At 33.1% G+C, this 144,179-nt stretch overlaps 2 protein-coding genes and 2 pseudogenes across 3 annotated transcripts; 3 read left to right on the top strand and 1 right to left on the bottom strand.

Annotated features, from left to right (window-relative positions):
* Nucleotides 1-12,163: 12,163 nt before the first annotated feature.
* Nucleotides 12,164-99,626, top strand: LOC117928021 (annotated as a pseudogene).
* Nucleotides 32,356-32,972, top strand: LOC117928023 (stellacyanin-like). Its single transcript, XM_034847767.1, has 2 exons — nt 32,356-32,521; nt 32,622-32,972. The coding sequence occupies exons 1-2, from the start codon at nt 32,356-32,358 to the stop codon at nt 32,957-32,959; spliced, it is 504 nt and encodes a 167-aa protein (XP_034703658.1). The 3' UTR covers nt 32,960-32,972.
* On the bottom strand, nt 38,793-42,472 carry LOC117928020 (annexin D4-like). 2 transcript variants are annotated; one of them, XM_034847764.1, is made up of 6 exons: nt 42,388-42,472; nt 41,777-41,946; nt 40,712-40,927; nt 39,843-40,067; nt 39,214-39,285; nt 38,793-39,121 (listed from the first exon to the last, which is right to left on the bottom strand). In XM_034847764.1, exons 1-6 carry the CDS (start codon nt 42,431-42,433, stop codon nt 38,912-38,914), a joined length of 939 nt encoding a protein of 312 aa, XP_034703655.1. In that variant the 5' UTR covers nt 42,434-42,472; the 3' UTR covers nt 38,793-38,911. The 2 variants fall into 2 exon arrangements, with proteins under 2 accessions (XP_034703655.1, XP_034703656.1); XM_034847765.1 differs by having other exon boundaries at nt 41,777-41,907; nt 42,388-42,447.
* A 42,632-nt stretch (nt 99,627-142,258) lies between the features above and the next one.
* LOC117928256 lies at nt 142,259-142,989 on the top strand (annotated as a pseudogene).
* Nucleotides 142,990-144,179: the final 1,190 nt, after the last annotated feature.

Raw genomic sequence — 144,179 nt, forward strand, 5'->3', positions numbered from 1 at the left:
AGTTAAGCTTTCTTTGTTGGCTTGGAGGATAGAGCATTTTTAGATGGATAAGGTTAGATATTAATTTGGTGTTATAATTTTATGTATTTTTACTTCAATTAAAATTGAAATTGAAGTCGATATCACGATTTCCAAATAACAATGTTGATATATATTATGAAAGTTCACACTAAACAAAGCATTTGCTTGCATAAATCAAGAAACAATTTTTCCTAAAATCAATATAGTTGGAAGGCATGATATTATCGGCTCAAATTCTATAAACTTAAACTTTTAGAAAATATGATTGTCCAATATGATATCACAATCTCATTTGATAAGAAATCATGTGTTCAAACATTACTACAAGGACATTTATTTGACCGTACTTAAGAGGTGTTAAAGACTATAATTTACATTATAAACGTAAATTATAAGCATCAAACTCCTTGAAGTAAATTATTCTCATTCATAGAGGTTATCTAATTTAGGTCTTACCAAGGATTGAAATTTTGGATTTTATTGGCGATATTTCACCGATATATCGGATATTGGATGAACCCAAAACGATTTTGAGAATCGATTATTGAATGGGAGGAATTTCAAGAAAATGTTGAAAATATCATCGAAATATCAATGATATATCGGTTTGGAACCAATAAATCGAAGATTAAATCTGCCATGGAGCGACGCACAGAGCAAAGGGAAGAAATGGAAAAAATTTCCTATTTTTTCAAAAAATCTACAATTTTTTCAGCCTTTTTTTTTTTTGAAAAAATTGAAAATTCATCTAATGATCATATTTGAATTTTTGATAATCCAATGACCTAGATTTCACCTGTGCTTTTGTAAAGGCATTCAATGGTCAATTTTGTGATCCAATGGTGGAAAATCAATCTTGACTTGATCCAATGACTATGAAATGTTTACAATGGTTATTTGAAGATCTAATGGCCAAAATTGAACCAAATTTTGATCCAATGGTTAAGATTAATTTATAACAACTATTTAACCATCCAACTGCTAGTTTGACCAAAAAAATCCTATAAATACTCACAATCCACTCCATTTCATACATAAAAATCTGATTTTATTCTATTGCTCCAATTTATTTTTATTTTTATTTTATTTTATTTTTTTATCTCTACCAAAATTTTTAAATTTTGAAAATTTGGTGGCGAAGGGGATTAACTCCAAGTCAATACTAATTAAGATATGTTTTACCTTTCATAAAATTTATTTTTATTATGCATAATTCAATTTTATTTTTTATGTATAGTTTAATTGATATTATCTAATTTTAAAATTTATCATATTAGCATTAAATTTCATATGGAATGGAAATTGATTTGACAACTATGCATATTTAGTTTCATTTTTTAATAATTTTAAAATTAAATTTAATTCATATGAAAATTTAATTGTAATGTTTATCTATTTCATGCATAATTCAATTTTAATTTCAATTTTTATTAGTAATGATTCTTATCAATTTCATGAATGTGGAAATTTTATTTAATTCAATTTAATGTAATTTAATTTTAATTTAATTCATATGAAAATTTAATTGTAATGTTTATCTATTTCATATATGCATAATTCAATTTTAATTTCAATTTTTATTTGTAATGATTCTTATCAATTTCATGAATAATATTAAAATTAAATTTCTTAGATGTTTTATCTTTAATAATTTTAAATTTGATATTAGTTTCATAAAGGAATTTAAAATACATGTTTAGAAAATGGCTAGTGGAAGTGGAAGTGGAAGTGGTATCATGGGTCAAGATCCTTGTTGAAAATATTGTACAATTATGGAAGAGAACAAAAATGGAACAGTACGTAATTACTATGGGTTGACAATAAAAAATGGTGAGATTACTTGTTTTAAATTTTACCTATCACATACAGACCCTCATTCAAATACAAAAAAATGTTCTAACGTACCTCCAGAAGTGAAACAAGAAATAAGACGACTTCTAGAGGAAAAAAAAAAAGGTAAAAGCGAAGAAACCTGCAGATGTAGAAGAGATTCGAGTTAATTGCGAGACACAATGGGAGAAAGACATAGACATGTAACTAATGAGGAGGATGAGTAGAACCTTGATGATAATGATGATCATGATGGAGATGATGTTGATTGCATATGTATTTGACTGACATCCACCTTGATAAGTGGCATGCTTATAGAGCAACGGTTCGAGCATCAAAAGCTATTGAATGGAATCGACAACAAGAAAAACATTTTGTAAGAGGCAAAAGAAAAACATGTATAATATTAATTTGAATTATTACTGTTTCTTATCAACTTTATCAATAATATTAAATTAACATATATGTTTAAATTTAATAATTATAATAGGTGAGTCTTCACATCTAACTAATCCAACAAGGCATATGCGAATATCGCAAAGTTTTCAATATTCGGATCCATCACCACCTAGTGCACTCTCATTGTACAAATCTTCAGCAGCAAGATAGAAAAATATGAAAAATCTTTTCAAAGGTGGTGTCATCAAGGAAACCATGGGAAGTTTGATCAGTAAGTTCTTCATATATGAGATTGTTGTGCCCAATGAAGCAGACTCTCACCATTTCAAGAACATGATTGTTGGTGCACAATAAGCATGTAATTACTATAATTTTAAAAATTGTATTCATTTTAACAATATCATTATTATTTATAAAGTATGATTGCCACAAATATTCTTATATGCTTTAATTATATATGGATGATAGGTATGAGTATAAAACCACATTTTCTTATGAAATCAAATATAAGTACTTGGATATGGAGTACAAAGACATGGAAGCTTATATCAATATTCAAAGAGAAAAGTAGAAGACTTATGGATGCACGATTATGTGTTACAGATGGACTGGGCTCATGAAATTAAGCATAATTAATTTCATGGTATACTCAAAAGGTAGCATAATCTTCTTCAAATTTGTTGATGCATCAAATTATATAAAGGACAACAAATACATACATGGTTTATTAAAGGATGTGGTCAAGGAAGTTGACAAACAAAATGTGGTATAAATAGTTACGGATAATGGGTCGGCATTCATGAAGGTGGGAAGCTGTTAATGAAGATATACAATCTTTATTGGACTCTGTGTGCAGCACATTGCATCAACTTAATGTTTGAAGACATCAGTAAAAGATCGAGTATTGTAGATATGCTTACAGAGGCTTTAAAGATAACCAACTTCATTTATAACCATAGTTGGTTGCTTGCACAGATGCGGAAGGTGTGTGGTGGAGACATAGTTGGTCTTGGAGCAACAAGATTTGCAACCAATTATATTGCCCTCAACAGTTTTTTGAAAAAGAAAGTGAGTTTGAAGAAAATTTTTATCAGTGATGAACGGGCACAACACAAGTTAAGTCGTACATTAATCGGTAAAGAGGTTGAAAAACTTATGTTTGACCATGCATACTAGGAGAGAGTGGGAAATGCCATTTGTATACGAATTGATTCGAGTCATGAAAGAGAACTTCATTGACTTAATGCTAAAGAATGGGTGTTAGAAATAATTGCAAATTGTTGGGATAGAACTCTTAAACATCATTTTCATGTAGCAGATAACTAAGTATTATCCGTCTTCAAAAGTTATTGGTATATAATATGTTTCTTTCATAACATTCTAATTCTACATATCTACTTTACTATTGTACCATTTATTTCTTAATCCAAGGTTTCAATATAAACGTGCAGTTGGTATTAATCCTGGTATAGTTCGAGTTGTTCATGAAGTCTTTGCGAAATTAAATCCTACAGTAGAAGGTCTTAGTCAATTTTGAAATGAGGTAAATGATTATAGTTATAATATAAATTAAATAATTGAATTTCATTTACTCAATTTTTTACTTTCAATTATTTAATATGTAGCTTATACTATTCTGATATGCAAAGAGAGGATTCAGTGATCGAGCAACGATTATTTCAAGGTCAAAAATGGTTCCTAATGAGTATTATTTGTGAATTAATAATACATTACATTAGCATATTATTGTAGCTTTGTAATATAAGTATTGATATCATTTATTTGGTTGTAGCTGAATGGTGGTTCATGTATGGAAACCACACTCCTACATTAAGAAGGTTGGCCATCAAGGTTTTATTGCAAATTGTGTCATCTTCAACTAGTGAGAGAAATTGGAACACGTTTGCCTTAATTCATACAAAGCAAAGAAATTGGCTTGCTTGCTCGAGGCTCTAACAAATAGTTTTCAATCATTATAACATGAAACTAAAGATTCGTGATATGGAGACAGAAAATGACAAAGTTGTGGAGAAAGATTACCCCGATTTACTTGACATTACAACTAAGGTTGGTGAAGAAGAAGATAACCAATTGTTTCAATAGGTTAGACCTCTTCATTTAGATGATGAAGATGGAAATCCTGACCCATGAATTGTCGCACATGTTCGAGAAACAGGTGTTGATGTTGAACGACTGTTATCCGATGAAGTTCATACTGATAGTTTCAACCAAGACACGAGAGATTCATTTCTACAAGGAACTTCTCAACCGATAGTCACTTCTCAACCTTCTGTTGACTCCACGAGTGTTGAACATAGTAGCAGACCTACTGCTGCTAGTACTTCTACTTCCGGTTATGATGGTTCAAAAGGGGAGGAGACTAATCATGGTAGTGACCCTAGAAATGATGGAGGGGATGTTAGACAACAGCAGCAAAGTGGACAACCATTGACATTTACTTATGAAGATGATTTCACACATTGTACTCAAGATGAAAACCACGACTCTAGGAAAGTTAGTCTAAGTGTTGGAGCCATTGGAAAGCCATATAGAGGAAGACGACGAAGAATAACGCCATACAACATGGACTCATTGTCGGCCAATTTTAAGTCAATGAGTATCGAGACTCAATTCAATGACTCGTCAAATGAAGCCAACATTTATGCTCCTTATGCAATGAGTTATGGTCAGCCTCCTCCAAATCTTTCAAGTTCCATTGATGGAGAGTATGAAAGATATAACTATCCTTCTTCTACACAAATGTCGCACTACCTTCCATATCAAATGCAACAACAAGGATTTCAAATGAGCACATGGGAAAACCCTGGATTTCCCATCCATGGACAGGTTGTGGGTGGGACTCAAGAAATTTATGCTTGGCATGTTCGTACTTACAATCAATACTATCAAAACTCCATGTCCTAGTATGAATATTGTTTTTAACAGGATGGACTCCCTTCATCTAACAATATGATGAAACCACATCGATCTTCATTTTGGTATTAAGGACTATTACAATGTCATATGTATTATGTTTATGTATAGATTGTTTTCATTTAATAAAATCAAATATAACTCAATTCTAGCTTTCTAAGTAATTCCAAATTTTATGTTTTTTATTCTTAAAATCCAAGTATTGAATCTATCGATATATCTCTATTTACCGATTTTTTTTTACCATATTTATGTCAATTACACTTAGAAAATAATTTTAACTGATATATCCATGTTTACCGATATTTCAAACGCCAGGTCTTACTCAACTGTGGAAAAAATGTATATCACTCCTATATATGGAACAAAGAAACTTACCATATACGAAAGTAGCCCACTAATATTTTATAAGAGAATATTTTATCTCATGACAATGATTGACGGGCAATTTATACTTGTCAATGTAGCATTAAATCAATACCAATACGAATAATTGAGAAAGGATTTAGAAAAGAAATATGGATTGTACTACTGCGTACGGAAGGAGCACTTTTACTTTAAGTCATTTCATCAAATGAAAATTAATCTTAATCAATAAGATTTACAATGATCTTGTGGGAAGTGCCTGAACAAAATTACTTCTCAATGTAATCTAGTTACTTTTCAATTAGATTTAATTATCTTCTTGATTGATCTAATTTGAAGGAAAAAATTATAATACCACACATCCAACGTAGGAAAAATTTTTAGACATTATATATATAGTAGACTCCTCTTAGTGTAGACACATATAAAACCATGTGTATTCATTAAATACAAAACGGATATTATTTATATGAGAGGAAATGGGTTGGTATAATTTATATATACCATTGTTATAATCTTCTAGCATTATACGTTCACTCCCTAGACTGACTTGTATTGTGGGTGATGCACAACTTCTAGTGGTTCATGTGAGCTCGTACAAGCATGATAGAGAATTGGTGGACTTTAATCTTTCAAAATCTGAGGCAGCTAAGCTACATGAAGCCATTGAAAAGAAGCAATTAGATCATGATGATGTTGTGTGGATACTGACAACAAGGAATTTCTTTCAACTTAGAGCAACTTTTGTGTGCTACAAGCAAAGCTACCAAGTTGCTATTGATCAAGTTTGACTTCTAGACAATCAATAGGTAGATTAATTCCTTTCTTTTCCTTTTTTTTTTAATACTAAAAATTAACTTTTATAAATTTTTGACAGGCCATTACTAGCAGTGGAAATGGTGATTTGGGCTCTATATTGCGAGAAGTAATTTTGTGCATAGTTTCCCCAGAGAAACATTTTGCTGAGGTGATGGAAAAATAGTTAAGGGAAGAGAAGAAAAACTTTGGACCTTAGAACTTTGGATCTTACCTTTAATGTTGTATTGGTTCCTGAAAAAAAATAGAAATCCAAGTTGTTAGTCTTGTTCCAAACTATTGTTAGGCTAAAAAATTTTCTCTTCTCTTCCACTTTTTTGTCTCAACAAACCAAACACATCAAGATTTATGTGGTTTTTCCATTTGTGAGTCAATTCAGGTGTGCACATAAGCAACTTCTAAACGTTTGTTGAAGTTGCTTTAATGCATGCCATTGGATGTTCAAGGAGGTCTGAAACTATTCCAATGGAAGACTTTCTTCTTCCATGAAAGTTCATATTTCTTTTATTAAAACTTAATATGTAAGCTTCTCATGAGCATTATCTTTCTCTATTGCATGATCCATCATCAGGTCATTAGAGCCTCCACTGGCGGGTACTGGACTAAAGATGAAGATTCATTGATAAGAGCAATTGTGACTCGGGCTGAAATTGATATGACGAAGATAAAAAAAGAGTACTTCAAAATGACCAACACCAATCTCGATGATGTAGTTAGACGTGATGCATCAGGGGTTTACAAAAGCTTCTTGATGGCCTTAATTGGAGCAAAATTTTGATTCTCTCGACCAAGTGTCTGTTGTTGTTCTAAATCACGGAAAACTGGCTTTATTCGGGATATATTTCCCTAATTCTCCATTGTAGCCCGCAAAAGTTGAATTATAACAACCTTCTGAATGTTTATCTTAAAAGTTTGACCATAAACCCAAGTATATATATGGTCTTAATCAGCTAATCAAACTAATTAAGCAGCCATTTCCAACCTTCAAACCCTTTTGGACCATGAAATAGAATAATTAATTTACTCTTTTGATGTTGATTTTTGTCAATCCATATTTGTCATTCAGTTTTCCTTATGAGAGGGTTCGATCCTTGATATCCTCCACTTCAATTCATTCTTTTTTTATTAGAGCTCTTTTGGTCTCATCAACTTGAATGATCTCTTTGCCCTTACAAATTGTCTAAAAATCTAAAACTCATTCAAAAGTCAAGCCCTTCACATGGCAGGTGGTAAATAGAAGGTTAATACAAAAGAATTGCAATAGAAGATGAGACTTTACAAGAACCACAACTCAGAGTGATGCATTACGTATAAGAAGAGAAGGGAATTAATGGATCATCTATGTCTACATTGCTCATTGCGGTATTGACATTATGGCATTGAATGTTGAAACTTATAGGGATTGATTGAGTTCCAACTAGAAGTGTGGTGGAGATGCTAACTACTTTTGATCAATTCTTTGGAAGCTTTCCTAGATGTATAAAGTTATTTGGTGCATTGCTAGTACTATCTTATTATGGACTAAAAAGAAATATAATTAGAAAAGTTTTTATGATAGACTAAGCACTTTTAAGTCATTGTGGAATTTATTATATTTTTCATCCTCTTGGTCGACAACTTGTGTGATATTTGAGCGAACTCCTATGTGCATACCATGAATCATGTTGGAACACTAGTACTAACCCTCTTGAAATATGTTGGAGAAGAACAAGCCATTGAGTAAGAGACTTTAGCTTTATTGGAAGGCTAAACAATAGCAAAAGTTGAGGACCTCTCTAATCTTCTAGTAGAGAAAGATTTGAGGATAGTAATATCTTTAATAAAGAAGAAAAAAGAGTTCTATGAAAGTTATATGAGAGGTCTTCCTAAGTCTTTGATATTACCTTAGAGATGCGATGCTTCTTTTATCGGATTCTTTACTTAGTTAATCAAGTGGCGTAATCATTGATAGAGTGGTAAACAAAATATTTGATCTCTTTTTTTAGAATATTCTACTTCTAGGAGGAATTGATGGTTGTAATATATTTCTTGCTTTTAATAAAGTGTTACAAGATTATTACAATGGGGAAGACATTTTCATGGTTCTTTATCTAATTAATAATTAAATGTTTTTGTTTTTGATAAAAGAAATCTTCCAACCACCAAAATATAACATCTAGAGGTCCATATTCTTAATCTTTCAATAAGTGAAATTCATTTTCATTTTATGATCTTGAACCCTATATCTATTTATATGATGGAAAGATTTTATTTATAGTTAAATGAATCATGGCCAAAAATATAATGTAGTTATACGAAGCAGCTTTGCGATTTCATCTTTTAACGTTATGTTGGATAACTTGATTATTGGTATGTGTATGTAATGGAAGGTGACAAGAAATTTTATTGAATTTTGGTGAACCAAAGTCCTTAATTTCTTTTAAAATATTTTTAAAAAATCAATGTTATCACCTTGTATTATAACAAGTGGCTTTAACCTTTATAAAAAAAAATTCATGGTCAATACTATGGTTTTGATTCTTAATTAACTTCAAGTGGGACTGCCCACACTTGCCCTCGACATAGATATTAAGTTCACAAAAACCAAAGATTACACCAAATTTTAAGAAATGTATGTTGTATAGAACGTAACAATATTGATTTTTTAGAAATTGAAAATTTATTTTAGCCAAATAATAAAATAAAATTTCATCCAAACCAAGGGATCTTCTCACCCGGTGCTATCACAAGACTCCTTAATTAGAATCAAAGGTATTCCAAGCGAAGGCACCTTGGTTTGTCTAATCTTGCTTCAATTACATTAATCCAAAATCATAAAATTTTTATTTTCATTTTGTATACAAAAAGATTTAACGTAGTTTAATTCCCATATTTTATTTTCCTTCAACCAATCAATTCAATTTGTTGATATTTTCATGAAGTTGCTAGAAATTTATTTTAGGTCATGGAATATAGTTCGTATTGAATTTATTCTCCAATACAAGACCATGTTAATGATAAATTGTTGATTTGATTTTGGTACCATATAGATAAAGTCTTACCACATGAAAATTGTTTTTTTTTCTTTTAAATAATGAAAATTATCTTTAGGTGTTGTATTACTTTAATTAAATTACTTATTTATTTTTAAAATTTATTTTAGAGTTTTTATAATTCAATTACAACTATAATCCTTTCTTTTTTTTTTTCTTCTCCCCTTAGTTCTTAGTATTTTCTTTGAAAATGATTGTCCAATTATATTTCCAAGGACATATTGCTTCCAAGTGGAATTATAGGCTAAACATTGGTCAAGTATTCATAACTAAACTATTTTTTTTAAAAAAAAATTATCATTAAAGCACTATGGAGCAATTGTAGAAAGACCTAATTAATCCTAATGAGGGTTCCATGATCCTTCCGAGCGTTCATATTCACTTTTTCAAAGTTAGAAGACCTAAGCTTTCTTTTCTTGGGTTAGAAGAAATAGCATTTATCCTAATGTCTATATTTATTCCATTATTAACTCGTTTTCTTGGGAACTAAGTAACTCTATACCTCCTACATATAGCTTTAGTAATGATAAAAAGAAAAAGGAATAAAGTGCATGTGAAAGTAGCTATAATACCTTTCAAACAGCAACAAATTTTATTTTACTTTATTTTTAAAAATTATAAATTTAAAAGTGTGTAAATTAAATAATAGCTTCATGCACCTAGATTTATGATACCCGTTTTGATTTACATAACATTCTTTGGGACCCTTAAAGATTTTCTAAGCCAAAGGAAAGGTGGAAGCAATCTTCCCATACATTATTGCACTCCCATAAATCCCATCACCTTCTACTTATCCAAAAAGTTTACCCTTCGAAAATGTTAATCTATCTTGGATCTATTTACTTGGAAGACTTAAATCATGTAAAAATATCTTTGAAACAAACAACTTAGAATAAGAACTAAAATTTCATTAATTCTTTCATATATATATATATTCATTTTATTATGGAACATCAACCTACTTCAATCCCTAGTTACTTGAAAGACTTCTTTGACGCCATCACACTATACACATCTATTTTAAGAATCATGATTTAGTTGACCCATTTTTTAGCTTAAGAGTGGTATTATTGCACCCCAATAATTCCTATGATGCTCACATGACCTTTAATTGTGATACCACTTGTTGAATCAAGTTTTGACCACTTTATTTGAAAATCATTTAATATTTGGCAATAGTAGGCTAAATCTTTTTTTGCATTCAACATCATACCCCACAACTTGTTCTAAGAGCCATCATTTGAATAACTTATCTCCAAACTTAATTATATTTGCATACAATTGCTCTTGATTCAGACATTACATTTGTTTCTGCTACTCTATTTTACATACAATTACTCTCTAGAATTGTGCAAAATATTAGTCTGCCTAACTTGGATTTTTTTTTTTTCAAAAATCGAAAAGAAAAGAAAAGATAATTTTTTTTTTCCTGTTATAATTTTATAAAACTAATATAATTGAAACTATAAACAATTTTCCCTTTCCACATCATTATCTGTATAATAAATTCACTTCTCATGCATCTTCAAAACCAATTTGATTTGGGAACTTAAGTTGCAACTATTTCAAAGCTATGCATTCTTTTCTTCTTTTTTTTTTTTTTGTTTCAGTCCCCCAAACAATATTTTTCTCCTTTTTAAAGGGAAGCAATATACTTTTATCATGCTCTGTCACAGGTGTATACTATGTTGATTTGTCCGATTCTCTTTCAACTTCAATTGGATTTCACAAATCCCAAATGGGGGTAGGCCTAGTCGTTATATTAAGTGAAAACAATACTATAAAGCTATAAAGTGAAAGTTGGTCCATTTGGAAGTCAATTCAAGTCTCACCAACCTCATAGCGCAGTAGAGATTTTCCAACCAAGCTTGATCTAATCGGATTTGAATGATTCTTCCTTAACCTGCACGTCAAATGTAAGACTAATTCCTTCTAGATTTTATATACTTTATAATTATCACCACATCAATCACATAGTCAATTTATTAAACATGAAATGAAATTAATAAAGTAAGAAATTGCTTTGACACACCGACCCTCAAAAGTCTCTCAAATGGGCCCTTCTTTCTTTGTGAAGGCTCATTCAACTTGTTTGATGAATGCCAACTTGACATTACTTTCTTTGTAAAGTCATTATTTTATTCTTGGATGAATAGAAAAATTTATAAATTGTAAGTTTTGATATTAGAAATTTTGGGCATTTGTATGTTAATGGGCAAATTAATTTATTTGACCTAGCAAAAAAAATGACCAAAAAATAGATGGAATACATTTTTTCTCCATTTATTTTGTCGTTGAACAAGCATTAATTTCAAATAATATTTTTCTCAAATTATCATCATATTTGTAATTTTTATATTTTTTATACATTTTTCTTCCATCCTTTCGTTTTGGATATGCAAACCTTCAAATTGTTTCCATGATGTCAGCAATGGCATCTCCTACACATCATATAATGCTCTTGTAAAATAAAAAGTATTCGTAAGATATGAATCTCATATGGGGAATCCTCTTTTAAGGATTTTGTTTGATGAGTTGTTTACATTGAGATGGAAATTACTTGTTGGTTTCCCATCAGAAGTGAAAAGGAAAAGATAAGAAAGAAAGAGAAAAAGAAAAAGAATAAAGAAGGGAGAGAAAGAGAGAGGAAAGAAGAGGTTGACACAATAGATATTTCTCAAAAAGGAGAACAAATAAGTAAATCAATAACACAAGCTTTTCTCTATAAAGAGTGGTTCTCATTTTGGTAAAGAAAAATATGAAAAATGGCCACACTTAGACTGCCTGATGTAGCCCCTTCTCCAACCCAAGACAGTGAGAGACTTAGAGTAGCTTTACAAGGTTTCTATCCCTCTTCTTTTTCTCCTTTCTTTCATTTCTCTTCATCTTCTTAGGTTTTTTCATTTTTCGTCAGCAATTTTAGAAGGTATATAGTTAAGAATGATATATATATATATATATATATATATATATATAGCAAACTACTTTATTATTATGATTATTATTTATTTATATGCTTATTTGTATGTAGGATGGGGAGTGGATCAGGAGTGGATATTGGGACAGAGAAATGCAGTCCAAAGGAAGAAGATCAAAGAGACTTATCAACAGCTTTTTAAAGAATCCATCATTCATTGTCTTCAATCTGCACTCTCTGGTGTACTTGGGGTACTTTGTTTTCATATACTTCTCTGTTTTAATTTTATGAACAAAATATTTTTAACCTTCAACCATCGCTAGCTGTTAGGAATTAAGTTAGGTGAAATTAGATGGCTCCAAAGCATGAAAAACAATATCAAGTATCGGTAATCAATTAAACGAGGACACATCAAGGTAGACTCCAGATACATGATGATCATTCTCATATATAAAAAATAGAATTAAGGATACATTGATTAATGAAAACTAATAATAGGAGAAATACAATCAAAACACTGCCAAGTTCTTTAGTAATTGAAAGATGAATAGAATAGAAGAAGAAAATGAGTTTTCAGCCAAAACCTAAATAAATAGGAAATTGAAAGATGAATGGAATAGAATAATCAACCCATTTTTAAGAAAATCTGATGGAAAACAATTTGGAAATCAAGATCAAAAAGAGAATTTTCTTAACAACTAAACCTCCTCCTTAATAACTAATTTGAAAAACTTGGTTGATTCATTTCATCCATCTACAACCTCAACTACATCTTTTGGTCCCTTAGCAAATTCAGCATTTGATCTTCATTAGGCAAGTAGTCCAAAGAAGGATTTGGAAAAATTGAGTTAAGAGACACTTAGGAAATTTGTCCAAAATTATCAACCTAACTAAACACTCACAAAAACATAAATACTTGTATTACTTTATCATAAAGTTTCCCCTATTATTTTTGGGTCTAGAAAAATCATCAAACAATTTCTGGACAAGGTGTAACGAGTTGTTGCCGATGCCAATGGAGTTGTGCTTGTAGAGATGAGTCTCAAGTAGAGAAGGAGCATTGCTAAAGAAAAAGTGAGAATGATGTGCTCTCCATATGTCTTCTAAGTGTTTTTTATCTTTAAATATGTTATTTGAAAACACAGTTTTGAGAAGACATGGAACAACATTGTTTTTTAAGTCACCATTTGTCAAACATGTTTTTAAGTGTTTTTTATTCTAAAGAATGGAAACCACACTTTCCAACATAGCCTTTATATTCCTCACAATGCTTTCCATGGATAGTTTATGTTATCATGAAGAAATAATTTGGATATTGATGAGTACAAGAAGCAACACATCGCTTATCACAACTTCCAACCTCTACAAAGATGAACATAGCGCTGCCTTCACTAAGGTGCGGATGATGGAAATTACTCCATCTTCTTTAATTGAACCACAATTTTTATTTTTATTTTTGGTAGCTGAGTTAGAATTTCTAGTAGGGTTTTTGCATTGAAGCAACTTCAAGGAAGTAATAGATCTTTAATTAGATCTATGGAAGTAGTACTTGTGCGCAACATTCCAACTAGTCCTTTCTACACATTGTTAATGAGTAAAAAGTGAATGCAATTCATACATGACTCTTTACCTATTTTTAGGAACTTGATTAGGGACTTCCAATCTATTTTTCAGGAACTTGATCAAGGACTTCCAATCTATAGGCACTTGATACCTACATTGCATGCAACCATTTGGTGCATCAAAAACCCTAAAAAATAATTTGCAAAGGTGAAGTTTCCATAGTCGGTACTTGTAGAAACTAGATTGTCTTGATTACTAGTAAAATTCTAATGATTTCAAGAGCACCCAATCCAATTGTGTTATTTGAGTATTGCACAACAAAAAGAGAAAATTTAATTTAGTTATACTTTTTGTGATTGTTTTGAGAATTGAAGGTGATCAAAAAGCCATTTTTTGATTAATTAAATTTTGTGGTTAAAAATAATTGCTCATAGACTTAGAGCAACAAACTCACCAAAAAAATAAAAATAAAAAATAAAAATAAAATAAAATTTGTGGAAAAAAAATCTTCTGTCACAAGATACTAATTTTTAATCACAAATTAGTTTGTGGTAAAACCTCATATTTGTTGTAGTGGCATTGCAAGGATGGAATAAGTAAGTTTTCTTTTTAATTTTTTGTTTGCATGCTTGTTAATGCATTGATCGACGCAATTAAGGTTGAATTAGTTGGATTGACATCGACCTTAGAGCTTGAGTTGATTTAAAATATCACTTAATTAGATTGATTAATGTACAATCCAAACTTAAAGTAGGGTCCAGAGTTTATGATTTGGTTCAGAGAAGAAGTTGGCCAATTAACCTAATGCCCAAAAGGCCATTTTTTTATATATAAAAAAATAAAAATAAAAATATGCTATGAAGATAGGTTTTTTGAAACTAAATGTTATTGCCACGCACTATCCTTAATCCAAATAGACTATTATTATATAACCATGCTTCAATCAATTAAAAGGCATGCTTTGGAACTCAAATCATACTAGAATTAATGATTTATTAAAGTTTCACTTCATAGGAACACCACACTTTTTATTATTACGCATTGCTCTTGCAAACATAGGAAAATAAAGCATTAGTAGAGTTTGATTCAAAGAAAAAGAATAAGTGCATCAAGAGAGGCATTTTTATTCACTTCCTTTAGCAAGAGCTCTTTGGACCAACATGACCAAGAAATCTTTATAATTTCCAAGAGCTACATCTTCAATCTTCTTGGTTAGAGGAGTTCCATATACCTTATTATATTGCTCAGCAATGTCCTTCATATCAACATCAGTTCGGGTTACAATAACTCGAGTTAGGGCTTCTTTTTCATTCTTGTTTGCATTAGCTTTCATTGCTGAATCTAAAATCTAAGATTAAAAAGAAAAAAAAAATATAGTTCAAGAAATGCTTTAACAAATAAAATAAAAAGATCATTTTTGTAATGTGTTATAGTGAATTTATCTCACCTTACTGAAATACACTGGAGGAGCACACAAGCAATAAATTGTGTCCTTCAAACCTGATTCCTCACCGAGATCCTAAATAAATTAAATAAGGAGGAATTATATTAAAATGAATATTTTTGAAAGCTAATTCGAAGAAAAATGACTTCTAATAAATATTACAATGAAAAGAATAGTTCAAAGCAACATGAGAACGAGAGCTGCTGTCCTACTTATTTATTTATTTTTTCTAAAAAAAGAATTTATAAAAAAAATAAAGGAAAAAAACTGCATAAATAATGTTCCATGGTTCAAAATAATATGTTTTTCCTTATAATTTGTATGTTCGTAATTTTATGTGTTAAACTATTAGCAAAGTATATATTTCAATCTAATTACTTCTTAGAATGTATTTGGTATGTGAAAATAAGAAAATAAAAATCATAAAATCATGTAAAAGAGAAAAATCAAAATTCGAAAAAGATAGAATTTTGCATCCACAATATTGAAAATTTAATTTTATTCCTATATTTAATAAATAATTTGGAGTTATAAATGAATAGAAAATGGAATGGGTTTTTTTTTTCTTCCTATTCTTGTGTGTGAAAAACTAATAATAGTAGAGGAAAAAGGACGAGAATGAAATATAAGAGGGAAAAAGAATAAAGAAAGATAAAAAAAAAAAAAAAAAAAAAGATACGGTAACAAAGAAGGATAAAAGATACTAACTTTAAGTCTAATATTGATTAACTTTCACATTTTTCTTTTCACTTTATTCATTTGTTAATGTTTAAGTAAAAAATAAAAAGTGCCTTCGATAAGCAAGAATTAAAAAAAAGGAAATAAAAAAATTTTCGATAATATTTTTATCTCTATTTTTGAAATAAAATAATAAATGAAATGTGAAATAGATTTCCTGTTCCCATTTCATATTCTAATAATTCAAACATGCCCTAAGAATTTACAAATATAATATCATGACTATATTATACCTCTGCAATGTCCTTGTTGAAATCATCATAGTAACATTTGAAGACCGCCTTGAGATGAGGCTTGCTTCTTGTTGTTAAGATCCTTACAATCTCTTCATCTTTGATTAACATCGTCTTATCACCATTTTTAATGGCCTTATTAAGTTTCTGAGCATCCGATTCAATTGCCACATCATTCTTTTGTGATCCTTCATATCTATACGAACTTACAAGTGCTACCAAAAACTGTTGATACAAATAAGGATGAAAATATTGTTAATCATGAATATATCAATACTTAGATTTTATAAATATATCAAATATATCGAAGACATATCGATGAATATTTTATAGTAAAAATATAATGAAAAACTAAAAAATGATAAAATAATAATAATAATATATTGAAGTTATTTTAATGAAATATATATATATATATATATATATATATATATATATATATATATATATATATTATAAATTTATATTTTTATTATATTTAATTACTATAATTAAATTAAACTTATTTACAATAATTTTATTTTAATTAATTTATAATACATATATACTAATAAATTTTATTTTATAAACTAATAAATATGTAATATGCATCTTATGAAACCAAGACCAATACAACTTTACTGGCAAGTGACTTAAATTCCATGCAGAATACAGGGTTCAAGTCTTGGTCGTGTGCTTTGGGTGAATAAATTTTGTAATGTTTGTGGAAAGGATGCTCCTATCTTATGCATGAGGCGTGGATTGGCTTACAACAATAATGCACGCTTTTGAAGGCTTGGATGGACGGTGTACGTGGGCTGCAGCAAGTTGGGTGGGATGCTTTTGAGGCCCATTTCAAAGCTTTAAATAAAAGGGAAAAAAAAAATTAGATATTTGATAAAATTTAAGAAACACTTTTAAAAAATTGAAAAATCACTTATAGTACTTTTAGAGAAATACTTGATAGAATATTTTTAAAAAAACACTTTCAAAGAAAATACTTTCACTAAAAATATTTTGAATAAAAATACTGTTAAATGCATTTTTTAATCGTGTGTTTACAATATTTTTATTTAAAGTGTTTTTAGTAAAAGTGTCTTATTTACAAGTATTTTTAGATGACTTTCTAATTTATAAAAAAGTTTTTAAAATTTTTTTGAATGATTAATTTTTCTTTAAAAACCACTTTTTATATACTAAAAGTACTTTCTAGAAATAATATTAAATATACTCTAAGTTACCTTTCAAATATGACCAAGTTACTTTCTAAATATGATCATCTTACCTAATTATGATCACATTAATTCTCGATTGGTTCCTTAATATGACTATATATATTGCCTCTCATAGTACCCTAACCAAGACTGCACCACATAAAACTCCTTTATTGAGAAAAGACACAATTATAGGACTTTCTAAGAGTCCAACTAATGAGGTTTTAAGGATCAAAATAGGTGCTTGAACCCAAAAGAAGTTCCAAACTCCAATTGTAGAAGAGTAGGCTCATATGCCCAACCATCATTTATGGAAAAAATATATGTTAGAAAGGAAGACGAATGCATTTTTCTTAAGAAATAATTGGTCAAAATGCTTCAATAAATTTATAAGATAAAAATGCTCTTCACTTTATAAAAAATTGCATAACATCTCACTAATCCAAGTCAAAGTTTATTTTCAAATATAATAACTAAAAATATGATCATATACTTCAAATATAGTTTGATGCATATTTTTTTTTCTTTTCACTAAAAGTGGCACTAACCTGGCGTTGGATGCCTTCAACTCGGCAAGAAACGTCTTCCTCGATGGATTCACTGTAGAGGGACTGGTATGCTCTCCTAGCTCCCAAGAGCTCGTCTGATGATCTAGTGCATGCAAGTTCAATGAGTAGGCCATATGCTTGACTGCCTCTTTTCAAAGCCTTCCTTGCCATGCGAGCATCTCTTTCCCAAGGATGCATGGTCCATTGCACCACAACATCCTGACCACAAAAATGTTAAAAAAACTAATCATGTTATTGCAAAAGCCAATCTTAAGTCATCTTTAGTCTCCCTGTCTTTTGTACTTCCATTGTAATTTTTGTTTTCTTATAAGAATTAATTTTTTTTATGATAAATAATATATGAATATTTTTAATTTTATGTTAACATAAATATCTAATTTTGTATTTGATATATAGATACCTTAAAACGCTTAAATTCCCTTTTTAGAAATATAAGAAGAATTTCTTCACATTTCTCAAACGGGAAGCGTTCATCCTTCGAAAAGCTGCTGGAAGTTTCATTCCTAAACGTTGACAATTGTTCTGGTTGCCATTTTACTAAGATCTCCAGCATTGATTTCTCGTCAACTCCAAATAATCCTGGAAATGTAAATCAAGATTATTTCAACCTTCTAATAAATATCAATAATGAAAGAACAAACAAACAAACTGAAAAATGTTTGAATGTGGGAATTATGTAACATTTGCTCTCCAGATCTGATATTGTATCTAAATTCAAAATTGTTATATTAATTTGTAAACTGTATTCATTAATCAGTGGGGAGAAAAAACTATAGTGTAAATTGCAAAAAAAAAGAAAAAAGAAAGAAAGAGAAAAAAGAAAAAAAAAAGTTTCATATGGGACATGAGATCATATGTAATCATCCTCACTGTCACAAATTTTCACTAGAATTATTAAGAAAATAATAGATGAATGAGTAGAAAGTATATTGTAAAAGAAGGCAGTTGTTTGTGAATTAGAAAAAAACAAAGTTAGGAGAGAAGGAGAAATTACCAGAGTGAGAAACAGAGAAAGACTTTGCGAGACCATCTGACGAAGACATAATTGTTTTCCCTTCTTTGTTTGTTTGTTTTTTCCTTCTTTTGATGGAGGCAACAAGAATGGTGTCCTTCTTTACCTCCACCATGGCATTAATTTTATAAGTAAGCTAAAGGGGTATATAGGGTAACCAAGACCATGAGACTAAAAGATGGAATGACTTGTGGGAGGGGGGAAAGGTCTTAATTGTATGTCGTCATCATAGTGTACTTGCATTCATTTATGGGATTCTTAAGTTATTTTTGAAGTTTTATCCACTTTTAAGGCTTGAATCTTTTCAATTTGAATTTGAGCTAGACTTGAGAGTGGTTTTAGCTTATGAAAATTGTTTAAAATATTAGGGCTCCTTTGAAGTGAATTTGACAAGGAGGCTTTTGGTTTATAGCATTTTTTATAATAGTACTTCTAGCTACTACACGTATTTTTATAGAGAATTATTTAGTGTCTATGTAAATTAAATATAGTAATTTTTATAGTATTTTTAATAATATCGATTTTTTAGAAGAAGCATTTATCGATAGTGCTAATTTAAGAATCATTTCAAGTGATTCTTCAAAAATTTTAGAATAGACAATAAAGGATTTTTATTTCCCAACAACAATGGAAATACTATGTATTGCTAATTTAGATTATGAAATAGCAAGAGAAATTTTGACACTCATAAATGTTGACTTTTCTAAATGCATTCATGAAAGTTAAAGTTTAGAATAGACAATATTTATATATAGAATTCTCAAATTAGAAAGATAATTTTTTTTATAATTATTAAAAAATAGAAAATATATGCATAAGATAACAATGAGATATATACTCCAACAAAGAATCTTATAAAGAGGTTTCAAAATTTTGTTAATTAGAAGGGTACATTATCTAGCTTGGTTAATTAGAAGTGAGAAGTGGTTCCAAAGTTTAGAATTCTTCTCATATTATAGAAACCATATTTTATTTTATTTTATAATTTCTTCTAGAAACATTTCCTTCGAAAGGTGCAAGAAAGTATTTGACAGAAGTGTCTTTGCACAACTTTTTTTTTTTTAAATAATAAGATTCAAGAAAAATGCAAGTGTATTGTTTACATGTAATCATTTTTTTGACATAAAAAAGTAGAACAACCTTCAAAATTAAGTAATTTCATTATCAAAACATTAATGAAACTATTATAGATTTCATTTAAGGGCCTAAAGGTTTAGAGTATTTTTGGAACATTGAAATAGAAATTAAGAATGAAAATTCATTTTATTTTCTATTTACTACTATATTTGGATTATTGTAGAAATAAGAGTACATGAATAAAATATTTGTTCTCACCGAAACTAAAATCCATTCGAGCCAGGATTTTAATTCCCTTTATTCTACATAGTATTTTAATTTTTCTTTATCCCCATTCTTATTCCTATTCCTATGTAACTAACTTACCCTTACTTTTCCTACATAGTAAGAGAAGGTTGATTTTTTTAAAAAAATACTCTCATTTCAAAGTCAATAGGCTAACTACTCTTTGTTTCTTGGCTAGGAGGAAAGAAATCTTTTGAGTTACATATTATGTATCCTTAGCCATTTTTCTTCCTTGTGAAGCAACTATATAACTTTGACAAAGACTTCGATTCAATGGTGAAGAAAAGATATGTGCTTCTATGTTCATGAAAAAGGATACCCACTTGTGCCTCTCTTTGTCTCTCTCTCTCTCTCTACTAAAATAAATAAAGTAGATCTAATACAATTACAATGGATGACATTAAGGATTCACATAAGAATGATGTATTGGCATAATGATCAAAGAACAAAATAAAGTTACTTATCTGTAAATATGAAAAAGAAGCAACAAATTATGAGAGTCATCTACACTTCAACTTTAACTACATATTTTGCTTTAGATAAGATATGTGGGTCCTTAAATGATCTTTCAATTTAAATGAAACATCGCTTTCAACATTAGAAAAAAAAAAAACAAAAAGAAGAAAAAAAACTAAAGAAAAAATCACAATTTTTATGCTTATTATTTATATTTCTTAGTTAATATAACATATTGGTTAGACAATTTTTAGTAAATACATGATAAAATATTATTATTATTATTATTATTATTATTATTATTTTATAAAGATTAGGCAAAAAAATTTCTTATTATGGGTTATGTCACACCCAAAATTCGAGAACATGACTTAATCTATACTCAAGATCCTACCATGATTCCACACTTCAAATTATGATTAAGAAGAAGAAATAATCACATTCATGTGCATATACCACTAGATGTAGAATAGACAATTTTACATCTCATCACATTGAACATCAAATGGGAGAGCTTAAGAATAACATAGAATAGAGCTCAAGTAATAATTAACTTGTCACACACCAAAGTTTAATCCATGGTACATCATGTTGATATAAATAAGTACTTTTGATCTGATGCCCAAAGTCATGTCTATGCCTCCTATCACATCCACATGGGATCTTCTTAAGTTAGCTTTCACCTGTCTTAGAATCCCAATGTCCTCTCCTTTAAGGCTTTCACCCTCACCTTTGCCACCATTAATTAAAGAGCAAGAACCTACCTTTATTGGTACTAACAACCAATGGTTTCCAACATCTCCAAGGCGAAACCTTTAGCAATTCCAAAAATTCAAACTTCATAACCAAAGAGATACCTACCTATTTGGTTCCTTAAGGAACCATCCCTGCTTAAGGTTCAAGTAGTAGCCCTACAACAAACCATGAGCTAACAAGTGTAGCTTTGCATTAATCCATTATAGTATGCTTGAGCTCAATTACAATGGTTACATGCATGAAATATGTTAAAACAATACATACTTAATGGAAATCCATGAAACCAAATTTTGGAAAGGTAACCAACGGATGCTTAATCTTAAAAACAGAAGCTACACTACCAATGGTGAAAATCTCCAAAAATCAGTGACTGAAGTAGTTTCTTTTTCCCGTGATTTAATTGATTTAGGTGTTGCAGGTAAGTAAATTCATGGAGAAGAAAATGAAATGGAGAAAGATGAGTGTTGGTGAGCTAAATTATCTAGTTTAATTCAAGTTTAAAACTTTGTTTCCAAACATTACCAGGTCCACTCTACATACTTCACTGAGACTATATTGGTCATTGAAGATTGAGTTCAATTTATGTATGCTGTATACAGTTAGAGTATGAAATGAAAGTGGTTAGTTAGCTTAATGGTAAATAAAAAGGCATAGGATGGTTTTATGGAAAAAGTAGACTAAAACACTGCCAAGTTGTGAAAACATTTCATGAAGTGCTCAAGAACCCAAGGTGCTCAACTGCCCTTGATAAGCGCTTAAGCACTCAAGCCATTTTTTTTATAATAAATTTGTGGTAAAAAAAAAAAAAAAGATTCCTTTGTCATACCCAAGTTGTTAGGATTTTGTTATATAGATATGCCTTCTAGAGTTTAAAAAAGCTTCATGTGCCCTAATATGATACATATTTTGCATCCTTACCCAGTTTTCTTTTTTGTGAAGCAACCATATAACTTTGACAAAGACTTTGATTCAATGGCATGATGAAAAGATATGTGCTCCATGTTCATGGAAAATGACTCACTTGTGCCTCTCTCTCTCCTAAAGTTAATAAAGTAGATCTAATATGATTATAATGGATTACGTTGATTCAAATAAGAATGACATATTGGCATAATGATTAAAAAAAAAAAAGAAAGAAATAAAGTTACAAATCTATAATTATGAAAAAGAAGCAACAAATTGTGAGAATCATGTTACACCTAAAATTTAAGTATACATTTTGCTTTAGATTAGATAGATATGTGGGTCCTTAAATGATCTTCCAGGTTAAATGAAATATCACTTTCAACAAAATAAAATAAAAATAAAAATAAAAAAATAAATAAAAGAAAAAGAAAAAAAAACTAAAGAAAAAACCAAAATTTTTATGCTTATTATTAAATTTCTTAGTTAATATAACATATTGGTTGGGGAATTTTGAAGTAAATATATGACAAGATTGGCTAAAATATTAGATTGACCTTTTGATAGGAAAATTGACAAAATTGATTGAATAGCAAGTGGAAAAAAATTTCCCTAACCAATATGTTATATTAACTAAGAAATATAACATAGACATGGACATGGCATTCTATTAGCTTGAAATGGCATGTACATAATTATTGCCACCAAAAGGTGGTTGCCCTCTACTTTGGATATAGAGGACACATGGAAAGCAAATTTTGTGCTTGGAGTTAAGATCATAAGGGATCACTCAAGAAGACTTCTTGGTTTGTGTCAAGAGACTTATATTAAGAAAATTCTAGACTAATTTTGGATGCAAAATTGCAAACCTATTGACACACCTATCGAGAAAAGTTACACCTCGAGTCTTGAACAGTGCCCTAAGAATGATGAGGAAAGGAAATAACTGGCAAGAGTTCTTTATACGAGTGCAATTGGAAGCTTGATAGATGCTATGTTGTGTACTCAACTTGACATATGTTTTGTAGTTGGATTGGTTAGTCATTACCATAGTTGGATTGGTTAGTCATTACCAAAGTAACCTAGGTCCAGTTCAATGGCGAGCAACTAAGAAGATTTTTCGTTACCTCAAAGGGATTAGAGATTTTGTCCTTTGCTATCAAGATGGGGACTTAGAGATTAAGAAGATACTATAATGCAGATTGGACTAGTGATAGAGATGAGCGCAACTCCACTATAAGATTGCTTTCTTACTCAATGACACTACTATTACTTGGCATAGTAAGAAACAATCCTACATTGCTTTATCCACAATGGAGTCATAATATGTCACTTGTTTAGTGACCGTATAGGAGACTGTTTGGTGGGGAGATTATTCCAAAACCTAAAAGTCATGGATTTAGCCAAAGAGCCTATCACTATTTTTAGTGATAACATAGCTGCTCTAGCATATAGTTAGGATCTGTGAAGCTTGGTTGAAGCTTCAAGTATAGTGGATACCTCACTTAGTTAGGAGTTTGAGGAGAGTGAACGTAGGCAAGAGGTGCCAAACCACTATAAAATCTGAGTTTGCTTTCTCTAACTTTATCTCTCTATATTTGTGCTTTTTTTGTTTGAATTTATTGTGATTGAAAAAGAATTTTTAAAACCCAATTTACCCCCTTCTTGGGTGTTTTCCTTATTAAGATTAGCCTTTATTTTCTCAATAAGTATTTAATTTTTGGACTCCTACCTAAGTTGATAGATAAAAGTCAAATGTGAAGTTATTCCACAAATTCATATAGCATGAACAAAGCCAAATGTGAGACCTTAGGTAGGTACTTGATAAGTGATTGTGCTAAGAAACTCAAGTTAGGCACTTAGGGAGACGACTAGGCTAAGATTCCTATGACATTAGAGAGTGACACACCCACTCTTGTGGGAGCTCCATCTTGACATACATATCATAATACTATATGTGCTATCTACAACTATAAGAGAGAGTTGTTAGATGGATCCTTGCTCCAACATTGTGTGAACTCTTATAGACTAGTTACTATAAAGTTTACTCTATACCCTTGAACCTAGGACTATTCATGAAGCAAGGGTAAAATGTCACTACTTTAACATGTAATCCAAGGGTCATGAATGATATATACGGTCGAATGGAATATGTTAGGAAAATAGTCAAACCTAAATGAATTGACATAAGTGGTTGGGGAAGATTGCTAATAACACACCACTATTTGTAGCTCATATATCAACTTTGTGTTTGATATAATTATGAGTACAAATATGTATATGAGTTGAGGTTAAACATTTCTAATTGAGTATGACTCATTGAGGGGTTTTTTTTAAAGGTGCTTGAACTGGTATGATTAACAAGTCTAGGCTATAAATGAGATATTTTATTTCAAATGATGTGTTGTGCTAGTGAGATGGAAACTTAGTATAAACACTCCTACTTTATAGCTTCTCATCATGCAACACATTTCTTTTTCTCTATGAAGAAAAGTGACTTGATGCAAGATTAAGAGAAAAAAGACAGATTTTAGCCAATGTTTATGGGTGGGAGATGTTAGAATTTGATTTTTTTTTTTTTTTTAAATTCATTGTCAACATATGGGTTAAATAAAATGAGGATGAATAAGTAGATACGATTCCATGAATCTCAAAATTTGTTTTTGAATTAAATTAGTTAAAAAAACATAATGAAGATCATTATCCATTTAGTTTGGAATCCTTATCTTTCACTAATAGGGCTACTTATAAATAGCTTGTTCATTGATGAGTCCAACAATCTTTTCTACAAAGGTTTGAGTTTCTTCATCTCTCTTTTATTTTCTCCTAATCAAGTTTTTTCTGGTGTCCATTTGCACTTAGAATTTGGAGGCTGGAATAATAAAAAAACTCTAGCAGTTTCTTTGAAGAAGGAAGTTACCAACATTAGAGATTATAATTCAAGTTACAAATTAAGATCTTCCATGTATAGATATTTATTTTGACTATAGTTTTATTCTTTTCTTAAGTTATCTTTATCCCCAAATTCAAGGCCCTATGTTCCTAGTGCTACAAGGTCTTTTCTTTTTAGGTCATGTGCGTAGTTGTCTTCGATGAGCATAGGTTTTGAATTTAGGGATAGTGTTTCAGTTTTTCTTTGGAGCGATGTCATAATTTTAGGTCTAGGATTATTCATTTAAGAGGAGAGTTTATTTAGGATCCTAGGATCAACTTCATGTTTATCATTTGATTGATTCTCTAATTATTGTTTTTCTAAAAGGTTTGAGTGGTGTCAAATTGTTAATTTTCATTTAAAAGTGTGTTTTTCTATTTTCTATCCCTTCAACCACTTGAATTCTTTATCAAAATTTAGTAACCAAGTAAAGAAGGAATTTGATATAATGCCAAACACATAAGGTTGAATGTTGTATCCTTGTCTATGAAATCTTCTTAAATTTAACTTTTGTATGAAGTTACTATTCAAGAAAATTATGAAAATCATGCCAGTTGATTTTTTATTTTGAAAACTCATGTTTGGTTTAGTTCAAAAATTAAAATTCTTAAAGTGAAAAGGTTACATTGATTGTGTAATAAATTGCATTTTTAAACTAAGAGTCAAAGTCATCATTTGTAATAGTATGAATAACCCTTAAGTGGAATAGACCCCTGCATGGAATAGGATAGTATCTTATGTTTGAAAGGTGGTTTTCGACAATTAAGGATCATAACTCCACATTAAGTACTATAATTAAAAAAAGATGAAAAAAAACCTATGTTATGCCGCAGAAGCAACATTGTCGTTGTGCTTGAATGATTAATAAATTGTTACGTTATAAAAAAATTGGTCAAACTACAATTCAATCGAGTGAGTTAGTATACTGTAATGGATCCGACATGATTTAAACAAAGGACTTGAGCTAGTTAAATGAATCATTTTAGTTAAATAGCAAGTTGGGCACTTAGGCAATAGTTTTAGTTATTTGATTATATAATTATCATATCCCTTTCACTCTTGAAATGCTATGACTTGAGGTTCACAATTAATCTAATTGTTTGGATAATTTACTGAAGTGGTTACATGATTGAGATCAATTGTTTATGAATTGCCCATGATTTTTATGATTACCACAATTTCTTGAGTATTAGTGAAATGAAAGCTTGCAATTTGAGTATTGGTCATTCATGTATGTGTTATAATATGTTTCTTAGTGGTGCATAGTGTTTTTGGACACTTTTTTAAGAATCCACTGCATAGCCCAAGCATTTGGATCACTAGAGTGGCTGCTTGAAAATTGAAGAGTGCTTATTTGTGAATTTTCTAGTTGTTTTAAAATATAATTCCATATTTTTTCATGCATCTTTTCATTTTTTTTCTACTAGATGTCTTTCCATCAAATTTATTGGAGAGTTTTCTCTTTTTCATTTTTTGTCTTACGTGGTGTTTGTTTTTTGATTGAATAGAAAATTTCAAAATATTTATTTTTTTTCTATTCAACTAATAGTAATATGTTAATATCAACGGGTATATATTGACATGTTCACTTTGGCTTATAATGAACCTAATAAAAACAAATTCATTTATACGGGTTGATGTTAACATGTTCACTTTCTACATCTCCCTTATCAACCGTACCAAATCAGCTTGGGTTTTTGCCATGTCCTACAAATATACTTTGTATCCCTCTTCTCATCATATCTAGTTCTAAAGAGCAGCTGCCAAGTTCATTCAATGTGTCTTCATTAGGCTCTTATCGATACAACCCAAATGATTCTGGATATTATAGGGTCTTATGGAGACCCCTAATGCTCTGGGAGTCTTTTGTTCCTTATCCAATCATAAGCTTCGTGCTAGATGCTAGCCAGTTTTGACTTCTAGCATGACCTATCAATGCTTGTAATTGGCTTCCATTGACGATAGCTATCGTCTCCTAGTCCAAGCCTATGAGCCACACGCAAGGACAGTTGGTTGACCCCGTTTTGATTGTTGAAGAGGTAGAGACACAAGATATCAAAGGGCTTAGTGCATGTGGATCCTATGAAGATATCAAAGGGCTTATTGCATGTGGATCCTATCCCGTAGTGGCATTGAGCGCTAGCTCTCTCATTTTGATCAATTTTATTTACATGAAAGCGGTTATTTATTTATTGATTTGAAAAATTGATTCTCATTGTTTTGACTTGTAGCCCTCATTTATTTTATTTAATTTAAGGGCAGACAAATTAAATAAGAAATAAAAACATATTGCGATCCTTCATGATGGCTAATGACTCAAACAAAAGTTGATAGACTATGAATTGAGGACAAATTAGGGTGTTAGGTGACCTAGTAAGAAGATATGAGGGAACTTGCTAAGCCCAAAATTCAATAGGCTCTAATAAGTAAATGGAGACTACTTTAGAAATGAATTAATAGATTGATAAATTCATGCCAAAAAAATATTTTTTTTCCTCTTTAAGTAAAAGAAAAAGAATATATAGACAATTAAATAAAGATAATAAAAAATAATATATGGAAGAAAAAGAAAATGTCTTACTCTCACTCAAATTAAATTCATCTCGTACATATTGATCTTCATTTATTTCTTCCATCTCTCACAACTTCAACCTATCATTTTCTTTACGTATGAAAAATAATTTAAACAAAAACCATTAGACCAAATGAAATTAACTAGATGATCGAAGGCAATCCTCTAAGAACAGATTAAACAAGAAGGGAAGCAACAGCAGCCGTGGTTGCCATCAGAAGCTAATACCCAGGCACCGAGATCCCATAAGCAGAACTGGGTGCTGGTGCTGTGGTGGTGGAGGGGGAGGGGGCTGGTGCAGGAGACGCCCACTCTTCCAGCACAGTGATGGCAAGCTTTTGTCCGTAGTTGGCACAATGGTCGTTTACACCACAAATATACCACTTCCTTCCAGGGGTGGCCAGTGTGATCACATCATTTCCAGTAGTAAGAGCTTCATTTGGTGGTAGTATAGTGCAGTTCGTGAAGACGGTACCATTCACTTTGAAGACATTGTGCCGTCCCGCCGTGTATTTGAAGACTGCATGTATGAGAATTGATAACAGGACTTTTAGCAGCTTGAATCAAAGGAAACTACAAAAGGAAAATAAAGTGAGAGTTTAAGGCTAAAGCTACATTACCTAGTTTATCGCCAACCCGAAATACTCTGTCCTTGGCCCAAGCTTCGTAGTCGAAATTAATGGTCCAACCTTGATCATCCCCAACAGTAAACTCAGTTGCCATGGCCACAGCGGGAAGAACAATTGCGAAGACTGCAAGGGCAATATTCAACTGTTTAGACGCCATTGCAGATGATTAAAGTTGAGGAGTACTGTAATTCAATGGTTTCTTGGATTGTTGATGTTCATCCTAGGCTCTAAAGGGTCTATTTATAGTTAATGTTTAGATCAGAATATTGTTGAAAGCGTCTAAAACATGAAGAACGGGATGGGTCTGCAGGCCACAAAGCGTTGCCGCTGAAAAAGCTTTGGTTAGTACGCAATTATTCCATGAGTAATTAATATTATTGTATGACAATTGTTTTCTTCGGTCCAGACATACACACTCAAGCATTGAATGGTCAATGTTTAGCTTTAAAAGCACAAATGAAAGTTCCCTGGAAAAGTGAATCTTGGGGCCGGCTTTGTGGCTAGGTGAACATGCACAACGACAAAGTGCTGTTGTGCCAAGCCCAACTCAATTTTCATCACCTTAGCCTAAGTTGATGCATGGGTTTTGGTATTGGGCTTGTGGTAACCCTAAGGTCCAACCTATCAGCGTTGAGGAGCGTTTTTTTTGTTCTTAGCTCAGTTTTTTGTGCCCATTATCATGGGCTACAGCTGGCCCTGTCTTTGGCCTAATATATCAGTTCGAGTAAAAGTAGATTACAGGGCAATAGTACAGAAGAGTTTCCACCAGTCCTCTTTCTAGGGTTTTAAACTTCATCATTCTCTTGCAATCTCCGTCTTATTCTTTCTTCATGCTTAAGGACTATAGTGATGAGATTTGTTCCTATTTCTTTCTAGTTGTGGGCTTATCCTTGTATTAATTGAAAGCTTATATTCTTATCACGGTATTACCTGGGATATCTTAAATTAATAACTTTTAGACTTATTTCTGATTGATTAAATTAAGTTTATTTTCCCGTTTTGATTGATCAAGTGCATTTTGATAACAATCATGAATATTCAGTCACACATGGAAAATCACCTATAAAGATTGTCTCAACGCTAAACATATATATGGAAAACCACTAAATATATAATACTAGTACACAATTTTATAAAATTGAGTGGTGTGGAATATTTTTATTATTACTATAAAAATTAGTTTAATTAAATTGTTTCATTTTTTTTTCTTTTTGAACATTTATAAAATACAAATGTAATTTTTGCTTTTCACAAAAATAAATTATAAAAGTTTATAATTTGATACCATCCCTACCTAATACTAGTCCTTAGGAGACAGTATATGGACTTAGCAAATAAGAGAAATAAATAAGTAGTGAGGTTTGAACTTATAACCTTTGATAAAATAATATACTTTGGTATCATATTAAATTTGTCAATTAAAGCTTTGTTAGGTACAAGGATTAAAATATAAAAAAATATAGAAATATTGATGATTGAATTTGACCAAAATATCGAATGAAAATTTGAATAAAAAATATCAATAGAATAGAAGTAAATCAAAACTTATAGAAATATCGATAAAACTACAAGAAATGATAAAATCAACTAATAATCTACTAATGAAAGTTATTTAAAGACTATATTACCAATATTGAACTTTGGATAATGATATATAATACTTGAAAACACATTTAATATTAAATAAATTATTTATATAGTTTATACATATTTAAAGACATAAAAGAAATGATGACATATAACATTATTTTTGTTTAAAAATATTAATCACTTTATTTATAAATTTATGCTTCATTTATATTTGATAATTATAATGAGATAGAAAAAGAATTATTAAAAGGATTTTTCAAATTTTATATTTTAAAAAAAATCAATTTATTCAAATTTTATATTTTAAAAAAATCAATTTATTCAAATTTAAAAACAAAATAATTAAAATTAGTTTATTTACTAAATTAAACTTGTTAGAATTTAATTTAAATTTTAGTTACCTTATTGGTAGTTGAAACAACATTATATATAGAATTTTGGGTCAAGTTAGCCTTTGATCCAAATAAAATATTAGCTTAATTTGAGCTTCTTTTGAAACTATTGTTCAAATTAGTAATTAATATGCCAAAATGCATATTTGTTTGGCCAATGGGGTTGTTTTTAATCCAAACTCTTATATATATAGACATACACAAGTTGTGTGTACTTTGTTCGCCACTTCTAGGCATTACTAATACAATCTCTCATTTACCTATACATATATATATATAAAAATCTATACATACTTAAGGATGAAAATATCAATAAATATAGATATATTGATACTTGAATCTTACAGATATATTGAAAATTATATCAATGGATATTTTGACAAAAATATCAATGTACTGAAAATTGTTCAAAATTCATAAAAATGCTTGGAAAAACTTGAAAAAAATGATAAAATACTGTGAAGAAAGCAAAGCAATGCACGACCAGAATTCTAAGTGTCTGCCTGTGTCTTGTCTATCACTTTTTTTATTGAAACATACGCTAGTAAATTTGCATGTAGACATTATAAATATACTGGTGTTTGACTCTTGCTCTTAATTTCCTGATGTAGGTAGACATGCCTCTCATTTAGAGGAGGCATACATTGAAAGTACTCCACTGGTCTCAAATATGTATTGAAACTGCATTATCAAAATCCGATTTCCCTTTTTTTAAAAGAACTATAAAAAGTAAAGGATGAAAGAGAAAGAGAAAGAGATCATTTTGAACAAAAGTTTAAAAAGAAAAGCTAAAATGCACATTAATTTGGTGAAAAGGTCATTTATAACCCCAAAAAGGTTGAAAAATTGGTGATGAAATCATTGGACTTTCTTGCCTTGTCGTATTTGTATTGAAAGAATGTGACACCTGATGTTTCAAGGCATTATATTGAAACTTTAATCCTTGGTTAGATAATTATGTCCAATACTATATACTAAGCTAGGTCACAAAGTTACAATGTCATATTTAGCATTTCATCACATAATGAAACTTCAAAATATTGTTCCACATGAATTTGATTAAAAAAATTTCCATTTAAAAAAAGCCGTAGATGCTCATTATCAACCATGGAAACTCAAGTGGAGTCGTTGATTAAAAGTTCGATATTGCTAGCTTGCTAAATGTTCTAAGAGACTCCCAATATAATCAGCCCAGGTTAAGGTCACGTAAATTGAGTTTGAATTGGGACTTTTGTTGTTTCACTTTCTAGTTGTGTGAGTATGGCCTAGTGTCCAAGCCGGCCAAAATAACTTCTTCAAGAGACTTCCATTTGTACTACTTTCAAAGTTAATCACTATTTAATTTATACCTAAAACACACTAGTGATTGCTCAAAGAAATTATGATTCAATATTTGTGTATATATGTCTAGGCCAAAGGAAACCATCAAAAGAAATATGTTTTTAAAATTGTCATACAACACTAGGCATGGCATAACTGCGTACCAACAAAAGGTTTCTCCGGCAACACCCTCTGGCCGGCTGACCCAGCCTGTTCATGTTGTTTTTAAGATTTTCAATGAAATTCTGCAGGTCAAAACATTTAGCTATAAATAGACCCTTAATTTAGACCCCAAGATGAAAATCACCTGTTCAAGTAACCATTGAAGCTGAACATTAGAAGAAACTTGGTGACTACTCAACTTCAATAAGCTCCAATGGCTTCCAAGCGGTTTGTTGGCGCCATGGCAATCTTGGCATTTGTTCTTCCTGTTGTGGCCATGGCAACTGAATTTACAGTTGGAGATGACCGAGGATGGACCATTAATTTCGACTATGAAGCCTGGGCCAAGGACAAAGTATTTCATGTTGGAGATAAACTAGGTAATGTAGCTTAAGCCTTAAGCTATGATTTCGTGTTCCCTTTATCACTTCCTTTTATTCCAGCTGCTAAAAGTATTATGGTCAATTCTCATACATGCAGTCTTCAAATACACGGCGGGACAGCACAATGTCTTCAAAGTGAATGGTACGGCCTTCACGAACTGCACTATACCACCAGCAAATGAAGCTATTAAAACTGGAAATGATGTAATTACACTGGCCACTCCTGGAAGGAAGTGGTACATATGTGGTGTTAACGACCATTGCGCCAACTATGGACAGAAGCTTGTCATCACTGTATTGGAAGAGTTGGCGTCTCCTGCACCGGCCCCCTCCAACCCCACAGCACCAGCATCCAACTCTGCTCATGGGATCTCTGGGTCCGGGTATCAACTTCTGATGGCAGCCATGGTTGCTCTTGCCTTCCTAGCTGTTTGATGATCTGTTTTTACTCCAGGAGTACCTTTGAACATCTAGTTTTCCAGAAATTTCTTCTGGTTTATGGTTTTTTTATTCAATTATTTTTTATATGATTGAAACAAAATGGTATCTTCGGAATATGAAAGATGGAAAAGAGAAATGAGGATGAATACCTATTGTCACAGTGACATTTTTTTTTTTTTGAAGTTTATTGATGTTTTTATACCTTGCTATCTTCACCTTTTATATCAAACTCTCCATTGTCCCATGCCCTATAACTGAACAACGTAACATTACTAGGAGTAGTAACTGAACCTCAAGACTTGTAACAACAAGAACAGACTACCAGAAGCAGCAACTGCACCTCAAGACCTGCAACAATATGAACAGACTATTGTTAATGATTAGTTAGACTGTTATCAAGAACTGCTAAAGCAATAACTGCAGTTAGAAGGATTTGTATATATATATGTGTGTAGTAGGCTTCAGAACAAAGTAATCAATAATAAATATCCCTATGATTGTTTTTTTGCTAAAACAAAAAAATCATTCCCTGGTAACTCGTAGTCTACTATGAATAGTGGTAATGATTGTCGAGGGTGGCCCTAGAGGTGGAAGGAGGAGTCTCTCTTTGTTATCTTATTCTTCTTCTTGCAAATCCCCTTCTTATCCATGAACTCCTTTAACTTCCCACATTTTACAAACTCTTTTATATGTCGTTTTGGACTTCAATACTTGTCGGTCCGATTCCCTCGATCCTCATCGTAGTCGCAATACTTATGAGGCTTGCACTCCCCCACTATGACCGAAAAGGGTTTGGATGGTCAAAATCCTTTCAGTGACTTAATCTCTTAGAGGATGTGTTAGTAGGACACTTTCTGCAGCATATAGTTGGGTTTGGAACGATTTTCTAGATGAAGGTTAATATTTTCTCTAGTTTGCTTCTTCTCTTCCCTTTCAATTTGAGAGACATCTTTCCTATTACTTCCCGACTAGTTACAAATTTGACCGAATGATGCTTCAATAAGGAGGGCACCATAGGCGGTAGCTTTCTTTATCACTGAGACTTCAGGTCTTCTCTGGCATGGTCTGTTTCCTTGCTTTAGCAAATAATCCCTATATGGTTGTCCGTGTTGAATTAGAGAGTGAGTTAATGAGGTTTGTACCCTTTGGAAGTCCTTTGAAAGCCATCATCACTGCTTGCGTGGTGCATCACCAAACTTGAGATATTTCAATGTTAAATCACTGCAAATATGCATGCTTGTATTAACTCTCCTACACCTTTTGCTTCCAACCCCTTTTCCTATCAAATAGAGTGAATATAGTATGCTATAAACACAACTTCCAAAGCTCAAGATTAATTCGGACAAGCGTTGATGGAACCATAATAATGTTGATACCTTCAGACATAAGGGGAAGACTTTGCATAATAAGTGGTTTTGTACCATCGTTTGGCATAAATGCATTAGATACTTGTGGGGATCACTATTACTGCTAAACATGTTGAACTTCAAGAGAACAAACTCATTGTCGTAGCCTCCTCATGGAGAATGTCATGAGTAAATGGTGTTAAGACAATCTCTCACAAGACATGAAGACAATGAGCTCTACATTACTTTCTTGTACCAATAATGGAGTCTTATTTGGTCCACCCTAGTTGCCTATTAAGGCCTTCCTCTAAGACAACAAGGTCATGCACCTCATATAATGTATTGATCACTTAGAATCAACAAATCCCTTTCTTGATCATTTTCTCTGTAATGTTACTTTTTTTTTCTTTTTTCTTTTTGCATGCAACCCTTTGAATTTCACATTTTCTTGAGCTAACACCCTTGTTTCTTTTCACTAGCTCCTCTATTCTTGGCAAGGTTTCCTTGTTTTATTTCCTCATCCTCTTTTCCATTGTGGTTATCTACTCTTAGAGTTGTAGGAAAGCTGAAAGGTCCTCATGCGGTCACTTGCCACTTGAGTAAGTTTGCATTATGACTATCGTTTAGGTTTTTCTACCATTTCCCATAGACAACATCAATGTGTTTCACCCTCTTTAAAATGTAGCAACTGTATCCTTGAATATGACCTATCTTTGTGATATAGAAGAAGATAGAGTGGGGATTTGATTGACCCTCTTTGATGGTCAGGTCAGTCCTCGATCATTAATAAAAGGACAAACAAATAGGAATAGAGTATATGAGGGAATAAAGACTAGGATAGTTTATGTGTACCCTGTCCTGGTCTAGCCTTAAGGTTTTATTCTACATTAGTTTAGCCATTAATTTTAGAAAGTGTTATGATAAAACCCTTAACAACATGACATGATGTAATAATAATAATGATAATGGATTTATTATTCATTAATAATATTCCAATTTCCTCAATTTATCTGTCTTATCAATGCATTATACTATTAAAGCATTTAAGTCTAATATCTTTTGCATTGTACATGATTTAAGTGTATTAGGAGTTGTACAAAATATCCAAGTCATAAGTTTTTTGTAAGTATTTAATTTGTCACAACTAATTCATGAATTTAGACAATTTATTTGAGGTTGTGATGCACTACCTCCTCATCAAGAGGATAACTTGTCTTGGTTATTGAGATGAGTTTCCTATGATGAGTGTACTAGTGTGTATGGTAAGTTATAACATTAACTATCAAGTAGTTATGAGCTCTTAACCTTGAAAGGACACTAAGCTTGTGCTAAAGTCATCAATGACTTTGACTTATGGGTGAGACCTTAAGGCGGTCAAATATTTCTCATGAATTAGGTCATTGTTAATGAAGATTGGTGGAAAAAGGTATAGTCAAGATAGGCTCCATGACATCTCATGGGTTTGAGAAAAGATGTCTCTTTGGGTGATCCTAAGGACATGTGATCAAGAAATATATAGTTGTAGTAATTCCTTAATTGGAATTTGATATATGTTCTTTGTGAGTTAAAGTATGTTAGTTGATAACATAATAGGAAGATTTAAGAGTACTTAAAGATTGTAAAGACAATTTTGAGAGATTAATAGCAAATACCTAATTAGATTATACACACCAATTCATGGGGAGCCTACATATGGTGAATAGTATATCACATACCTGAGTTCTTGTATCTTATTGTAATATCATAAGATACTAGAGTGCAGTTGATTCTCTGTAATGAGATTTTGAGTTAACTTCAAATTTGGATTCTAAGGAAGCCAATAATTTTTCTATGGGTCTTAGTAGTCTTTGCTCAAACTCGTATTTCTTGATAACATGTTTATTGAGGGTTATTTGGATTCTTTATTCATATGTGTATATAAGAGCCTTTTAGTTAATGTGCAAGGTTAAATTTCTTGATAACAGAAAATCCTTAAAAGCTTTTGCATTACATGCCTCCTTAAATTTCTTTTAAATTTTTTAGGACGTTGAAACTAATTAAAGTAGTATTGCTTCCAATTTTGCATTTGACATGCCGTTACATAAATAATTTCCATTCAAATTTTCTGTGACATGCGTGATCTAACCATGACATGTTTTTAAGAATAAAACGCATATCTGAGTCATGGATCATAAAGTGGTAGAGATTGCTTCATGAACAACAATAAAATTCCAAGGTTAAATTTTTTATTCAAAGTTAAAGAGTACTTCTTGTTCAACATTCTAAGAGACCTCCAACACTTATCAGCTTAGATTAATTAAAAGGTCGTGCAAATTGGGTTTGGATTCGCATTTTTGTGGTCCCACTTTTTGTATTTGCCTTTTTCCAGCCTAGTCTCCAAGCCGGCAAGAGTCACCCTCTTAAGGGAGTTCCATTTGTACTTCTAAAGTTAACAATTAGCCATTGTTTAATAATTTATGCCAAAATCATGACTCCAGTTCAGAAAAATTATCGTTCTTTATTTGATAGTATGTTTAGACAAAGGAAATCGCTCAAAAAAGAAAATTCTTTGTTTTGTAACTATTGTCCAACATTAGCCATGGCATAACTTCGTTCTAACCAGAGTTTGACCTGGCAACACGCTGTGGCCTGCGGACCCAGCCTGTTTCTATTGTTGTTGAGGCTTTTGATGAAACTTCGAGCTAAAAATGTTGCTATAAATAAACCCTTTAGACCCTTAAATGGACATCAGTGCAAGTCGGAGAAACACATTAAAGCTGGTATAAAGAAACTTTACCACTAATCAACTTCAATCAGCTCTAATGGCTTCTAAACACTTAGCTGCCCTTGCAATCTTCGCAATTGTTCTTCCTGCTGTGGCCATGGCAACTGAGTTTACTGTTGGAGATGATCAAGGTTGGACCATTAATTTCGACTATGAAGCCTGGGCCAAGGACAAAGTCTTTCATGTTGGCGATAAACTAGGTAATGTAGCTCAAACTATCACTTTCGTTTCCCTTTATGCCTTCTTTTAATTCAAGCTGCTAAAAATATTGTCGTCAATTCTCATACGTGCAGTCTTCAAATACACGGCGGAAGCCACAATGTCTTCAAAGTTAACGGTACTGCCTTCACGAACTGCACTATACCACCAGCAAATGAGGCTCTTACCACGGGAAATGATGTGATTACACTGGCCACCCCTGGAAGGAAGTGGTATATTTGTGGTGTGAACGACCATTGTGCCAACTATGGACAGAAGCTTGCCATCACTGTGCTGGAAGCGTGGGTGTCTCCTGCATCAGCGCGCTCCACCCCCGCAGCACCAGCTCCCTCCACCCCCGCAGCACCAGCACCCAGTTCTGCTTATGGAATCTCGGTGTCTGGGTATCAGCTGCTGATGGCAGCCATGGTTGCTGTTGCTTTCCTAGTTGTTTGATCTGCTGTTTCTCCGGGAGTACCTTTGATCATCTAGTTTTCAAGAGATTTCTTTGTTTCATTGTTCATTTATTCAATTATTTTTTTCGACTGAAAAATGCGATGAGAGATGAAGTTTGAGTGGAAATGAAACATCCAATTTTTTTTGTTTCTATCATCCTAATTTAATTCTTTGATTTTGCTTTTTATTCTTTTTATCTAATTGTTTAATATCCCTCTTAAATTAGAAAAACATGAGGAGATAAAAAAAAATAAAAATAAAAATAAAAATAAAAAGCGCTCTCAATATTCCTAAAACAGAGCTCTAAACAACCTCTCAAAGAAATGGAGGAACTTTGCATCATTTCTAAGTTGGCAAAGGAGTCACTTTTCACACTATCTTTCTAATAGTTTATAAGGCATACTTATTTTTTTGCGATTTTTTTCCTTCATATTTACTGCAAGCATCAGAATTGGACATGTGTCTGCACTTCTTTACCGAACTTTCGAAAATAATGAAGCTTAACATGGCCTGAGTTCGAATCAGTACATACTTTCCTTGGTTTTACATGCAAGAAGGTATGACATGGTAGTGGCAATTAAATTTTTTTGCTAATTCTTGGTTTTACATTACCAAGTTGTAATTGAAATGATGAGCATTTCATTCTTATTTTACCATCTGGTTTGTATGGAAGAGATTGATGCTCATCATTTAGATAGAAAGGATTTGGTGAAAATGACAACACTTATTGTGATCCAACCAAAGAGAAAAAACATTGAAATTTGGAACAAAAGAGGCAAGAGGCAAATAAGGAGCACCAAAGGAAGTAGAAGAGGTCAAAGACATATTTCTAGAGAAAAATTTCGAGAAAAAAATGGAAGAATTTAGAAAAAGAAAGAAGAGAGAGAGAGAGAAGAATTCTCAAATGCAAACTTGCTCTAATACCTAGAGAGAGAAAGGATTTGGTGAGAATGACGACACTCACTTAAGTCTATTATTGATTATGATATATATAGCTATTACAAGAGGGTTGAGTTAATTACTTACAATCTGAGCTGGCATAACAAACTCTTAACAAACTTCCTAACAAATACAAGCTTAATTTATTTTTATCACTAATATCATCAAATGTGTTTGTACATGTTTACAAGAATGGAAAAGATTGTTAAAATATTGACTAAAGAAATGCAAGTTGTATTCTTATTAAGCCACTCTTCTAATCAAGCTCACCAAGAAATCCTTATAGTTTCCAAGAGCTACATCTTCAATCTTCTGGGTTAGAGGAATTTTATATTGCTTATCAAATTCTTCTATGATTTCCTTCATATCAACATTGCTCCGTGTCACTATTACTCGAGTTAGGGCATCTTTGGTATTCTCATCTGCATCATCTTTGAATGCATCATTTAATACCTAAAAGAATTGAAACAATCAATCCAATACATAATTCTACAAACAAATATAAGATCATTTCTAAGATATTGTTCATGATGAATTAATCTTACCTTACTGAAATATGCTTGGGGATTGCATAGGCACTGAAGTGTCTCCTTCAAACTCATTAGAGTGTCAAGATCCTAAGCAAATTAAGAAAAGTAATTTAAGATGATAAGAAAAGTAAATCAAAGAAACCCTTCATGTGATTTTTCATTGTTTTTCCTACTTAATTTGTTCACTTTTTTATAAAAAAAAAAAAAAGAAATAGAATATGAAAATATTAAATTGTTTTCCTTTGCTACATTTCATTTTTATTTTTTATTTTTATAATTTGATTGGTATGTTATACTCCTTCCCCAAAGATTTAGACTTAGTAACTAGAGCTCTCTTGGTAAAAAATCTAGGCTCTTACTCACCATGTTTTTTAAAATAGATGACATAATTAAGATAAGTCTACTATATAAAAAAACACCTTATACTTCTCTTCTAACTAATGTGGAATATCATATTACAATTTCAATTTTATTATTATATATCTGCTAAGGGGTTTACTTATCATTGTTATTCCTTCAAACAACTAAGGTACCTTCTTTTTTTTTTCTTTATTTAAAATTTATTTTAATTATTGAATTAAAGTTTAAAGAAGAAAAATTAAGGTATATTACACATTTATTATAATATCATTCTCGTTCCTTACCTCATCTATATTTTTGCCATAAATCTCCTTATAGTACTTGACCACTGCCTTGAGATGGAGCTTACTCCTTGTTGTTAGAATCCTCACTATCCCATCATCTTCAATTGGGTTCTTCTTATCAACATTCTTAACCGCGATTGCAAGTGTCGTGGCCTCTGATCTAGCAGTCCCTTCATTAACTCGCGACCCTTCATATCTATACGAACTCACAAGGGCTACTAGGAGCTATCAATGTAGGAAAACAAATTTTCGTTATACCATAATTTACATTAATTATGGAAGTATTTAACCTTTATTAAATACCTTTAAAATCAAAGATGTCAAACAGGGCCTTAATCTATCATAAAAAAGTTAGATTTGTGTTCTTTTGCCCTTGTACTAATTCAATTGGGTCAAACATATGATGAGGCTTGAGAGGGAAGAACTTTGGTGTTAGCCAACTATATTGTCATGCGTTTGAGGCTTAATTTTTAGGTTATCAACAAAAGAGCCAAGTATATTATGGCACAATGATTGGGCCACATTGCTTGGGCTAGCCCAATCTTGAAACATATGAGCTGACCTGGTTTGAGGTCAAAGTGGGCTCTAGTAATCATATAAGAAGCAATCCTACAAACCATAATAAATGTTTTTAATTTTATAAAAATGTTATAATATATTTTTAATCATATAAATAAAATTGTTAAGAGGAGTATTTGAAAATTTTAATATTTTACAAGAAGTAATAAAACTATCATGAAATGGATTCTCAAAAAGATTATAAAGTATAAGGATTATGTGATAAAATTATTATTTTTCCATATAAAAACTGTGCTCACAATTTGAATATCATTCATTTGATGCGATAACCTGACTGAAGTGGCACTAACCTTGCGTTCAATGCCTTCAAGTCGGGAAACAACATCCTCAATCGATTGGACGAAGAGGGATTGATAAGCTTTCCTAGCTCCAAGCAGCTCTTCTGATGATCTTGTGCATGCAATCTCAATGAGCAAGCCATATGCTTGAGGACCCTTAGTAATAGCCTCATGCACCAAACGAGCATCCCTTTCCCAAGGATGCATGATCCATTGCACCACAATATCCTGACCATAAAAAAATTCAAAAGAGTCATAAGATTGCGAAAAATTCAACCATTCATAACTAATGTATCATCACATCCTAATATATGTGCCTTGGCAAAATATAATACAATGCTCTTAGGGAAATACTAAGATACTAAATTAATGCCTCTGAAACTTTGAATTTCGGTTTCTAGAAATATACGATGAAATTTGGATCATTGAATAAAGGTACAAATATAAAGAAAGAATTATGGTATAAAAACAAATTAAATTAAGGTATAAATGAACAAAATTAAGGTATAAACAAATGAGACCAAGGTTTGATGGCATAGAATCAATATACAGAGTAATGAGACCCCCAAATGTGATACAAATGAATGAGCTTGGAATACAAAACAGTGGGACTTGAATTATATATGCGACACCATTTGGTGGTGCCTTTTAAATAGGTTCCACAAAAAGTATATTTGGATATCATACTAAAATGTGTCATCGCGCCAATTAAAAGCACTTAAAAATGATCTAAAAAATAAGTCAATATGATTGATCCATGAGTATAGATTGGGCATGAAACTATGATATGAAAGGGTAAGTGTTAACAGACATTAACAAGCCTATGAAAATAAAATTTTATTTCATTTTATTTTTCATTATTTGAAGTAATGGTACTATATCATATATATATATAAGAATTTTCTCATATTACATATTTCAATTTTTTATAGAGAAAAGTATTTATAGGCTATATCTAGTACCAAAATACATTAAAACTAGGTTAAAAAGAGAACATTTTTCAACCATTTTTCATGTGATATCCATAATTATGACTTTCAGCTAACATTTCTATTACAAGAGGAAGAACATGAGTACCTTAAACCGCAGAAATTCTTTCGTTAAGCATGCAATATGGTGATCATCCCATCTCTCAAAAAGACGTTCATCCTCCAAGAAGAATTTAGTTCTCTTTCTAAAGGATTCCAAGTGCTCCGAATGCCACTTTCCTAGGATCGATGCCATCAAATCCTCATCAATTCCAAATCCTAAAAAAATGCAAATTAAGGTTGCTTCAAATAGATGGACTACATATAATTCCTTGTTATAAAATAAAGCAAATAGAACATAACAAAAGCCTAAAAAAAATTTAATTTCACAATTTAAGATTATTATACCATAATTTAGAGTGCAATTGGTTGTAATTTTAAGAAATGTTTTTAATCTTTCTAATATTTGAAAATTTCTATTTTTCGAGTATTAAAAATGTTAGAAATATTTTCTAAAATAACTATCAGGCACATTCTTAAAGTTCATTTGATTGTAATTCTAAAAAGTGTTTATAACATTTCTAATGTTTGAAAATTTTTATTATTCAAATAACTACGAAAACCATTTCTTAAAATCATTATTAAACACACTCTTAGTGTCCAACTAAAATAAACAAAATTAAATGAAAAAAAATGATAAGAAAAATATAAGGGGCAAACCTGAGAAAGCCTTGGTGAGAGCTTCAAAGTCATTTGGAGGATCCATTTTGGTTGTTTTTCTTTTCCCAATTCACGCAATAAGATGAAAGGCTTCTCATTCATACATGAATATGAGATGATGATTTAGTAAGCGATCCATCCAAGGGGATGGCTGCAGTAGAATAAAATGTACACAAAAAATGGAATGACTTGTGGGAAGGGGAAAGGCATCTGTCCTCAAAGGACTGCATGTCAATATCATGGAGTCCTTTCACTGATTATGAGATTCCGACTATAGTGTTTGAATTTTGCTTTTAAGACTTGATTTTCTGATCAAGACTTTGACCTAGGTTTGGGTGATTTTAGTTCATGGAATAATGATTTTGAACAATTTGAATATGTTTTGATCTAATAATAATGAATTTATATTTGGGCTTGGGCTTGGGCTGAGCTCCTATATCTCTTGTGGGCCGGCATGGGAATTGAATACTAGTACTGGTACAGTGTTGGTCAAAGCTGCTTCAGAATTTTGTTGTGAAAAGATTCATGGAAACTTAGGCACTCATCACGGTGCTTAATGTTCATGTGCCTCTTCAATGGGGGTCAAATTATGATTGAATGTATTGTGTGATCAAGTCCTTATGTATATACATCATCCTATACACACACATTTAGAGTCCGTTTAGTAATGATTTTATGAAACATTTTTAATCTTTCTAACTCTTGAAATTTTTTTTTTTTTCATTTAAGTATTAAAAATACTAAAAATGTTTTCTAAAACCACTCGTAGATGCATTCTTAGATTCCATTTGATAGTGTTTTCGAAAAACACTTTCAACCTAAAAAGTATTTTTGAAGAAAAATAATTTTTTTTGATAAAATTTAAGAAACACTTTTAAAAACCATTTATAGTATTCAAAAAATAATTGATAGTGTTTTTTTTAAAAACATTTGATAAATAATTCTCTTAAAAAACTTTTAGAAAAAATAACATCTTCAATAAAAAAAATTTGAGTAAAAACAATATCAAATAAACTCTTGAAGCCATTTGATAGTACTTTTAGATGAAGTGTTTTTATTGAAAATGTTTTCTCTATAATATTTCTATGAAAAACTATCTTATGAGATTCTGAAAAAATGATTTTAATAATGTTTTTGACAATATGTTGCATAAGCATAAAAATATTTTAATATTAATAAATTATCAAAAAGGACATATAATTTAATTACAAAAAGTAAATATTATTTTAAATCCAAAACTCTTCATTGTAAAAGAATGTATCAATTTTTATATTGTTAAAAAAACTAAAAATAATCATTTTTATAATTACAATAAAATTTTGGAAAATATATATTTTTAAATGGATTAATAAATAAACATCAATTATAATATAACAATTTTTTTTTAACTAAAAAATGAAACAAATTATTTGATTATATATTAAATTAAAAATAATAAATTTTTATGACAAAATGATGGGTGGTAGCTACTTAAGATTCAAAAGTTTTCTTAAATTGTATTTGTTTAAAATTAAAAGTGTCAAATATTAATTCTTACCCTATTCCTATGTGGAGTAGAAAGTTGGCTTATAAAATATGGTTAAAATTATACCCTTTATGATGCCCACATAATGTCCAATTATAAGCATATGTGAGTTTCTTTCCTTTTGTGAGGTAGGAATGCCTAAAAGCATTAATTTCCAATATATATTTGCAATGTACACATTATTCACTTTATAAACTTGCCCATCTAAAACGGAGAGTACTTTGGAGCAGAGTTCAACGATGTTGAACGAGACTGACAAAAGCCTTCGACTGTAGAGTCTCCATTTGGATGGAGAAGGAAGGAGGAAGAGAAAAGTGAAAGGGAAATGGAGGGTATTAGAAAACACTTGGGGGTATTTCAGGAATATTTATAAGCTTTTAAAGTGATTTTTTTTAAAACCACTTCCTAAGTGCTTCTCTAAAAATCACTTCATGTATTTTTCTAAATTTAAAAAAAAAAAATTTAAATATTGTCAAATACCTTTTTTTTTTTACCTTAAAAATGCTTTTAAATATTTTTAGGACTAAAAACACTTTTAAGAAACATTACCAAATGGGCTTTTAATTATTTTTTACATAAAAGTTTAAGACATATTTGGATGTATAGTATTGTTAGACACCTAAAGAGCTATGTGAAGATATAGTGTCTATTAAAAGCTTCAAAAAGCATCCATCCCTAAAATTCGAAACCCTTTTTATGATCCCCTCATTTTTTAAGCTCTTATATTTATAAAAAAAAATGGTAAAAATCGTGTATCCTCATTTCTAATATTATCGGAGATGATTATTTGTTTTTAATTTATTATTATAAAATTATAATTTTTAGAGAGAAAAAATTACTTGAGTTATGAAAAGATTAAGAAAAAAGAAATGAAAGAAGAAGTGAGACGATGATCTAAATTACTTTTATCTTTAAAAAACCTATAATTCTAATGGATATATAAAAAGTTTGGTAGATGCAAATATAATCTCTCTTTTAACACTTCTAAACAATCCAATAAATTGGTGTTTGGTGCTAGCCTACTAAGCCTTGAGGCCCAAAAGAGAGCGGGCTTGAACAATGAAGGGATACTGCCCAGCCCGTGTAATTACATGGTCATACTATTTGGGTCAGCCTAGTCTTGAGATCTATGGGCCATATTGGTTTGGGCTCACTAAGGTGGCTCTTAGGCAAGCTCAACATGCTTGATGCACTTCTCTTCTTGGAATAAGCCCAGAGTTGGGACGACCCAATCTTTGACTAAAGCCCATGTAAGAGCATCTAGGCTTTAGGCAATTCCATTTAGGACTACTCAGTGTACTAATGCATGTGGCAATTTTGACACAGCCTAACATGAGTGAGAAAAGACAAATTTTAGTGGGTTCGGGTCACACATAATCACGTTTTTGTTATAATCATATCAAATCATATAACTCATTCAATTAGTCATGTTTATGATTTGTTTATGAGAAAAGACATTTATGATTCGCTTAACCCAATTAATTAATTTTAAATATTTAAAATTTTTAAAAATTTAAAATACCTTTTAATTATGAATAATATCATATAGTTAAAAAAAAAATTAAAGAACTAAAGTATAATTATATTAAAGATTAAAAATATTTTTATAATTTAATAAATAAATAAATTTATAAATAGTACATAATTAAAATTTTAATTTAATTTTTATGTTATAAATGTATTATAACTTAAAATAAATAATTAAGTTAATTAAAAGTTAAAAAATTAAACTTAAAAGTTAAGAACAACTAAAAAAAATATTTTAAATTAATATTCTTATAAAATTAAAATTTTAAAAAGGTTAATTAAAATACAATTATATTAATGAGTTTAATGAATTAAAATTATATTAATCAGTTTAATGGGTTAGCATGAGTCTCACCCATTTACTTTGAAATTCTCCCGTAACATGCCGTACAATTTGATTTGGGAAAAAAAAAAAATCAAACATATCATTGTATGATAAGAGTATTATTTTCCTTGCAAAAATTATGCTCATATACTTTGAATGTCTTCTAAGTGGCACTATCTCTCTTCCATTTGATGTCTTAAATTTGGAAGTCAATAGTCTCAATTGATACGTCAAAGAGAGATTGACAAGCTTTCCCAGGCTTTGTGCATGTGATCGTGATAAGCAAGCCGTATGATTGTCGACCCATGCATGGTCACAGCTTCTCAGCATGTCAAATAAGCATCCCTTTCCCAAGTATGCGTGGTCCATTGCACCAAAGCATTCTAACCATGACAAAACTCAAATCTACCACAAGATCGCATTGACATCTTGTCACATCCTAATATGAATGTCATTTTTTTTTAGAAGAGTTGTGCAGTTCTCTCACTAAAGAAGTATAAATACTCTGAATCCCATTTTCCAAATATCATTGTCATCCATTTCTCATCAACTTCAAATCCTATAAAAGCAAATTAAAGGGGTTTCAATATCTAAAAATAATAATTAATATAGGAATTAAATTAACTATGATTGGGTTGAGAACTTTCTCTCTCTTGCTGCTCATGATGAAAGCTATTAGAGAATTGCAAAATGAGGGGAACGAGGAGATCTATGACATGCCAAAACCTAGAGGTGGGCACTTGTAGGAATCTTCCCTGCATAAGCGTTGTGAGCAGAGAGGGTGTGGGGGCCATTTTGAGAGAAAATAGAGGGAAACTCTATTGAAATTTTCCTAGTCAGACATTGTTTTAACATTTAAGTTCAATTAAACTTTGGTTATTAATTTCCTTTTTTAGAGGATGATTGGTAAATCAATTTGGTGAATTAATATGAATTACTAATTTAATGACTTAATTTAAGTCATTAAGTAGACTAAGTATATTTGGTAAAATAACTTAATATCAAAATTTAAAGTACAAAATAATTTTAAGTATTAATTCAAAATAATGAATTTATTTTTAATCTTAAATCTCTTTTATAACATTTGTCCATATTTACTAAGAATATATTTTAAAATTAATTTATAACGACTATTTAACCATCCAACAACTAGTTTGGCCAAAAAAATCCTATAAATACTCACAATCCACTCCATTTCATACATAAAAATTTGATTTTATTCTATTGCTCCAAATTTTTATTTTTTTGATCTCTACCAAAATTTTTAAATTTTGAAAATTTGGTGGTGAAGGAGATTAACTCCAAATCAATGCTAATTAAGGTATGTTTTACCTTTCATAAAATTTATTTTTATTATGCATAATTCAATTTTATTTTTTTATGTATAGTTTAATTGATATTATCTAATTTTAAAATTTATCATATTAACATTAAATTTCATATGGAATGAAAATTGATTTGACATCTATGAATATTTAGTTTCATTTTTTAATAATTTTAAAATTAAATTTAATTCATATGGAAATTTAATTGTAATGTTTATCTATTTCATGCATGATTCAATTTTAATTTCAATTTTTATTAGTAATTATTCTTATCAATTTCATGAATGTGGAAATTTTATTTAATTCAATTTAATGTAATTTAATTTAAATTTAATTCATATGAAAATTTAATTGTAATGTTTATCTATTTCATATATACATAATTCAATTTTAATTTCAATTTTTATTTGTATTGATTCTTATCAATTTGATGAACAATATTAATATTAAATTTCTTAGATGTTTTATCTTTAATAATTTTAAATTTGATATTAGTTTCATATATGAATTTAAAATACATGTTTAGAAAATGGCTAGTGGAAGTGGAAGTGGTATCATGGGTTGAGATCCTTATTGGAAATATTGTACAATTATGGAAGAGAACAAAAATGGAACAGTATGCAATTACTATGGGTTGACAATAAAAAGTAGTGAGATTACTCGTTTTAAATTTTACCTATCACATATAGACCCTCATTCAAATGCAAAAAAATGTCCTAATGTGCCTCCAGAAGTGAAACAAGAAATAAGACGACTTCTAGAGGGAAAAAAAAAAGAAGGCAATTAAAAGCGAATAAACCTGCAAATATAGAAGAGATCGAAGCTTAAATGCGAGACACAATGGGAGGAAGACATAGACATGTAACTGATGATGAGGATGAGTAGAACCTTGATGATTATGATGATGGAGATGATGATGATGTGTATATGTATATGATTGACATGCACCTTGTTGAGCAACATGCTTATAGAGCAGCGGTTCAAGCATCAAAAGCTACTAAATGGAATCGACAACAAGAAAAACATTTTGTAAGAGGCAAAGGAAAAACATGTATAATATTAATTTGAATTATTACTGTTTCTTATCAAATTTATCAATAATATTAAATTAACACATATGTTTAATTTTAATAATTATAATATGTGAGTCTTCACATCCAACTAATCCAACAAGGCACATGTGAATATCGCAAAGTGTTCAATATTCAGATCCATCACCGCCTAATGCACCCTCATTGTAAAAATTTTCAACAACAAGACAGAAAAATATGAAAAATCTTTTCAAAGGTGGTGCCATCAAGGAAACCATGGGAATTTTGATCAATAAGCTCTTCATATATGAGATTGTTGTGCCCAATGAAGCAGACTCTCACCATTTCAAGAACACGATTGTTGGTGCACAATAAGCAAGTAATTACTATAATTTTAAAAATTGTATTCATTTTAACAATATCATTATTATTTATAAAGTATGATTGCCACAAATGTTCTTATATGCTTTAATTGTATATGGATGATAGGTATGGGTATAGAACTACCTCTTCTTATGAAATCAAATACAAGTGCTTGGATATGGAGTACAAAGACATGGAAACTTATTTCAATATTCAAAGAGAAAAGTGGAAGACTTATGGATGCACGATTATGTGTGACGGATGGACTGGGCTCACAAAATTAAGCATAATTAATTGCATGGTATATTCAAAAGGTAGCTCAATCTTCTTCAAATTTGTTGATGCATCAAATTATATAAAGGACAACAAATACATATATGGTTTATTGACGGATATGATCAAGGAAGTTGGCAAACAAAATATGGTATAAATAGTTAAGAAAAAAGGGTTGGCATTCATGAAAGCGGGGAAGCTGATAATGAAAAAAATACAATCTTTATTGGACTCTGTGTGCAGCACATTACATTGACTTAATGTTCGAAGACATCGATAAAAGGCCGAGTATTGTAGACATGATTACAAAGTCTTGAAAGATAACCAACTTCATCTATAACCATAGTTGTTTGCTTGGGCAAATGCAAAAGGTGTGTGGTGGAGACATAGTTGGCCTTGGAGCAACAAGATTTGCAACCAATTATATTGTCCTCGATAGTTTTTTGAAAAAGAAAGTGAGTTTGAAGAAAGTGTTTATCAGTGATGAACGGGCACAACACAAGTTAAGTCATACATTAATCAGTAAAGAGGTTGAAAGACTTATGTTTGACCATGCGTACTAAGAGAGAGTGGGAAAGCTAGTGTTAATCTTTGAGGCACTATACATGGTTCTTAGCATTGTCGATTTAGAAGTTATTCCTACAATGCTATTTGTGTACGAATTGATTCGAGTTATGAAAGAGAACTTCATTGACTTAAAGCTAAAGAATGGGTGTTAGAAATAATCACAAATTGCTGAGATAGAACTCTTAAACATCCTTTTCATGTAGCAGGTAACTAAATATTATCCATCTTCAAAAGTTATTAGTATTTAATATGTTTCTTTCATAACATTCTAATTCTACATTTCTACTTTACTATTGTACCATTATTTCTTAATCCAAGGTTTCAATATAAACGTGGAGTTGGTATTAATCTTGGTCTACTTCAAGTTGTTCATGAAGTCTTTGTGAAATTAGATCCTATAGTAGAAGGTCTTAGTCAATTTGGAAATGAGGTAAATGATTATAGTTATAATATAAATTAAATAATTGAATTTCATTTACTCAAATTTTGAATTTCAATTATTTAATATGTAGCTTATACTATTCCGATATGCAAAAAGAGGATTTAGTGATCGAGCAAAGATTGTTTCAAGGTCAAAAATGGTTCCCGATGAGTATTATTTGTGAATTAATAATACATTACATTAAAATATTATTATAGCTTTCTAATATAAGTATTGATATCATTTATTTGGTTGTAGCTGAATGGTGGTTCATGTATGGAAACCACACTCCTACATTAAGAAGGTTGGCCATCAAGGTTTTATTGCAAATTGCGTCATCTTCAACTTATGAGAGAAATTAGAGCACATTTGCCTTAATTCATACAAAGCAAGGAAATCAACTTGCTTGTCCGAGGCTCTAACAATTAGTTTTCTATTATTATAACATGAAACTAAAGATCCGTGATATGGAGGCAGAAAATGACAAAGTTGTGGAGAAAGATTACCTCGATTTACTTGACATTACAACTGAGGCTGGTGAAGAAGAACATAACAAATTGTTTCAATGGGTTAGACCTCTTCATTTAGATGATGAAGATGGAAATCCTGACACACGAATTGCTGCACATGTTTGAGAAACAGGTGTTGATGTTGAACGACTGTTATCCGATGAAGTTCATATTGATAGTTTCAACTAAGACACGAGAGGTTCATTTCTACAAGGAACTTCTCAACCGATAGTGACTTCTCGACCTTCTTTTGACTCCACGAGTGTTAAACATAGTAGCAGACCTAGTGTTGCTAGTACTTCTGCTTCCGGTTATGATGGTTCAAGAGGAGAAGAGACCAATGACGATAGTGATCTTGGAAATGATGGAGTGGATGTTAGACAACAACAACAAAGTGGACAACCATTGATATTTACTTATGAAGATGATTTAACACTGTACTCAAGATAAAGACCACAACTTTAGAAGAGTTGGTCTAAGTGTTGGAGCCATTGGAAAGCCATATAGAGGAAGACGACGAAGGATGACGCCATACAACGAGGACTCATTGTTGGCCAATTTTGAGTCAATGAGTATAGAGACTCAATTCAATGACTCGTCAAATGAAGCCAACATTTATGTCACTTATGCAATGAGTTATGGTCAGCCTCCTCCAAATATTTCAGGTTCCATTAATGGAGAGTATGAGAGATATAACTATCCTTTTTCTACACAAATGTTGTACTACCTTCCATATCATATGCAACAACAAGGATTTCAAATGAGCACATGGGAAAACCCTGGATTTCCTATCCATGGACAGGTTGTGGGTGGGACTCAAGAAATTTATGCATGGCATGCTCGTACTTATAATCAATACTATTGAAACTCCTGTCCTAGTATGAATATTGTTTTTAACAGGATGGACTCCGTTCATCTAACAATATGATGAAACCACATCGATCTTCATTTTGGTATTAAGGACTATTACAATGTCATATGTATTATGTTTATGTATAGATTGTTTTCATTTAACAAAATCAAATATTTCTTAACTCAATTCTAGCTTTCTAAGTGTGCAATTCCAAAATTTATATTTTCTATTCTTAAAATCCAATTATTGAATCTATCGATATATCTCTATTTACCGATTTTTTTTTTTACCATATTTATGTCAATTACACTTACAAAATAATTTGTATTCTTGCTTATTTTATCTTTATTTGGAGTTTTCCAAGCATTCTCATCAATTTTGAATAATTTTCATCTCACCAATATTTGTGTAAAAATATCCACTGATATTTCTAATATATCCGTAAAATCCAAGTACCAATATATCCATATTTATCAATATTTCAAACACTGGGTCTTACTCAACAATGGAAAAAATGTATATCACTCCTATATATGGGACAAAGAATCTTACCATATACGAAAATGAGGCTGGTGAAAGATTACCTTGATTTACTTGACATTACAACTGAGGCTGGTGAAGAAGAACATAACCAATTGTTTCAATGGGTTAGACCTCTCCATTTAGATGATGAAAATGGAAATCCTAACCCATGAATTGCCGCACATGTCCGAGAAATAGGTGTTGATGTTGAACAATTGTTATCTGTTAAAGTTCATATTGATAGTTTCAACCAAGACACGAGAGATTCATTTCTACAAGGAACTTCTCAGTCGATAGTGACTTCTCGACCTTCTTTTGACTCCACAAGTGTTAAACATAGTAGCAGACCTAGTGCTGCTAGTACTTCTGCTTCTGGTTATGATGGTTCAAGAGGAGAGGAGACCAATGATGGTAGTGACCCTAGAAATGATGGAAGGGATGTTAGACAACAACAGCGAAGTGGACAACCATTGGCATTTACTTATGAAGATGATTTCACACATTGTACTCAAGATGAAGACCACGACTCTAGAAAAGATGGTCTAAGTGTTGGAGCCATTGGAAAGCCATATAAAGGAAGACGACGAAGGATGACGCCATACAACGAGGACTCATTGTTGGCCAATTTTGAGTCAATGAGTATAGAGACTCAATTCAATGACTCGTCAAATGAAGCCAACATTTATGCCCTTTATGCAATGAGTTATGGTTAGCCTCCTCCAAATCTTTCAAGTTCCATTGATGGAGAGTATGAAAGATATAACCATCCTTCTTCTACACAAATGTTGTACTACCTTCCATATCAGATGTAACAATAAGGATTTCAAATGAGCACATGGGAAAACCCTGGATTTCCCATCCATGGACAGGTTGTGGGTAGGACTCAAGAAATTTATGCATGGCATATTCGTACTTATAATCAATACTATTGAAACTCCATGTCCTAGTATGAATATTATTTTTAACAGGATGGACTCCGTTCATCTAACAATATGATGAAACCACATTGATTTTCATTTTGGTATTAAGGACTATTACAATGTCATATGTATTATGTTTATGTATAGATTGTTTTCATTTAATAAAATCAAATATTTCTTAACTAAATTCTAGCTTTCTAAGTGTGCAATTCCAAAATTCATATTTTCTATTCTTAAAATCCAAGTATTGAATCTATCGATATATCTCTATTTACCGATTTATTTTTTTACCATATTTATGTCAATTACACTTACAAAATAATTTTAACATGTGTATTCTTGCTTATTTTATCATTCTTTGGAGTTTTCCAAGCATTCTCATCAATTTTGAATAATTTTCGTCTCACCAATATTTGTGTAAAAATATCCACCGATATTTATGATATATCCGTAAAATCCAAATACCGATATATCCATGTTTACCAATATTTCAAACACCAGGTCTTACTCAACAATGGAAAAAATGTATATCACTCCTATATATGGAACAAAGAAACTTACCCTATAAAAAAGTAGCCCACTAATATTTTATAAGAGAATATTTTATCTCATGACAATGATTAATGGACAATCTATACTTGTCAATGTAGCATTAAATCAATACCAATACTAATAATTGAGAAAGGATTTAGAAAAGAAATATGGATTGTACTACTACGTATGGAAGGAGTACTTTTACTTTAAGTCATTTTATCAAATGAAAATTAATCTTAATCAATAAGATTTATAATGATCTTGTGGAAAGCGCGTGAACAAAATTACTTCTCAATGTAATCTAGTTACTTTTCAATTAGATTCAATTATCTTCTTGATTGATCTAATTTAAAGGAAAAAAATTACTTCTTTCAACTCAAATTTTCATTTAGATATATTCTTTTTTCTAGTACTGAAATCTCAAAAGAAGTAATATATATAACAATGATGCTTGTTCGCTAAAGGAGTGTGATGTTTGGAATTTATTCAAATATGACTTCTAAGTGGGTCTAGAAAAAGAATAAAGGTACAAAATTATAAAATTGAAAAGGAAGGAACAAAAAGTATATGCACCCAGGTTGTCAGAACAAAGACTTGTATAATTAACCATAAACATTGCTTTAGATGTTCTCTTATGGGTCCTTAAAGAGGTTTTTTTTTTTTTTTTTTTTTTTTTAAGCTAAATTAAATATTCCCTTTGATTCATGCCTAATTGGTGTCTCAGCTGATTCGTGTCCAGCTGGTGCTCCTTGATGGAGGGATTAATCAACAAAATTTATAACCTATTACACCATATACTAGGGTAGCAAAGACAAAGCTACTATAGCATAGTGGCTCTAGGATCGTTCACTGGGATGGGTTTTCACTTCACAAATAATATTAATTCAAAGCTGAATTGGTGTCTTTTCATTTCAAGGTTAGCTTTAAAAGAAAACATAAAGATGTTTGAAAAAGGATTGGTTTTAAGCTAACCAAAAATAGCAACTGATTTTACTTACAAAGAAAAGTGTTTCTTGGAGTTTCAGATCACTAGGCTCAGATTCATCATACAAAAAGGAGTTCCGGTCACTTGTTTCTTTTCCTCGCATTAGAGAATTAACATATAGTTCCTTCTCCAACCGGTGTTGTACAGATGCTTCCCAATAATGGGTTCAAACACTAAATCCCTCTCACTGATGCAACTTGCAATGGCTCGTGCCTCTCACCTAGCACTTGCCATTCAAGGTGATCTTTAACCTTGGATTTCCCTTCACAAGCTCGCAAGAGATAACTAATGGATGTCTCCTTGGAGTCCAAAAGCTTACCAAGTGTTGGCAATTCTAGAAAATCCTACTTTCAAGTCACCTCCCAGAGGCTCGCAAGAGGTAAACTAGTGCATCTCCATGGACGGAGATCACTTGCCTTACCAAGTGTTGGCCCAGGTGATTTAAAGGCGTTTTAAGTTAACTAAAAAGATAAAAACCATTAACGGGTCACTCTTTCTCTTCATTAAAAACTAAAACAACAAAACTTCCAATTTATGCATGTGGAAACTTACCCGGCTTTCTTCACTCCAAGATACGAAGAGCCTAGCCTCTCATCCTCTAAGGAAAAATCCTCAGAGTTTGATTGGCTAGAAAGAAAACTAACGAGAAAACACGAATATATAGGAAAAACAGAGCAAGTGCTCTGTTCGTTGATTCTATATATGATATATTATATATGATGGATTATATATTTTACAATGGATGCAAGGGAGTTTATATAGGAAGGTAATTTACCCTTCCTTGGATACTTCCTAGCTAAGGAATTACATGAGTGGCTGAATACAAGGAGAAAATGGAAATTTAGACACAAAAATATCAAAAGAAAAGATCTAAAAGAGTCGGTGCACAACTATCGGGAAGCTTCAGGACCGTTTCGCAGGTGAAAATGAGGTCTGCGAGATTTCGCAGATGAACAAAAAGGGCTGCGAAATTTCTTCGTAGCAACCAGCTGATTTCGCACCGCTATGAAATGGTCTTTCAGCTTGTGGTGGCCGCCTTCCATCGTGTCGTGAAACTTTAGGAGGAATTCCATAGCACTGTGCAAAAAGGCTGCGAAATATCTCGCAACAAAAGGGTGATTTCGCAGCACTTTGCAAAATCTTCCTTCAGCTTGGAGTGATCGGCTTCCAACGGCTGTAACTTCCTCATTTCGACTCCAAATTGCTCACCGTTTAAAGCATTGGATTCTTGACTTCCTGAGCTTTGAAATGGTATATAGCATGTAGAAAATGGACTTCGGGAAGTGCTCCAAAAGTGTGAAAGAAGACTGCAGCTGCTGTCCTCTGTTTTCTTCTTTGCTTTTCCTCTCTCCGTTGTTCTTTCCTTGCATACTTTGAACGACTTTGGCAAAGGGCTATGGAGCTCCAAAGATTGGTTCTTCATGAATTTGAGCTTTCCATTGCTTTGCCATGGATTCCAAAGAACTCTCCTCAATCTTGGATTGCTTTGGTGATCAAATTACTAACAAAAACACCAAAACTTACACAATTTGATTAGAATTGATTGCAAGGGTCCTTAACATGCCAATTGAGTTAAAAGCTAAGAACTACTACTCAAAAGTGCTTAAAAGAGTTAATTACAAGGTATAAAATAGCACTTTTTGAGTAGTAATCACCCTTCCAACCTAATGAAGGGAAAAGGAAAATGGAATTATCTTGTCCTCATTGCACTTTTATGATATCCATTCACCTTTTCTTTTTTATAAAGTTGGTGATATAAAATGTTATTTGATGGTTATAAATACTAGATCTTTATTTAGCTTGTGAAATGAGTCTAATACACTTGGAAAGAATCCTCTAGAAGCCCTTTCTTAATTATGTAGAATAGGTTTTTCATAAAAAAATTAATTACAACATAGTTAAAGTGCCTATTCTCATATCTTATTCCGCAAAATTTTGTTATAGTTTGAAAATTACTACTTTTCTAGAGAATCTCACATCAACACTAAAAGGTGTTTTGATTATTAACATTATAAAATCTTTTATATTTGTAATTGAAGTGTTTTATATATCCAAGTGAATATGATATAGAACCTCTAAGCTAATGAAAGGTAGAGTACCTTCGCAAATAAGGCTCAATCACTGTTAGCAGCCAACCAATGTGGGACATTGGACTTTTGTTTGTCCTATGTCAAAAATCCTTAGTAAATTGTTGATGCCCATATTTATGTTTCAATTGCTGATGCCCAATCTCGCTTTGAAACCAAATGATGTGAGACCATATACACTCCCTAAAGCCTAAGCTAATAGGAGGTAAAGGTAGCTCCACATAACAGGTCCAACCAACATTAATCAGTTGATGTTGGAAATAGACAAATGAGGTTCTAATGCAAAGAAAAAAGCAAATAAGCCAAAAGAAATAACCATTCCAGTAAGTAGTAACACCTAACATATTTCTTTCTTCTCACAATTTTTAAGATCCAAGTGAAACTACTGAATTGCTCCTCTGATAGTGTAAAATTTCTCTTTATAAAACAAAGAGTATATATATACCATATACACCTTAAAGATCCACTTGAAAGAATTGGTAGAGAGTAGCATTTCATTATAGATTAATATTTGACCTTCCAGTATTTCCCATGAAAAAGACGAGGGAAAAGGTGTTGACACAAATGCTTATTTCCTAAAGGTGACCCAATAGTATCTTTTCTATATAAAGTTGAGTCTACTCTTAGCTTTCCCAAAGCGAAAACATACGAATGGCTTCACTTAGACTGCCTGATTCAATTCCTTCTCCAGCCTAAGATAGTGAGAGACTTAGTCTAGCTTTACAAAGTCTTTCTTCCTTTTTCTTTTCTTCTGCCTTCATTTATTTGTTCAGTTTTTCGATGCATATAAACCAACATAATGTAATGATTGTATGAAGTTCAAATCCTCTTGGTTACTTTTTTCTTGGTTCTGTGGATATGGGTAGGGAGAGGAGTGGATGAAAAAGTGATAGTATGGATATTGGGACATAGGAATGTAATCCAAAGGAAGCAGATCAAAGACACTTATCAACAGCTTTATAAAGAGTCCATCATCCATCGTCTTCAATCTAAACTTTCTAGTGTGCTCAAGGTAATTTGTGTTCATACCTTAGCCCCAGTTTTATGGAGGATGTTTGATTTTGGTTATATACATGAGCTATATGAATGGCAATTAATGGTTCTAATTACATGTCTAATCAATAGTTTGAATGGAGCTGGTCAGATAATATGGTAGATTTATGACTATCATTCTAATAGAATGAAATGCTCTTAAAAATAGATTAGTTTTCTTTCCCTCTGACAAATCTTATTGTCCCTTGGATCTTTAGATTGGTACAACTTATCAATAATTATGGACATATAAATGGTTCAAATTTTTACATAGTTCTTAGTCATGTACGAATTGATGAATGAATTATTCATAACTATATAATAAATGTTTGATAACAGACAGCAATGATCTTATGGATGAATGAAGCCCTTGAAAGGGATGCGATATTGGCAAACAAGGCCTTGAAAGAGAAGAGGAAGAAAATAAATAAGTTGCAGATATTGGTAAAGATAGCATGTGCATCATCCCGGACCATCTAATGGCAGTGAGGCAGGCCTACTGCTCTTTATACGAATGCTCTCTGGAAGAAGACATCACATCCAACATCTCAACTTCTTTCCAAAAGGTGATATATCATGTTAGACTATTAATTAATTTGAGTCAATAATATTATATCAAACTAATTTAAGTTACAGCTTTGACAGTATCATTTCACCATGATTGCTTATCATTAATATTGGGCTTACCATTTCAAATTCAGGACTTTTCATCAACAAAAAGGCATGTCAAAATAAGCTTAATCCTAATACATAGGAGGTATGCATATGATACGAAGACCATTATGTGTGCTATTTATGTGATTCCCACGTATGAAAAAGTTCCCAATGCTATATATATAAATTGAAATTCTCTTAATGGTATAAATGTGTTTTAAAGCTCCAATAACTTATTAAACCCAGAGCAAACAATATGTATATGGGAGCATGTTACGGACTAATATTAAAGGTGACTCTTAATCCTAGTGTGTGACTTTGTTTGTCTGACTCTACAAGGGATGTCCATTTATTTGGCTTCACAAACTCGTGCAAATGACATAACAAGGACATTGTGTCTGCCAAGGTGGTAGAGTGATTATAATACCACGTATCCAACATAGGAAATTTTTTTAGACATTATATATATAGTAGACTCCTCTTAGTGTAAACACGTTTAAAACCATGTGTATTCATTAAGTACAAAGCGGATACTATTTATATGGGAGGAAATGGGTTGGTATAATTTATATATACTATTGTTATAATCTTCTAGCATTATATGTTTTCACTCCCTAGATTGACTTGTATTGTGGGTGATGCACAGCTTCTAGTTGGTCTAGTGATTACTACCGAAAAGTGCTATTTTGTAGACCTAATTATAAGGGTTTTAAGCACCTTTGTGTAGTAATCATATTCATTTAACCTAATTAATTCATTAAGCTTCTTAGTAATTAGTTCTAACCATTTTTAGTGGCAAGTTTACATGTTTTTCATCAGCTTATGAACCAATTCAAGCATGCCAATTGATGGAGGAGCTACTTGGGCGAGTTAAGCAAGGATTTTGGACGTTTACAGGCTTGAATTTCAAGTGAAAACGCGAGCACAAGCAATGGGAACACCATTTCGCAAGGGGAGGCAATTCACTTGCCAAATGACCAATTTCGCAAGGTGAATTTCACCTTGCCAAAATTTAGCAAAGGGGATTTTCCTCATGGTGCGAAATTTGGCCATTTCGCACCATGAAGAAACCACCTTGCGAAATTTCGCAAGGTGGCTTTTCACCTTGCGAAATTTGGACCTTTCATCTTCCCCCTTGCGAAATGCCTTTGAAATCCCCTGTTTTGAGACGCTGTTGATGATATTCCACTACCGGTTCTCCAAGATATTTTGCTTGACTTTTAGCTTTGTAAATACCTATTTTACCCTTGTAATCAACCAATGAAAAGGTTGCTTTTGTAATAGCTCTTGTAATTTAGCTTTTTATTGTCTTTAAATAGAGGTGAAGAGCCTCAGACACGATCAGCTTGTAACCTGTAACTTTATAAGTTATAAGAGCACTTTTGTTCATACGCTTCTTTTCTCTTTTCTTTCTCATTTTCTTAGTAGCCAAACATCCTTGGAGGATGAAATCCCCAAGGATGAGAGGCTAAAACCTTTTAGTTTCTGGAAGTAATGGATGCCATGTGAAGCTCCCGTGTCAGGATGGAGATCTCCAAGCAATAAATGTAAGTAGCTGAGCATCATAAATGTTTTCATTCAAAGTAAAGCTTTTAATCCCTCTGACTTGCTTTGAGTGGCCAATACTTGATAACCTTTTGGTCTCAGTGGATTTTTATTGTTAGATCCACTAACGTTCATTAGTTATCTCCTACGAGCCATTGTATTGCAAGTCGAGGAGATGACCTATACCAATAAAAGAACAGTTATGAGGTTCAGCTACCCTTTTTGTAAGTTTTCAAGGACTAAAACTCAGTTGTTAAACTCATACCGGTTCGGGAAGTAAGCATCACCTTAGTTGCTTCCCCAACTCGAGGTGAAAAGTCCCAAAATCTCCGTTTTTACATAGTGAGTTAAGCATGGCTATCCAAAGCTTTGAGAAACTTCTTTTTCCATCTTTTAACCTATTTTCATGTTAGTTTAGTTTACAACACCTTCATCTTTTTATGTTTTCATCTTAACCTAATTTTTATTAAGAAAAGTTCACTCCATCCTCCGAACTTCACCAGTTAAAGTAAAAACCCTTCACAGTGTTCGATCCTAGAGCCACTATGCTATAGTAGCTTTGCTACTTTAGTGTAAGGACCTTAGGTATAAATTTTGTTGATACCCTTACATGCCAAGCTACCAAGAGTCGGGTTATCATCTAGTGAGCTTGTACAAGCATGATAAAGAATTGGTGGACTTTAATCTTGCAAAATATGAGGCAGCTAAGCTACATGAAGCCATTGAAAAGAAGCAATCAGATCATGATGATTTTGTGTGGATACTAACAACAAGGAATTTCTTTCAACTTAGAGCAACTTTTTTGTGCTACAAGCAAAGCTACGAAGTTGCTATTGATCAGGTTTGACTTCTAGACAATCAATAGGTAGATTAATTCCTTTATTTTCCATTTTTTTTAATACTAAAAATTAACTTTTATAAATTTTTGACAGGCCATTAATAGCAGTGGAAATGGTGATTTTGACTCTATATTGTGAGGAGTAATTTTGTGCATTGTTTCCCCAGAGAAACATTTTGCTGAGGTGATGGAAAAATAGTTACAGGAAGAGAAGAAAAACTTTGGACCTTAGAACTTTGGATCTTACCTTTAATGTTGTATTGGTTCCTGAAAAAAATAGAAATCCAAGTTGTTAGTCTTGTTCCAAACTATTGTTAGGCTAAAAACTTTTCTCTTCTCTTCCATTTTTTTGTCTCAACAAACCAAACACAACAAGATTAATGTGATTTTGCCATTTGTGAGTCAATTCAGGTGTGCTCATAAGAAACTTCTAAACGTTTGTTGAAGTTGCTTTAATGCATGCCATTGGATGTTCAAGGAGGTCTGAAACTATTCCAATGGAAGACTTTCTTCTTCTATGAAAGTTCGTATTTCTTTTATTAAAGCTTAATATGTAAGCTTCTCATGAGCATTATCTTTCTCTATTGCATGATCCATCATCAGGTCATTAGAGCCTCCACTGTTGGGTACTGGACTAAAGATGAAGATTCATTGACAAGAGCAATTGTGACTCGGGCTGAAATTGATATGACGAAGATCAAAGGAAAGTACTTCAAAATGAACAACACCAATCTCGATGATGTAGTTAGACGTGATGCATCAGGGGTTTACAAAAGCTTCTTGATGGCCTTAATTGGAGCAAAAATTTGATTCTCTCGACCAAGTGTCTGTTGTTGTTCTAAATCATGGAAAACTGGCTTTATTCGAGACATATTTCCCTAATTCCCCGTTGTAGCCCGCAAAAGTTGAATTATAAGAACCTTCTGAATGTTTATCTTAAAAGTTTGACCGTAAACCCAAGTATTATATGGTCTTAATCAGCTAATCAAACTAATTAAGTAGCCATTTCCAACCTTCGAAGCCTTTTGGACCATGAAATAGAATAATTAATTTACTCTTTTGATGTTGATTTTAGTCAATCCATATTTGTCATTCACTTTTCCTTATGAGAGGGTTCGATCCTTGATATCCTTCACTTCAATTCTTTCTTTTTTAATTAAAGCTCTTTTGGTCTCATCAGCTTGAATGATCTCTTTGCCCTTACAAATTGTCTAAAAATCTAAAACTCATTCAAAAGTCAAGCCCTTCACATGGCAAGTGGTAAATAGAAGGTTAATACAAAAGAATTGCAATAGAAGATGAGACTTTACAAGAACCATAACTCAGAGTGATGCGTTACGCATAAGAAGAGAAGGGAATTAATGGATCATTTATGTCTAGATTGCTCAATGCGGTATTGACATTATGGCATTGAATGTTGAAACTTATATGGATTGAATGAGTTCCAACTAGAAGTGTGGTGGAGATGCTAACTACTTTTGATCAATTCTTTGGAAGCTTTCCTAGATGTATAAAGTTATTTGGTGCATTGCTAGTACTATCTTATTATGGACTAAAAAGAAGTATAATTAGAAAAGTTTTTATGATAGACTAAGCACTTTTAAGTCATTGTGGAATTTATTCTATTTTTCTTCATCCTCTTGGTCAACAACTTGTGTGATATTTGAGCGAACTCCTATGTGCATACCATGAATCATGTTGGAACACTAGTACTAATCCTCTTGAAATATGTTGGAGGAGAACTAGCCATTGAGTAAGAGACTTTAGCTTTATTGGAAGGCTAAACAATAGCAAAATTTGAGGATCTCTCTAATATTCTAGTAGAGGAAGATTCGAGGATAGTAATATCTTTAATAAAGAAGAAAAAAGAGTTTTATGAAAGTTATATGAGAGGTGTTCCTAAGTCTTTGATATTACCTTAGAGATGTGATGCTTCTTTTATCGGATTCTTCACTTAGTTAATCAAGTGGCGTAATCATTGATAGAGTGGTAAACAAAATATTTGATCTCTTTTTTGAGAATATTCTACTTCTAGGAGGAATTGATGGTTGTAATATATTTCTTGCTTTTAATAAAGTGTTACAAGATTATTACAATGGGGAAGACATTTTCATGGTTCTTTATCTAATTAATAATAAAATGTTTTTGTTTTTTATAAAATAAATCTTCCAACCACCAAAATATAACATCTACAGGTCTATATTCTTAATCTTTCAATAAGTGAAATTCATTTTCACTTTATAATCTTGAACCCTATATCTATTTATATGATAGAAAGATTTTATTTATAGTTAAATGAATCATGGCCAAAAATATAATGTAGTTATACGAAGCAACTTTGTGATTTCATCTTTTAACGTTATGTTGGATATCTTGATTATTGGTATGTGTATATAATGGAATGTGACCACAAATTTTATTGAATTTTGGTGAACCAAAGTCCTTAATTTCTTTTAAAATATTTAAAAAAAATCAATGTTATCACCTTGTATTATAACAAGTGGCTTTAACCTTTATAAAAAAAATTTCAAGGTTAATACTATGGTTTTGATTCTTAATTAACTTCAAGTGGGACTGCCCACACTTGCCCTTGACATAGATATTAAGTTCATAAAAACCAAAGATTACACCAAATTTTAAGAAATGTATGTTGTATAGAATGTAACAATATTGATTTTTTAGAAATTGAAAATTAATTTTAGCCAAACACTAAAATAAAATTTCATCCAAACGAAGGGATCTTCCCACCCTATACTATCACAAGACTTCTTAATTAGAATCAAAGGTATTCCAAGCAAAGGCACCTTGGTCTGTCTAATTTTGCTTCAATGACATTAATCCAAAATCATAAAATTTTTATTTTCATTTTGTATACAAAAAGATTTAACATAGTTTAATTCCCATATTTTATTTTCCTTCAACCAATCAATTCAATTTGTTGATATTTTCATGAAGTTGCTAGAAATTTATTTTAGGTCGTGGAATATAGTTCGTATTGAATTTATTCTCCAATACAAGACCATGTTAATGATAAATTGTTGATTTGATTTTGGTACCATATAGATAAAGTCTTACCACATGAAAATTGTTTTTTTCTTTTAAATAATGAAAATTATCTTTAGGTGTTGTATTACTTTAATTAAATTACTTATTTATTTTAGAGTTTTTATAATTCAATTACGACTATATTCCTTTCTTATTTTTTTCTTCTCCCCTTAGTTCTTAGTATTTTCTTTGAAAATGATTGTCCAATTATATTTCCTAGGACATATTGCTTCCAAGTGGAATTATAGGCTAAATATTGGTCAAGTATTCATAACTAAACTATTTATATAAAAAAATTATCATTAAAGCACTATGGAGCAATTGTAGAAAGACCTAATTAATCCTAAGGAGGGTTCCATGGTCCTTCGGAGCGTTCATATTCATTTTTTCAAAGTTAGAAGACCTAAGCTTTCTTTTCTTGGGTTAGAAGAAAGAGCATTAATCCTAATGTCTATATTTATTCCATTATTAACTTGTTTTCTTGGGAACTAAGTAACCCTATACCTCCTACATATAGCTTTAGTAATGATAAAAAGAAAAAGGAACAAAGTGCATGTGAAAGTAACTATAATACCTTTTGATTACTACTTAAAAAGTGCATTATTATAAGCTTAAAGTTAATTGTATTAAGCACCTTTGAGTAGTAGTTAGACCTTTATATCCCATTTGGCATGTTAAGAACCTAGAAAATGTTACTAACCAATTTTTGGTAAGTTTTAGTGCTTTTGGTAGCTTTTTTATCACTGAAACAGGCCAAGATTGAGGGAGAGTTTTGTGCAAGCTATGGCAAGGCAAGTTGAAGATCAATCACATGAAGAATCCGAGCTTTGGAGCACTTCAAAACCCCTTGCCAAACTTGGAAAGGGGTTGGCAAAGCTATCAGTAGTAAGATGGAGGAAAATAGAGCATTTTGCAAGGCAAAATCATCAGTTTTGCAAGGTGTGCCAAAATTTGGCAGGGTGTGCCAAATTTCCGTAGGGTGTGCAAAAATCACTTTGTGCGCACCGACCTTCGGGAAAAATCTTCAGAATTGTAATTTTTCCTTTTTACTCCTTTTGTAATAGATAAATGACATTAGGGTTTGTTTAGGAACCATAAATAGAGGTTAGAAAACCTCTGGAAGAGGATGTTATGTTTAATGCTTGTTGATATTTTGTAAAGACAAGTTTTTCTCTGCCTTTCCTTCTCATTTTCTCTTCATATTCTCTCTAGCCAAACACCCTCTGAGGATGATTTCTCAGATGATGAGTGGCTAAGTTTCATGTTTCTTGGAGTGATGGAAGCTAGGTAAGGGACCCAGATGCAACGGTGGGAGTTTTCCTTGCTTTAAATGAAGGTAGTTGTGTATCATTGATGGTTTATATTTCAAGTTTCAGCTTTAATCCCTTAGAATCACCTTGAATGGCCAATACTTGGTAAGCTTTTAGGATTCTATGGATGCTTATTGCTAGATCCATGGATGTCCATTAGTTATCAAGTACGAGCCATTGGAAGGTGGTTCAAGGTGAGGGTCTTTACTATTTGAAGCCATTAATGGAAAGCAACTACCATTTTTCAAGAACCCTTTGGATCAAAACTTATTTGCTAAATACAAATCCGGTTCGGGAGATAACCATCCTTTATGTTATTATCCCTAATGCGAGGAGAAGATTCAGAATTTCCCACTTTGCAATAGGAACCTGATCCTAGTAGCCTATAGCTCCAAGAGACTTTCTCTTTGTAGTAATTTCAGTTGTTTATGTTTGCTTAACTTAAAATCAACCCTTCCAATCAATCTTATTTTCATTAAAAACTAACTTTTGAAAAAGGAAATCACCATTTCTCCTTTCATTAATGTCACGTTTACGAAGAAAACCCATCACTGTGGACGATCCTAGAGCCATTATACTATAGTAGCTTTGTCTTTGCTACCCTAGTATAAGGTCTTGTAGGTTTTATAAATGTTTTGATAAACACCCAACTGGGCATGAATCAAATGGCGTCGTTGCTAGGGATGGTGCCTAAGTACATTGACATTACCTTTTATGAGTACTTGTGATCTTCATCACAAGTTGGTGATTTTTCTTTCACTAACTCGTTTTCTTTGTTTTTATTTTATCTTATCTTGCATTTAGTTTTTAGCTAACCTTCAATTTTTTTCCTAGAATTGTAGTCCTTTTTGTTTTCTTTGTTTTTGTTTTAGTAATCTCGAGTTGTGTATGCCCTATTGGATAAGAGATATTGAGGGAAGACTTGTGAAAATTGAGACTCCTCAAGAAATTGAGTTGGAAGTTTGCTTGAACATTATGGATATTCCACTTGAAGATCAGAATAGCCAACATGGGCAAGAGGAGAATCACAATGCATATCGATCCATGAGGACCGCATGCATCCACCTCGAATGAGTGCACCTTCATGCATAGTGCCTTCCACTGAGCAGCTAGTGATCCGACCTCATATAGTGCCACTTCTACCTACTTTCCATGGGATGGAAAGTGAGAACCCCTATTCTCACATCAAGGAGTTTGAAGAAGTGTGCAATACATTCATAGAAGGAGGAGCTGCAATTGACTTGATGAGACTCAAGCTATTCCCTTTCACCTTAAAGGATAAGGCCAAGGTTTGGCTTAATTCTCTAAGGCCGAGGAGTATCAGAACGTGGACTAATTTACAAGCTAAGTTTCTCAAGAAGTTCTTCCCTACTCATAGGACCAATGGCTTGAAAAGGCAAATTTCGAACTTCTCAGCTAAGGAGAATGAGAAATTCTATGAGTGTTGGGAGAGGTACATGGAAGCTATCAACGCTTGTCCTCACCATGGCTTTGATATATGGCTCTTAGTGAGTTATTTCTATGAGGGTATGTCTTCCTCTATGAAGCAACTCCTAGAGACCATGTGTGGCGGAGACTTCATGAGTAAGAATCCAAAGGAAGCTATGGACTTCTTGAGCTATGTTTATGAACTTTTAAGAGAATGGGATGAACCAAATGCCAGAGATGTGGGGAGGATGAAGTCTCAGCCCAATGCTAAGGGTGGAATGTATGTGTTGAGTGAAGAGATGGACATGAAAGCAAAATTTGCAACTATGGCAAGGAGATTGGAAGAGCTAGAACTGAAGAAAGTACAAGAAGTATAGGCCATTTCCGAGACACCAGTGCAAGCTATGCCTTGTTCCATATATCAGTCTTATGAGCACTTGCTGGAGGAGTGTCCAACCATTCCAACAGTGAGAGAAATGTTTGGTGATCACGCAAATATGGTTGGCCAATTCAAGCCCAACAACAATGCTCCTTGTGGAAGCACCAACAATTTTAATTGGAGGAACCATCCAAATTTCTCATGGAAGCCAAGGCCACCTCAATACACAGCACCAACTCAAGTACCTCAACAAGCTTCAAACCCTGAACAAGCCATTGTGAATCTTAGCAAGGTTGTGGGAGACTTTGTGGGGGAGCAAAAGTCAATCAACTCTCAATTGAATCAGAAAATTGATAGAGTGGAGAGTACATTGAATAAGAGGATGGATGGGATGCAAAATGATCTATCTCAGAAGATAGATAATGTTCAATACTCCATCTCAAGGTGTGGACCCCGCATTTTTTAATGATGCGTTCCCACTCGATCGGTGAGACTCGCTTTTCGTTTATTTGGTGAAAAATATGTTTCTTAGAAAAGACTTGGAGTCGCCACTTACTTTTATTTATTTTTAAAGGGGAAAACAAGTAAGAACAAAACCCCTAGATGGACTCCTGATTTTGTTTTTGGAAAAGCTGTCTGCGAAAAACCTGAGTCTGGGTCCGGGGATCAGGTTACTTATTGGGAAGGTACGATAAAGACCGTAGCACCCCTCTAAGCCCCTAAAAAAAAAGGGGTCTCTACTAAATAAGGTGAAGCAAACATGACAATTATCTAGGAGATCAATGGATACAAAAATGATCATAGTTTAAAAATAAGTCATGATAACGAAATAATAAACAAAGTGAGAGTGAGAGTGTACCTTATTAGCAGGTAATAAAGCGCTGTCATGAAAACAAGGTTAGTGTACAATGACAAGTATAAAAACAATCTCATACAAAACCAAATCAAAATCAAACAAAATCGAGAGCACAACTTGAATTATTTTCAAAAAAATGTTATGAATGTCGGGCCCCCACCAAAGCCCAATTTATTTTTGCTATGAATTAATTCTCATAAATTCCATTATTTTGGAATTATGAAAACTTATTCATTTTTAAAAAAAATTTGAAACTAGGAATTTTGAAAATTAAATTTGAAATTTCGGAAGTGGAATTTTTTTAACAAAAAATAAGTTTGGAAATTTTGGAAATCTCTTTGAGAATGGTATTTCAAAATAAATAAATAAATAATAATTAAAAATAAAATAAAATAAAAAAGGAATAAATAATAAATTTGAATTTTGGAAAATAGGAATTTCGAGAATGGAATTTTGAAAAATTAAATTTAAAAAAATTGAAAATTTGGAAGGATTATTTTGATAAATGGAATTTCGGAAAATTAAATTTAAAAAATTGGAAATTTGGAAATTTGGGATTTCAAGAATGGAATTTCGAAAAATTAAACTTAAAAAATGAAATTTTGGAAGGTTATTTTGAAAATAGAAATTTTTGGAAAATTGGAATTTTTGGAAAATTATTTTTGAAAGTCGAAACGTGAAGATCAGAGTTTTGAAAATTATATTTTGACGCACGAGAATAAAAAATAAAAAATTAAAAAAAAAAAAGGATGGTACGTAGTTGGTGGGACTCGCATGCCAAAGGTGGTCATGCATGACCATAATAAAATGTTTAACGCTAAGAATTATCAACAATGACCTAGTGAAATAGTGAACCAAAAAAAAACATTTTTTTTGCCATACGGCTAAAAAAAAAATTAATGAACTTAAAAACAAAACCTAAATTACTTTAATCAACTAAATGAAATAAATTAAATTAAAACTAATTTAGAAAAGGCATTTTACCATATGACTAATTAATCTAGTAAAAATAACTTTAACTTTAATCACCCAATTAAACTAAAGATTTAAAGACTCCAACTTTTCATTCTCATAAGAAATTTACCTAAAACTAAAATTTTAATCGCTCTAACTTTTATCTATATTAAAATAATATCTAAAACTAAAATAAGCAAAATTCAATTCTTTCATTACTATTGAAAACTAAAATTTTTAAATCTCCAGCGTTTATTTACATTAAAATAATATTTAGAAAAAAAAAACTAACTTTCCTATTAGCAAAAAAAAAAAAAAAAAAAAAAACTAAAACCTAAGTGTTAAAAATCTAATTTTAATTAACCTTCTACACGAATTTTACCTTAAAAAATCAACCCTTATATTTATCTATGTGCATTTTGAAGAAACCATCACATATTGATTGCACTAACTTATTTGATATCTAAAATCTAAAATACTAACACACATAGTTGCATATTATATTACTTAACATCTAAAACCTAAAACCTAAAAATTAGCTCAAAACTATTATTTTTAACACTCTAACTTTTATTAATATTGAATTATCTAAAACAAATAATAAATAAATAAATAAATAAAACCAACTTTTAAATTATCACCTCCAATCGTCCAAGCAAATCTATACAAAAATTAACTTGAAATTAGTAATAATAATTAACAATAATAACTAAAGAAAAAATTATTCAAAAGTTAACAACTAAAAAAATTAGCTTGATTTATATTTATATTTTTATCAATCATTAATAAATCTTATAGAAATTCATTGGATTTTTATGTGATTTTATAACAAACAACATGCCACTCATACATATTCCTACATACATTCACTGGAATTTTTTTATTTATTCAATAAACTCATACCACTAACATATTTTATAGCTAGCCACAATCACATATGCAATCAAATTTCAGCCACTCATACAAATAGTCATTAACTTTGTCATGGTCGGCTTGCACAAAGTTCCGTTAGTGGCTGCATATTCAACCATTAAAAAAATCAGCCTCATTCTTCATTAAAGCCATACCTAAATCATGAATAATTTCAATAGAATTTCAGCTATTAACTTTCCTCTATGCAAACTTCAAATTTATTAAAATTCAGGTATATTTCCATTTTGAATTAAAGCAAACTTTCAGCCATAACTTTCAGCTCGTTTATAAATGGTTCTTCACCAAATTTTCAGCACATTTCACTATGGATTTTCAGCCATGAGAAAGTTTCTATCCACAGCCACAAGTTCAGCCCTGAGATTCAGCACACCTATGCAGCCTTATGTCCTTATTTAACCACCAAAACCTTACTCCATTGATTTTAGACCACAAAATTCACACATGCTACCACTTCATTAAAACTCACCAATGTGGCATGAATTTCATCCTTAAAATCTCCATATCCAATCCTTGAAATTTGAGCATATTACATCATGTAAAACCTTAGCATACCTCCACTTGAATTTCAGCCGTGAACTCACCCATATGCAGCCACAAACATAGTGTTGCCCGACCATCAGAATTTCCTATTATTTATAACTGAACCAGACTCCAAATTCATGTACCTGCAGTCACCGGGATTCGTCTTTCCTTCATTACATTTTCACCATAAATTTTTGGCCATTGAATTCTTCATCAACAACACCAAATTTCAGCCACGCAACCTCTTTAATTCGGTCAAGAATATTACTTCAACAACCATGGGATCTTCACATGCACACCTTTGAATTTTTTAGTCACTTACATTTACCTATGCAACTATACTAAATTTCCATCCACTTTAAACATTAAAATAAAAAAAAAAAAAAAAAAAAACAGATTGTTATCATGATCACAACCAGCCACATTAATTCAATACATTTATATATCAATGTGTTCCAATTTCATGGAATTCCAACGTGCTTTCACTACAATTTCAGCAACCATCCACTTGAATTTCCAGAATATTCAGCAAACATGGCCATTATTTCATGGTGAAAGATATTTCAATTGCAACTACATAGAATGGTGAAGATTGAATAAAACCATTGATAGACCCAAGTGAAGATGGCAGCGAAGAGGGTGGCCTCAGTCACCTAAATCAGTTTTTAAGTATCAGAGTGAAGGGAGTTCCAGCCTCACGGGCCTAAAAATGGGTTTAGAAGTAGAGAAGTTGCATAAGGGGATAGCAACAATAACAAAGTTAAAATAAACGGGCCAAAAGATTCCATTAAATGCAGCCCCATTCCATGGGTTGTCAATGGGCTTCCAAAGCAAGTGAGAGATATCATAGGTTCAAATAAGAATCAAAGACATGGTTCTCAGATATTTCACAGTAGGATGAAACAAAGTCAAGTTGCTTTCTATCATAAAAAAAAAAAAAAGAATAGCAGATAGGACAATAGCAGAAAACCATGTCATCTCAAAAATCAACAGAAATCAAACGTGCAAGATATCCACATTCAGACCAAAGCAATGATACCTATAGATGGCAAGAGAAAAGGAAGAACTCCATGATATTGAAGAATAACAATGAATCTGTCATGATCATACCTGAATATGCTTCCTTCCTTCAGTTAATAAAATGACCAGCCCTCTTTACCAAAATTTCTCCACCTCCATTTTTTTTAGAAGACCTCTTCGTTTTTTTTTTTTTTCTCTTCTCCAAACCTCTCCTCCAGACCTCTTCTTTTCCTCAGACTTTAAAAAAAACCTCTTCCTCTCCAAACTCTTTTTTTTTTTTTTTTTTCTTTCTGTTTTTTCCCTTCTTTAAATCTGAATGTTTTTTCTTCAAAACCCTTTCCTCTCCCTTTCCAGACTTCACCCTTAAGACTTCCTTTACAGCTTCCCATGTAGCTCCAATTTCCCACAGCCTCTTCGGGAAACACCCCCCCCCCCCCCCCCCCACCCCACTTTTCCTTTCTCTCCAAGAAATCCTTTTTCTACTTCTCTTTTCTTTGTTTAAAAAAAACAACTTTTAATTCCCATGCTTCTTGCTGGCTTCCTAAGTATCAATTTTGACTTTTAATTTTTCCATAAAACATCTTTTTTTTTTTTTCTTCTTATTCTTATGTAGTCCACCGACTCCCTTTTTCTATTTTTTTTTATATAATAAAAATAAAGTAAATAAAGCAATAAAAAAACATAATACAATAATTAAAAAAATGAAAATAAAATGACACAGTAAAAGCATAATATAAATAAATAATAATGATACTAAGAATAACAAACATAACGATAAAAAATAATAATAATAATAAGGATAATGATAATAATAATAATAATAATAATAATAATAATATTGATAATAATAAAAACAACTAATAATACTGGTACTAATAATAATAATATAAGATCCCTAGTCATTTGCAATTTTCTGAAAATAAATAAGTGGATCAATGAACAAATAAAGCAGGAAAAATAAATAAATACCATACGCACATAACAATAATCTAAATATTAAACTAAAACACAAATGAAAAAAATAAGATAAAATGAAAATAAAAATAGAACATCAAGCTAATACAATTAAACATCGAAAACTCATCTCAGGCAACCCAAATAAAATAATAAAGAAATATCAAGCTGAATACTCACCTAGTCTAAAAAATTCATTAATCAAGAAACTAATCTTAGAGAATTAAGCTTACAAAAAATAATAATAATAATAATAATAATAATAATAATAATAAATAAAAAAAAATCCAAGTGACCTGGGTGACCTAAGTGGAAAGTGCCAAGGTGAATTAGGTGGAAACTAAACCAAGGAGGTGTCCAAGTGATAAAAAAACATGCTAAGTGACTTAGGAGTGTACCTACCTGGCCAGGTGTATCTAAATGGGCCTAGGGTGCAAAAGTGGGCCTAAGGTGGTGCCCAATGGGTCATCAGAGAATTATTGTAAAGTATCAAACAGACACGTAATAGAACATGTGCTAGTAGGACAAAATAGAGGGTCTACAAATATGCCCCTCTTCGGTAGAGATCATGAGTGTAAGGAATATAAGGGGAAACACGAGTAATGAGTGGAACGAAATGAACTATACCGAAGAACTAAGAAAGACCAGAAATTTTGTCTTAGCACATGATGCAATAAATCCCAAGATAAACCATATGCAAGGAAAGAAATACCCTGAATAAGAGGTTTATAGAAAGTGACTCTGAACGCCTATGAAAATGATGGCTCTGAACGCCTATGAAAATGGTGGCTCTGAACGCCAATGAAAAAGATGGCTCTGAACGCCTATGAAAGTGGTGGCTCTGAACGCCTATGAAAATGATGGCTCTAAACGCCTATGAAAATGGTGGCTCTGAACGCCTATGTAAATGGCGGTTCTGAACGCCTATGAAAGTGGTGGCTCTGAACGCCTATGAAAATGATGGCTTTGAACGCCTATGAAAATGGTGGCTCTGAACGCCTATAAAAGTGATGGCTCTGAACGCCTATGTAAGTGGTGGTGGCTCTGAACGCCTATGTAAATAATGGTGGCTCTGAATGCCTATGAAAGTGGTGGCTCTGAATGCCTATGAAAATGATGGCTCTGAACGCCTATGAAAATGGTGGCTCTGAATACCTATGAAAATGGTGGCTCTGAACACCTATGTAAATTGTGGCTCTGAACGCCTATGAAATGATGGCTCTGAACGCCTATGAAAGTGATGGCTCTGAACGCCTATGAAAGTGGTGGCTCTATAAAAGTGATGGCTCTGAACGCCTATGTAAGTGGTGGTGGCTTTGAACGCCTATGTAAATAATGGTGGCTCTGAATGCCTATGAAAGTGGTGGCTCTGGACGCCTATAAAAATGATGGCTCTGAACGCCTATGAAAATGGTGGCTCTGAACGCCTATGAAAATGGTGGCTCTGAACGCCTATGAAAATGATGGCTCCGAACGCCTATGAAAATGGTGGCTCTGAATGCTTATGAAAAAGATGGCTTTGAACGCCTATGAAAGTGGTGGCTCTGAACGCCTATGAAAATGATGGCTCTGAACGCCTATGAAAATGGTGGCTCTGAACGCCTATGTAAATGGCAGTTCTGAACGCCTATGAAAGTGTGGCTCTGGACACCTATGAAAATGATGGCTCTGAACGCCTATGAAAATGGTGGCTCTGAATGCCTATGTAAATGGCAGTTCTGAACGCCTATGAAAGTGATGGCTCTGAACGCCTATAAAAGTGATGGATCTGAACACCTATGTAAGTGGTGGTGACTCTGAACGCCTATGTAAATAATGGTGGCTCTGAATGCCTATGAAAGTAGTGGCTCTGAACGCCTATGAAACTGATGGCTCTGAACGCCTATGAAAATGGTGGCTCTGAATGCCTATGAAAATGGTGGCTCTGAACGCCAATGTAAATGGTGGCTCTGAACGCCTATGAAAGTGATGGCTCTGAACGCTTATGAAAGTGATGGCTCTGAATGCCTATGAAAGTGATGGCCCTGAACGCCTATAAAAGTGATGGCTCTGAATGCCTATGTAAGTGATGGCTCTGAACGCCTATGAAAGTGGTGGTGGCTCTGAACGCCTATGAAAATGGTGGCTCTGAACCCCTATGAAAATGATGGCTCTGAACACCTATGAAAATGGTAGCTCTAAACGCCTATGAAATGGTGGCTCTGAACGCCTATGAAAGTGATGGCTTTGAACGCCTATGAAAGTGATGGCTCTGAACTTCTATGAAAGTGGTGGCTCTATAAAAGTGATGGCTCTGAACGCCTATGTAAGTGGTGGTGGCTTTGAACGCCTATGTAAATAATGGTGGCTCTGAATGCCTATGAAAATGGTGGCTCTGAACGCCTATGTAAATGGTGGCTCTGAACGCCTATGAAAGTGATGGCTCTGAACGCCTATGAAAGTGATGGCTCTGAATGCCTATGAAAGTGATGGCTCTGAAAGCCTATAAAAGTGATGGCTCTGAACGCCTATGTAAATAATGGTAGCTCAGAATGCCTATGAAAGTGGTGGCTCTGAACGCCTATGAAAATGATGAAGAAAATTGGATAACTTCTACATAGGGGATATGCCCCAGTATCACGGTTGCATCAAGCTGTTAAAATGTCCAATGAAACAAGCAGCTGCAAATATCGCAATGAGAAAGAAGCAACACCTCATGACAAAGGTCTCGAGAAGTATAAACATAAATTTCTTCATATTTCAAATAAATTCCTTGTCAACTGATCTCAAAGATAAAGCTCAACAAATGCACATCATAATTTGAGAAAAGAACGACTATGGCGAAAACAAATCATCTCATAAACTCTTGACAAGGGAGTCCATCGATACTTTCTGGGTGAAATTTGATGGGGTCCATCTCAGTCTCAAGCAATGTCGTATGTAGCAAATCACAATATCAAAAATTATAAAACTGAAGAATGTGCTCATATAAGGAGATAAATTGGCTACGAAAGCAAAAACTGATCATAGAGACATCAATCCCCCATGTAGAATAGAGAATCATAAAAACAAAGCACAAAGTCGTCCATCTCATCAAAGCGAGAAATATGCTCCAGTATAATAGATGATCCTCACGTGAAGTAAGTAATTAATACAGACCATCCGCCCATGCATTACTACTCCAATTAGTTCACCTCAACAAGAGAGGGATATGCCCCAGTATGGCATCTGATGATCAAGTCTCAAGATAATCGAACAACATTGATTATCCCCTTTATGCACCCAACATTCAAACAAATCTTAGCATCCCAAGAGAAAAATAACACGCTCATATGATGATAACCCAAGGTACTGGGCCAAGGTGTACCAGAGTAGATGCGTAGCGTATGACAAGGGTCTATCATTACCAGTCAAGCATATCTACAAATCATGGATGTGGGAGTCGTACAAACCAATCGCAACTAGGAAAAACCCATGATGAGGGTAATATGCCCCAGTATAGGCATTTGGTGTGTCAAAAAATGGGATTGATATCGCCAGCTAAATACTATCTTCATACTTAGGTTCTGCCAAACATCATCAGACTAAGCATAAGAGGAACCAAATGTCACTCGAAGCATCTTCCATAAGGGAAAGCATAGCAACACCCATATTTCAACCAATTGTTAGGACCTACCCAACTGAAGACTGTCAAAGATAACGTTTAATCTCATGGCCTCGGGGTGGTCTTATGACACGGACCGTAATGTAGGCTTAGGGTAATAAGGTAAAAGAAATGAAAGGAAACTAGGCTCAAGTATCCAATGATCAGACCCAATACTCTCATGTGTAAGATGTGATGTGTAGGGTAATCTCGTGAGCCAACTAACTCGATAACAAACAATGGAAGTGTCAATGATGAACTATAAGAGAAAAGGAAGTGGTCAGGTCTTCAATGCGATATGTAATGGATATGAAGAGGCTAATAAAACAAGACATGTATCAATGTAAGAAAGGAATAAATATGGAATAATCAACACGAAAAGAGATGATAAAAAATGAATGAGAGAAGCGAGAAGGTACAGAGGATGATGACCAACTCATATTAGTGCAACCAAGGAAAATCATACCACCAAAGATGGAATGGTAGTGAAGACAGTGATCCGAAATCCAATTGATAGGTTACCCAATCCTCACACCCAATTTATACCAATCCTGATCCATGAAGAGAAGGATCTCACAAAACTCTCACCAAACTATTGTTACTCAGAAAACGTGAGTAACGTAAGGAACGGATACTCTCGAAAAGGCTCACATACGAGCTCAATGATAGATAACTTAATGAATAGCCCTCAAACATCAATGAATGCCCAGTGGAATATGCTACCATAAACAAACTTATTGTCACAACTTTTTTTTTTTTTGCTTTTTTTTTTTTTTTTTGTGAACACTAGTATCAATAAACTGAAACCCCACTGAGCAAAGAATAGAAATGAATAAACTCTCTCCAATCCCCAATGAAAATATGAATCATACACAAACCCCCAAAAGTATGTCGACTCCAATCACTGACATGTATATAAAGCCCCCACCCTAAGTTCACCTCTCAAGCTAAGGTATCCAGATCAAAGTCAATAGATGGAATGAAGGGTGTGACATGACTACCTTGATGCACCAAAAAATGTGAAAAGTCATCAACTAGAGAAAATAAAGAGAATGAGACGAAGCAAGGAAAGACAAAACATGAAAATAGATGGGAAATGAACAATAATGAAACATAATAGAAGTAGAATAGTAAAGGATGATGACAAGAAAAATGAAAATAGATCAAAGAGTTGAAACTCACGAGACTATCCAAGTAAAGCATTCATACACAACCAAGGGCCCCTACCCAGGTGATGAAAAGTAAGCAGAGCTATAAGAATGAAAGGCTTTAATGTACTCGTGGGGCTCAAGGGGCTAGCAACGGGATGTATGTGAAATGGGTGCGATAAGGTATAAGGCTAATCGAAATGATGGCCACCCATCCTTTGACCATGATCTTAAACGTAATACTTCTTCAGTTGATCCACATTGGTTGGCTCCAAAAAATGGTTTCCATCTAGGTCAGTCAACCATGCAGCCCCTTCTGGAGTCAACTCTCGAATAACGTAAGGTCCACTCCAATTAGGTCTGAACTTCCCCCTAGGGTCTCCAATCAAACCTCTGAGCATCCTCAAAACCAAATCCCCCTTATATAATGGTCTAGGCTTGACCCTTTTCTTGAAGGCACGAGCCATTTTTCTCTGATAGGCCTGAACATGATCCGCTGCTCTCAATCTCCTCTCATCTAAAAGGTTAAGCTGATCAAATCGAGCCTGGGCCCACTCTGTCTCTGAAATCTGCTGCTCGAGAGACACTCTTAAAGAACCCATCTCTGTCTCGATTGGCAAAACAGCCTCCATACCATACACCAAGGAGTAAGGTGTAGCTTTTGTAGGAGTGCGAAAAGAAGTACGATATGCCCATAAGGCAAAAGGAAGCTTCTCTGACCAATCTCGAGAAGTCTCGACCATCTTTCTCAGAATTCTCTTAATGTTCTTATTTGCAGCCTCTACAGCTCCATTAGTTTGTGGCCTGTATGCAGACGATATGTGGTGTTGGATGCCATACTTCTGTAACAAAGTTTCGACTTCAGCTCTAAAGTGTGCACCCCTATCTGAAATCAACTCGTGTGGAACTTCGTAGCGACAAATGATGTGTGACCTGATGAAACTGGCAACTCTAGTAAATGTCAACTTCGCATATGACCCAGCTTCCACCCACTTGGTAAAATAATCAATGGCTACTAAGATGAACTCATGGCCATTGGAAGATTTTGGCGAGATCTTTCCTATGATATCAATACCCCATACTGAGAATGGCCATGGTGATGTCAAAGCATGTAACTCTGAGGGTGGTACATGAATAAGATCCCCAAGCATCTGACACTCTAGGCATCTCTGAACAAACTGGCAACAATCTGTCTCCATGGTCAACCAGAAATAGCCAGCCCTCATGATCTTACGGGTTAACATGTGTCCACCCATATGAGGACCACAAACTCCTGCATGAACCTCTCTCATCACTCGATCTGTAGAGGCTCGATCCAAACATAATAGTAATATCCCATCAACTGATCGTCTGTATAAGGTCTCTCCACATATCACAAATCTAGTGGCTAACTGCCTCAATGCTGTTCGATCCTTGGTTGTCGCAGCTTCAGGGTATGTGCCAAATCTAAGAAACTGACGAATGTCATGAAACCATGGTAGGTTATCTTGGACCTTTGTCTCATCAATCAAATGACAATATGCGGGTGCAGATCTAGCCTCAATCAGCAAGGGATGAACTACCACATTAGTTGGAATATCAACTATAGAAGCTAGGGTAGCCAAAGCATCAGCAAACTGATTATGTGCTCTAGGGAGATGAATGTATTTCAACTCTTCAAATTTCTTAATCAATAACTCCAAGTAGGCATGGTATGGCTTCAACTTCGCGTCTTTAGTCTTCCAGTCACCCTGAACCTATCTAAGCACTAGATTGGAATCACCAAGTACATCCATCCGTGTGATGCCAAGCTCTAATGCAGTCTCTAAACCGAGGATACATGCCTCGTACTCAACAATATTATTTGTGGTGGGATGGTAATCAGGAAATGTTAAACAAACAGATCTCGGGATGTGATCACCCTGGGGAGATACTAACAAAACACCTATCCCATACCCTGAATGATTAGCTGCTCCATCGAAGTACATGTGCCATCCTGATAACCTAGTCATAGCGACAAACTCCTCATCTGGAAAATCATCATCAATTGGCCTACTCTCGATTATTGGTAAGGACGCTAAATGATCCGCAACAACGCTTCCCTTAATGGATTTCTGAGAAACATAATGAATATCAAATTCTGTAAGAAGCACTAACCATCTCATCAGTTTACCAGCCAAAGCAGGTCTATCAAACAAGTATCTCAATGGATCAAGACAGGAAATCAAGTGTACTGAATACTCTGTCATGTAATGCCTCAACCTCCTAGTAGCCCATACTAGCGTTAAGCAAAAGCGCTCATCATAACATATCTCATCTCATATTCCACCATCCTCTTACTCAAATAGTAGATAGCTCGCTCATTTCCTGAGTCATCCAGCTGAGCTAGCATACACCCCAAGGCCATGTCTGAAACTGACAGATATAAAAGAAGTGGACGCCCTGACATGGGAGGCACTAAAACAGGAGGAGAAAGCAAATACTCCTTAATCCTCTCAAACGCAAGTTGAAAATCATCATTCCAAACTATAGGCTGGTTCTTTCTTAATAGATAAAAAATGGGCTCACATATGTCTGTCAATCTGGCTATGAATCGACTGATGTACTGTAACCTACCTAGAAAACCCCTGATCTCTTTCTCAGTCCTTGGCACAGGCATGTCAAGTATGACTTTGATCTTATCTGGGTCAACCTCTATGCCTCGCTCACTGACCATATGCCCTAACAATTTCCCAGAAGTTACTCCAAAAGTGCACTTCTTGGGATTTAGCCTCAATCTGAATTTTTGAATCCTCTCAAAAAATCTCTCTAGAGTCGTTAGGTGATCTGCTCTGCCTCGGGATTTCACAATCATATCATCGACATACACCTCAACATCCTTATGCATCATGTCATGAAATAAAGTAGTGGCGGCTCGCTGATAAGTGGCTCCGGCATTCTTCAACCCAAATGGCATAACCCTGTAACAGTAAGTACCCCACTCAGTAATAAAGACTGTCTTTTCCATATCCTCTGAAGCCATCAAAATCTGATTATACCCTGAAAACCCATCCATGAAGGACAACATCGAATGGCCTGCGGTGCCGTTGACCAACAGATCAATGTGTGGGAGAGGAAAGTCATCTTTAGGGCTGGCTTTATTAAGGTCTCTAAAATCAACACAAACCCTGACTTTGCCGTCCTTTTTTGGAACAGGGACGACGTTAGCCAACCACTCTGGATACTCAACCACTGATATAAATCCAACACTGAGTTGTTTTTGAATCTCCTCTTTCACCTGCAGACTCCAACGTGGGTGTAATCGCCTCAATTTCTGCTTAACTGGTCTGGCATGTGGCAAGATGGGCAGATGATACTGAACTATAGAGGGATCAAGGCCTAGCATGTCCTCATATGACCACGCAAAAACATCCAAGTATGATCTGAGTAAATGAATAAGTCTATTCCTTTCATCTGTGGATAGGGGTAAACCAATCTTCAGTTCTCTAGGCTGATCATCTGTGCCAAAATCAACAATCTCAACATCCCCTATAGCGGGTGAAACTCTCTCATCTATGGGATCAGAGTCGTGATCAAAAGAGTCTCTACCTGAATCGGGCTGTGCAATTTCATCATTTATATCAAATATCTGTGAAGTGAGTGAATAAGGTGCAAATAACGAAACATCGTCACAAGAGACAGACGAATACTCGTAAGTGCTCAAATCCATAACTGAATCATAAAAAACACAGTCAAAGCGGGTGACAAATCTCAATAGAATGTCAAATGAAAGAGGTGGGTCCACAGAGTTGGACGCTCCCTCAATTGGGCTAACAGTGCCCTCATACATATCAATAGTAGGAATAACAAAAACAGAAAGCTCAGGAGTAGGAACAGTCTGATCCTCCTCAGCAATCTCGATGACAGATACTCCAAAAAGCTCCAATGGTGAGAAAGGCTCACGCTGAACTATATCAAGGAACTGACCGATACCCAACATGTCCATCTCATCATGATACTCATCATGAGGAACTACTCCATCAGTCATATCTTCGGGCTCAATGATTACCCCATAATCAGTAGTCTCATCCAGGAAGCACAAGGAGAATAAGCTGGCTCGATCCGGAGATGGTGGAAGGATCATCACAGAAGCTGACATGTCAGGGGTCTCATCACCCAACTGCATTTGATGAAACACATGCTGAAGCTCACCTAATGTACTATCATCAACACCTATCTCCTCAACATGAGGCTAAACCTCTGATCCCCTAACAAAGTAATCGGTTAGGCTGAAAGTGTAAGGGCAAACAGGATAATCAAATGGGATGCCAGACAAACGAGCCCTCATCCTGTCCCTACATAGTCGTGCCATATAACAAACATCATCCTCTGAAGGGGTGAATCCAAGTCCATAAGGAGTTTCATGATCAATAGAAGTCACAAACTCACTAGATCCATGTTGGCGTCGTCCTAACCCAAAACCAAGTAGAAATGACATGCCTCTCATCATATCAAGAACAAGGGTACTACTATGCTGGTCAAATGACATGGCCACGAAATCTCTACAAAAATCATGAATCTCAAGGGTCTGTACCTCATCAAATGTGAATCCTGTCAGAAAAAAATCATCATCACTATGACTGATCTGCAATACTGGCTTAGAGGATGAAATCATGTCTCTAGTAGATTGCACTGTAATAACATGTCCATCATGGATAAACTTCACCTTCTGATGAAGGGAAGATGGAATAGCTCCAACCTGGTGAATCCAAGGTCGGCCCAAAGGCAGGTTAAAGGAAGCAGGAATCCTCAAAACCTGGAATAATATAGAGAATGTGGTCGGGCCGATGAGCAAATCTATAGTCAAGGTGCCCATGACCTCCCTCTGAGTGCTGTCATAAGCCCTTACTGTTTGTGTGGAGGGACCAAAATCTGAGGGTGCAAAGCCGAGGGCTATAGCATTGGCTAATGGGCAAACATTCAGGGCAGAGCCATTGTCCAACAAGACGGATGGGACTTTGTGGCCTGAACAAACAACTATAATATAGAGAGGGCGAGTATGGTCAGAACCCTCTGGTGGTAGGTCATCAGCAGAAAACACAATGCAAGTGGCCCTATCAGCTGTCATCATATGAATCAATCCCTCTGGAGTAGTAGAGGTCTCAACACGTATCTGACTCAAAGCTCGAATAAGTGCATCTCTATGGATGCTAGAAGTAGCCAACAAACTCCAAATGGATATCCGAGCCTGGGTGCTCTACAACTGTCTCAATATCTCATCATCCTCCCTCCTGACCTTCTCACGAGAGTCCGTACCACCAAATGGTCTGGTAACTGGAGGTGCAGCCTGGGCTATCCTCCCACTACGGGTCATAACCTGTACATCAACATCCTCATGCCATATAATAAACAGAGCAAACATGTCCCTATGCCCGACATATGATGGTGTAAAAGGAATCAACTGTAACGGTGCTCTATCCGGGATTAAACTGAATGGTGCAGGGATCGAAGAATCTGATGTAGCTCCTACAATCTCATAGCCATCATCTGGAACAATCATCTCAAGCAATCCATCATCCCAACTCAGCATGTGTATGACATCGTCCTGAACAAAATCCATGTGATGAATACCACCAGTAGGCGGAGGCACCGAATGTGTGGTGTGAGCAGGTAAAGGGTTCGTGGTCACACTTGGCTGTCCCAAGTTAACCAGACCCTAATCTATCAAGTCCTGAATAGCATGTCTCAGGGCAGAGCAGCGGTCGGTGTCATGTCTTAGACCTTTATGGTAAGCACAGTGAAGGTCCATCCTGAACTGAGGTGGCAAAGGCTGAGGTGGTGGTCTCGGTGCTAGTACAGTCACCAATCCTCCCTCTATGAGCTTTTGGAAAGCTCTACTCAAAGGCATTCCCAACTGGGAAAACTGTCGCATCGATCTCGGTGCAGGTGGAGCCCTAGGTTGAGGATAATGAGCAGGTGGCCTCTGTGTGGTCTGAGTAGCATAAACTGGCTGTGGAGTTGAGTGTAGATATGTGGGAGACATAGGTCTAAAAGGAACAGGTGACCTATACTGCACATGGGGTGATGGCGGATAATAAACTCCAGAAGTCTGTTCAACTGTCTGATAATATCTAGGGGGCCTTGGTCTGACGGCGCTGATGGCGCTGACGTCCCTTGGTCTCTATCCAATAGTGGGTTTCTTCCCTTTCGAGTCTGAGGGGGAAGAATCAGGCCACAATCCTCTAGCAATACCCTCCTCAATACCATATAATGCCTGCACCAAAGATCCAAAGTCCACGTGTGGGAACCCCATCAAATGTCTAGCAAATCGAGGCTGCAAGCTCTTCATAATCATGCTGATTTGATATCTCTCAGACGACCTATCAATGATCTGGGCAATCTTCTCCCTCCAATGGGAAATGAATGATGTGACTGTCTCATCGGGCCTCTGCCTCAAGGCCTCAACTCCCTCCGTGAGACATTTATGACAGTGTTAAATGCAAATTGTCGTAGAAACTCCTGGGCTAAATCATCTCATGTACGACGATGTGATACATCTAAAGAAGCAAACCAACGCTGGGCCGCTCCACTCAAGGACATGGGGAATAGCATAATCATCTGAGCCTCATCCAAGTCGTAGGCCCTCATAACAGTACTATATAGTCTCAAATGAATGCGAGGACATCCAATCCCTGTGTATCGCTCGATCTCTGGCATCCTAAACTTGGCCGGCAGACTGGCCACTGGTAGTCCATCAAAATCATCCCATCCCATACCTCCATCTATACTCTCATCTGTCTCATCTTTTGCTCAAGCCTATCCATGCGTGCATGGGTATCCTCCGAGGTCGGAACAACCACCATGGCAGGCGGTGGGGTAACCTCAGTCTGACTCTGTAAAGTAAATGGTGTAGGCTGTGGAACTGTCTAACCAAGTGGGGGAGGTGGTGGCATCTGAGTGTCTTGTGGAGCTATCTGACTAGGCGGGAGATGGGGTGGAATAGTGGGATCATACTGCACACACTCCTGAGCTGGAACCTGTTGGGCCTGCTGCCCATCCATCCTCTGACCAAGGCTAGTTATGGCCTCTTGGATCGAAGCCATAGCAGTAGCAAACTGATCAACTATAACCACCTGCGAATCCATATCTATCTGATCTGACTGGTCTGACACTCTAATCAATCTCCTTCTAACTCTGATCCAAGAAGCTGAACCCAGATCGAACGTATCAATACTCTTACAATAGTGGAAATACTAGATAAGATACGGTGTAAAGAAAACTCTACAAGGAATGTCTATCAACTATACTAGGTAACTTGGAAGTACTCAAACTAATATCCAATTCTAAGTGAACATAGAAGAGACTACTACGAAGGTAACTAAACCTATCACTACTAACCCGGCTCTGAAGGACCACAGATGCACCCACATGTAGGAAGAGAATCATAATGGGACCTAAGCTTGACCTAAAAGAACAAGGTGGCTTTAAAAATAACAAGGTGGGTTAAAGGATCCCTAGCAGAAGCGATCATACCCTCCAGCAGTACGCAACCCTCTGCACGCCTCCGAAGAGACGGGGCGCTTCCATGCAAGGTGGTCATCACCTCCACACATGCACTACCTCGACATCCCAGGGGGTTTCCTATGGCGAAAGCTCTCACAATTCTCAACACTCAGTAGTCAACTAAAGTGCACAATGAGTGGTGTGGGTGCATCCAAAAATCTTATGAATCTAAAATAGAAAAAAAAAAAAAGAAACACACTGGTCACATAAATATCCATAAAACCTAGCTCTAGGCTATACATGTTTTCAAATATTGGACTTCAATCAGTATCAGTGTGTCGGCTTTCTCCAGAATGCTCCCAAACATCAATATAGCCCGTTGCTAGACCCTACTCCTAACCACTAGCTCAGTCAGAGAAACAAACACACACAAGGTCTCACACTTGCAAATGTAAGAACCGAAAGGAAGGAAATGACCGAAACCAGAGGGTTGGAGGTAAGGGGATATATGTGCGACCCACACAGACAAGCAACATGCAATCACACAGGAGAAAAACAGTCATGCAACAGGCAATCAAGCAAAGTGCAGATACATCATCCATGTCTACATAAAAGCTAAACGAGAATATGAAAATCAAGACGAATAGTGACAAAGACAGCATGCTCAAAGATGATTAAGATAATATACAAGCGAGAGAATCAACACATCCAGTCAGAATATATACAACAATGAGTCTATACATGTGAGGTGAACAGAACAATCATGGCAAGATCAAAGTCACTATGCTAAGACAGACAAGATAAACAATCAATGTCATCAACACGTTAATGTCCCAAATGAATATGATAGTCAAGCACAGCAAATCATCACATCAAACTCTCAGTGTGCTATGAACACTCGATCATAGAAAAACACAAAGAAAAGGTATCCATCAATCGACTAATCAAACGCCATATTTGCCTCAACTTAAGTTCGAGCTTGATCTTCTATGAAACCAGAGATTCTGGGTTCACTCCCCAGCGGAGTCGCCAATTTGTGGACCCCGCATTTTTAAATGATGCGTTCCCACTCGATCGGTGAGACTCCGCTTTTCGTTTATTTGGTGAAAAATATGTTTCTTAGAAAAGACTTGGAGTCGCCACTTACTTTTATTTATTTTAAAGGGGAAAACAAGTAAGAACAAAACCCCTAGATGGACTCCTGATTTTGTTTTTGGAAAAGCTGTCTGCGAAAAACCTGAGTCTAGGTCTGGGGATCAGGTTACTTATTGGGAAGGTACGATAAAGACCGTAGCACCCCTCTAAGCCCCTAAAAAAAAAGGGTCTCTACTAAATAAGGTGAAGCAAACATGACAATTATCTAGGAGATCAATGGATACCAAAATGATCATAGTTCAAAAATAAGTCATGATAACGAAATAATAAACAAAGTGAGAGTGAGAGTGTACCTTATTAGCAGGTAATAAAGCGCTGTCATGAAAACAAGGTTAGTGTACAATGAAAAGTGTAAAAACAATCTCATACAAAACCAAATCAAAATCAAACAAAATCGAGAGCACAACTTGAATTATTTTCAAAAAAATGTTATGAATGTCGGGCCTCCACCAAAGCCCAATTTATTTTTGCTATGAATTAATTCTCATAAATTCCATTATTTTGGAATTATGAAAACTTATTCATTTTTAAAAAAAAATTTGAAAATAGGAATTTTGGAAATTAAATTTGAAATTTCGGAAGTGGAATTTTTTTTAACAAAAAATAAGTTTGGAAATTTTGGAAATCTCTTTGAGAATGGTATTTCAAAATAAATAAATAAATAATAATTAAAAATAAAATAGAATAAAAAAAGGAATAAATAAATAAAATTTGAATTTTGGAAAATAGGAATTTCGAGAATGGAATTTTGAAAAATTAAATTTAAAAAAATTGAAAATTTGGAAGGATTATTTTGATAAATGGAATTTCAGAAAATTAAATTTAAAAAATTGGGATTTCGGGAATGGAATTTCGAAAAATTAAACTTAAAAAATGAAATTTTGGAAGGTTATTTTGAAAATAGAAATTTTTGGAAAATTGGAATTTTTGGAAAATTATTTTTGAAAGTCGAAACGTGAAGATCGGAGTTTTGAAAATTATATTTTGACGCGCGAGAATAAAAATAAAAAAAAATTAAAAATAAATAAATAAAAAAGAAGGATGGTACGTAGTTGGTGGGACTCGCATGCCAAAGGTGGCCATGCATGACCATAATAAAATGTTTAACGCTAAGAATTATCAACAATGACCTAGTGAAATAGTGAACTAAAAAAAACATTTTTTTTGCCATACGGCTAAAAAAAAAATTAATGAACTTAAAAAAAAAACCTAAATTACTTTAATCAACTAAATGAAATAAATTAAATTAAAACTAATTTAGAAAAGGCATTTTACCATATGACTAATTAATCTAGTAAAAATAACTTTAACTTTAATCACCCAATTAAACTAAAGATTTAAAGACTCCAACTTTTCATTCTCATAAGAAATTTACCTAAAACTAAAATTTTAATCGCTCTAACTTTTATCTATATTAAAATAATATCTAAAACTAAAAATAAGCAAAATTCAATTCTTTCATTACTATTGAAAACTAAAATTTTTAAATCTCCAGCGTTTATTTACATTAAAATAATATTTAGAAAAAAAAAACTAACTTTCCTATTAGCAAAAAAAAAAAAAAAAAAAAAAAAACTAAAACCTAAGTGTTAAAAATCTAATTTTAATTAACCTTCTACACGAATTTTACCTTAAAAAATCAACCCTTATATTTATCTATGTGCATTTTGAAGAAACCATCACATATTGATTGCACTAACTTATTTGATATCTAAAATCTAAAATACTAACACACATAGTTGCATATTATATTACTTAACATCTAAAACCTAAAACCTAAAAATTAGCTCAAAACTATTATTTTTAACACTCTAACTTTTATTAATATTGAATTATCTAAAACAAATAATAAATAAATAAATAAATAAAACCAACTTTTAAATTATCACCTCCAATCGTCCAAAGCAAATCTATACAAAAAATTAACTTGAAATTAGTAATAATAATTAACAATAATAACTAAAGAAAAAATTATTCAAAAGTTAACAACTAAAAAAATTAGCTTGATTTATATTTATATTTTTATCAATCATTAATATATCTTATAGAAATTCATTGGATTTTTCTGTGATTTTATAACAAACAACATGCCACTCATACATATTCCTACATACATTCACTGGAATTTTTTTATTTATTCAATAAACTCATACCACTAACATATTTTATAGCTAGCCACAATCACATATGCAATCAAATTTCAGCCACTCATACAAATAGTCATTAACTTTGTCATGGTCGGCTAGCACAAAGTTCCATTAGTGGCTGCATATTCAACCATTAAAAAAATCAGCCTCATTCTTCATTAAAGCCATACCTAAATCATGAATAATTTCAGCTATTAACTTTCTTCTATGCAAACTTCAAATTTATTAAAATTCAGGCATATTTCCATTTTGAATTAAAGCAAACTTGCAGCCATAACTTTCAGCTCGTTTATAAATGGTCCTTCACCAAATTTTCAGCACATTTCACTATGGATTTTCAGCCATGAGAAAGTTTCTATCCACAGCCACAAGTTCAGCCCTGAGATTCAGCACACCTATGCAGCCTTATGTCCTTATTTAACCACCAAAACCTTACTCCATTGATTTTAGACCACAAAATTCACACATGCTGCCACTTCCTCCATTAAAACTCACCAATGCGGCATGAATTTCATCCTTAAAATCTCCATATCCAATCCTTGAAATTTGAGCATATTACATCATGTAAAACCTTAGCATACCTCCACTTGAATTTCAGCCGTGAACTTACCCATATGCAGCCACAAACATAGTGTTGCCCGACTATCAGAATTTCCTATTATTTATAACTGAACCAGACTCCAAATTCATGTACCTGCAGTCACCGGGATTTGTATTTCCTTCATTACATTTTCACCATAAATTTTTGGCCATTGAATTCTTCATCAACAACACCAAATTTCAGCCACGCAACCTCTTTAATTCGGTCAAGAATATTACTTCAACAACCATGGGATCTTCACATGCACACCTTTGAATTTTTTAGTCACTTACATTTACCTATGCAACTATACTAAATTTCCATCCACTTTAAACATTAAAATAAAAATAAAAAATAAAAAAAAACAGATTGTTATCATGATCACAACCAACCACATTAATTCAATACATTTATATATCAATGTGTTCCAATTTCATGGAATTCCAACGTGCTTTCACTACAATTTCAGCAACCATCCACTTGAATTTCCAAAATATTCAGCAAACATGGCTATTATTTCATGGTGAAAGATATTTCAATTGCAACTACACAGAATGGTGAAGATTGAATAAAACCATTGATAGACCCAAGTGAAGATGGCAGCGAAGAGGGTGGCCTCAGTCACCTAAATCAGTTTTTAAGTATCAGAGTGAAGGGAGTTCCAGCCTCACGGGCCTAAAAATGGGTTTAGAAGTAGAGAAGTTGCATAAGGGGATAGCAACAATAACAAAGTAAAAATAAACAGGCCAAAAGATTCCATTAAATGCAGCCCCATTCCATGGGTTGTCAATGGGCTTCCAAAGCAAGTGAGAGATATCATAGGTTCAAATAAGAATCAAAGACATGGTTCTCAGATATTTCACAGTAGGATGAAACAAAGTTAGGTTGCTTTCTGTCATAAAAAAAAAAAAAAAGAATAGCAGATAGGACAATAGCAAGAAAACCATGTCATCTCAAAAATCAACAGAAATCAAACGTGCAAGATATCCACATTCAGACCATAGCAATGATACCCATAGATGGCAAGAGAAAAGAAAGAACTCCATGATATTGAAGAATAACAATGAATCTGTCATGATCATACCTGAATATGCTTCCCTCATTCAGTTGATAGAATGACCAGCCCTCTTTACCAAAATTTATCCACCTCCATTTTTTTTAGAAGTCCTCTTCGTTTTTTTTTTTTTCTCTTCTCCAAACCTCTCCTCCAGACCTCTTCTTTTCCTCAGACTTTAAAAAAAAACCTCTTCCTCTCCAAACTTTTTTTTTTTTTTTTCTTTCTGTTTTTTCCCTTCTTTAAATCTGAATGCTTTTTCTTCAAAACCCTTTCCTCTCCCTTTCCAGACTTCACCCTTAAGACTTCCTTTACAGCTTCCTATGTAGCTCCAATTTCCCACAGCCTCTTTGGGAAACACCCCCCCACTTTTCCTTTCTCTCCAAGAAATCCTTTTTCTACTCCTCTTTTCTTTGTTTTAAAAAAACAACTTTTAATCCTCATGCTTCTTGCTGGCTTCCTAAGTATCAATTTTGACTTTTAGTTTTTCCATAAAACATCTTCTTTTTTTTTTTTTCTTCTTCTTCTTCTTATGTAGTCCACCGACTCCCTTTTTCTATTTTTTTTATATAATAAAAACAAAGTAAATAAAGCAATAAAAAAACATAATACAATAATTAAAAAAATGAAAATAAAATGACACAGTAAAAGCATAATATAAATACATAATAATGATACTAAGAATAACAAAGATAACGATAAAAAATAATAATAATGATTATAATAATAATGATTATAATAATAATAAGGATAATGATAATAATAATAATAATAATAATAATAATAATAATATTGATAATAATAAAAACAACTAATAATACTGGTACTAATAATAATAATATAAGATCCTTAGTCACTTGCAATTTTCTGAAAATAAATAAGTGGATCAATGAACAAATAAAGCAGGAAAAATAAATAAATACCATACGCACATAACAATAATCTAAATATTAAACTAAAACAGAAATGAAAAAAAATAAGATAAAATGAAAATAAAAATAGAACATCAAGCTGATACAATTAAACATCGAAAACTCATCTCAGGCAACCCAAATAAAATAATAAAGAAATATCAAGCTGAATACTCACCTAGTCTAAAAAATTCATCAATCAAGAAACTAATCTTAGAGAATTAAGCTTACAAAAATAATAATAATAATAATAAACAATCCAAGTGACCTGGGTGACCTAAGTGGAAAGTGCCAAGGTGAATTAGGTGGAAACTAAACCAAGGAGGTGTCCAAGTGATAAAAAAACATGCTAAGTGACTTAGGAGTGTACCTACCGGGCCAGGTGTATCTAAATGGGCCTAGGGTGCAAAAGTGGGCCTAAGGTGGTGCCCAATGGGTCATCAGAGAATTATTGTAAAGTATCAAACAAACACGTAATAGAACATGTGCTAGTAGGACAAAATAGAGGATCTACAAATATGCACCTCTTCGGTAGAGATCATGAGTGTAAGGAATATGAGGGGAAACACGAGTAATGAGTGGAATGAAATGAACTATACCGAAGAACTAAGAAAGACCATAAATTTTGTCTTAGCACATGATGCAATAAATCCCAAGATAAACCATATGCAAGGAAAGAAATACCCTGAATAAGAGGTTTATAGAAAGTGACTCTGAACGCCTATGCAAATGATGGCTCTGAACGCCTATGAAAATGGTGGCTCTGAACGCCTATGAAAATGGTGGCTCTGAACGCCTATGAAAATGATGGCTCTGAACGCCTATGAAAATGATGCCCAATGGGTCATCAGAGAATTATTGTAAAGTATCAAACAGACACGTAATAGAACATGTGCTAGTAGGACAAAATAGAGGGTCTACACAAGGCCCACCAACCTCAATACTGTGCAAGAGAAAGGAAAGTTTCATTCTCAACCTCATCAAAATCCCAAGGGTATTCATGAAGTAGAAACTCAAGAGGGAGAATCTTCAAAGTTGAGGGAAGTCAAAGCAGTTATCACTCTTTGGAGTGGTAAGGAGGTTGTCAACCCCCACCCAAGTTGAAGCATGATGAAGGAAATGAATCAAAGAAAGACATGGGTGAGAAGAAGTTAAAGGAAGATGACCATGATTCTAGTGTGGATGAAGAACCAAGGATAGTCATCAAGGAAGATATGATGAAAAAGAACATGCCTCCACCTTTCCCTCAAGCTTTGCATGGTAAGAAGGGAACCAAGAATACATCAAAATTTTTTGAAGTATTGAGGCAAGTGAAGGTCAACATTCCTTTACTTGACATGATCAAGCAAGTTCCAACTTATGCCAAATTCTTGAAGGACTTGTGCACTGTAAAGAGAAGGTTAAATGTGACCAAGAAAGCCTTCTTGACTAAGCAAGTGAGTGCTATCATCTAGTGCAAGTCTCCAATGAAGTATAAAGATCCAGGATGCCCCACCATTTCAGTAAATATTGGAGGGACATGTGTGGAGAAAGCTCTTCTAGACTTGGGAGCAAGTGTGAATTTGCTACCCTATTCGGTTTACAAGTAGTTGGGACTTGGGGGGTTGAAACCCATATCCATTACTCTCTCCCTAGCTGATAGATTAGTGAAGATCCCAAAGGGGATAATTGAGGATGTCTTGGTACAGGTTGAAAAATTCTACTATCCAGTAGATTTTGTTGTTCTTGATACTGATCCAATTGTCACAGGGACAAAATATGTGCCAATCATACTTGGAAGACTATTCATCGCTACTCCGAATGCAATCATCAATTGTAGGAATGGAGTTATGCAACTCACATTTGGCAACATGACCTTGGAGCTAAATATCTTCCATTTGTGCAAGAAGCATCTCCATTCGGAAGAAGAGGAAAGACCAGAGGAAGTGTGCATGATTGACACTTTGGTGGAAGAGCACTATGAACAGAGCATGGAGGAAGATTTGGTTGAAAGTCTTGGGGATCTTGATGAAGGGTTACTTGAACCCTCAGATTTGCTAACTATCATGTCTCCTTGGAGGAGGAGGGAAGAGATTATACCTTTGTTCAATGAGGAGGAGTCACATAGAGCTACTAAGGAAGAACCCTCAAGCTTACTCTTAAGCTTCTTCCTACTGGGTTGAAATACGCATACTTGGAGGAAGACAAGCAGTGCACTGTGGTGATCTCTTCAGCTCTCTCCATTCATCAAGAGAATTGTCTAATCGAAGTCCTTAGAAGATGTAAGAAGGCCATTGGGTGGAAATTTTCGAACTTGAAAGGGATCAGCCCTTTGGTGTGCACCCATCATATCTTTATGGAGGAGGAAGCAAAGCCAGTTCACTAACCTCAGAAAAGGTTGAACCCTCACATGCAAGAGGTGGTGCGAGCTGAAGTTTTGAAGCTACTTCAAGCCGGTATTATTTATCCCATATCAGATAGCTTATGGGTGAGTCCAACCCAAGTTGTCCCAAAGAAGTTTGGGATCACGGTGGTGCAGAATGATAAGGGAGAAGATGTCTCCACATGCCTTACTACTGGTTGGAGGGTGTGTATCGATTACAGGAAATTGAATGTGGTGACAAAGAAGGACCATTTCCCGTTGCCTTTTATTGACCGTAATTGAAAGGGTTTCTGGGCATCCTTTCTACTATTTTTTGGATGGCTACTTCAGTTACTTTCAAATAGAGATTGATTTGGAAGATCAAGAGAAGACCACTTTCACATGCCCCTTTGGTACATTTGCATATAGGAGAATGCCTTTCGATTTATGCAATGCACCCGTAACTTTCCAAATATGCATGCTAAGCATCTTTAGTGATATGGTGGAGCGAATTTTAGAAGTCTTTATGGACGATATCACCGTTTATGGAAGCGCATTTGAGGATTGCTTGGTAAACTTAGAAGTTGTTCTAAACCGGTGCATTGAAAAAGACTTGGTGCTTAATTGGGAGAAGTGCCATTTCATGGTACAACAAGGGATTGTTCTCGGGCATATCATCTCTAAGGAGGGTATTAAAGTTGATAAAGCAAAAGTTGAACTCATTGTCAAGTTGCCATCCCCCACCAATGTCAAGGGAGTAAGGCAATTCATTGGACATGTCGGGTTCTATAAGAGGTTTATCAAGGACTTTTCAAAGCTTGCAAGGCCTCTTTGTGAACTATTGGTCAAGGATGCCAAATTCGTATGGGATGAAAGATGCCAAAGAAGTTTTGAGCAATTGAAGTCATTTCTGACAATAGCACCCATTGTGCGAGCTCCTAAATGGCAATTACCATTTGAGGTAATGTGCGATGCTAGTGATTTTGCTATTGGAGCTGTGTTGGGCCAAAGGGGAGATGGAAACCCTATGTGATCTATTATGCTAGTAAGACACTCAATGAGGCGCAAAGAAACTACACAACCACCGAGAAGGAATTATTAGCGGTAGTTTTTGCCTTGGACAAATTTCGTGCTTACTTGGTGGGGTCTTTCATAGTGGTATTCACCGATCACTCTACTTTGAAGTATTTGTTGACTAAGCAAGATGCCAAGGCAAGGCTGATTGGGTGGATCCTCTTGCTTCAAGAGTTCAATCTTCGAATCAATGACAAGAAGGAAGTAGAAAATGTGGTAGCTGACCACCTTTCAAGGCTTGCAATTGCACATAATTCCCATGGTTTGCCCATTAAGAGATATTTACAACTGAGTATATAAATTTTCTAAATATTCCTACACTCCCCCTTAAAATGGATTGTAGAAAATTGTACATCCCCATTTTATCTATCAATTTTTGAAATAGTGGCCTACTTAAGCCTTTTGTCAACACATCAGTAACCTACTTAGTTGTAGGAATATAAGTTATGCAAACAACTCCTTCATTAATCTTTTCCTTGAAGAAGTGATGATCAACTTCAACAGGCTTAGTTCTATCTTGATGAACTAGACTATGTGAAATATTTATGGTTACTTTATTGTCATAGTAAACTTCCATTGGCTTCTTGACCATAACTTTTAACTCTTCAAGTATCATTTTTAGCCACAAAATTTTACATATTGCATGTGCGATTTCTCTTAGTTCTACTTTGGTACTACTCCTAGCAACCACAATTTGCTTCTTACTTCTCCATGTTACAAGGTTTCCCTATGTCAATGAGTAATAACCTAAAGTAGACCTCCAATCATCCATTAAACCTACCTAGTCTACATTAGTATAGACTTCAATGCCTCTTCCCATTGTCTGCCTAAAGAATAAGCTTCTTCCAAAAGTTCCTTTTATATATCTCAAGATTTTGTGAACTACTTCCATATGCTCATCTAATGGTGGTTGCAAGAACTGGCTAACATAACTTATTGTAAAGGCAATATCCGACCCAGTATGGGATAAATAAACGAGTTTTCCCACCAATCTATGGTATCTTCCTTTATTCATGGGTTCTTGACCTAATTTGGTACTCAACTTGGTATTTGGATCCATTGGTGTATTAGCTAGTTTACAACTAATCATGCTTGTTTCCTTTAAGAGATCTAAAACATACTTTGAGATATTGAGATTCCCTCACGGCTCCTTGCAATTTCCATTTCGAGAAAATAATGTAAGCTTCCTAGATCCTTCATCTTGAACTCCAAAGCTAGTTTTTCCTTTAATCGTTCCCTTTCTCCCTTGTCATTACTAGTTAAGATGATATCATCCATATAAACTATGAGAATGGTTACCTTCTCATTTCTATGCTTATAAAATAACATATGGTCTGGGTTAACTTGAGTGTATTCTTGATAATGTAGAGACTTTGAAAGACTATTGAACCATGCATGAGGAGATTGTTTCAAGCCATAGAGTGACTTTCTTAGTTTGCAAACTTTTCCATCTCTGCTTTCTTTGTCAAATATGAGTGGTAGGTTTATATAAACTTCTTCCTCCAAATTTCCATTAAGGACTGTGTTTTTTACATTCATATGTTGGAGAGTCTAATCTAGATTTGTTGTAAGTGAGAAAAGAACTCCAACAGTGTTTAATTTGACAACAGGAGCAAATATTTTCTAATAATCAATCCCCTAGGTCTAAGTATACCGCTTCACTACAAGCCTTGCTTTGTATCATTCAATTAATCTATCAACTTCGTATTTGATGGTGAATACCCATTTAGATTCCACTATTATTTTTTCTTTAGGCTTTTGAACTATGTCCCATGTTCTATTTTTTCTAGAGCTTCCATTTCCTCCATGATAGCCTGTTTCCATGTTGGATTCTTCAATGCCTTTTCCACATTCTTTCGAATATCTTTATCCAAAAGATTAGTGCAAAGTGCCTAAACTAAGAGAGTTAAGTGTTCATATGCCACAAAGTTTGAAATTAGGTGAGGCGTACATGATCTAGTTCTCTCCAAATTTCCTTCCAAAAAATTCTTTTTGTTAAAAAATTTTCCACTTGAATTCTCCCCTTGAATTTTTTCTAAAAAGAAAACCAATGTCTTAAAAAAAATGTTACATCTAGAGATATGAAATATTTTCATTTCTCACAAGAATAACACCCATATCCTTTTTGAGTGGTTGAATATCTAAGTAAATACACTTGTATTCTTAGGATCCAATTTTGAGCGGGATGGATCATGATTGTGGACAAACGCTAAACACCCAAAAATTTTGAGATCAAGACTTGAGAACATGCAAGACTTTGGATAGGACTCTTGAAGATAGTTTAATGGAGTTTTGTAATTTAAAACACAACTCACCAGGTAATTTATTAAATAACATTCAATAAGAATGACATCCCCCTAAAGATATTTTGGAACATCACGTTGAAACAATAACGACCTAGCAACTTCTAACAAATGTCAATTTTTTCTTTCTAAAATCCTATTTTGTTGTGAAGTGTTGATTTAAGAACTTTGATGAATTATGTCATGTTTGATAAGAAACTCATTTAGTATAGAATTAAAGTATTTTGTACTATTATCAGTATGAAAAACCTTGATGTCTTTGTTGTATTGAGTTTTTACCAAACTATGGAAGTTTTTAAGGACTTTGTTTTTTCTTTTTTAGATTTATCTTTCAAAAGATAAGCCCAACACAATCGAGTATAGTCATCAGTAAATGTAATAAACCAACGTTTGTTAGTAAGACTCTCAGCACGAGGGGGACCCCAAATATTGCTATGAATCAATGCAAAAGGTTTTGAAGCATGATATAAATGAGACAGATAGGAAACATGCTTGTGCTTTGCTAATTGGCAAGCTTCGAATTGAAACGAGTCATTATTTTTAAACAATAATGGAAAAAGATGTATTAAATACAAGAAACTTGGATGTCCTAGCCTGCGATGGAAAAGCAATATTTGATCTTCATAGGAGAGAGAGAGATTTCACACCATAGTATGAGCTTGACCATTCACCAAAAAATTCTTCTCAAAGTGGTATAATCCGTTAAACTCCTTACCATTGCCAATCGTCTTTCCCAAGATTCGATTGTCAAAAACAACACAATCAGTGGAAGAAAATTTTATCAAACAATTCAACTCTTTAGTAATTTTAATAATAGAAATTAAATTGTAAGACAAATTTGACACATGAAGAACATCCTTAAGTGAGATCATAGGACTTATCTCAATGTTGCCAATTCCAGCTAGAGTCATATAGGATCCATTTGCAAATTGAACTCTGTGATTCCTGGAGCTTGGAATATAAGATGAGAATAATTTCTCAAAACCCATCATGTGTGATCTGTAGTCCAGAGTTCATGATCCATAGTTCACTTTTCCTAGTCAAACCACTGAAAGTAGTTAGGGGAATACCTTTTTACACCATTAGTAAGTATTAGATATCTGATTTCCATATATTATTTTGTTGAGATACTACATTTGTTCTTTGGTGAGAGTGACACCAAGTGTATGTGCCTTTTATAACGTTTCTAGTTCTTGACTTATCTGGAGACCTTTTGTGTCACATCGTCCTCTTGCACTCCTTGGTACCTAATCAACTAGTTTACCATGGATTTCTCAACAATTATCTTTGGTATGATGTGGTTTTTGACAGTGATCACACCACAACTATCCATTCTTTTGGGTGTTTGACCGACAAACAACAAGAGTAGAATTTTCCATGACAGGAGCTGATGAATTTCCTAGCATAACACGTTTGCGAGTTTCTTCATGTTGAACTGTTGCAAAGGCTTCTTCAATGGACGGAAGTGGTTTCATTCCAGCAAGTCTCACTTGAAGTCCATCTAGATCCTTGTTAAGACTACCAAGGAAATTGTAGACTCAGTCTTTCTTTATCATCTTCCAATACATCACCACATTTTGAGGGTCGCGCCACTAGCAAGTGTTGAAGAAATCTAATTCCTGTCACAATTTGGTCAAGGAATTGAAATATTAAGTCACGTCTAGCTCACCCTATCGTAGGTCACAGGCTTTGTTTCGTAGCTCAAGCATTTGAGACGAATATTCAGGGTCTAAGTATGACAAATTTATAGCACCCTAGATTCCTTTGGTGGTTGGATAAAATAGTTGTGTCTCCAATCCTGTCTTCCATTGAGTGTATTAACCAAGCTATAACCATTGAGTTTTGCGCATCCCAATTGGAGAATGAGGGATCGTCACTCTTTGGCTGGGACATGGTACCATCTAGGTAGCCAATCTTTCCTTCACCACAAATTACTATTTGAACGGATCACAACCATTAAAGAAAAAATTTTCTGTTCAATTTATGTGTCATGATTTGCAAGGTCAGATTGTCAGGAAGGCAGTGGGAATAATTTTAGAGGTTGACTAAGAGTCATCATCATTGCTTGCTCCTGTCATCGATCGTTTTCCTCAACTAATTGTTAGCTTCAAAAGCTCTAATACCATGAAAATTAACAATAAGAGAAATACAAGCTAAATATATATTTCATTCATACATAATAATAAGAGTACAATCGGGCCTTTATAAGCTAATTAGTCCCACTATTTTTGGTACCATTGAAACTAACTCCTACAAATAAGGCTACAGATATTTTCATAACAACTAGATAATAAAGAGGTATTTACAGCTAAATATATATATCTTCTAAATATTCCTAATTTTTAGATACAAAAAATGTTCTGCAAGGATACTAAACAAGGCTGTTTAAGCTGAAGATTTTAATGTTTTATGTATCATATTGTGAAGCACATGCTAATTTATTGATGACAGTTGATATATATTATCATAGATATAAAGGGCATTGGGCTAGTTAGCTTCGCAGAAATTGAGTTCTCTCTCAAAGTGGCAGTCCTTTATTACTGTCAAAAATTGAAGGAAGGAATGGTGTTCTATACAGCCTGAACTTAAATCCCATACCATTTTGCATCTGTCTATGCCTTCATTATTTTTCTTTAAAGGCAGATTATGATTCAATCCCTAGTTGAGTGATTCTGGTAAAAGATTGTCCCCTTCATGCGTATCTACATTGGCACCACCTAATGATGATTATGAGCGTAAAATATTTAATTCACAGAAGCTAGTCTTCCCCATGTGAAAACCCATGCATATGGGACCATATGCATGGGTTTTCATAATAGAAAGCAATGGTCTATTGGATGGAAGAACCGCCTGAAAGGGATGCCAAGTTGGTAGAGAAGACCTTGAAGAGGGGGAAGGCGGGCATCACTCAACTGCAAGTCATTGTCGAGATAGCATGCGCATCATCTCCTAACCATCTAATGGCAGTCAGGCAGGCCTACTGCTCTTTATTTGATTGTTCCCTCGAAGAAGCCATCACATCCAAAGTTTCATCGTCTCTCCAAAAGGTGGTACACTCTCTTAGATATACAAGTCAAAATAATTAAGAAAATATGTTTCAGTTTTAGGGTTTAAACTTATGCTGTATGCACACCATTTGCATTTCTATGAATGACTTGTAATGTGGGCCATGCGCAGCTTCTACTGGGCTTGGTGAGCTCCTACAGGTATGATAGAGAATTGGTGGATTTGAATGTTGCAAAATCTGAGGCTGCTAAGCTACATGAAGCCATTGAAAAGAAGCAATTGGATTGTGATGAAGTTATGTGGATACTCAGCACCAGGAATTTCTTCCAGCTCAGAGCAACTTTTAAGCATTATAAACAAAACTACCAAGTTCCTATCTACCAGGTTCAGTTTTTATACATGGTTAGTTAACAGATCTGTTCGAGCCATTTTCTTTTACTGAAAGTTGACACATATATACCTTCTTGACAGGCTATTATGAGCTCAGGGAGTGATGATTTGGGATCTCTATTGCGGGTGGTAATTTTATGCATTGATGCTCCCGAGAAACACTTTGCCGAGGTGATGGAAATATATAAATAAAGAAAATAAAAATTTTTAAGCTTACCCTGACTTGGTATTATGCTTAGTGTTTCTTATGGTCTCAAATTGTGTGTCATGATGGTTAAAAAATTTTCTCACCATCCAAACAGAGTGATAGGATGCTTTTTGGAGTAATCTTAAGGAAGATTGGCAGTAAACTTGCTTAAAGTTATTAAACAGGAACATGATTTTGAAACTTATAAAAAGGTTCTGGTTGGTACAGAACTTCATCTTCTGAATGAAAGTCATTTTTCTTAAACTGCTTCCATCAAAAGATTTTCTTCGTATTTGTCAGAGATAATATTAAACTTTAAGCTTCTCATGAAATTTCTTTTTCCTTTGTTTGAACCATCACCAGATTATAAGAGCTTCCCTCAGTGGTCATCGGTCAGATGTTCATTCATTAGTAAGAGCCATTTTGGCTTGAGTGGAAATTGACATGATGAAGATCAAAGAAGAGTATTTCAACATGAACAAGGTAAGTCTTGATGATGCAGTGGTACGCAAAACATCAGGGGGCTACAAGGACTTCTTGATGACCTTAATTGGAGCAAGAATTTGATTCTCACCGCACAATCTTAGCCTATTATAGTTGACTATACATTGCAAACTAGCTCTTTTTGGGAATTAATTAACTCATAATTTATTATGGTAAATAAGAGTGTTAGCTTGATATTCATTATTTTACTCCTTTTCTGGCCTATTCAGATTTGGGGGCATGAATCCATTTCCTTCGCATCCTAATTACTGGTTTCAGTTAGACATAGAAAATAAGTTTTATTATGGCCCAAATTTCAACCACACACAGGGATGCATGATTTACCTGGATAACCACACACAGGGATGAAGTTTTTCAGACACTTTTGTGTATGTAAAAAGTATGTGATTAGAGATCGTAAAGCTATAATCCACTGCTTCCAAAAATGGTTCACAAATTTACCTAGTGGAAGTTACTCTAAGACCTATGTCCTAGAACCTATACCAAATCTCATGTCTAGGACTTAATTTTTGGAAAACCCAAACCCAAATGTTTGAGTATTGAATAAGTGTGCTTGAGTGCTTCTACTCCTTAGGCGGCCCTTGTCAATGCTCATGCACAATGATAAGCAACCTCAAGGAGCATTTTTGCACTCGATCAAGAATTTCTAAAACAGTTATCTTAAAATCACTCAACTTAAATACCCTAAAGTCTGTTATGTCATTTGTTTAAAGTCAATAGCTTTTATGAACCTTTCTATACTTCTTATGTGTGTAATGGAGTGAAAGTCACAAAAAAATACAAAAAGTCCTCAATCAGGATTAATGGAATAAAATTACTAACTTAAACCAAAACAACCTAATGCACTAAAAACTCCTATATAACCAATTTTACGTCATTTCTTTCGGTAGAAACTCTAGTTTTTAGTCTTTTGTCTCCATGTGCTTAAGCTCGGGAGTTTGGTGGCTACCTTCTAGGAAAGCAAATGAGATATGGACAAACTACGATCTTCAAATATTCAAGTGGTGCCCCTATGATCTGGACAGCTGGTAATTTTTTAGGTCTAGATTGGCTTAACAAGTGGTGCCCCTATGACATGGAAAGACTTGGACATGGGACAAACCCACCTATGTGCATGACCGACTAAGAGGGTCATAGGTCCTTCCTCTAACCATAGCGTTTAGGAGGGTTAGTTGATGATCAAAGGCTGGTTAGGCACAACCTCCTCCCATTAGCAAATTTAATGTAGCATGTCTAGCTAGCATTCAATAAGATAAGACTACAAGTCATAATTACAGTGTGTAAAGGGTTATTCCCTAAATCAATATGGAAACAATCATTACTTGAAATCACATATACAACTGAGACTCATGAGGGAAGCTCGTCACCTATCAACATAGCAACCATTACCCAACCAACCATCACACCCCTAATAGTCTTTGATTTTGTATTATATCTCAGGATTTTTCTTTTTTAAAAAGTACATAAAAAGAAATTCATTGCTCTTTAGAAATTTTTGAAAGTAGAAACCAGTAGTATATCCAAGAGAGCAAATATATCTTATTTATCCAAGAAAAATGATGTAACATTATGTGATTGAAACAAAAAGAATTATTAAGGGATCCAAAGATAAGTTTTCATGCCAAGTGTTCAACAGAAAAATAATCCCCCAACTTGCATATGAAGAGTATAATATATCCAAATTCTTTTTTTCCCTTACATAAATTATGACCCAGACTCCATTTAATAATTGCTCATAACAGTTTAATTTGTTATTTGCATTCATTTTGTAAAAATTGTTAAATTAATAGAAATAAAAATGATAAATGTCTATTGTATTTTTATTTGCAATAAGTTGTTTCATCTATTATTATTAAACAATAATTAATGTGTAATAATTAGTATTTTATTTTTTAATGAAATAATATTTTATAGATAATCATAATAATTTCATTAATAATGGTTCAAAATCAATATTGTATTTGTCATGGTGAAAATATTAGTCATAATCCAAATGTTTCCATTTATAGCATTTATTTATTTTTTTCAGTTTATTTTTTTTAATTTTAAATTTCAAAGCATTCTTTGAAGTTTATATGAAGGATAGTTTAAAATTTTTAAATAATTTCTCAATAGTACTTTAATATTAAAATGAGCCCTTAAATTAAAATAATAATAATAATAAAAGGGGTTGTGCCCAACAACAATTCCATGCATGAAAATTCTTAAGATTCCAAATAAGAAAAGGGGGAGGGGGAAACATGAACAGGGAAGAACATGACTCCATTGGGGATCAAACCCAGAATCTCTGGTTCCATAGACTTGCCTTATCCATTTGGCCATGGAGTCTTGATACTTAATAGAGAGGTTAGGCATAGTCCACATTCTCACTCTAATTGATTTTTTTTTTTTCCTTCAGCAATGTATGGCTTATTTGAAAGACATCCTTCATTTTCTTTCTTTTTGTTTGAGTAGTTGACAACTTTAATTTATTAACGTTCATCTTTTTAATTTCATGTGTTTATAAATAAATTGAGATGGATCATTTTTATTAACTTCTAAAAATGGGTTGGTTATTGCTTATTTTCATATTTGTATTTTCTTTTCATTTTTGGATACTCAAGAGGAATTTTATATTGCTCTTTTATTTGAAATTAATTTAATACATAGGAAAAAAGTTGGGTTATGTTTTAAGATTCGAGTTCAAATATATATTGATTAGTCATCAAATCATACTTAATTATTATATAAATAAAATAATTAAATTGCAAGATGTGATTGGATTAATATGTGCATGCATAAAAAAGTAATTAATGTTTACATAATTATAAGCTTTTACTAGAAAGATGGAAATAATATATAAATATATGGGTTGTTTAGAGGGATGACAATGGGTAGGTTTTTCTTTGAGTACCTGTAATGACCCGCACCCAACCGTGTAAATATTGTTTACTCTAGACCCAAAAGGGCTCTCATGGCTTTAAAACGCGTTTATAGGTTAAGGGGAGTTCATACTTATATAGCGTCAAAAAATTTTCCTCTATTCGATGTGGGATGTCACAAACATCCACCATGCAGACATAACGTTCTCGTTGCATCCTACGAGATTGCGGGACCAAATAGCTAAACACCCCTTACGAGGCCAAACAAACCCTTACATTGGGGTTAGAGATTGGTTTTGATACCATCCTATAACGATCCGCACCCAACCATGTAGATATTATTTGCTTTGGACCCAAATGGGCCCTTACGGCTTCAAAATGCGTTTACAGGATTAGGAGAAGTTCATACTTATACAGTGCCAAAAACTTTTCCCCTATTTGATGTGGGATGTCATAGTATCTACCTCATCGGGAACATAATAGGATAGGTGTGGGAGGACCGAGGAGCATAAATGGGTCACAAGTAGGTTTTGAAAAATTTTTAAAAACCTTAGGTAAGGTTGGGGCAAGTTCAACTATTGTCTTAGCCCATCCTACCCTGATTATGAATATAATTGAATAAGAATTATTTAATTTAATTTATTTTTATTTTTATTTTCTTTTTATACCTATAAATAAAAATTTAATTTTTAAAAAATAAAATTTTATAATATTTATTTATTTGTAAATTATATTTATCATTAACATATTTAATTTTTTTTAAGAAAATAAGCAATTGAAAAATTAAAAAATATCAAATAGGGAGGGGAAGGTATGAGAAATTCCCTTACCCATTTAAATTGTTTTTTTTTTTTTTGGATGGTTATAAGAATAAGCGTAAGTAATTGACTTAGAGTCAAGACAGAAGTAACCTATCCCAAACTCATTTTATTGTCATCCTTGGTTGCAAACCTTTTTTCTCAACATGGTAAAGAGTGGGGATAAGATTTATTTATTTATTTATTTTAACAAAAGTCTACTTATATTACTCTTAAATCTTCAAATAATCATACAAATCACTTATGATATTTTAAAACAGGGTAACACCCTTTCATATTTATTTTTCTAAAACCTTTTCTTCTATACAATACTGTAAAAATTTAACTTAAAATATTATTATGTCCATATACAATTATTTAATGATAAATTATCAAGAGAAAGGTCATTAGTGATACTAATAAATCAAAGAAAAAAAAATGAAACATGTGTTTACTTTTCCCATTTTTTTTATTGGATGGAATAAATACTTATAATATTTTATAGAAAATGAGTTAGAAGAAGGAGAACATAGAACGCTCAAAGGAAAATATTGTTGTAGACCCTCAATTTTGTCCCTTTAGCACATGTCTTTAAAATTCGTTTTCAATGCTCCACAATAGTTCCTTGGTGGTCCATGGCTACTCATACCACTTACCTTTTTTGAGTCACCTTGGAGATTTTGGTTGAGAGATTATTTGATCCCTTATTGTGACCCTTGGCAGCCCTAATTTAGACTTAGGCTTTTCTTGTTTCTTTTTTAGGATAGCTTTTAGATACACTTGGCCCATTAGGCACCACCCTAGCCCCACTTAGTCTCATCATAGGCCCGTTTAGGCACACTTGGCCCATTTGGACATTTTTAGCGTGACTTGTATGAGTTGCATGATTACATGGCTTTTGGGCTCGGCTTTTGTTTATTGGTTTATTTTTATTTTATTTTTATGTTATTTTATTTTATTTATTTTTACCGTTTCCTAATTTATTTACTTGCTTATCCGTTCATTCAATTATTTAACTTAAAAAATTTCATGTTTTTGCAAGAAACTTACTATTGGAGTTTAAAGAAGACGGGACTCTCTTTGGAAGGTTTTGGAGAGGAATTTGAAATTGGGAAGATTGTTTTTGAATGGGAAGATTTAAAAAAAAAAAAAAAAAAGGAAAAAGGAAGAAGAGAAGAAAGGAAATAGGAGAATTTTCCTTTTTAGGAACAGATTTAGGCCTTTGGGGGGTGATATATATATGTGAGAGAAGAAATTCTGGGGTGCGGGGATTTTTTCTGAAATTTTTAAGGGGAAGGAAAAAGAACACACAGAGAGAAGGAGCACGTATTGGAGGAAAAGCACAAAGGAATTGGAGAAGAGAGCAATTGCAACCAAGGCTGCCCAGGTATGCTTCTCGTCATTCTTGGAATTATTACCCATATTCGATTTCTCCGTGCATTTGTCTCTGAATATTTAATATACTGTTGATTGGTGTGGACGAAAAGGGCCACAAATTGATTTGTTGAGATTGGTTACTCGCTTGTTTGCCCTGTTTTGGATTCTGATTCTCTTATGTGTCATTGATGTCGTCTGAAATTCATGACTCCATGCCTGAATATGATCATGTTCGTTTTTTTTTGTTTTAATCCTATTCTGCTCTATTCCCACTATTATCAGCCCATGGATTAAAATTTGAAGTGGGGGGCTACTTATGTCTACTAACCGATATCTCTTATTCTCTTCCTTCTCCGAGTTTTGCTGTGTTTTATTTTACTTGTTCAATATCCCTTTCTCCGCACGGTGTTCGAATCCTTGCCTTTGTATTTGGGTTGCACTGGAGGATGGTGGAAGAGTCGATATGAGAGGCGAGCTTAATGGTGCCGAGTCTTCCGACGAATTTGAGAATGATAGCAAATATGGCAGAGGAGTTTTGCACCTGTGGGTCACAGAATCAGAGATTAAATTTGAGAAGAAAACAGAGAAGGATGATTGGACGGGGGAATCAGTGATGAGCGATGTATTCAACTTCGCATTTTTTGTGCGAAAGCTTCAACTTGTTCGTACAAGGTGCCGTGCTGAAATATGGGTTTGAGCATGACTCGCGTGTTCAAAAGGGGTTCAATTTATATGTACACGAAATTGAGTGGCTTGGCTGCCTGCTATTGGTTGTCTTCATCAATTTGTGAGCTGGGTTTGATGCCTCAGACTGCAATGGTCAGCATATGTGTCGAGATGGGAGATTTCACCTCTAATCGGAAGTTGTTTGATAAAATGCCCCACAAAGACCCTATTGCATGAACTTAATGATTTTAGGATATGCGTAATGTGGGTAGTCAAAGACATTGAGTTTGATCAATTTGACAAAAATACAGGGCGTCATCTTAGAGGGATGAATTTCTGGGGTATCCATTCGATTCAGAGGTTTCATGTTCAGTAACGCCAAAACATTCCTTTTTATTTATATAGTGGATACAACCAGTTTTCTCATAAAGACAAGGTCACTGCACAGCAGGCATCTTCATGCCAAGACATTCCAAATGCTTCTTGAAAAATCAGTCGTTTTCAAACTTTCTAAGATGCTAACTTAGTGTATGGGAGCTGTGAAGGTATTTATACAAAGGATGTGAGCAACAGAGAAAGAAGAATTGGAAAATGTGGTGTTTGAGGAAGATGGCAAATTTAGATGATGCTGAATTTTCCTTATATTTCAAGAATGGCCTTGAGCTGTGACTGAGAGTATTATTCATGAAGGGCTGAATCTGATAGCAAGCCCTCAAAAGGGTTAATGGTTACAAAATCTTGTAGATAATCTGCTCTTTAGTGATTACGGAAACTTTCAGTTCACTTCTGCATCGCTGCTCTAAAACCAAAGCACTTCGTTGTGGTCTTTCCCTTCATGCTGTTGTCTTGAAGACAGGCACATGATCAGATGTTTTTATGTTCAACCATGTTCTCAATGTCCCCTGGTTAGTTGTGATTTCTTGTTATGACCAGGCTGGGGAGCCTCAGATGGTAATTGACCTGCATTCCTAAATATTCCTTATTCCAAATAAATATGTCTTTGCAAGTGTTATTAGTGCCTGTGCAAGGCTTGCTTCAACGAGCCATGGTAAGCAGACACATGCTCATCTGATGAGAAAGAGGCTGTGGGAGTTGATAACCCACTCGTGAACATGTTTGATGGGGTTGTATTGGCTATGTATGTGATATATTCAGCAAAATGGTCCATCACAATCTTGTCTCATGGAACACCATAATTGCTAGATTTGGAAATCATAGGCTTGGGGAGAGTGCTGTAGAATTTTTTTTGAGCAGATGAATGCAATTGAGATAGGACCAGATTCAGTTATATTTATTGGGCTTCTAAACAGCTTGCAATCATGCAGGACTAGTAGATAAGAGGGCAATTATACTTCAATTCTATGGAAGAAACTTACAGAATTGCCCCTGACATGGAACGTTTCTTTTGTCTTATTGATATGCTGGGAGACTGGATTTTTGGAGAATGTGCTCAGACGGACGTAGACTTGCTGGACCTATAGTTCCGAAGATAAGTGCCTGGGAAAGCCTTTTGATATGGATGGTTTGAACTATGAATGCCCAGTGAGCAGAAAACTTTAAAAGAGCAGTACTGTAAGGTTGACGATCATAATATTCTATTTCAGGGAATTTGTAACTCATTGTGGGCGGTCCTTGAATATCCCTCTTAAGGATACATTCATTCAAAGTGAACATGGATTAGAAAATTTTCAAAGTGAGTGTAATGACAAGTAATGTGAGGCACCTCCATGATCAGCAAAAGCTAGAAACTTTTAGGAACTTAAAGGATTCAGTTGTTTGTTATGGAAAATGTTCTCATGGGGACACAGAAATTGAGAAGCAAGAGCATGAATCTGATCTTGAAATTAACAGTTACAAAGCTGTTAGTTTGATCGAAATGGAAATCAAATGCCTAAATTATGGTTGTCTCTTTCAGTGATTTATCATTACAGATGCAAACAATTCAAAGTAACTCTGTTCTGTAGCTTTCACTTCAAGAACCGTTCAACACATGGCTTTAAGATGGTGAAGAGAGCATCTTCTAGAGAAGGCACTGATGACAATTGCTTGTACTGTCCAACTTCACATGACTTTTTAAAAGAGGAGGAAAGGTTTTGTTCCTGATCCAGGTTTTTCTAGCTTAATGAAGCCTGAGATCCACAACGAATCTCTAATTCCAAATGCCTCAACGACCGGTCCTATAGTGCCTTCAAATTCTAATGTTTGTCCCACACAATCAGAAGAGCAAGTTCCAGTCCCTGACATTACTATGTTTGCTACTGTCCAGCTTTGTATGGAGGAAAACACAGTTACCAGAACAATACTTCGAATAGCCTTTCCAGTTCTGACAACAGTGTACGGTCAACTCCCGAGTCAGCATGATCAATTTATGATGGCTTATATGAGGCAATTGATTCCTACTCAAAGGCGCATCAGAACTTAAGCTGAAACATAAAGACCCTCTCAATAAGGTCACCTTTGGGAATCTTGCCCAGCATGCTCATGAGAAATTTTGGTGAATTACTGTACTATGCCAGCAACCAGAATACATATTTCCAATGTGCCCAAAGAGAGAAGGATACGGTTCAATGAAGCATAAAAAATGATTTATGAGTGCTATTTATTCTTTGAGAATGAAGATGTAGATAAAGGGCTGCATCATGAAGGATACCTATCTATTGCTTTGCTGTTGATCCTCTTGAAACAACCCTTTTATTTGAAGAATATGGCTCACCTGGAGCAGCTTCTAAATTTATTGAAAGTCATTTTTTGACGATGTGGAAAGCGAACCAAATGATCAAGATGGTGTACTAAAGCTGGAGCAAAGCCTTACATCTCTTGGTTAATTTGTTTCACTTCTTAAAACAAAAACTGTGATTCAAAGACTCTGCAGTCTGATTAGAAATTGACTCATCTTCAGAACCGCCTTGCCATCCAAACCGTAAGGGTCCAAAAATTCCAGCTGTTCGAAGTGAAGTTAAGAGGCAGTCTTGTCCATCTTCCAGCATAGACATGACTCAAAACACTTCTGCAGGCCATTGAGTATAATCGACCTCCAATTTCTGCGCACTTCATAAGATTGCATCCTTCGCTGAAACCTGTTGAGGCCAATGTCAAGTTACCTGCTGCCGAGGAAGCTCTTGCACTATCAATATGGACAACAACAACAGTTTGTCAGATTCTTTACCTTGAAAGTGTTTTGGCATTGCTTGAAGGAGTATTGTTGGAAAAGCAAGTGGTAGTAACGTGTTCAGATCTGGGTGTTCTATTGGCCACAGTGTTATCTCTGATTCCCATGATTTGTCCATTTGAATGGCAGAGCTTATTGCTTCCTGTTTTACTAATGAAGATGTTTGATTTTCTTGGTGCCCCTGTTCCTGTCATTGTAGGCATACAAAAATAAAATATATGATTTGAGGATGAAGAACTCATGATCAGATAAGCAGTAAGTTTGAAAAACATCAGGATCTTCACCCCATTCTGTAATTGGTGCACGCATAGGCAGCAGGCTGCAAGTGTGGACGCTGTTGCTTACCTTTTGAAGAACGATATATTAACTTTAGAGGCACTTTTCAGAGAGATGGGGATGTATTTGGCCACTACAGATAATTTAATCCATGCAAGAGATGGACTGGCAGATTGGAGAGCTTGGTGAGGTACACTCATCGGTTGCCTGGCATTAATGAAGGAGAAAAGAACTGCTTGGAAGACTGTACAGTCGCTGTTTATCCTGGAATCTGGAGAGCAGAAATGTCATCATAATCTGTAGATAGAAAAGATGAAATCAGAGATGCTCAACCTATAGTTCCAGCTTCAGAGTATGAGCACCAATTCAAACCGTGGAAAAACTTCTCCCAGGAATGAAAATCTGGAAGAGGCAGAATCTGGACAAGTGGATGGAAATCCTGAGAGGGGTGATCTGGGAAGAGTAATGAAGAGAAAGCTGACATGGATTTAGAGGCACCAAGGAAAGATGTCTTGAGATCTGGAAATTTTGACTTCACTAGCGATCATATGCTCAATACAGAATTTGTGACACAACTAAAGGATAACATATTGGTCTGTCAACGTGTAGAAGGAATCTGAAATTTGGCATCAGAAATGAAGCAGCACGCTTGGATGAACCTGACACCGGCAGTGGCTACATGCAGAAATTCAGGCTTTATGAGACTTGCTCGAACTTCTGTATAATAGAAAGAGACATAAAACAGAATATGCTGGAGAGTATTAAAGATTAACAGATTGGAGCTCTCTGATCTGAGCATACTTGAAAGCTTTTATTGAAGGAGTTGCTTGATCAGAAGAGTATTATGAAGCAGGTATTACATTTCAGAATGGAGGGTTTAGGAATCATCTGGCATAAGATTCAGAATACTGTCACAATTATTAATGAGAAGGAAGTTGCTGTCATCTAATCGTAAGATGAAATTCCTTGTCTCTCCTATCATTCATGCTACAGTGCAATCTAAGGTTGCATTTGGCCTTTCTGAATCTTTTAAAATTTTGAAGCATTTAGCCAAGTCAGATTCTGTGGTAATATATTTTATTGAAGAACCTAGGGAGAATGACATTGCCAAACGGATCAGTGAATGAATGCCTTAAGGAGAATATTTATACAAAATTCGTTGAGGATGACATGTTTATTGTGAAATTATTCTTGGAATGAGATGGCTCTCTCAATCCCAGATTAAAGAATAAATGGATGCAGTAGTTCAAGTACCTCTAACGGTGATTTAGGCTCTTCATCAAGTGATTCGGACCCAGGCACTTCTTCAGGTAGTGAATCAGAACGTGCTTCTACAATTTTGGCAATAACCCTGCTGAAGATATATAGTTACTGTGATCTTATAATGAGGACTCCCTATTTCGTATAAAGAGAAAGTCTTGATCCGGGGTAGAAAGAGACATGGTTTAATCGGTGACCAAGAGATACCTGGTTTTCGAAATGGCTCGGTTCAGATTCTGCAGCTGTCAGTAGAGACATTCTGACCAGAATTATGTATTCTAAACATTTGGGCACGCGGATATGGTCTTCGGAAAATGAGAAGCGCAGTTTTAAATGGAATGAGACTGTTTTGGGAAAGGGAAAACTAGGTTCTTGTGACTGCCAGCTTTCAGGTCTTATTTCATATTGTTGATTTGCAACCAATGAGCTCTAAGCCTTGCAAGGAAAGTAAAATCTACAGTCAATGAATGAGTTTGAAATTGAAGATAAGGTGACTGGTGTATATAAGACATAAACTAGTAATTTGATGATGTCAACGTTAATTCAGCAAGCATCTAATGCTACTGGAGATGAGAGTGATGAATGCGGGGTTCTCCCTCAAATGGGTCCTACCATGTACTGCATTGCTGGAATATTCCACCTTATTCTTCACAAGTTTTCTTTTTCATATTCCAAGAGTCTCAAAAGGGAGAAGAAAATTCGATGCTGATTTGATGCAGCTTCATTTTTTTATGAGCTCCGATTTTAGAAATCTGGTTGTGGATTCCAATCTGATCTATTCATGGTGTTCGTCCCGAAAGTGGTTTGGGGAATTTATTCATGGCATAAGAAATGCTATATGAACACATCAGTGTGAAGTTGAAGCATTGGATCAGAAAAGGGAGGAGACGCAAGTTCCACTTGATCAGGAGGAGCAGAAGTCAGCTTCTTTGAAAGAAAAGTTAAATGTTGCAATTAGAAAAGGGAAGTCCTTGGTGCAACATTGGGATAGTTTGAAACGAGCTGTTGAAGAGATGAATACCAAGGTGGAACACTTGATATCTAGAATTGAATTTCATGATAATGCTCTTGCAGAATATGAACAAAAGATCAAGTACTTATCCACCTACCCGGAAAGGGTAGAAGCCTTAGAATCTGAGATTTTGTTATTGAGAAATCATTTGACAGAAGCTGAGGTTAAAAGATCTAAATTTGAGAGTAAATATAGCGTCGTCCGGTTCAATAGAACACACCAGCAAGCTTGCTTAGTTTGAAAGAATATACCAGCAAGTTAGCATCTGACCAACATGAATACGAATCAGTAGGCTCACTTTACCTTGATTGTCCTTTTGTTGATGATCTCCAAGCAAATAAGAGGTGGCAGGTCCAGGTATTAGAGAATGGGGTAACTCAGCGAAGAGAGCAAGTGAAGAACCTACAGATTGCCCAATTGTTTCCAAGATTACTCACAGATATGTTCCAGATTCTCAAGAATTCTTTCAACACTGTCGAGCTTGTCAGGAAGTGGGAAGGAATGCAACAACTTCAGACCCTTGCACATAATGAACACCTGCAATTCTTTCGAACTGAGATGACTCCCCAGAAGTTGCATAATTCGTAGAAGGAACAGAAAGTTCTACCTTCAGATATGGAATTAGACCCCAAAGATTGAAATAAGTGGTGGTATCCAAGTTTGACTTAGAAAATGAAGCAAAGGAGTTAGAGAATTATAAAATAAAACTGCAGCTGGGAAAATCCTGAATTGGCAGAGAGGTTAGAATCCACTCAACCCTTGCAAGATCTGTTCTGGGATATACAGAAACAGAAGAAATAAAGAAACTGAATCACAACCTCAGACACAAAAAAAAGAAGACCTGTCAAAGAAAATTGAGATGTTACAAGTAGATCAGTGCACTGACATAGAAGAGCTATTTTTACCTGTGATGACTCAATGCTCGCTAATGACATAAATTGAGGAATTAACAGCCTGGTGTTGTTTCATCTGTTGCAAAGGACCCGAGGGAATTCGCTTGAGTTCCAAGTTTGAGGAGGAAGTAAAGCTGTTAACTTTTGAATATGGGCACGCAAAAAGACTTGAGAAGAAGGAAATTGACTTTATGGATTTTGATTGTGACCTAGGGTTATCTTCAGAAGCTGACTCCAGTTTCAGGGATTTATGCAAGAGGGTTTCAAGAAATAAGGAAGAGCTCAAGAATATAGTGATGCAAAACACTTAAATGCATGCGAGATAGTAGAAGGGAAAAATTCAAAGGGAACAACAGCAGCATCTACGACCACCAGCAATGAAAGTCATAATCACATCCCTAGACTGCCTTCTGAAAATGGTCATCCTGGTGTACACTCTCCTCTTCCTCCTACACCCCTCGTCTTCATCATGCTTCTACATGTTTTAAATTGTGCTTTTCCAAATTGTTTTTATCCAAATAATCCTTACTTTAAAGAAACATCTTCAATCCTTCCTTAAGTAGTAAGATCCAAATTTTAACAAACTTGTTGATGCCATTTTTCTTCTTGGCATGCACTTTCACTATTTTCTTTGACTTTCAACCATTTTCTTGATTTTCTTGATCTTCCTCAAGCATGAACAAAATTCATGATTCCAAATAATGGAATTTATAGAATCAACTCATGCAAAATTAATTAGGGCTTTGGGTGGGGGCCCGACATTCTTGATACCCTCTTCCATATTGTTTGTTTGATATCTGATTGATTTTTTTTATTCCTCTTGATGATATACATGAATTTGTTTCATATTTGTTATTGGGCTAACCTTGTTTCCCATAAAGGCGCTTTAGCTTGCTATCCAGGTACGCTCCTTCACACCTATTTTTGAGAATTCTATGGACACGTATGTGATTAGTGACCATATCCATGCATGATGTGATTCTTGGGTGTTTAAACTAATCTCTTATGTTTCATGATAGCGCTCGAGGAGCCGTTCAGGTACGCACTTCGACTCTCTCTTATGGTTGGTTTTCTTGTTAGGCATGCAATATTCGAAATCACCTTAATCTATCTAGGTATCCATGATCAACCATTTAATTGCCACACTTCCCTTAACTTAGTTAGTAGAGACCTCTTTAGGGCTTAGAGGGGTGCTACCTCCTAGAGGTACCTTCCCAATAAGTAACATGATCCCCGGACTTAGACTCGGGTTTTTCAAAGACATGCTTTTTCCAAAAATTATGGAGTCACATCTTAGGGTTTTTCTTTCTTGTTTTATTTTCCCTTTAAAATAAAAATAAAATAAGTGGCGACTCCGATTTTTCTAAAACTAAATAATTTTTCACAAATAAAAAAGCGAGTCTCGCCGATCGAGTGGGGACGCACGTGAAAAATGCGGGTCCACAATTGTCTTATTTCATTAGCGCTAGTTAAATTTTTTCAATATCTATTTGCCCATTTCTCCTATTCCACAACTTCTTTGCTAAACTAAAAACTATCCCAACGAACAACTACACTTAGGGGCTGAGAGGCAGGATTAGGGTTAGGGGGAGCGGGGAGGCGAGGAGGTTTCGGTGGATAGGTGATTTTATAAAAATTCAAAAGGTCCCCTTTCACTTTGAATCCTCACAATTTATATTCCTTTTTTCCCACAACCATTCAACAAAGGATAAAATTCACAAGCAATCATGAATACTACAATACTCTCCTAATAATTTATAGATGCAAGTCGCATGCAAATGTTTCAACACTCCCTAATTACATTAATTCATAAGAATAATTATTTCCCTAATACATTTCATATTACCTCTTGATATCATTAACAATATGAACAAAAAAATTATTGAAGAATATCCAAAAGGTAATCACACCAATTTTAGTTCATATTTTATCATTTCAACATACATGCTCAAGTAGCAAATAATATCTAATACTAGAAATAAACCAAAGAGTAGAATGAGAGCAAAAGAGATAATTGAGAAAATAAAAGTTATGCTTAAAGGAGAAAAACACCCAAGAGGGGGGTGAATTGAGTTTTTCAAAAACTTTTTCAATACAACAAATTCAAGCACAATATAAACAAGAAATAAAGAGATAGAGTTAGAGAATTCAAACTCGAATTTTATAGTGTTTTAGCACTTCCTTGCCTATGTCCACTCTCCTCAATCTCCTAACTGAGTGAAAGTTCCACTAACTTGAAGCTTCAACCAAGGTTTCAATCCTTTACACTTGGATTTTGGTTCTAATGGCCTCTTACACAATCTCTTCAAAATTCAAACCTCTTGAAGTCTTTAACACTCAAGTTTTACAAGAAAGAAACCCTCAACCTAGCTCAAAGATAGCTCAAATACAAAACAAAGCTAGGATGACTCACAAGGGTGCACTAAAAGATGTGCAAGTGATGATTTTAATGTACTAAGAAATAAATGAGAGTTGTTAAGCTAGGAATAGGTAGGTAGACAATTGATTGTAGGTTTTCTCTGTCTCATAAATGAAGTGGATCTCTCAATTTATAGGTTTCTAAGCTCAGGAGCTAAAAACAACAAAAAGACAACCTCGACCAGATGAGCTGGGGGTCGACTAGTTCACTAGCCGTTAGAGCATTTAATGCTTTGGCAGGTTACCGTTGCCTCGACCGGGAAGGGGTGAACCTCAATCAGGAAGAGGAAGTTACTGGATGAGAGAGAGTGTTTTTGGCACTCCTCGATCGGACGAGGGTAATCGGTCGATCAGTTCCCCAATCAGTTGAGCCGGTTGGTCAGAGCCTCGATCGGTTCAATCTTTTGGCCCCGAAAACCTGTCATTTTCAATTCCTTTCTTTTCTAACACTTAGGCAAGGTCTTTAGGTAAAATAATATGTCAATTTTGAAACTTTTTACCTAAGGTACATTTGATAAAACTTGGGTTTTAATGAAATCAAAATTTTAAAGAATAAACCAAGTTTTCAAAGATGCATAAAAATGTATGAAAAACCTAAGTGCACCCATGTATTCATCTTACATTCGTTTCCTATGATCAAAAGTCTTCCAATAGTCTCAATCTTGTATCCCTTTGGTTTTTTGATGAATTTCTGAATTTATACTTGAAATTCTTTATCATTCAAACCAATCAGTCACTTAACCATAGTTTGTTATCATCAAAATCCGATTGGGAGAACCCTTGGGCTAAAAATAATGACACCAAATTTTACATGAAAAATCTCCTTAGAGATCAAAGCTATGAAACAACCAATGTTAAAGAATTCCTCTATGACAAACAACCAATTTGTACTAGGTTTTACTTAACTTAAGCTTGCTAATCCTTCACAGACTACATAACCAATACTTTCTCACTTCAGCTGCATGCCTTTATCTTCCAAAATATACTTAGAGTCCTCATCAAGTTTGATCTTGACCTCTTCTTGAAGTTCAATCAAGAAGAAAATGAGTTTTCACCCAAAACCTAAATAGATAAGAAATTGAAAGATGAATGGAATAGAAGAATCAACCCATTTTTTTAACGAAAACTATTGGAATATAGTTTGGAAATCAAGATGGAAAAGGGAATTTTCTTGACAACCAAACACCCTTAATTAGATAAGGATAGAGAGAGCTCATGAGAGAAGAAGAATGGCTACGGGTATCTCTTCCCCAAAATAGAAAGCAATTTTAGGTTTTAAATGGAAAGAAGCCCTTGATCCAGTGGTTAAGAAAAAAAAAACAAAAACCTTAATTGATTTGACCAAAACCTAGATCGATCTTGGAACATGACATTTAAACACTTACACAAAAAAATTTGTCTTGGCTTCCTCAACTCTTTTTAGAAACAAATAGTTCTAGAAGAAACACTTTGAAAAGCTTTGGTTGATTCCATCTCATCCATCTACAACCTCAACTATATACCTTGGTTTCTTAGTAAATTCAATATCTTGATCTTCATTAGGCTAGTAGTTCGAGGAAGGATTTGGAAAAACTGAGTTAGGAAACACTTAAGAAATTCGTCTAGAATTGCTAATCTAGCTAAACACTCATAAAAACATAAATACTTGTATTACTTTATCATAAAGTTTCCCTTATTGTTTTTGAGTCTTTACAAAATTATCAAACAATTTCCAACTGGGTGTGGACAATGTGTAGCTGGATGATGTCACTTGTCAATGCCAATGCAGTTGTGCTTGTAGAGACAAGTCTCAAGTAGAGAAGAAGCATTGCTAAAGAACAAGTGAGAACAATGTGCTCTCCATATGTCTTTTAAGTGTTTTTTTGTTTTTTTATCTTTAAATATTTTCTTTGAAAACATAGTTTTGAGAAGACATAAAACAACCATGTTTTTTAAGTCACCATTTGCTAAACACGTTTTTAAGTGTTTTTTTATTCTAACGAACGAAAACCATAATTTCCAACAAAGCCTTTATATTCCTCACAATGCTCTCCATGGATAGTTTATGCTATCATCAAGAAATAATTTAGATATTGATGAGTACAAGAAGCAACACATCGCTTATCACAACTCTTAACCTCTACAAAGATGAACATGAGGCTTCCATCACTAAGGTACAGATGATAGTAATCACTTCATCTTCTTTAACTGAATCATAATTTTTTTGGTAGTGGAGTGTGAATTTCTAGTAGGGTTTTTGCATTGAAGCAACTTCAAGGAAGCATTAGCATATCTTTAATTAGATTTACAAAAGTATTACTTGTATGCAACATTCCAACTAGTCCTTTCTACACATTGTTAATGAGTAAAAAAAATGCATGCTATTCATATTTGAGTCTTTATCTATTTTCAGGGAAACTTGAGGAACTTCCAATCTATAGGCACTTGATGCCTGCATCGCATGAAACCTTTTGTTGCATCAAAAACCCTAAAAAATACTTTGCAAATGTGAAATTTCCATGGCTAGTACTAGTAGAAACTAATGATTTCAAGAACCCGATTGAATTATGTTATTTACATATTTCACAACAAAAAGAGCAAATTTGATTAAGATATACTTACTTTGTGTGATTGTTATGAGACTTGAGAAGGACTAGAAGGTTATCAAAGAGCTATTCTGCAAGAGAAACAATGTCTCTCTTGATGATGTGGTAATCAAGACACTTCAAGCATTACAATGATGAAATAAATAAGTTTTTTTTTTTTTTCACATGCTTGTTAATGTATGGATTGAAGCAATTAAGGCTAGATTAGTTGGATTGACATCAACTTTAGAGCTTGAGTTGATTTGAGATATCACTCAATTAGATTGATTAATGTACAACCTAAACTTAAAGTAAGGTTAAAAGTTTATGATTTGGTTCCTAGAAGAAGTCGGCCAATTAACCTAATGCCCTAGAGGCCATTATGCTATGAAGATAGGTTTTTTGAAATTAAATGATACTGTCACACACCATCCTTAACCCAAGTATAATATTATTATATAATTATGCTTCAGAATATAATGATATTGTCACACACTATCCTTAATCAATTAAAAGACATGCTTTGGAACTCAATCATACTAGAATTAATGATTTATTAAAGTTTCACTTCATAGGAACACCACACTTTTTATTATTACACATTGCTCTTGCAAACACAAGAAAATAAAGCATTAGTAGAGTCTGATTCAAAGAAAAATAACAAGTTCATCAAGAGAGGCATTTTTAATCACTTCCTTTAGGTAGAGCTCTTTGGACCAACCTGACCAAGAAATCTTTATAATTTCCAAGAGCTACATCTTCAATCTTCTAGGTTAGAGGAGTTTTATATTGCCTATCATATTCCTCAGCAATGTCCTTCATATCAACATTGGCTTGGGTTACAATAACTCGACTTAGGGCTTCTTTTTCATTGCCAAATATAAAATCTAAGATTAAAAAAAAAAAATAGTCCAAGAAATGCTTCAACAAACAAAATAAAAAGATTATTTTTGTAATGTGTTATAGTGAATTTATCTCACGTTACTGAAATACATCGGAGGAACATACAAGCTATAAATTATGTCCTTCAAACTTGGCTCATCAAGATCCTAAACAATGACGGATTATATTAAAATGAATATTTTTGAAAGCTAATTCAAGGAAAAAATGAGTTCTAATAAATATTAAAATTAAAAGAATTGTTCAAAGTAACACAGGAATGAGAATTGTTTTATTTATTTTTATTTAAAGAATTTATAAAAAAGACTGTAGTTTATAAACAATATAATGAATAAGAATAAAAATAGAGTAAAAAAAAAAAGGCACATGAGTGGACCGCACAAATAATGTTCCATGATTCAAAACAATATGTTTTTCCTTATAATTTGTATGTTCATAATTTTACATGTTAAACTATTAGCAAAGTATATATTTTAATTTAATTACTTAGAATGTATTGGTATATGAAAATAAAGATAAATCATAACATCAGGTAAAAGAGAAAAATTAAAATCCAAAAAAAAAAAAAAGAATTTTGTATCCACAAGATTGAAATTTTAATTTCATTCTTATATTTATTAAGTAATTTGGACTTAGAAATAAATAGGAAATGGAATAGGTTCTTTGTATTCCCATTCCCATTTTCTGTTCTAGTGTGTCAAATATTAAATAATTCTTTTTAAATTGTTTTGAGGTGAAAAAGTGATAATAGTATAGGAAAAGGGAAGAGAAGGAAATACAAGAAAGAGGAAAAAGGAACAAAGAAAGAGAAAAAAAGAACATAAAATAACAAAGAAGGATAACAAATACTAACTTTTAAGTTAAATACTACTTAACCTTCATTTTTTTTTTCTTTTTGATTTTATTCATTTATTAATGTTTAAGTAAAGAATAAAAAGTGTCTTTGATATGCAAGAATTAAAATATGATAGGAATGTTGGATGACATGTATTATGTTAAAAAAAAATCATTTTTTTATAATATATATATATATATATATATATATATATATATATATATATATATATATATATATATATATATATATATATATATATTCACGCATTCACTCATGTAAAAATAAGGAAAAAGTGTGTTTTTATATGCTTGCACAAAAATAATTACAAAATAGGAACTTTGTAAAAATAATTCAAGTTTTATGCACTCATCCAGTCAAAGGTAGTACCTAGAATGGTCAAATGTAATATCTATATCATTAAAATGTAGTATTTGAATGATTAAAGATGTAATTTGACCAAAAAAACACATGAAATGCTAATTATTTTTAGATAACTACTTGAAATTTGTATTTTATAAACTTAAGTTCCTATTTTGTGGTTTTTTCATACACATGTATGGAAACACACTTTTCTTTTTTTTCTTTTTTTCTTTTTTACTTCTTATTTCTAATTTTGAAATAATCCAAATATAATAATGATTGGAAAATAGAATAGATTTCCTATTCCTATTTCATATTCTAATGCTTCAAACAAGACCTAAGAATTAACAAATATAATATCATGATTATGTTATACCTCTTCAATGTTCTTGTTAAAAGTCTCCTTGTAACATTTGAAGACGGCCTTGAGATGAGGCTTGCTTCTTGTTGCTAGAATCCTTACAGTCTCTTCATCTTTGAATAGCTTCTTCTTATCACCATGTCTATTAATGGTTATACCAAGTTTTGTAGCCTCTAATATTCATATCTGTACGTACTTACAAGTGCTACCAAAAGCTGTTAATACAAGAAGAAATTTTTCATTACATTATTTCATGTTGATAATAATATTTGTTGCATGGTTTCTTTATGTGGTTATGAGTTTTTAATTATCATTAGAGAGAATGTGTTTGATTAAAGCTCTCTAAAATCAAAGATGTGGGAGGGAAAGAACTATGTTTGGTTGGTGGGCAAATTGGGTTTTCAAGTTTCAAATTGCTATATACAATGGGCTAGGTTCGGTCAAGAACAAGACTTAGAGGGTGTTTATCTTTTTAGTTTTTTGCTGAAAGTAATTTACTTTTAGACTTTAAGTTATTTATTTTTCTACTTTTTTTGACTTATTATAAATTTTTGGCTAAATAAAAAAAGCAAAAATATTTTGCTGAATAGAAAAAACCAAAATATTTGACTTTTTCTATATGAAAAAAGTAACATATTGTTTTTCTTTACTTTTTAATGCTTAATAGAAATAAAATATTACAAAAATAAACAACCTAATACTTAATAATATTAAGCACTATTTAGTTTTAATTTCTATTTAAAATTAAGTAAAAACAAACAAACACCACCTTATGCTTTTTGGCTCATAAAAGAACTTCAAATTGGATCCAACATATGATAAAGCTTGAAGTCCAATTTATTATGGTTGGGCTTAGGGGTTGTGGTACAGATTCTTGGATGGAGTTTTTGAAGTGTTGGACCAAACTAAAATGAAATCTCAACTATTGAGTTGATATTTGATGATATTGATAGATAATTAAACTAAAAGCCCGTTTGGTAGTGATTTTAGGAAGTGTTTCTAACCTTTTGAATGCTTAAAAATTATATATAATTCAAGTGTTAGAAAAACTAAAAACATTTTCTAAAATCACTACCAAATGCACTCTAAAAGTATGTTTGACAATAGTTCGAAGAAGTATTTTTAGACTAAAAAGTGTTTTTGAAAAAAAATTAGATGTTTGATAAAATTTAGGAAATATTTCTTAAAATATGAAAAATCACTTGTAGTATTGAAAAGTCATTTATAATATTTTTTGGAGAAACACTTGATAAATGATTCTTGTAAAAATACCTCCAAAGAAAACACTTTCACTAAAAATACTTTGAGTTGCCAAACGCACCTTAAGAACCTATTTAATAGTGTTTCTTCTTAAAATGTTTTTAGTAAAAGTGTTTTGTTTACAAGTTTTTTTAAGTGATTTTTTAATTTTTTGAAGTGTTCTCTAAATTTTTCCACTTAAAGTTACCTTTCAAATATGACCAAGTTGCTTTCTAAATATGATCATCTTACATAATTATGATCATAGTAATTCTTGATTGGTTCATTAACATGACTATATATATTACCTCTCATAGTATCCTAACCAAGACTACACCACATAAAACTCCATTATTGAGAAAAGACACAATTTTAGAACTTTCTAAGAGTCCAACTAATGGGGACAAAAAAAAAAGTTCGAAACTCCAATTGTAGAAGAGTAGGCTCAAAAGATCATTTGCAATTGCATATCCTTAGGCCCAACCATCATTTATGGAGAAAATCTATGTTAGAAAGGAAGACGAATGCCATATTTTTAAGAAATGATTAGTCAAAATGCTTCAATAAATTAATAAGATAGAAATGCTCTTTACTTGATAAAAAATTGCATAATATCTCACTAATCTAAGTCAATTTTTATTTTCACTTAAAACAACTAAAAATAATGCTCATATACTTCAAATAGAGTTTGATGCAAAAAATAAATAAAAAAAAGGAAAAAATGTTACTAAAAGTAGTACTAACCTGGCGTTCGATGCCTTCAACTCGGGAAGCAACGTCTTCCTCGATGGATTCACTGTAGAGGGACTGGTATGCTTTTCTAGCTCCCAAGAGCTTGTATGATGATCTAGTGCATGCAAGTTCAATGAGTAAGCCATATGTTTGAGGGCCTTTGTCCAAAGCCTTCCTTGCCATGTGAGCATCTCTTTCCCAAGGATGCATGGTCCATTGCACCACAACATCCTGACCACAAAAATGTTAAAAAACCGATATTTAAGTCATCATTTGTCTCCCTATCTTTTGTAATTCGCTTGTAATTTTTGTTTTCTCATGAGAATTAATTTTTTTATGATAAAATAATATATAAATATTTTTAATTTTATGTTTCGCATAAATACCTAATTTTATATTGGACATATAGATACCTGAAAACGCAGAAATTCCTTTACTAGAAATGTAATATGATAATCTTGGCATCTCTCAAACAAGAAGTATTTATCCTTAAGAAAGATGGAAGAATTTTCATTCCTAAAAGTTGTCAAGTCTTCTTGATGCCATTTTACTAAGATCTCCAACATTGATTTCTCGTCAACTCCAAGTATTTCTGGAAATATAAATCTAGATTATTTCAACCTTCTAATCAATATTAATAATGAAAGAACAAAGAAACAATTTGAAATCATATGGGACATAAGATCGTATGAAATCATACATATTGTCACAAATTTTCACTAGAATTATTAAGAAAATAACATGCCACAATAAGTACAACTAGAGTAAACAATTTGAATGTAAAAGTATGGAGTTGTTTGTGATTTAGAAAAAATAAAGTCAAGAGAGAAGGAGAAAAACCGGAGAAAGCCTTTGCAAGAGTGCGACTCTCATTTGGTGAAGACATAATTTTTCTCCCTTCTTCGTTTGTTTTCTTTTTCCTTCTTTTGATGGAGGCAACAAGAATGGTGGCCTTCTTTACCTCCATCATGGCATTAATTTTATAAGTAAGCTAAGGGGTATTTAGGGTAAGTAAGAAGACTAAAAAATGGAATGACTTGTGGGAGAGGGGAAATGTCTTAATTGCATGTCAACATCATAGTGTACTTGCATTCATGTATGGGATTCTTAAGTTATTTTTGAAGTTTTATCCATTTTTAAGACTTGAATATTTTCAATTTGATTTTGAGTCAGACTTGAGAGTGGTTTTAGCTACTACAACCATTTTTATAGAGAATTATTTAGTGTCTATGTAAATAAAAAGCAGTAATTTTGATAGTATTCCTAGTAATATCAATTTTTTAGAAGAAGCATTTACCAATAGGACTAGTTTAAGAATCATTTCAAGAGATTCTTAAAAAATTTTAAAGTAATTTTTAAAATTTTATCAAATGCTTAATTTTAATAAAATTTCCAAAATCATTCAATTTTTTTCCATTAAATAAAGTGATTTAAAATTTTTATTAAATATCTATTTTTTAAAAAAATTTCCAAAATCACTCTTAAACATCCTTTCATAATCAATTTTCTAAAACCTTTTCCTCTACACATTATTGTAAAAATTTAACTTAAAATATTATTGTGTTCCCATACAATTATTTAATGAGGAATTATCAAAAGAAAGGTCATTAATGACATTAATAAATCATAGAAAAAAAAATGAAACGTGTGTTTGATTTTCTGCTTTCTTTTCTTGGATGGAAAAAATACTCAAAATATTTTATAGAAAAGGAGTTGGAAGAAGGAGAACATGGAATGCACAAAGAAAAATATTATTTTATTTTATCAACATTAGTCCATTTTGTCTATTTCACGACTTCTTTGCTAAATTAAAAATCGAAGATGAATCTCAATGATGAACTACACCTAGAGAAAGAAGGAGAGGGGGGTGGGTGAATAGGTGATTTTATAAATACCTTTTGAATATGTATAAAATCACTTATTCGCCCCTCCCAAGTCCCCCGATCCCCTAACATATATTATCATTCCCTTTGAATCGTCACAATTTATATTCCTTTCTTTTAACAACTATTTATTTATATTCCTTTCTTTTAATAGCTATTCAACAAAGGATAAAGAATATCACAAGCAAGAATGAATGCAATAATACCCTCCCAACAATTTATAAATACAAGTCACATGCAAATGCTTTAATGATTCATGCCCAGTCGAGTGTTTATCAAAACATTTATAAAACCTACAACACCTTATACTAGGGTAGCAAAGACAAAGCTACTATAGTATAGTGGCTCTAGGATCGTCCACAGGGATGGGTTTTCTTTGTACACTTAACATTAATGAAAAGAGAAATGGTGATTTTGGAAGTTAGTTTTTAAATGAAAATAAGATTGATTGGAAGGGTTGATTTTAAGTTGAGCAAACATAAACAATTGAAATTACTATAAAGAGAAAGTCTCTTGGAGCTATGGTTACTAGGATCAAGTTTATGTTGCAAAGTGGGAAATTTCGGATCTTCTCCTCGCATTGGGGACAATAACATAAAGGATGGTTATCTCCCGAACCAGATATATATTTAGCAAATAAGTTTTGATCCAAAGGATTCTTGAAAAATGGTAGTTGCTTCCCATTAATGGCTTCAAACACTAAAGACCCTCACCTTGAACCTCCTTCCAATGGCTCGTACTTGATAACTAATGGACATCCATGGATCTAGCAATAAGCATCCATAGAATCCTAAAAGCTTACCAAGTATTGGCGATTCAATGTGATTCTAAGGGATTAAAACTGAAACTTGAAATATAAACCATTAATGATACACAACTACCTTCGTTTAAAGCAAGGGAAACTCCCACCTTTGCATCTGGATCCTTTACCTAACTTCCATCACTCCAAGAAACGTGAAACTTAGCCACTCATCCTCTGAGAAATCATCCTCAGAGGGTGTTTGGCTAGAGAGAAAGTGAAGAGAAAATGAGAAGGAAAGGCAGAGAAACACTTGACTTTACATAATATCTAAAACATAATATCTAACATAACATAATATCTGAGAGGTTTTCCAACCCCTATTTATAGTTCCTAAACAAACCCTAATGTCATTTATCTATTACAAAAGGAGTAAAAAGGAAAAATTACAGTTCTGGAGAAAAATCTCGAAGGTCAGTGCGCACAATGTGATTTTCGCACACCCTGCAAAACTTTGGCACACCCTGCGAAACTTTGGCACACCTTGCCAAAATTTGGCACACCCTGCCAAATTTTGGCACACCTTGCGAATTTTGGCACACCTTGCGAATTTGATGATTTTTTCCTTGCAAAATGCTTTGTTTCCCTCCATCTTACTACTGATAGCTTTGCCAACCCCTTTCCAAGTTTGGCAAGGGGTTTTGAAGTGCTCCAAGGCTCGGATTCTTCATGTGATTGACCTTCAACTTGCCTTGCCATAGCTTGCACAAAACTCTCCCTCAATCTTGGCCTGTTTCAGTGATAAAAAAGCTACCAAAAACACTAAAACTTACCAAAAATTGGTTAGTAACATTTGCTAGGTTCTTATCATGCCAAATGGGATATAAAGTTCTAACTACTACTCAAAAATGCTTAGTACAATTAAGTTTAAGTTTATAAAAATGCACTTTTTGAGTAGTAATCATTTAACACTCCCTAATTACATTAATTCATAAAAACAATTATCTTCCTAATACATTTCCAATTACCTCTTGATATTATTAACAATATGAATAAAAAATTATTCAAGAATATCCAAAAGGTAATTACACCCATTTCTGCTCATATTTCATCATTTCAACATACATGCTTAAGTAACAAATGATATCTAACATTGGAAAGGAATCAAATAGTAGAATGAGAGCAAAAGAGACAATGACACAAGATTTTATGTGGAAAATCTCCTTAGATATTAAAAAAAAAAAAAAAAAATTCCACTATCAAGAGTAACCAATGCGTAAAAGGTTTTACTTAACTCAAGTTTGCTAATCTTTCACGGATTGCTTAACCAACACCTTCTCACTTCAGCTGCATGCCTTCATCTTTTGGAACATTCTTGAAGTACTCATCAAGCTTGACCTCAACTTCTTCTTGAAGTTCAATCAAGAAGAAAATGAGTTTTCATCGAAAACCTAAATAAATAGTAATTGAAAGATGAATAGAATAGAAGAAGAAAATGAGTTTTCAGCCAAAACCTAAATAAATAGGAAATTAAAAGATGAATGGAATAGAAGAATCAACCCATTTTTTAAGAAAATCTGATGGAAAAAAATTTGGAAATCAAGATCAAAAAGAGAATTTTCTTAACAACTAAACCTCCTCAACTCTTTTAAGAAATAAATAGTTCTAGAATAACTAATTTGAAAAACTTGGTTGATTCATTTCATCCATCTACAACCTCAACTACATTTTTTGGTCCCTTAGCAAATTCAGCATTTTGATCTTCATTAGGCAAGTAGTCCGAAGAAAGATTTGGAAAAATTGAGTTAAGAGACACTTAGGAAATTTGTCCAAAATTATCAACCTAACTAAACACTCACAAAAACATAAATACTTGTATTACTTTATCATAAAGTTTCCCCTATTGTTTTTGGGTCTAGAAAAATCATCAAACAATTTCTGGACAAGGTGTAACTAGATGTTGCCGATGCCAATGGAGTTATGCTTGTAGAGATGAGTCTCAAGTAGAGAAGGAGCATTGCTAAAGAAAAAGTGAGAATGATGTGCTCTCCATATGTCTTCTAATTTTTTTTTTATCTTTAAATATGTTCTCGGATAACACAGTTTTGAGAAGACATAGAACAACATTGTTTTTTCAGTCACCATTTGTCAAACATGTTTTTAAGTGTTTTTTATTCTAAAGAATGGAAACCACACTTTCCAACATATCCTTTATATTCCTCACAATGCTTTCCATGGATAGTTTATGCTATCATGAAGAAATAATTTGGATATTGATGAGTACAAGAAGCAACACATCGCTTATCACAACTTCCAACCTCTACAAAGATGAACATTGCACTACCTTCACTAAGGTGTGGATGATGGAAATTACTCCATCTTTTTTAATTGAACCACAATTTTTTCTTTTTTTGGTAGCTGAGTTAGAATTTCTAGTAGGGTTTTTGCATTGAAGCAACTTCAAGGAAGTAATAGATCTTTAATTAGATTTATGGAAGTAGTACTTGTGCGCAACATTCCAACTAGTCTTTTCTACACATTGTTAATGAGTAAAAAGTGAATGCAATTCATACATGACTCTTTACCTATTTTCAGGAACTTGATCAGGGACTTCCAATCTATAGGCACTTGATACCTACATTGCATGCAACCATTTGGTGCATCAAACACCCTAAAAAATAATTTGCAAAGATGAAGTTTCCATAGCCGGTACTTGTAGAAACTAGATTGCATGCCTTGATTTACTAGTAAAATTCTAATGATTTCAAGAGCACCCAATCCAATTGTGTTATTTGAGTATTGCATAACAAAAAGAGAAAATTTAATTTAGTTATACTTTGTGTGATTGTTTTGAGACTTGAAGGTGATCAAAATGCCATTTTTTTTTAATTAAATTTTGTGGTTAAAAATAATTGCTCATAGACTTAGAGCGACAAACTCGCCAAAAAAATAAAAATAAATAATAATAAAATAAAATTTATGGGAAAAAAAATCTTCTGTCACAAGATACTAATTTTTAATCACAAATTAGTTTGTGGAAAAACCTCATATTTGTTGTAGTGGCATTACAAGGACGGAATAAGTAAGTTTTCTTTTTAATTTTTTTTTGCATGCTTGTTAATGCATCGATCGACGTGACTAAGGTTGAATTAGTTGGATCGACATCAACCTTAGAGCTTTAGTTGATTTAAAATATCACTTAATTAGATTGATTAATGTACAATCCAAACTTAAAGTAGGGTTCAGAGTTTATGATTTGGTTTAGAGAAGAAGTTGGCCAATTAACCTAATGCCCATAAGGCCATTTTTTTTATAAAAAAAAAAACCAAGAAAAAATATGCTATGAAGATAGGATTTTTGAAATTAAATGTTATTGTCATGCACTATCCTTAGTCCAAATAGAATATTATTGTATAACCATGCTTCAATCAATTAAAAGGCATGCTTTGGAACTCAATCATACTAGAATTAATGATTTATTAAAGTTTCACTTCATAGGAACACCACACTTTTTATTATTACACATTGCTCTTGCAAACATAGGAAAATAAAGCATAAGTAGAGTTTGATTCAAAGAAAAAAAATAAGTTCATTAAGAGAGGCATTTTTATTCACTTCCTTTAGCTAGAGCTTTTTGGACCAACGTGACTAAGAAATCTTTATAATTTCCAAGAGCTACATCTTCAATCTTCTTGGCTAGAGGAGTTCCATATTGCTTATTATATTCCTCAGCAATGTCCTTCATATTAACATCAGTTCAGGTTACAATAACTCGAGTTAGGGCTTCTTTTTCATTCTTGCTTGCATTAGCTTTCATTGTTGAATCTAAAATCTAAGATTAAAAAGAAAAAAAAAATAGTTCAAGAAATGCTTTAACAAATAAAAATAAAAAAATCATTTTTGTAATGTGTTATAGTGAATTTATCTCACCTTACTGAAATACGCTGGAGGAGCACACAAGCAATAAATTGTGTCCTTCAAACCTGATTCCTCACCAATATCCTAAATAAATTAAATAAGGAGGAATTATATTAAAATGAATATTTTTGAAAGCTAATTCGAGGAACAATGACTTCTAATAAATATTACAATGCAAAGAATTGTTCAAAGCAACATGAGAACGAGAACTGTTGTCCTACTTATTTATTTATTTTTTCTAAAAAAAGAATTTATAAAACAAAAAAAGAACAAAAATAGAGGGAAAAAACTGCATAAATAATGTTCCATGGTTTGAAATAATATGTTTTTCCTTATAATTTGTATGTTCATAATTTTATGTGTTAAATTATTAGCAAAGTATATATTTCAATCTAATTACTTCTTAGAATGTATTTGGTATGTGAAAATAAGAAAATAAAAATCATAAAATCATGTAAAAGAGAAAAATCAAAATTCGAAAAAGATAGAATTTTGCATCCACAAGATTGAAAATTTAATTTTATTCCTATATTTAATAAATAATTTGGAGTTATAAATGAATAGAAAATGGAATGGGTTTTTTTTTTTTTTGTCCCTATTCTAGTGTGTGAAAAACTAATAATAGTAGAGGAAAAAGGACGAGAATAAAATATAAGAAAGAGGAAAAAAGAACAAAGAAAGATAAAAAAAAAAAAAAAAAAAGATACGATAACAAAGAGGATAAAAGATACTAACTTTAAGTCTAATATTGATTAACTTTCACATTTTTCTTTTCACTTTATTCATTTGTTAATGTTTAAGTAAAGAATAAAAAGTGCCTTTGATAAGCAAGAATTAAAAATAAATAAATAAAATAAAAAAAATTTCGATAATTTTTTTATCTCTATTTTTGAAATAAAATAATAAATGAAATGTGAAATAGATTTCCTATTCCCATTTCATATTCTAATATTTCAAACATGCCCTAAGAATTTACAAATATAATATCATGACTATGTTATACCTCAGCAATGTCCTTGCCGAAATCATCATAGTAACATTTGAAGACCGCCTCGAGATGAGGCTTGCTTCTTGTTGTTAGAATCCTTACAATCTCTTCATCTTTGATTAACATCGTCTTATCACCATTTCTAATGGCTTTATTAAGTTTCTGAGCATCCAATTCAATTGCCACATCATTCATTCGTGATCCTTCATATCTGTACGAACTTACAAGTGCTACCAAAAACTGTTGATACAAATAAGAATGAAAATATTGCTAATCATAGATATATCGATACTTAGATTTTATAGATATATCAAATATATCGGGGACATATCGGTGAATATTGAAAAACTAAAAAATGATTAAAAATAATAATAATACATATATTAAAGTTATTTTAATGAAATATATATATATATATATATATATATATATATATATATATATATATATATTATTTTAAAATGTTAATAATTTTATTTATAAATTTATATTTTTCTTATATTTAATTACTATAATCAAATTTAACTTATTTACAATAATTTTATTTTCATTAATTTATAATACCTATATACTAATAAATTTTATTTTATAAACTAATAAATATGTAATATGCATCTTATGAAACCAAGACCAATACAACTTTACTCGCAAGTGACTTAAATTCCATGCAGAATACAAGGTTCAACTTGGATGGATGGTGTGGGCTGCAGCACGTTGGGTTGGATGCTTTTGAGGCCCATTTCAAAGCTATAAATAAAAGGGAAAAAAAAAATTAAATGTTTGATAAAATTTAAGAAACACTTTTAAAAAATTGAAAAATCACTTATAGTACTTTTAGATAAATACTTGATAGAATATTTTTTTTTAAAACAATTTCAAAGAAAATACTTTCACTAAAAATATTTTGAATAAAAATACTGTTAAATGTATTTTTTAACAGTGTATTTACAATATTTTTACTGAAAGTGTTTATAGTAAAAGTGTGTTATTTACAAGTATTTTTAGATGACTTTCTAATTTTTTAAAAAGTTTTTTTCATTTTTTTAAATGATTAATTTTTCTTTAAAAACCATTTTTTATATACTAAAAGTACTTTCTAGAAATAATATTAAACAGACTCTAAGTTACCTTTCAAATATGACTAAGTTACTTTCTAAATATCATCATCTTACCTAATTATGATCACATTAATTCTCGATTGGTTCCTTAATATGACTATATATATTACCTCTCATAGTACTCTAACCAAAACTGCACCACATAAAACTCCTTTATTGAGAAAAGACACAATTATTGGACTTTCTAAGAGTCTAACTAATGAGATTTTAAGGCTCCAAATAGGTGGCTTGAACCTTAAAAAAAGTTCCAAACTCCAATTGTAGAAGAGTAGGCTCATATTCCCAACCATCATTTATGGAAAAAATATATGTTAGAAACGAAGACAAATGCATTTTTCTTAAGAAATAATTGGTCAAAATGCTTCAATAAGTTTATAAGATAGAAATGCTCTTCACTGCTCTTCACTTTATAAAAAATTTCACAACATCTCACTAATCCAAGTCAAAGTTTATTTTCAAATATCATAACTAAAAATATGATCATATACTTCAAATATCGTTTGATGCATTTTTTTTTTCTTTTATTAAAAGTGGTACTAACCTGGTGTTGGATGCCTTCAACTCGGCAAGCAACGTCTTCCTCGATGGATTCACTGTGGAGGGACTAGTATGCTCTCCTAGCTCCCAAGAGCTCATCTGATGATCTAGTACATGCAAGTTCAATGAGTAGGCCATATGCTTGACTGCCTCGTTTCAAAGCCTTTCTTGCCTTGAGAGCATCTCTTTCCCAAGGATGCATGGTCCATTGCACCACAACATCCTGACCACAAAAATGTTAAAAAAAACTAATCATATTATTGCAAAAACCAATCTTAAGTCATCTTTAGTCTCCTTGTCTTTGTACTTCCATTGAAATTTTTGTTTTCTTATAAGAATTAATTTTTTTATGATAAATAATATATAAATATTTTTAATTTTATGTTAACATAAATATCTAATTTTGTATTTGATATATAGATACCTTAAAACGCTTAAATTCCCTTTTTAGAAATTTAAGAAGAATTTCTTCACATTTCTCAAACGAGAAGCGTTCATCCTTCAAAAAGATGCTAGAAGTTTCATTCCTAAAAGTTGACAAGTGTTCTGGTTGCCATTTTACTAAGATCTCCAGCATTGATTTCTCGTCAATTCCAAATAATCCTGGAAATGTAAACCAAGATTATTTCAACCTTCCAATAAATATCAATAATGAAAGAACAAACAAACAAACTGAAAAATGTTTGAATGTGGGAATTATGTAACATTTGCTCTCCGGATCTGATATTGTATCTAAATTCAAAATTATTATATTAATTTTGTAGACTGTATTCATTAATCAGTGGGGAGAAAAAACTATAGTGTAAATTTAAAAAAAAAAAAAAAAGGGAAAAAGTTTCATATGGGACATGAGATCATATGTAATCATCCTTATTGTCACAAATTTTTACTAGAATTATTAATAAAATAATAGATGAATGAGTAGAAAGTATATTGTAAAAGAAGGCAGTTGTTTGTGATTTATAAAAAAACAAAGTTAAGAGAGAAGGAGAAATTACCAAAGTGAGAAACAGAGAAAGACTTTGTGAGAGCATCTGACGAAGACATAATTGTTTTTCCTTCTTTGTTTGTTTGTTTTTTCCTTCTTTTGATGGAGGCAACAAGAATGGTGTCCTTTACCTCCATCATGGCATTAATTTTATAAGTGAGCTTAAGGGGTAAATAGGGTAAGCAAGACCATGAGACTAAAAGATGGAATGACTTGTGGGAGGGGGAAATGTCTTAATTGTATGTCGTCATCATAGTGTACTTGCATTCATTTATGGGATTCTTAAGTTATTTTTGAAGTTTTATCCACTTTTAAGACTTGAATCTTTTCAATTTGGTTTTGAGCTAGACTTGAGGGTGGTTTTAGCTTATGAAAAATGTTAAAAATATCAGGGCTCCATTGAAGTGAATTTGACAAGTAGGCTTTTGGTCTATAGCATTTTTTATAATAGTACTTCTAGCTACTACACCTATTTTTATAGAGAATTATTTAGTGTTTATGTAAATTAAAAAGTAGTAATTTTAATAGTATTTTTAGTAATATCGATTTTTTAGAAGAAGCATTTACCGATAGTACTAATTTAATAATCATTTCAAGTGATTCTTCAAAAATTTTAGAATAGACAATAAAAGATTTTTATTTCCCAACAACAATGGAAATACTATACATTGCTAAATTAGATTATGAAATAGCAAGAGAAATTTTGACACTCATAAATGTTGACTTCTCTAAATGCATTCATGAAAGTTAAAGTTTAGAATAGACAATATTTATATATAGAATTTTCAAATTAGAAGGATAATTTTTTTATAATTATTAAAAGATAGAAAATATATGCATAAGATAACAATGAGATATATACTCCAACAAAGAATCTTGTAAAGAGGTTTCAAAATTTTGAATTATTTGCTTATTAAGGAAGCTCCTTATGAGGAATATTCAAAAGAGGTTCCAAATTTTAAGACTTTTAACATGTTAAATGAAATCTATATTTATGCCAAACTTGCTCTTGGGGAAGGGTACATTATCTAGCTTGGTTAATTAGAACTGAGAAGTGGTTCCAAAGTTTAGAATTCTTCTCATATTATAGAAACCATATTTTATTTTATTTTATAATTTCTTCGAGAAACATTTCCTTCGAAAGGTGCAAGAAAGTATTTGACAGAAGTGTCTTTGTGCCGCTTTTATTTAAAAAATAAATAAATAAAGATTTGAGAAAAATGCAAGTGTATTGTTTACATGTAATCATTTTTTTGACATAAAAAAGTAGAACAACCTTCAAAATTAAGTAATTTCATTATCAAAACATTAATGAAACTATTGTAGATTTCATTTAAGGGCCTAGAGGTTTAAAGTATTTTTGGAAATTAAGAATGAAAATTCATTTTATTTTCTATTTACTATTGTATTTGGATTATTGTAGAAATAAGAGTATAGGAATAAAATATTTGTTCTCATCGAAACTAAAATCCATTCTAGCCAGGATTTTAATTCCCTTTATTCTACATAGTATTTTAATTTTTCTTTATCCCCATTCTTATTCCTATTCCTATGTAAACTAACTTACCCTTACTTTTCTTACATAGTAAGAGAAGGTTGATTTTTTAAAAAAATACTCTCATTTCAAAGTCAATAGGCTAACTACTCTTTGTTTCTTGGCTAGGAGGAAAGAAATCTTTTGAGTCAACTATATAACTTTGACAAAGACTTTGATTCAATGGTGAAGAAAAGATATGTGCTTCTATGTTCATGAAAAAGGATACCCACTTGTGCCTCTCTTTGTCTCTCTCTCTCTCTCTACTAAAATGAACAAAGTAGATCTAATACAATTACAATGGATGACGTTAAGGATTCACATAAGAATGACGTATTGGCATAATGATCAAAGAACAAAATAAAGTTACTAATCTATAAATATGAAAAAGAAGCAACAAATTATGAGAATCATCTACACTTCAACTTTAACTGCATATTTTGCTTTAGATAAGATATGTGGGTCCTTAAATGATCTTTTAAGTTAATGAAACATTGCTTTCAACATTAGAAAAAAAAAACAAAAAGAAGAAAAAAGCTTAAAAAAAATCACAATTTTTATGCTTATTATTTATATTTCTTAGTTAATATAACATATTGGTTAGGCAATTTTTAGTAAATACATGATAAAATATAATCAAATTTGCTAGAATATTAAATTGATCTTTTGATAATTTGATTTTTAGATAGGTAAATGTTTCGGTGGTTAAATTATTATTATTATTATTATTATTATTATTATTATTATTATTATTATTATTATTATTATTTTATAAAAATTAGGCAAAAAAAATTCTTATTATGGGTTATGTCACACCCAAAATTCAAGAACATGACTTAATCTATACTCAAGATCCTACCATGATTCCACACTTCAAATTATGATTAAGAAGAAGAAATAATCACGTTCATGTGCATATACCACTAGATGTAAAATAGATAATTTTACATCTCATCACATTGAACATCAAATGGGAGAGCTTGAGAATAACATAGAATAGAGCACAAGTAATAATTAACTTGTCACACACCAAAGTTTAATCCATGGTACATCATCATGATATAAATAAGTACTTTGGATCTGATGCCCAAAGACATGTCTATGCCTCCTATCACATCCACATGGGATCTTCTTAAGTTAGCTTTCCCCTATTTTAGAATCCCAATGTCCTCTCCTTTAAGACTTTCACCCTCACCTTTGCCACCATTAATTAAAGAGCAGGAACCTACCTTTATTGGTACTAACAACCAATGGTTTCCAACATCTCCAAGGCAAAACCTTTATCAATTCCAAAAATTCAAACCTTCATAACCAAAGAGATACCTACCTATTTGGTTCCTCAAGGAACCATCCCTGCTCAAGGTTCAAGTAGTAGCCCTACAACAAACCATGAGCTGACAAGTGTAGCTTTGCATTAATCCATTATAGTATGCTTGAGATCAAATACAACGGTTACATGCATGAAATATGTTAAAACAATACATACTTAATGGAAATCCATGAAACCAAATTTAGGAAAGGTAACCAACGGATGCTTAATCTTAAAAATAGAAGCTACACTACCAATGGTGAAAATCTCCAAAAATTAGTGACTAAAGTAGTTTCTTTTACCCGTGATTCAATTGATTTAGGTGTTGCAGGTAAGTAAATTCATGGAGAAGAAAATGCAATGGAGAAAGATGAGGAGTGTTGGTAAGCTAAATTATCTAGTTTAATTCAAGTTTAAAATTTTGTTTCCAAACATTACCAGATCCACTTTACATACTTCACTGAGACTATATTGGTCATTGAAGATTGAGTTCATCAATTTATGTATGCTGTATACAGTTGAGTATGAAATGAAAGTGCTTAGTAAGCTTAATGGTAAATAAAAAGGCACAGGATGGTTTTATGGAAAAAGTGGGCTAAAACACTGCCAAGTTGTGAAAACATTTCATGGAGTGCTCAAGAACCCAAGGTGCTCAACTGCCCTTGATAAGCGCTTAAGCACTCAAGCCATTTTTTTTTATAATAAATTTGTGGTAAAAAAAAAAAAAAAGATTCCTTTGTCACACCCAACTTGTTAGGATTTTGTTATATAGATATTGCATCCTTACCCAGTTTTCTTTTTTGTGAAGCAACCATATAACTTTGACAAAGACTTTGGCATGAAGAAAAGATATGTGCTCCTATGTTCATGGAAAATGACTCACTTGTGCCTCTCTCTCTCTCCTAAAGTTAATAAAGTAGATCTAATATGATTATAATGGATTACGTTGATTCACATAAGAATGACATATTGGCATGATGATAAAATAAATAAATAAAGTTACAAATCTATAATTATGAAAAAGAAGCAACAAATTGTGAGAATCATGTTACACCTAAAATTTAAGTATACATTTTGCTTTATATTAGATACATATGTAGGTCCTTAAATGATCTTCCAAGTTAAATGAAATATCACTTTCAACAAAAAATAAAATAAAAATAAAAATAAAAATAAATAAATAAAGAAAAGAAAAAAGAAAAAAAATTAAAGAAAAAACCACAATTTTTATGCTTATTATTAAATTTCTTAGTTAATATAACATATTGGTTGGACAATTTTTGTGTAAATATATGACAAGATTGGCTAAAATATTAGATTGACCTTTTGATAGGAAAATTGACAAAAATTGATTGAATAGCAAGTGGAAAAAAAATATGTTATATTAACTAAGAAATATAACATAGACATGGACATGGCATTCTATTAGCTCGACATGGCATGTACATAATTATTGCCACCAAAAGGTGGTTGCCCTCTACTTTGGATATAGAGGACATGTGGAAAACAAATTTTGTGCTTGGAGTTAAGATCATAAGAGATCACTCAAGAAGACTTCTTGGTATGTTTCAAGAGACTTATATTAAGAAAATTCTAGACTGGTTTTGGATGCAAAATTGCAAACCTATTGACACACCTATCGAGAAAAGTTACACCTCGAGTCTTGATCGGTGCCCTAAGAATGATGAGGAAAGGAAATAACTGGCAAGAGTTCTTTATGCGAGTGCAATTGGAAGCTTGATATATGCTATGTTGTGTACTCGACTTGACATATGTTTTGTAGTTGGATTGGTTAGTCATTACCAAAGTAACCTAGGCCCAGTTCAATGGCAAGCAACTAAGAAGATTTTTCGTTACCTCAAAGGGACTAGAGATTTTGTCCTCTGCTATCAAGATGGAGACTTGGAGATTAAGAAGATACTGTAATGCAGATTGGACTAGTGATAGAGATGAACGCAACTCCACTATAAGATATGCTTTCTTACTCAATGACACTACTATTACTTGGCGTAGTAAGAAACAATCCTACATTGCTTTATCCACCATGGAGTCATAATATGTCACTTGTTTAGCGACCTTATAGGAGGCTGTTTGGTTGGGAGATTATTCCAAAACCTAAAAGTCATGGATTTAGCCAAAGAGCCTATCACTATTTTTAGTGATAACATAGCTGCTCTAGCATATAGTTAGGATCTGTGAAGCTTGGTTGAAGCTTCAAGTATAGTGGATACGTCACTCGATTAGGAGTTTGAGGAGAGTGAACATAGGCAAGGGGTGCCGAACCACTATAAAATTTGAGTTTGCTTTCTCTAACTTTATCTCTCTATATTTGTGCTTCTTTTGCTTGAATTTATTGTGATTGAAAAAGAATTTTTAAAACCCAATTTACCCCCCTCTTGGGTATTTTCCTTATTAAGATTAGCCTTTATTTTCTCATTAAGTATTTAATTTTAAGACTCCTACCTAAGTTGATAAATAAAAGTCAAATGTAAAGTTATTCCACAAATTCATATAGCATGAACAAAGCCAAATGTGAGACCTTAGGTAGGTGCTTGATAAACAATTGTGCTAAGAAACTCAAGTTAGGCACTTAGGGAGACGACTAGGCTAAGATTCCTATGACATTAGAGAGTGACACACCCACTCTTGTGGGAGCTCCATCTTGACATACATATCATAATACTATATGTGTTATCTACAACTATAAGAGAGATAGATGGATCCCTACTCCAACATTGTGTGAACTCTTATAGACTAGTTACTATAAAGTTTACTCTATACCCTTGAACCTAGGACTATGTCATGAAGCAAGGGTGATTCATGTCCAGTCAGGTGTTTATCAAAACATTTATACTGCCTACAACACCTTATACTAGGGTAGCAAAGACAAAACTACTATAGTATAGTGGCTCTAGGATCGTCCACAGGGATGGGTTTTCTTTGTACACTTAACATTAATGAAAGGAGAAATGGTGAATTCCTTTTTGGAAGTTATTTTTTAAATGAAAATAAGATTGATTGGAAGGGTTGATTTTAAGTTAAGCAAACATAAACAATTGAAATTACTATAAAGAGAAAGTCTCTTGGAGCTATGGTTACTAGGATCAGGTTCCTGTTGCAAAGTGGGAAATTCCGGATCTTCTCCTCACATTAGGGACAATAACATAAAGGATGGTTATCTCCCGAACCGGATTTATATTTAGCAAATAAGTTTTGATCCAAACGATTCTTGAAAAATGGTAGTTGCTTCCCATTAATGGCTTCAAACACTAAAGACCCTCACCTTGAACCTCCTTCCAATGGCTCATACTTGATAACTAATGAACATCCATGGATCTAGCAATAAGCATCCATAGAATCCTAAAAGCTTACCAAGTATTGTCCATTCAATGTGATTCTAAGGGATTAAAGCTGAAACTTGAAATATAAACATTAATGATACACAACTACCTTCGTTTAAAGCAAGGAAAACTCCCACCTTTGCATCTGGATCCTTTACCTAGCTTCCATCACTCCAAGAAACGTGAAACTTAGCCACTCATCCTCTGAGAAATCATCCTCAGAGGGTGTTTGGCTAGAGAGAAAGTGAAGAGAAAATGAGAAGGAAAGGTAGAGAAACAATTGACTTTACAAAATATCTAAAACATAATATCTAACATAACATAATATCTGAAAGGTTTTCCAACCCTTATTTATAGTTCCTAAACAAACCCTAATGTCATTTATCTATTACAAAATGAGTAAAAAGGAAAAATTACAGTTCTGGAGAAAAATCTCAAAGGTCAGTGCACACAAAGTGATTTTCGCACACCCTGCGAAACTTTGGCACACCCTGCAAAACTTTGGCACACCTTGCCAAAATTTGGCACACCTTGCCAAATTTGGCACACCCTGCCAAATTTGGCACACCTTGCGAATTTGATGATTTTTTTTCTTGCAAAATGCTTTGTTTCCCTCCATCTTACTACTGATAGCTTTGCCAACCCCTTTCCAAGTTTGGCAAGGGGTTTTGAAGTGCTCCAAGGCTCGGATTCTTCATGTGATTGACCTTCAACTTGCCTTGCCATAGCTTGCACAAAACTCTCCCTCAATCTTGGCCTGTTTCAGTGATAAAAAAGCTACCAAAAACACTAAAACTTACCAAAAATTGGTTAGTAACATTTGCTAGGTTCTTATCATGCCAAATGGGATATAAAGGTCTAACTACTACTCAAAAGTGCTTAGTACAATTAAGTTTAAGTTTATAAAAATGCACTTTTTGAGTAGTAATCAAAGGGTAAAATGTCACTACTTTAACATGTAATCCTAGGGTCATGAATGATACGATCGAATGGAATATGTTAGGAAAATTGTCAAACCTAAATGAATTGACATAAGTGGTTGGAGAAGATTGCTAATAACACACCACTATTTGTAGCTCATATATCAACTTTGTGTTCGATATAATTATGAGTACAAATATGTATATGAGTTGAGGTTAAACATTTCTAATTAAGATATGACTCATTGAGGGGTTTTTTTTAAAGGTGCTTGAACTGGTATGATTAACAAGTTTGGGCTATAAATGAGATATTTTATTTCGAATGATGTGTTGCGCTAGTGAGATGGACACTTAGTATAAACACTCCTACTTTATAGCTTCTCATCATGCAGCACATTTCTTTTTCTATATGAAGAAAAGTGACTTGATGCAAGATTAAGAGAAAAAAGACAGATTTTAGCCAATGTTTATGAGTAGGAGATGTTAGAATTTGAATTTTTTTTTTAAAAAAAAAAAAAAAAATTCATTGTCAACATGTGGGTTAAATAAAAGGAGGATGAATAAGTAGATACGATTCCATGAAACTCAAAATTTGTTTTTGAATTAAATTAGTTAAAAAAAATTGAATGAAGATTATTATCCATTTAGTTTGGAATTCTTATCTTTCAAAGTTTATTTTCAAATATAATAACTAAAAATAGACATTATAATCATCTTGTTTGATTTTTTTTGTATGATTTTGTGGCACTTCTATGTTAGTTTAAAAAATCAGTTCATGCATACTATTGAATTTTGTTCTGATCTGAACCTTTAGAGATGTTTCTGTAAAACTGGAATCAATTAAAGATTTACTAAATTTCTTGGCCTCTTGGTTGATAATCTAGACATGTATAAGAGGCCTCAAAAAAAATTTGTAATTAAAATCCACTTCTAGATATTTATTTTTAGGATTTATTCTTCAAAGGTTCTTGTTGTGATTGCATGTTGGGATTTCCATACAATGTTTAACTTACCTTTAACTTGGAGTTAATTGATATGTCTTTACTTGATCTTGGCTTTGGTATTGTAATATAGACATAATGAGGATGCCATATGATTCCTCCCATCTTGAAATGATGTCTCTAGATATTTGTTTAGGATTTTTCAAGTGAATGCAACTGTTCTGCCCATTTACTGCATGTTTTTGTCTTAGTTACTAACTTTGATACTTACGGCTACCTAAAGTATTAGTTTAAATTTAATAATGAGCTTATATGTATGTCCTAGGTGATAGATGATATTCCTTTGGAATCTTGCCTTTTTTTTAGCTATACAAATGTTATATATATTAGTGTTTTTTATCATAGTTATTTATTATCATGAATTGTTCTAACCCTATTTCATCTCGTGTAAGCACACTATAAGTTATGCATACTATCCAGGTATGTCTCTCACGCCTTTTATCCCTATAATTATGCAAATATGCAAACTTTGAGTGTGCAAATTTAGATATATATGTTGTTGGTTTGTATGTTTTGTTTGTTACTTGATTATTTGAATGAGATGAAATGCATGTTGTATGCTATATTTGTTAAACTAACTTCAATATTTTTATGAAAGCGCTTTGGGATGTAGCTCAAGTATGCCAATCCCTTCTTCCTACATGAGTGTTTCTTGTGGTATGATTGTTTGGTTATGAATATTATGTTGTTTACTCTTAGGCTTGATCACCTTTGCTTCTTTTGCAGTCTCAATCAATCAATTAATTGTCATACTTCCCTCAACCTAGCTAATAGAGACCTTTTTAGGGTTTGGAGGGGTGCTACCTTTTAAGGTATCTTCCTAATAGGTAAGTTAATCCCTGGACCTAGATTCGGGTTTTTCAAAGACACGTTTTTTCAAAAGTTTAAGAAGTCATTTTTTCTTAGGGTTTTAGTTTCTTATTTTATTTTCCCTTAAATAAAATAATAAGAATAAGTGGCGACTCTAATTTTTTATGAAGTACAATTTTTCACCCAACAAAAACGAGTCTTGCCGATTGAGTGGGGACGCATGTGAAAAATATGGATCCACGGTATGCTTAAGGATGAAAATATCAGTAAATACAGATATATCGATATTTGGATTTTAAGGATACAAAATATAAATTTTGGAAGTGCACACTTAGAATTAGGATAGGAAACATTTGGTTTCATTCAATGAGAACAATTTATACATATTATATGGCAATATTACTTTAGTACCAAGATGAATATCGTTGTGGTTTGATCGCATTATTAGACAAAGGGATCCCATTTTGTTGAAAGTATTGATAGTATTGATTGTAAGTCTGAATATGTCATACATAAATTTATGATATTAATAATATGTCAAACTTGAAAATATATTTAATATTAAAACTATAATCTATTTAATTCAAATGCATTTAATGATGTAAAATAAATTATGATACATGTATGATTTTTTTTAATATTTATATTATTTATATTTAATTATCATATAAATGATAAGAAAAAAGACTTACTAAGAAAATTATAATGATGGTTGGTAATCAATTAAATGAAATTTAAAATAAAATAATTATAATTAATTTGTTTATTAAAATATTCTTTTAATATTAAAATTATAATCTATTTAATATAGTAATGTTTGTCTATATACAACAAAGTGCAAAGTTGGCCCAACGGCTGCCAAGGGTTCAATTTGAACTTTCTAACTTGGGTTTGAGTTGGCCAAGTAAGACGGTAAGAGGAGCATGAAAATATATTTGATAGAAATATTGGGAAATTTTTTAAAATATCGATGATACATCAGCCGATGATAATCAATGATCAATTTCATATTTACCCCTCCCTTTCGTCCATGTGCATACTTGATGGTTAAAATGCCCATGACTCCATTCCTACCTTTTTAAAACACCTCAATTCCTTGCTTAGTGCCCCACCTATAGAAAAGTTTGTAATAAAATTGTTGGTCAGTCTTTCCTTATCATATTTCGTATCTGTGGAGTCCGATACCTAATATTACAGCAAATCCCATTGAAACTTTAATCCTTGCTTAGATGATGATGGTCAATACTATATATTAAGCTAGGCTACACAGTTACAATGCCATATATATTTGGCATTTCATCACATAATGAAACTTTATTGTTCCACATGAATTTGATTCATAAAATTTTCCATTTAAAAAAAGTTCAAGATCACTTTAGTTAATCATAAAGCCATAGATGTTCATTATCAACCATGGAAACTCAGGTGGAGTCGTTGATTAAAAGTTTGACATTGCTTGCTTCTTGCTAAATGTTATAAGACTCCCAATATAATCGGCCCAGGTTAAGGTCATGTAAATTAAGTTTGGATTGGTACTTTTGTTGTTCCACTTTCTAGTTGTGTAAGAATGGCCTAGTGTCCAAGCTGGCCAGAATAACTTCTTCAAGGGACTTCCATTTGTGGTACTTTTGAAGTTAAACGTAATCATTATTTAATTTATACCTAAAACACACTAGTGATTGCTCAGGAAAATTGTCATTTGATATTTGTGTATATATATGTAGGCCAAAGGAAACCGCCAAAACATACATGTTTTTATAATTTTCATACAACATTAGGTATGGCATAACTGCGTACCAACCAAAGTTCTCTCCGGCAACACCCTCTGGCCGGCGATCCAGCCTGTTCCTCTTTGGTTTTTTTTTTTTTTTTTTAGGCTTTCAATGAGATTCTGCAGATCAAAACATTTTGCTATAAATAGACTTTTAATTTAGACCCCAAGATGGAAATCACCGGTTCAAGTAACCATTGAAGCTGATCATTAGAAGAAACTTGGTGACTACTCAACTTCAATAAGCTCCAATAGCTTCTAAGCGGTTTGTTGGCGCCATAGCAATCTTGGCATTTGTTCTTCCAGCTGTGGCCATGGCAACAGAGTTTACTGTTGGAGATGACCAAGGATGGACCATCAATTTCGACTATGAAGCCTGGGCCAAGGACAAAGTATTTCATGTTGGAGATAAACTAGGTAATGTAGCTTAAGCCTTAAGCTATGATTTCGTGTTCCCTTTATCACTTCCTTTTATTCCAGCTGATAAAAGTATTATGGTCAATTCTCATACATGCAGTCTTCAAATACACGGCGGGACGGCACAATGTCTTCAAAGTGAATGGTACGGCCGAACTGCACTATACCACCAGCAAATGAAGCTATTACCACTGGAAATGATGTAATTACACTGGCCGCCCCTGGAAGGAAGTGGTACATATGTGGTGTAAACGACCATTGCGGCAACTATGGACAGAAGCTTGTCATCACTGTATTGGAAGAGTCGGCGTCTCCTGCACCGGCGCCCTCCAACCCCACAGCACCAGCACCCAACTCTGCTCATGGGATCTCTGGGTCCGGGTATCAACTTCTGATGGCAGCCATGGTTGCTCTTGCCTTCCTAGCTGTTTGATGATCTGTTTTTACTCCAGGAGTACCTTTGATCATCTAGTTTTCAAGAAATTTCTTCTGGTTTATGGTTTTTTTATTCAATTATTTTTTATATGATTGAAAGAAAATGGTATCTTCGAAATATGAAATATGGAAAAGAGAAATGAGAATGAATCCCTATTGTCACAGTGACATTTTTTTTTTTTTTTTTGAAGTTTATTGATGTTTTTATACCTTGCTGTTTTATTTTTATCTAATCAATATAATATAAAGTTAATGTCGCAGTATGAAGAAATAATGTGAGCCTATATATAGAGAAGCCTTTAGATTATTGAAGAATGATGAGTTATACTTTCATAGACCACTCAAAGAATGGGAGGATAGTTTTAATTTGCTTTCCAATTATAGAGACTTATGCTTTGTTCGGATTATGAAAATAATTAGGAAAGAAATTAAAAAAAAAAAAAGGAAGAAATATCACATTCTCTTAGTAGGTTTAATGTAAGAAAATTAGAAGGAAAATCAAATTCAATAAAATTTATTTGGTTTCAAATCCTTCACTGTCAGATGAACTTCCTCCCCTAGTTTGGTGTGATAACAAAAGTACAGTTGCCCTAGCTGCCAATCCGATCTGCCATGCCCGCTCAAAACACATTTATATAGATCTTCATTTTATTCTTGATAAAGTCCTTCATAAAACCCTTAATAAGTATATTCCCTCATCTGATCAGGTCACGAATATCTTCACTAAGCATCTTCTAAGCTTTCAGTTCTCCTCCTTTTATATCAAACTCTCCATTGTCCCATGCCCTATAACTGAACAACATAACATTACTAGGAGTAGTAACTGAACCTCAAGACTTGCAACAACAAGAACAGACTACCAGAAGCAGCAACCGCACCTCAAGACCTGCAACAATATGAACAGACTATTGTTAATGATTAGTTAGACTGTTATCAAGAACTGCTAAAGCAACAACTGCAGTTAGAAGGATTTATATATATATATATATGCAGTAGGCTTAAGAACAAAGTAATCAATAATAAATATCCCTATGATTGTTTTTTTGCTAAAACAAAAAAATCATTCCCTGGTAAGTCGTAGCCTACTATGAATAGTGGCAATGATTGTCGAGGGTGGCCCTAGAGGTGGAAAGAGGAGTCTCTCTTTGTTATCTTATTCTTCTTCTTGCAAATCCCCTTCTTATCCATGAACTCCTTTAAGTTCCCACTTTTTACAAACTCTTTTATATGTCGTTTTGGA

This window comes from Vitis riparia, chromosome 13, assembly GCF_004353265.1.
Source record: "Vitis riparia cultivar Riparia Gloire de Montpellier isolate 1030 chromosome 13, EGFV_Vit.rip_1.0, whole genome shotgun sequence".
In the NCBI taxonomy this organism is placed as follows: Eukaryota; Viridiplantae; Streptophyta; class Magnoliopsida; order Vitales; family Vitaceae; genus Vitis; species Vitis riparia.

Coding starts and splice junctions, on each gene's coding strand:
- LOC117928023 (XM_034847767.1), top strand. CDS start 32,356: ATGGCTTCCAAGCGGTTTGTTGGCGCCATGGCAATCTTGGCATTTGTT. Junction 32,522..32,621: donor TCATGTTGGAGATAAACTAG/GTAATGTAGCTT, acceptor TCATACATGCAG/TCTTCAAATACACGGCGGGA.
- LOC117928020 (XM_034847764.1), bottom strand. CDS start 42,433: ATGGATCCTCCAAATGACTTTGAAGCTCTCACCAAGGCTTTCTCAG. Junction 40,928..41,776: donor AAGAATTTCTGCGGTTTAAG/GTACTCATGTTC, acceptor TTTTATGGTCAG/GATATTGTGGTGCAATGGAT. Junction 40,068..40,711: donor TTGAAGGCATTGAACGCAAG/GTTAGTGCCACT, acceptor CTACATTGATAG/CTCCTAGTAGCCCTTGTGAG.